At 41.2% G+C, this 144179-nt stretch overlaps 6 protein-coding genes across 8 annotated transcripts; 4 read left to right on the forward strand and 2 right to left on the reverse strand.

Moving 5' to 3' along the window:
• Positions 1-1761: 1761 nt before the first annotated feature.
• Positions 1762-16750, reverse strand: LOC124110823 (L-amino-acid oxidase-like). The gene is made up of 8 exons (XM_046470258.2): positions 16730-16750; positions 10721-10844; positions 9498-9554; positions 6481-6880; positions 4773-4874; positions 3786-4013; positions 3401-3515; positions 1762-2968 (listed from the first exon to the last, which is right to left on the reverse strand). Exons 1-8 carry the CDS (start codon positions 16730-16732, stop codon positions 2288-2290), a joined length of 1710 nt encoding a protein of 569 aa, XP_046326214.2. The 5' UTR covers positions 16733-16750; the 3' UTR covers positions 1762-2287.
• Positions 16751-21961: 5211 nt separating this feature from the next.
• LOC124110824 (L-amino-acid oxidase-like) lies at positions 21962-33248 on the reverse strand. 2 transcript variants are annotated; one of them, XM_048386940.1, is made up of 7 exons: positions 33118-33248; positions 28963-29069; positions 28278-28683; positions 25990-26094; positions 24196-24423; positions 23709-23823; positions 21962-22794 (listed from the first exon to the last, which is right to left on the reverse strand). In XM_048386940.1, exons 2-7 carry the CDS (start codon positions 29018-29020, stop codon positions 22114-22116), a joined length of 1593 nt encoding a protein of 530 aa, XP_048242897.1. In that variant the 5' UTR covers positions 29021-29069; positions 33118-33248; the 3' UTR covers positions 21962-22113. The 2 variants fall into 2 exon arrangements, with proteins under 2 accessions (XP_048242897.1, XP_046326216.2); XM_046470260.2 differs by having other exon boundaries at positions 28278-28677; positions 33118-33205.
• Positions 33249-38663: 5415 nt separating this feature from the next.
• LOC124122411 lies at positions 38664-83565 on the forward strand. Its single transcript, XM_048386937.1, has 6 exons — positions 38664-38963; positions 39655-39750; positions 42152-42400; positions 77281-77312; positions 79954-80117; positions 81995-83565. The coding sequence occupies exons 1-6, from the start codon at positions 38949-38951 to the stop codon at positions 82636-82638; spliced, it is 1200 nt and encodes a 399-aa protein (XP_048242894.1). The 5' UTR covers positions 38664-38948; the 3' UTR covers positions 82639-83565.
• LOC124122402 (probable E3 ubiquitin-protein ligase TRIML1) lies at positions 49361-64166 on the forward strand. Of its 2 annotated transcripts, none has more exons than XM_046485472.2 (9): positions 49361-49428; positions 52541-52714; positions 52855-53168; positions 54933-55028; positions 55322-55558; positions 56626-56657; positions 56804-56970; positions 60475-60768; positions 61648-64166. In XM_046485472.2, the coding sequence occupies exons 2-9, from the start codon at positions 52570-52572 to the stop codon at positions 62289-62291; spliced, it is 1929 nt and encodes a 642-aa protein (XP_046341428.2). In that variant the 5' UTR covers positions 49361-49428; positions 52541-52569; the 3' UTR covers positions 62292-64166. The 2 variants fall into 2 exon arrangements, with proteins under 2 accessions (XP_046341428.2, XP_048242892.1); XM_048386935.1 differs by having other exon boundaries at positions 49367-49428; positions 52615-52714.
• Positions 83566-98664: 15099 nt separating the features above from the next.
• On the forward strand, positions 98665-122275 carry LOC124122410 (E3 ubiquitin-protein ligase TRIM63-like). Its single transcript, XM_048386936.1, has 10 exons — positions 98665-98750; positions 113528-113694; positions 114547-114848; positions 115406-115501; positions 115807-116055; positions 116457-116488; positions 117764-117927; positions 119104-119211; positions 119615-119722; positions 120506-122275. Exons 2-10 carry the CDS (start codon positions 113553-113555, stop codon positions 121147-121149), a joined length of 1845 nt encoding a protein of 614 aa, XP_048242893.1. The 5' UTR covers positions 98665-98750; positions 113528-113552; the 3' UTR covers positions 121150-122275.
• Positions 122276-135440: 13165 nt separating this feature from the next.
• On the forward strand, positions 135441-139625 carry LOC124122409 (lengsin-like). The gene is made up of 2 exons (XM_046485492.2): positions 135441-135660; positions 137852-139625. The coding sequence occupies exons 1-2, from the start codon at positions 135510-135512 to the stop codon at positions 139018-139020; spliced, it is 1320 nt and encodes a 439-aa protein (XP_046341448.1). The 5' UTR covers positions 135441-135509; the 3' UTR covers positions 139021-139625.
• Positions 139626-144179: the final 4554 nt, after the last annotated feature.

Raw genomic sequence — 144179 nt, forward strand, 5'->3', positions numbered from 1 at the left:
TTTTTTGTACAATACATGTTAAAAATATGTTTTTGAAAAGTAACGTTTCTGAGGCGCATTATGCATGAAATATAGTCTGGAAACACCAAGCGACAAGGTGAAAAGTCTAAAACATCCGTATCAAGCTCTCCAATACAACGAATATATCAAACCTTTATTTTTTACCAGCTCAATCTTGAATACTAACCGAAAATTCAAGATGACCTTTCACCAGGTTTTGGTTAATCCAATCCTACTCAACTGTTTAGATATAGTGTTTGTTTCTTTCTTTCTTTGTTATATAACGCCGCACACAGCAGTATTCCAGCTATATGATGGCGGTCTGTAAATAATCGAATCTGGACCAGACAATCCACTGATTGATATCATGAGCATCGATCTACTCAATTGGGATTCGATGACATGCATCAACCAACTCAGCGAGCCTGACCACCCGCTCCCGTTAGTCGCCTCTTACGACAAGCATGGGGTGCTGAAGACCCGTTCTAATCCCGATCTCCACGGGTCTTAGATATAGTGATGGTTTACCACACAATTCAATCTAATTAAAATCGGATCTTAATTGTCGCTACCACTAAACAAAAATCAGGTTATGTTATAACTCAGCCACGATATTTAAAGCATGCATGCACGCACAGCATACCTGGTTATATATAACATGCCAACATGCCCCAGGGCTGACTTTCGATTTGACTTAGTCCAAAGACATGATGTTTATTGGTCCTTTACCCACCCATTCCACATCTTCGTTTGATACCATCTCACCTCAACACCACCAATGCTATCTTGCTTAATATTTGTTTAACTTAACTTTCTAGCGCCTCACAGGCAGTTTGGGTTGTTTGCTATCTTTAGCGTGACGTCACCTTGGTACCACTTGCATTCACCAATCAGATCAGAGCACAACCACCGATGTTGAACTGTCATATGCCTTTCATCTGGCTTGACACAATGAATTACTTAACGACCATGGATAACTCAAAACACAAGTACACTTATTATTAGTTTCCGGTACTTGTATAATGCAGAGTTCTGGCATGGTGACTAGATCCGTTTCGTAGTGACCATAGAGTTGGATTCATTATTACTGTATTCTCTATGGTATGGGAGACAGACTACCCACCACCAGGCATCTTACCGTCGCCTGCGTTTCCACTGACATATTTCAAAGTCTAGTTCTGAAGATGACCACCAGGGTGCTAACGGACATTATAAGAATCCTCTTATTTCCCCTCAAACCTCACGCGTGGTGACATTTACATTTTGTGTATGTCTTTAGGAAGCCATCATAATGAATTTTGATTTGATTGAACTGATTTTATATTTTCCAACTGAATTTACGTTTTGTTTGCTCAATCATATTGGTTCAAGATTGCAGGCGAACAATAGTATATACTTAAGAAACATGAATAAGAATGGAAATTGAGAATTGTTATTTTTTTAAAACAAACATCCAATGAATTATCAATTTCCATTTTGTTTAATTATTCAGAAGCTGTTTGAATGATGGTGTGAAACTAATACAATAGTTTTGCATCACATTTACGGTACACATTGGTTGACATTCCATGTGTGACGTCTTCGGTGATGCTGAAGCTGCTAGTCCTCGCCTAGAGTCTTGACGAGCTACTGAACTCTGACAGTGCTGACGAATAAGAAGACTGCTTACACAGGAGGCTCCAGGATGAATGTTATTTTGTTTAATCCACTAGTTGTGAACATGTAGTGTTTGGAATGTTTAAAAAAAATGACAAAATAGAATTATGATAAAAGATACATTTCTTTATTGTAAGGTGCAGGTATGAAATATTATTTCGTATAATATAGGTGTATACACAAAAATATATAAAACGTAACACATATACATGTCCACATTCTTAAGAACCTGCCTCCTGAGTTTGGTTCTTAAAATACAACTTATAAAAATAAATCTAGATCTTAATGAAAATATTAAAAAAATTAGCACTCAGCAATATTCCAGGTGCCAGGACCCGCTGATATGGATTCATACTTAATCTGTTTCTTTTATTTCTCTGACTTCTTAGCATCCACAGACTCCATGTAGTTCCTCGTATAAGGAAATGTCGCCAACCTACATCAGTGTGGACTCTACTGCGGAGCATGGTCAAACGTAATAGATGTAGTATATGTTCGGTTTTCACGGAGCGAAACGAAATCCACATTTATGCACAGTATGTAGTATCTTCCGTTATTGCCAGACGTCTCTTTGTGGTTAACCGGATACCGTACAATCAAGGTAGTTAGTGAGAACATGTGTCTGCCACGTCTACCCACTGAAATATTTTGCTATCACAGCATCAACAGCCCTCAGTGATCCTTCTGACCACCCTTGCATATCATCTGCAGCCCAGGAGTTGCTGACGATGTACACGTGGTCAGACGGGGACGGTTTGTAGACTAAATCACGGACTTGTCGCTCATCAAACCCGGGCTTGAAGTAGCTCCATGCAGCAGAGAACGGATACTTGTCCCACAACATCATTGCGCCCCCAACAGCCTCGGGGATGTCAGATTGGCTGACGTTGTAGATGGCGCTCAGGTACTTCTCAACTCTCTTCTTGACGACGTCGGTAACGGCATTCACTCCTGGGAGACTGCCAGGGATGGGTGTCCCGAACTGACTCAGTTCTCGCCAGTAGTGTGCGAAGTCCCCGTCGTGGTAGGACGCCATGATGATGGAGACGTTGTTGGTGCCGGTGGACCAGTCATAGGTCTGTCTGTTGGGAAGGTCACTCTTGGTATGGGTGATGTCAGGGTTGCCATTCTTCCACCACTTGGTGTTGTAGGCGAGGTAGATTCTACCAGCTGGAAATCCAAGGACAGAGTCAAGATTCTTCACAATCTCGGGGTTGTTCTTGAACTCGGGGAAGTCAATCTGTTGTATACATTCCTTCTGGGCAGCCAACACTACCTTCCTCGCACACATCGTCAAGCCAGTATTGCCAGTCTGAAAGGTGAGCAACATCTTACGATTAATAGTATTTAACGTCTTTACAGGACTTAATCTTAGGTATGAATGAGTGGATTCCAGCATTATCTATTCCGGCCTGTAAATAGTCGCGTGGTTGACAGCATACTCGACGACCACACCGCCGGTGCCGGTGCCGGCTGATACAATCAGTCCGGTCACACGCTGCAACCCACCATTGAACGACCCATTCAAGCAGTGCATACTGGGGTGCGTGAATCTCGACCGGGGCCTTTTCTAAAATGTGTAGAATGTGACAATGTATCATAAATACCCAAGCATTGCATACTGGGGTGCATGAATCTCGACCGGGGCCTTTTCTAAAATGTGTAGAATGTGACAATGTATCATGAATACCATACAGATGAGCAGGATGAAGTGTGCGGGGCGCTGATAAATAAGATATCACACCTGTACGGGAGTTGTAACACCATCTATTGTCTGAGTCTTCCTGAATCTGAGGTTGTATCCTCCAGTCTGTCTCTTCTCCATCCTCATCAGCTGGTGGTTCAGGTGGAGCTTGTGACTAGGGACGAAAGATACGGGCATGAATGTATAGGACATAGAATACAAAATCTGGGCGGCTTGACGAAATCATCGTGAAAAGGGACATATTTCTGATAGTCACGTGAGGTTCGGACGAGGATGCCCATGATTCTTTCACGGTCCATATTCACTAGATTGATAGTGTGGCCTATATGATACATAGATATGACGCCTTTTTGTTTCTACTCTTCTCGTTAGGTGGGAGGAGGGTTGGTTAACGCCCGAGACAAGTTCTATTTTTCAGACTCACCTGGTGTTAGCTTCCAGAAATTTCTTCATGAGAGTCTGTGGAACCAGCCCCAGTCCCCCCTCGATTGTCTTGTATCCTTCAGAAGTCCCTGTATCCCCGGGGTAGGATAAAAACAGCTTGGGGATGTGGAGGGCTCCCTGCACACCCACTGTGTCGGCCCAGCCACCGGTGTCCAGCGCGTAGTTGTAGGCTTCCCTGCTGGCGTAGCGGCCGTAGAAGTTGTCGACTCTGTGGTACATGACGATGTATTGTGACTGAGTATTAAGACTAAAACAGGTACATATATATAACTGCCATAACGTCATATAACCAATCACCGTTAGTCACTGAACTTCATGTGGGGAATTGAGCCGGGGTGCCACGTGTTGACGCTGTATCCTCTAGATTATACTACACTATATTTGTTTGTTGTTTAATGCCACACTCCAGCAATATTTCATCGGTCTGTAAATAATCGATGTCTGGACCAGGCCATGAGTGATTGACATCATGAGCATCGATCCATGCAACTGGGATACGATGACATGCATCAACCAAGTCAGCGAGCCTGACCACCCTTTGTTTCCTCTTACGACAAGCATAGTCGCCATTTACGGCAAGCATAGGTTGCTGAAGACCTATCTACTCCGATCTTCACGGGTAAACACCCCGTATAAGACGACGGAAACAAGTCGGAAAAGGTTTTATCCGAGAAGGATACAAATTCAAACAATGAAATAAGAACATGTACAGCAATGGGGAAATATGTAAATATATCAACATGTTTGTGAAGGAATGGCAGGCTCAGGTGGAAACATCAGAGTGAATGAGTATGGTTTTACGCCGCTTTTAGCAATATTCCAGCAATATCACGGCGGGGGACACCAGAAATGGGCTTCACACATTGTACCCATGTCGGGAATCGAACCCGGGTCTTCGGCGTGACGAGCGAACGCTTTAACCACTAGGCTACCCGACCGCCCGGAAATATCAGAAGTTGATACTGACGTCATTTTGTACAGCGGCGTTCCGTCTGAGGTCGTGAGTGAATACAGTTGGTCAAGGCTTGGGTAGGTGTCGGTGAGGTTGGCGTTGTTCTTGAACATCTCCCTGTGACAACAAACATGATCATGATCATTCACGCACAACGTAGTTCTTTCAGACATATTCGACAGATATACAATTAATCTTCATCAATCCATTCACTAGCCACATATACGCTCACTATAGCCTGAACATGAAGATGACAGATGCAATGAACACACAACGCATTTTAGAAAATGGTCAATAGTTATGTTTGGCTGGTAAAACGTTCTTAGTGAAGTACAATTTCTAGTACTTTTGGGTTGAGTCCCATCCGGGATTTGAACCCACACTCTCAGCCAGCACACATTCAGCGATGTAACCAACCCAGCCTTCTACTTCCAGATCGCTGACTTCAGGCCCCGCACTCTGAGGGTGTGTGTTCGAATCCCGGATGTACCCAAAAATGTACTAGAATTTGTACTTCACTGAGAATTATCCGATATCTCAATATATTCTTGGATTTGGGAGCGTATAGCCAGGAGTGGATGCACGGGATGAGGACGATTGCGGAGAGGCGTTACCAAACAAATAACTGATTTTCTTTGATCATAGGCGAACAACACTATTATATGCTTAATAAAAGGATGGTATGGAAGCGTTCAGTGCCAATTTCTAAAAATGATATCTACGTAGATAATACATTCATCTATGTATATATATATATTATACGTAGAAAGAAGTACCATCTATTATCCAACAAAATCACTGTCTGAGTAACGATACTCACGATCATAATTGTCATATACGTAGAGGAAAGTATCTCCTACGCAGAGGTGAGTAGTATCTACGTAGAGTGAGTGAGTAAGTAATATTCCAGCAATATCACGGCGGGGAACACCAGAAATGCGCTTCACACATTGTACTCATTTGGGGAATCGAACCCAGGTCTTCTGCGTGGCAAACGAACGCTTCAACCACTAAGTTACCCCACCGCCCCGTATCTACGTAGATGTAAGTAAAGTCAGCGTAGATGTAAGTATAGTCAGCGTAGATGTAAGTATAGTCAGCGTAGATGTAAGTTTGTGTTTTTGTTTTCTTTGTTTTTTTGTTTAACGCCGCACTCAGCAATATTCCAGCTATATGACGGCGGTCTGTAAATAATCGATCCAGTGATTGACATCATGGGCATCGAGCTACACAATTGAGATACGATGACATGCATCAACCAAGTCAGCGATTCTGACGACCTGTTCCCGTTCGTCGCCTCTTACGACAAGCATAGTCGCTTTTCACAGCAAATGTAAGTATCATCTACTTGGATGTAAGTATAGTCAGCGTAGATGAAAGTATGGTCTACGTAGATGTTAGTATAGTCAGCGTAGATGAAAGTATCATCTACGTAGATGTTAGTATAGTCAGCGTAGATGAAAGTATGGTCTACGTAGATGTTAGTATAGTCAGCGTAGATGTAAGTATCATCTAAGTAGATGTTAGTATAGTCAGCGTAGATGTAAGTATCATCTAAGTAGATGTAAGTATAGTCAGCGTAGATATAAGTATGGTCTACGTAGATGAAAGTCTACGTACGGATATGTTTTAAGAATGTGGCACTTATACGCTTCCATGGGATGGCCATTAACCAGGTGTATGTATCACTCATTTAACCACTGACAATTCCGCCTTCACTTACCACAGTAACGTATCAGGGTCCTTTGCCTCTCCCTCCCCAAGGTTGTACGGTATAGCACTTGTTCCGATGTCAGAATTGCGCATGCGCATGCCACGATTGTACCAGATTGTCTCATCTGCATTTCCGTATCCGAGTTCAAAGGGGATGATGTTAAGTCCGATCGCTGTTGCTGTTCTATTCAGTGTTGGATGAGCTCCCGATTTAAACCTCATTCCCCCAAAATCGAGGTACGTCCCCGGGGCGACAGGCAGCTCGGCAGAGAAGAGTCTCCCCCCGACTCGGTCCGAGTACTCGAACACGGAGATGGAGAGACCTCTGTCCCTCAGTCTCCACCCAGCGTAGGCGCCCCCAATACCGCCGCCGATCACGGCGATGTCCAGACAGTCGCCGTCAGCGGGAACTGAAACGTAGCACAAACAAAACTGGTTTAGAATCCACGTCCAGAATATTATTCATCATTCTAAGAAGCTTCTCTAAAACCAACGGTGCCGATCCTGCGATAAAGTACACTTTTTGAATTATGTTACAGTGGGATGACGTCATGACGCTGTTCAAATAACCTCCCTTCGTGAGCTTATCTGTAGTGTCTCATAGGCCAAATCTGGCCAGACACATTTATATGTGTGTGACACTTTAATAAAATATCTTCTTCTTCTTCTAACGTATAATTGGTAACACCTAAAATAAACAATCTATAGGAATGTGAAGAGTTAAAAAAATAATCCAGAAATGACGATGAAATGTATCCGGAGTGTAATATGCTTGAAGATAAAGCGCACGGAATTTTCAGTTGCCCGCTGTGTTTGCAAATGCAAATGAATACTAAGCAGCCAACATTAATCACATGTCTATCTACAACTTTCACCCTGCTGGTGGAATATCAAGAAACCAGATTCGAGCAAATAGCCACACAGTTTGTAAGCCGTACTTAGCGTAAGTCCTGTTAAAAAAGACACATTTTACTGAAAGTCAAATAAAACCTAGTGTATTTTGTATTTTGAAAGCGATCACGCGATGTTCAATTTCATTAAAATCAGACCTTAGTTCTCGCTACCGCTAAACAAAGATCTGAAGACATCCCATTAGGGGTCACGTCAGAACGACCTTTCATCCGACCAATCAGTGCGTCGCTAACCAGATTATGAAAGTGACATTCGGAATGTGATTTCTAATCATGCAATCTCGAAAGCTTTAACATTGGGTATTCCGAATGATAGTTATGGGTTTAATGACTGAATCCTTACAATCTAGACCATCTATTAGCGATTCCAGAATGTTTTTTTATTTCAGGTTTCAAATTTGTAATCGAGAATTTGTCAAAATATGTCTCGAAGCGTAGTCGCCAATTTGAAATTTGTGCCGTAAAGCACGAGAAAGCTGCCTTCTGATTGGTCATTCCATTGGTCGGTCAAAGTTCGCGCAAGGTCGGTCTGACGTGACCCGTAATGGGATGTCCTCAGATCTTTGTTTAGCGGTAGGGAGAACTAAGATCTGATTTTAATGAGATTGCGCGATGTTAATCCCAGCGTTGCCTGCGAGTAAGAGGAGCACTCACTGGAAGGGGGTATTCATCGGGCTTCTTTGGCGTCCTGTTAGACGTGAGCATGTTTGTTAAAACGCTGTTGTGCTATATGAAGAGCTTTAAACATATTAAATTTTACTTATATCGAGTATACAGATACAATTTTGAAGATTAATTAGAGTTAATTAGATTATTACTATGGAGTCTGTGACACGCCTGAGGGATGCAAATTGCGGTGCCTCAAACGACTGATCACTGTCAGTTTCAGAAATACTAGAGTGGGTGAGTGAGTGAGTGAGTGAGTGAGTGAGTGAGTGAGTGAGTGAGTGAGTTGGGCTTAACGCCGCTTTTAACATGATTCCAGTTATATCGCGGCGTGTCAGCTTAATGAGGGACGAAAGCTCGAAGTGGTGCAGGTCTCAGGCGTTTACCACTTCGGTGAAACCCACGAGCACGGGTATGGTGCTGACATACCTAGAAACATAATCGGGGCGAGGATTCTAACCCACTATCATTGATTTCTGGCAAACATAATCGGGGCGAACCGGGAATCGGACCCACAATCATAGGTTTCTTGTGTGCCCAAGGGACGCAACTATGCACAGCGAATCGCGACGCCTTAGACGACTGGGTCACCCGCGACCCCAGAAATACTGGAGGTTAGTGATTTAAAATCTTCCCGAGGCAGGAGAGTTAACTGACTTTAAAAAAGCAGTTTCCACCCTTGTCGAACTAGGCTGGAATTCCTGGGCACGATCGTAGCGCCACCATTGGCTATTACGAGTTATGTCCCTTGTAAGCCTCTCCTATGGACCAACCAGATTCCACCTCTCGTATCACTTGCATTTGTTTCAAACATAATGGCGGCGCCCAGTCAAGACGATCTGATCGATAATCAAGATCTATATTGTGATAAAACGGGTCTTACTTCGCGAAGTATATCAAATCACGCGAGTACCTTGATTAAAAACATTAAAATATTTGGAAAATATCTGTTGACAACGAGTAGGCGGTACACATGCTTTGCAAATCCTGCAATCGACCGAAATCTGCACGAAAGTTTACGAACCGGATTTCGATTTCGTTGCGCGATTCTGATTGGACTATGCATCGACTCGTTAGTCCAGCCAAACTGTAACTCCATAATACTAGCCTAGTTCGGCAAGGGTGGAAACTTGACTTTTATTGTCAGTTAACACTCTTGCCCCTGAAAGATGCTGATTTCATGTAAAATCACAAACGGAGTCCAAGGTAATAGGACCCTATAATCTACGAGCACAGGCATGGTGTGGACAAACCTAGAAACAGGGTGACTCTGGATTTCAAACCTACAGTCATGGTTTCTGGCACCCTGCCACGTCAAACTGCACTACGAACAGCGGTGCGCTAGACAACCGGGCGACCCGTGCCCCTTGTGGGTGGTGGGTAAAGAGAATTGTTCAGACAAAAGGGTTCCAATCCTAAATGTCGATCAACCTTAATGTTTGGTTCTCACCTTTAACAGTCGCCGCTTTCCTGCTTGGTGTGGTGGCGGAGATGTTCACGGGTAGTGCTGCAATGGAGATTGTAATAAGGTAAAGGTATTGTAAATGGAGGCGAGGTGAAATGGGGCTTAACGTCGCGTTCAAGATTACATTATACTGACTCCGAGCCGACCTCTTCTTTTTAGCCTCTTAATGCCGAGCTCCAGACAGGATAAAAACAAGTACCATCTTTTAACGTCTGTTGGTATGACGCGGCCGGGGATCGGACCCCAGAGACGCTCTATCCATTAGACAACGAAGGCGGTCTCCGGGCAGACGCTCCAGCCACTAGACTACGGAGGCGGTATCCGGGCAGACGCTCCAGCTACTAGACTACGGAGGCGGTCTCCGGGCAGACGATCCAACCACTAGACTACGGAGGCGGTCTCCGGGCAGACGCTCTAGTCACTAGACTACGGAGGCGGTCTCCGGGCAGACGCTCTAGCCACTAGACTACGGAGGCGGTCTCCGGGCAGACGCTCTAGCCACTAGACTACGGAGGCGGTCTATCGTAAATTGAAGTCCTGTTCTCTTCGTTTTATTATGAAATATGTCTTCTGTTCTGATAACTGGTAGTAGGGGTAGAAATCGAGCGTTCATTTCATCGAATAGCGTTTATGGAGGTCTTTTGTTTTATTGAAAGACACAGGGTACAATGTTAACCTGTTATCAATTGTCTGTTACTTCACTTGTACTGGTGGTATACCCGGAAGGGGAACTCCAGTTTGACATCTTAGGTCACGTGACATCTTAGGTCTGCCAGTCGTTTGGTATGATTCAATCATGATCTTTAAGTATCGCATATTTTTTTCCAACTTCAATTGAGCACGACTTAATGTAAACAATAAACTTATGAATAGCTGCCATGAAAAAAGTAATGGCCGAGTGGTTAAAGCGTTCGCTTGTCACGCCTAAGACCCGGGTTCGATTCCCGTAGTGCTTGCCGTAAAAGACGACTATGCTTGTCGTAAGAGGCGACTAACGGATCGGGTGGTCAGGCTCGCTGACTTGGTTGTTGCATGTCATCGTATCCCAATTGCGTGGATCGATGCTCATGATGTCAATCACTGGATTGTCTGGTCCAGGCTCGATTATTTACAGCCCGCCGTCATATAGCTGAAATAATGCTGAGTGTGGCGTTAAACAACACACAACAACATTAGATATGTTTTTTTATGATCATAAGGAGACTTACACGTTGCTATGAGGCTGGCGGTGACGACTGCAGTGACAAGCAGGACTCCCACCGTGATGACCGTCATCACCCGACATGGTCCACAGCGTCGATCCAGGCAAGGTTCTTCTGAAGGCTTAGTTGACTGCTGAAACAGGTTTTGACATCTGGTATGTAAAGTAACAATTAGTCGTTAAAATGTTTGTCAATATCATGGTGAAGTAATCACAGCAGTCATTCGCATCTGTGTTTCGGAAATCGATCGAGGGAGTTGTCGTTTATTACTCAGCATAAAACATGTGTTGCATAAACGCTACCTTATAATGGGTCAATCCTGAAGCCGCCGTTAGCTAAACATTACATTACATGCACAGATTAAAATAAATGCAGCAAAGAGGCTTTGTGTGATCCTGACACAGTCAGGCTGGTTAGGCTCATCATCAGCTCAGGACCCAGCCCAGACAGCGAATGGGACTTCTCCCAGGAAACGCTGCCTTGTCGATCCCACCCAGTACTTTTCGGAGAATGTGAAGACTCCCCAACACTGCAGCCCTCTGCATTACTCAGATCGTCAGAAGGGCTGTATTCATGGCAACAAACCCGGGTACTTTCCCAATGACAGCCAACAGATTGGGAGGTACAAGAACCTAAGACACCGAGAACAATGGGGAGTCTGACAACTTGGTACATGGGATACAAGCGTGACATCTCGAAAGCGAGGTCTGCATATGTGCCATGTTGTTCCTGAATATTTTCTATCACATTAGTGTCAAAAGGGACAAAATTCAATAATATACTAATATTAAGCCGCAATGCATAGGAGATATAGCTTTGGAAGTCTTTCCGGATGGACCTCTGTGTCAAAACCACAAGCATGGCGAAGACGGTAATAAAATGATCGAGCCACACTATCATGTCGCTTAAGATACTGTGTTTGTACCAAAGCTGGACATCCACTGACAATGTGTTGGACAGTCTCATTAAATTCATTGCATAATCTACATTTTGATGCAAAATCACACATTGATGGTTTCGAGTGGGAAGTGAGCATCAAACAGAAAGCCTTCAGTTTCACTTTTAAGGCCAGCCTAATTAATATTAATATTATGAAAAAATAAAGAACGCGTTGGGAAACGTTCTACATAAGGTGTTCTTAGTTTGATCTGCCAGTTCACATTCACATGTGTATGTCCGAATCTGTAAAGTTAACATCCAACCAAAGGCCCATTTTTAAGAGTTTTGGTTTGGTTTGTTGTTTAACGCCGCACACAGCAATATTCCAGCTATATGGCGGCGGTCTGTAAATAAAGGAGTCTGGACCAGACAATCCAGTGATTAATATCACGAGCATGCATCAACCAAGTCAGCGAGCCTGACCACCCGATCCCGTATGTCGCATCTTACGACAAGCATAGTCGCCTTTTACGGCAAGCATGGGTAGCTGAAGTAATGTAATGATATAAAATAAAGTTATTTCACATGATACAATATACTTTGCACACAATTAGTTATTGCTTAAAGAGACTGACCAAAACAAGGACGAAATATTTTAATAACGCCACAAATTAGTTAATTTAAGTTAAAATGAGTTGAATCATTTGTCATGATGCTTGTACACACACCTTTATGTGTTTGCAAAAGAAATCATGAGTTTTGAGCAAAGGAAAATATTCTCGCCCATGGGCGACATAGTTTAAAATTTTGAGTTTTTAAAAGATTTTCTTTTACATTTTTTCTGCCTTTTTATGTACGCATGAGAACAGCATGTTCAATTACCTTAAATACCTTTGACATAGACTGGCCACAGCATGGTTGGTTGTTTTACGTCGCATTCAACATTATTCCAGCTATATGACGACGGTCTGTACATAATTGAGTCTGGACCAGACAAGCCAGTAGTTGACATCATAAGCATCGATCCACGCAATTGGGATCGATGACTTGCTTCAACCAAGTCAGCGAGCCTGACCACCTGATCCCGTTAGTCGCCTCTTACGATAAGCATAGTCGCCTTTTATGGCAAGCATGGGTTGCTGAACACCTATTCTACCCCGGATCTTCACGGGTCGGCCACAGCATGGAAAGATTCTGGACAAATGGGTTTCCAGAATTAAAATTGGACATGTCATGATAAAGAAAGACAAGTTCTATGGATGAACAACTTCTTTATTACAATTAGTGCGACGTTTTGGTGTAGATTCTAACACCTTTATCAAGCAAGTGATGGATAGTGCTGAACAGCATAGGTATATATACTTATTAACATCAATGTTTATACAGTAACTTGATTGATGGACACGGGGAGCTGAATAAGATGATTGGAAGCCTGTGAATGACTAATGGGACAGGGTAAACAACCACGGAAGCTGATAGGGATGATTTTGAAGCCAGTGAATTAGAAGCCACTGAATTGTCTGATCCAATCATCTTAATCAGCTCTCTGTGTCCATCAATCAATTTACTGTATAAACATTGATGTTAATAAGTATATATAGTATTATATACCTATGTAGCTAAACTATCCCTCAAAATCCCAGAAATAAGCTTAAACTTACCCATCTCAAAATCAGAAATTAAAAGTGTAAACAAGCAAAAAATCACAAAAAATGGCATAACCTATATCTAAACTCAAAAAGCCAAATCAAAAAATCACTAAACTCCAAACAGGACACACCAACCTAAATAACCACCTAAAAAATTTTAAAAAAACCACTACAGGTAACTGCCCACACTGCAAACAACCAGAAACCCCAGAACACGCACTCATCCACTGCACACACTACCTAACACATCGAACCGCATTACAAACCACCCTCAATCTAAACAAGGCTCTAACTCTAGAAGCAATACTAAACCCACAAAATAAACTAGAAAACTTCAAGGCCTTAGGCGTATTCTTAATAAAAACGGAACTAATAAAACGCATCTAAAAACACAATAACCTACCAAATCAAAATCACATTAACAAACAAACATCCACCATACCCAGCTCCCTTAGTTCTCCTCCCCAATCCCATCGGCATCTATTCGAAATCTCAAAATTCCCAAATTCTATATAAGCAACCCCTAAACCCCCCTCTTGGGTTGCACAGACCACTTTCGCCCCTTTCTCAAACACATTAAATGGCCTGGCCGGGCCCGTGTGCGAAATTCGCATCAGTCGGAAAGCGCACGTTAAATCTCCAAAGTGAGTGAGTGAGTGAGTGAGTGAGTGAGTGAGTGAGTGAGTGAGTGAGTGAGTGAGTGAGTGAGTGAGTGAGTGAGTGAGTGAGTGAGTGAGTGAGTGAGTGAGTGAGTGAGTGAGTGAGTGAGTGAGTGAGTGAGTGAGTGAGTGAGTGAGTGAGTGAGTGAGTGAGTGAGTGAGTGAGTGAGTGAGTGAGTGAGTGAGTGAGTGAGTGAGTGAGTGAGTGAGTGAGTGAGTGAGTGAGTGAGTGAGTGAGTGAGTGAGTGAGTGAGTGAGTGAGTGAGTGAGTGAGTGAGTGAGTGAGTGAGTGAGTGAGTGAGTGAGTGAGTGAGTGAGTGAGTGAGTGAGTGAGTGAGTGAGTGAGTGAGTGAGTGAGTGAGTGAGTGAGTGAGTGAGTGAGTGAGTGAGTGAGTGAGTGAGTGAGTGAGTGAGTGAGTGAGTGAGTGAGTGAGTGAGTGAGTGAGTGAGTGAGTGAGTGAGTGAGTGAGTGAGTGAGTGAGTGAGTGAGTGAGTGAGTGAGTGAGTGAGTGAGTGAGTGAGTGAGTGAGTGAGTGAGTGAGTGAGTGAGTGAGTGAGTGAGTGAGTGAGTGAGTGAGTGAGTGAGTGAGTGAGTATGTTGTTCAGCTTTATCCATCACTTGCTTGATAAAGGTGTAAGGGTCTACACCGAAACGTCGCACTAATTGTATTAAAGAAGTTGTTCATCCATAGAACTTGTCTTTCTTCATCACACCAACTTCTAAATGCCACTGAAAGAAGTCATGTCATGATATCTTATCATATTTGGAAAAGGACATTTCAGAACTTACCATTTTAACCGGGCAGAAACAACGGTTATATCCAAGCAAAGATCGATGTGGTCACACTGATCTACAGAATGGCGATGGTGACCTCAATAAGTGGCGTTAGTGCCCAATCACGTGACATATACACCTTGTATTCACTCAGCCCAAGCGCCTCGGCCTATTGAACGTATGCAGTGACCCGTGAAGATCCGGCCACATAGACATTAGGTAGATGTAGATGTAAACAGTCTGCAGGCCCCTATATCACGCGATGAGGTAGTACGCTCTGTTAGCTGCTCTAAGTGTGGTAAGGCCGTAGGCTGTGACCTTATACCTGCAGAGGCACTTAAGAATGATACTTGTGTTGACATTCTGCACCGGATTTTTGCTTACTGCTTCGAGAATAATGTTTGTCCAGATATTTGGCATGAAAGTATAATAACGCCTATTAAGAAACCGGGTAGTGACCCCAGAGATCCTCTTGGCTATCGTGGTATATCACTACTTTCCATTCCCTGTAAGCTATATTCAGATATACTAAACTCTCGTTTCACAAGTTGGCTAGAAGATAATGACATTTTGGCTGAGGAGCAAAATGGATTCCAAAGTAAGCGTAATACTATTGAGCACATATACACTTTGTTTTCAGTAATTAATAACAGGAAATCTTCAAAGTCCTCTACATTTGTCTGTTATATCGATGCCATGAAGGCCTTTGACAGTGTTAATCGAGACTGCTTATGGTACAAACTGATGAAGTTAGGAATTAATGGTAAATTTTATTCTGCTGTAAAGTCTTTATATGACAACAGTGTATCCCGTGTATCGGTAAATGATCGGCTTACTGAAGGGTTTGAAGCAAAGCACGAAAAATGCAAAGTATCATTACCAGAAATTTGGTATAAAGGGATGGCATTCAAAGGCTACCCGCATAATCGCTGTAGGCGCAGAATAGCAAGGACGCAATGCAGAGACTGATATTTGAGGAACGGGAACGTGCCATCATCCTCCCCAACACTGCAGGCCTCTGCATTACTCAGATTGTCAGAAGGGCTGTATTCCTGGCAACAAACCCGGGTACTTTCCCAATGACAGCCAACAGGAGGTACAAGAACCTAAGACACCGAGAACAATGGGGAGTCTGACAACTTGGTAATTGGGATACAAGCGTGACATCTCGAAAGCGAGGTCTGCATATGTGCCATGTTTTTCCTGAATATTTTCTATCACATTAGTGTCATAAGGGGCAAAATTCAATAATATACTAAATATTAAGCTGCAATGCATAGGAGATATAGCTTTTTTTTTGGGGGGGGGGGGGGGGGGGGGGGGGGTACGGGTGGAAGTCTTTCCGGATGGACCTCTGTGTCAAAACCACAAGCATGGCGAAGACGGTAATAAAATGATCGAGCCACACCATCACGTCGCTTAAGATACTGTGTTTGTACCAAAGCTGGACATCCACTGACAATGTGTTGGACAGTCTCACTCCATAAACTACATTTTGATGCAAAATCACACATTGATGGTTTCGAGTGGGAAGTGAGCATCAAACAGAAAGCCTTCAGTTTCACTTTTAAGGCCAGCCTAATTAATATTAATATTATGAAAAAATAAATAACGCGTTGAGAAATCTATATAAGGCGTTCTTAGTTTGATCTTACAGTTCACCCTCACATGAGGGCAAAAGTATGTCCGAATCTGTAAAGTTAACATCCAACCAAAGGCCTGGTTTGTTGTTTAACGCCGCACTCAGCAATATTCCAGCTATATGACGGCGGTCTGTAAATAATCGAGTTTGGACCAGACAATCCAGTGATTAATATCACGAGCATGCATCAACCAAGTCAGCGAGCCTGACCACCTGATCCCGTTAGTCGCCTCTTACGATAAGCATAGTCGCCTTTTTTGGCAAGCATGGGTTGCTGAAGACCAATTTTACCCCGGATCTTCACGGGTCGGCCACCGCATGGAAAGATTCTGGACAAATGGGTTTTCGGAATTAAAATTGGACATGTCATGATATATTTTCATATTTGGAAAAGGACATTTCAGAACTTACCATTATAACCGGGCAGAAACAACACTGTTGTTCACACTGATCTATAGCATGGCGATGGTGACCTCAATAAGTGGCGTCAGAGCCCAATCACGTGACATATACACCTTGTACTCACTCAGCCCAAGCCAGGGTATTCTTTAGGGGTTACGCAAGATGCTTGTAACCGGCTTGTCACCCAATCACATATACCTGGGCCCTTCGCGCTCTGCGGGTATTGTATTTATTACAGCTTGGGTAAGACTCCTTCCATCAGAATCAATTGTCACGTACAGAAACAATGGATCAAATCTAGGGGATTATTTCATTTCTTCGGGGTCCCCAACAGGTTGTTGTGTTGTTTAAGACAGGACGCAAGTTGACACGGATTGGGATTTTGACATTGTTTTACGAACTGCCAACAGCGATTGAACGACGCCATGTGCTAAACTCTGGATTTAGATAAAAAAGATGACAACTTGTGCTTACAGAATTACATTTACAGAATGCTAAAGAATAACAACCTTCGTGACCAAAAGTCCCCCAAATTAAATAAGCAACCCTAAAGTCCCCCAGGCATACCGGGCAAACGGCAAAACCACTAAATGGTCTCGCTCTCTCTCGCTCTCGCGAATATTGCTAAAAGCGGCGTAAAAAACATACTCACTCACGCACGCACGCACGCACGCACGCACGCACGCACGCACGCACCCACCCACCCACCCACCCACTCACCCACTCACTCACTCACTCACTGTGCTGGTTGGAGTCATGCCCTTTGTGGTACAAAGTCACTTTAACCCTGTTATCACCAGAATCAGGACAGACTCACCGATGGGTATTAGTCAGGAAGTTTTCAAAAGTGGTCGTAATTTATGTCTACTTACGGCCAATGTTGCACCAAACCCGAATACAAACAACAGAGAGGCATGTCTGCGTGACTGCAATTGTTGCAGGTTTCCCTGCCATGTACTTTCTAAAATATCAAGACAGCCCCCGGCTTTATATATGACCCATAGTGGAAGCGAATCCTATATCGCAACAAAGAAATAAAAGTATCAAGGATTTGCTTCCATTCACAGTATCAACATATCATATCAAGAAAGCATATTGTCATTTATATATACGACCATGGTTGTCAAATCATTGTGAAACTTGATACCTTTTTCAAGAAGCGGCCAACAAATACAGATGGACGGCGGATAAGTCAAAATAAAAAAAATAATCTTTAACCGGGAGGGAAATTTGCAGGCGGCGGGAGATGAGAGACACGAAAATAAGTAAGGACGCCATTATGATAAACGTCGGTGCATCTTGGAGATGTGTGTCCCAGTCGTCTTAATGCACAGAACTTCGTTGTGCAGAGTTGCGTCCCTTATACGTGCTAGGAGTCGAAGGGTTGGAAACCGAAGGTTCACTCTGAGTATGATTCTTGTTTCAGCATAGTACCATGGCATCGCGCATGTACGGGTGTGTGGCAGGGACACAATAAGTAGCATCTTTTAACATCCTTTTGTTCGCGCGGGCGGGGAGCAAACCACCAACACTCTATCCACTACACCACAGATTCGGTCGTAAAATATGAATTTATATTATACACTCTTCAAAAAAAGAAACGCATAGGTAGTATGTAGTTCATTGAACCTGACTACGAAAAAACAGTAATGCAAAATGCACGTGCAAGTAATGACATTCGTTACTCGTGATAGTGGCTGTAATATTGCAAGCATAAGCCAATAATTTGTCATTCAATTGTCAACATTTTTCAAGTTCGAAAATGTCGAGACTCAGCGCTGCCGATCGGAACATCGCCATAGGACGTATCCAAAGAGGGGAATCGCAGCCTTCTGTTGCACGCCACTTCAACGTCCACCACAGCACCATCTGCCGCCTTTGTGACCGATACACTCAGTTCAATTCCACTGCAGACCGTCCGAGAACCGGCCGACCAAGAGTTAAACTCCCTGCACAGGATCGCTACATTCGACTGTTCCACCTACGTCATCGCAATGACACAGCTACGGAGACTGCAGAACGCATCCCTGGTTTGAGGAGGATATCGGACCAGACTGTCAGGAACCATCTTCTAGAGGTTGGAATCCGACCGAGAAGATGAGTTATCGTCCTTGTTTTGCAACAGATCCATCGACAGCGACACTTGCGTTGGTGCCATCTCTTACAGCCTTGGAATTTGAGAAACTGGAGACGACTGTGGTTTAGCGATGAATCACGATTTCTTTTTCACCGGCAACATGGAAGACAACGTGTTTATCGTCGTCGAAATGAGCGTCAAAGTCAGAACACGCCGCAGACTCCCACAACCGGCCAACGCGTTACAAGTAGAATGGCACAGAATTCCGCAGGACAGAATTCGTACATTTATCTTATCTAGACAGTGCCGAGGAGATGCAGAGCCGTGATTGCTGCCCGGGGCGGTCACACGATATAGCGCTACCTTGTGGCCTTATGTGAAATGGCAATGACCATCGAGCTCCAAAATTTCGTATTTGTATTTATGATATTAGATTAAATATATCGACTTTATTAGGCACAATAAATTAAATCTACTTGTGCGTTTCTTTTTTTGAAGAGTGTACATGTACATGTGTACACTGCCCTGTGTTGGCTTTCTTCGCATTTGTCGGGTAGGCTTCAGTCTGTGATTCTTGGTGAATCAATATCAGAATGTGTACTGACATGTGGAGTGCCGCAAGGATCGGTACTTGGGCCCATCCTGTTTACAGTTTGCACAGGAAGTCTAGCCAAACTGATAGCTCAACACGAGAATGATGATCACTCCTACGCTGATGATACGCATTTAGTTTCACGTTTCAAGCCATCGGAAACAATATCTGAAACCTCTCGTATGGAAGACTGCACATAGGCCGTGAATTCAGGGATGACTGAGACTCGGCTAAAACTTAATGATAACACATCCTAAGATATGCTTGTAGGTAACGCGTGGAATCCTGAATATGTGAACCCACTTAACTGTTTGATTTTATAAATATGTTTCTGTAAAACAACGTCCGCTGTGTCATAATAGTTGGAAAAGAACAACGAAAATATCCCATGGTTAGGACTTAAGGAAACTCCAAAACTGTCGTCAGGGTTGATAGTCGTTGTGAGTCGTCACCAAAACGCAAAAGAGAACAGTACTCAAAAGTTTTTACACGTGCAAAGCACGAAAAATGCAAAGTATCATTACCAGAAATTTGGTATAAAGGGATGGCATTCAATGGCTACCCGCATAATCGCTGTAGGCGCAGAATATCAAGGACGCAATGCAGAGACTGATATTTGAAGAACGGGAACGTGCCATCATCCTTTCGTAAGCTCGATTCTGACCCTAAGGCACCGAAATGGACGTCTACAATGGTCGCTTGGGCATTGAAAATGGTTACTTCGACGCTGGCATGGCGTTTTCTTTCCTGACGAATCCAGATTTCACCTCAGGAACGCCGATGGACGTATTCGGGTATGGCGTCGCCGTGTTGAACGTTATCACGATGATTGTATAGTGCAGACTGATGATCGATGGGGCGGCGGAAATGTGATGGTTTGGGGCGGTATCAGTTTTCGGCACAGAACACAGCTCCATGTATGCATAGGTTGTGTTAATACAGTTTACTACATGGACGCCATTTTAAAACGTCACGTTGTCCCCTGTTTCCGTCAACACCAAGAGCTGCATACTTTCCAACAGGACGCCAATGCACACACAACAAGTGCTTCTGTGGACTTCCTGACACAGAGTAACGTACCTGTTATGCCATGGCCTGCATTATCTCCCGATCTATCGCCCACCGAGCACTTGTGGGACGACCTGAGACAGCGCATTGCACCTTCAACCTCAAACCGCCAACGTTAGAGAGCTCGCACTTGTCCCGCAACGTGAGTGGCGTAGGAGCTCGCACTTGTCCCGCAACGTGAGTGGCGTAGGAGCTCGCACTTGTCCCGCAACGTGAGTGGCGTAGGAGCTCGCACTTGTCCCGCAACGTGAGTGGCGTAGGAGCTCGCACTTGTCCTGCAACGTGAGTGGCGTAGGAGCTCGCACTTGTCCTGCAACGTGAGTGGCGTAGGAGCTCGCACTTGTCCTGCAACGTGAGCGGCGTAGGACCGCAAGCTGTTATCCAGACTGATACTGTCCATGAGAAGGCATTGCAACCAGGGACGGTCATACCCGATACTGATGTTGTCTTTGGACCCCTTGTGTGTTCCATTTCCTCTACATTAAAATTATGCACTTTCCAGTGACACTTATCATTACTAATGTGGAACTAAGTTATCTGAGTGTGATTGTAGTGCACAGCCAACACTATATAGAATTAGGTTTCACTTTTCACCTCTGCGTTATACTATATATGCGTTTCAGTCAAAGGTCAAGTGTCAAAGGTCAAGAAAGAATTTCAGTGACCAAGTTCTGATATATTCTTTGCCCAAAATATTTCATCTCTTCCAATCATTGTCACGGGTGGTCAGCCATCTAAGGCGCAGCAACTCTCTGAGTACAGTTGCGTCAATGAAGCATGTCATATTTGTTTCAGACCTTCAGGCTTTCCTCCCACATCAAACTGAGACGCCGTGTTATACTGAATACTAATGCGTCGATAAAACACAGCTCACTCATCCAACCGCCTACTCACTCATTCACTCCCTCACTCTCTCTCACCAAATTAACCCCGTCACTCACTCGCTCTTCGTATTAACCCTGCCACTTCATGTTGAACTTTCACGAAAAATAACAGATGGCGCCGTGGTTAAAAGCACCACAACGAGCTGCGCTAAGATGTGTACCTAACTTGTAATGGTCGATCCTAGTTGCATACCTAGTATGACATTGGCAAAAACACCACAAGCATGGATTAACCCAAGCAGTAAATGTCTACGGTGTCTATGAGATTCCCACTTAATAACACCTCACCGCAGGGATGACTAAATATCGTTACCTTCGTCTCATTCCCTCGCCTTCCGTTCAACTGTTATTGCGTATGAACGCTTCCACTAAATAAGATATTGTGACTAGTTTGGTACATTGTGCAAAATGACCACTTTGCCAGACTTTTGTTATCATACATGAGTACATGTATAGGAAGTATATTTTGTAAGACCATGATGAAAAAGGTTTGTTTTTTTCGCGAACACCTGGTGTCAGTGATTTTCAGGGATCCATTCAAATACATTTCGCCGCTATTTTGCCTTTTTACGCCAAGTGAAATCTGTTTCGGCGAACAATCGAGACTTGCTATTCTCTGGTATTGAGCTTTTAATATTCAACAGGCTTTCTCCGAGACAAAACGTAAACCACATAAATACTCAATGGTATCACAATTTACAATAGCAAGTTATTTTTGGTTAACCACATTCGTAACACAAAGATAGTTTGTTAGAACATGTGTCTGCCATGTCTATCCACTGAAGTATTTTGCTATCACAGCATCAACAGCCCTCAGTGATCCTTCTGACCACCCTTGCATATCATCTGCAGCCCAGGAGTTGCTGACGATGTACACGTGGTCAGACGGGGACGGTTTGTAGACTACATCGCGGACTTGTCGCTCATCAAACCCGGGCTTGAAGTAGCTCCATGCAGCAGAGAACGGATACTTGTCCCACAACATCATTGCGCCCCCAACAGCCTCGGGGATGTCAGCTTGGCTGACGTTGTAGATGGCGCTCAGGTACTTCTCAGCTCTCTTCTTGACGACGTCGGTAACGGCATTCACTCCTGGGAGACTGCCAGGGATGGGTGTCCCGAACTGACTCAGTTCTCGCCAGTAGTGTGCGAAGTCCCCGTCGTGGTAGGACGCCATGATGATGGAGACGTTGTTGGTGCCGGTGGACCAGTCATAGGTCTGTCTGTTGGGTAGGTCACTCTTGCTGTGGGTGATGTCAGGGTTGCCATTCTTCCACCACTTGGTGTTGTAGGCGAGGTAGATTCTACCAGCTGGAAATCCAAGGACCGAGTCAAGATTCTTCACAATCTCGGGGTTGTTCTTGAACTCGGGGAAGTCAATCTCTTGTATACATTCCTTCTGGGCAGCCAACACTACCTTTCTCGCACACATCGTCACGTCACTCGTAGAAGTCTGAAACCATGAACACAGAACAATATACCAACGCCGTGTGATCACAACCCCAGAACATAAACAGTCGGGCAAAATAATGTGAGAGAGTGAGTTTTGGTTTAACGCCACTACAAACAGTATTCCAGTTACATCACGGCGTGTCAGTTTAATGTGGGTGGAAAGTCCAAAGTGATGCAGGTCTCAGACGTTTACCCTCTTGGCGACATGGGTGGCAAAAGAATGTCTACACCTTTGTTTGATGGTGTTTAAAAATGAAACATACAAGAAATGGTTTTTCGATCGTAATGTATTTCATCCGTGTATCCGAGTTGTGGTTTTACCCTAAGTGTGCAGTCTTTAGGCGACTTATTTCAGCCTAGGAACATTTTTTTAACGTTTGTAATTTCTTTGGTCAAATCCATTTTCAAGTGTATACTTTCTTTTACCCGTCAGTTTATAGGTGAAACTCATATTTGTGACACGTGGATAAATTACCCATCTAAACGATCATATCCTAACACAAATTAACCACAAAGCGTGAATTATTATTATTATGATATCTTCTAGATGTAACATGCACACAAGAACGCTGACGCACGCACACATACACACGCGCACACGCACACACGCGCACGCGCACACACACACACACACACGCACACACGCACACACACACGTATACATACACACACGCACACACACACACACGCACACACACACACGCACACACACACACACACGCACACACAAGCCGTATTGGCTGTATAAGTACTAGTATGTGACTGTCTAGAACATTAAACACAAACTTCATATATTTTTCTCCAGAATCTCCACGGGAAAGTTCTTTCTGTTCTGTGTATACGGTCACACGTGTGTCCTGGATATCACACAGGTGGGCGTGGTCAATACAGTTGAAAGTGCAGAAGATAAGGTACCTGTACAGGTGTTGTGACACCTTCGGTTGTCTGAGTCTTCCTGAATCTGAGGTTGTATCCTCCAGTCTGTCTCTTCTCCATCCTCATCAGCTGGTGGTTCAGGTGGAGCTTGTGACTAGGGACGAAAGATACGGGCATGAATGTATAGGACATAGAATACAAAATCTGGACGGCTTCACGAAATCACCGTGAAAATGGGCATATTTCTGATAGTCACAGTGAGGTTCGGACGAGGATGCCTCTAGACATGGAAACCCCTAACTCAGAACACCAGCCAATTCTTTCACCGTCCATATCCACTAGATTGTACATTGTATTGATAATGTGGCCGATCCCTCCCCCCCCCCCCCCCCCCCCCTATATGGCGCATCTCCGGTGGCCATAAAGAACCTAGATTTCATAATTAAAATAACAGAAATAATCTGTTAACACGTCGACTGATTAAATACGTTCCGCGCCAAGAAAGAAACCACTGAGGCGAACTCACCTGGCGCTAGCTTTCAAGAATTTCTCCATAAGAGTCTGTGGAACCCGTCCCATTCCACCCTCGATTGTCTGGAATTCTTCAGATTGCCCCGTGCCCCCGGAGTGAGGTAGGTAGACTTTGAGGACTTTGAGGGCTCCCTGTGGCCCCACGGCTTCAGCCCAACCACTGGTGTCCAACACGTAATTGTAGGCTTCCCTGCTTGCATATCGTCCGTAGAAGTTATCAATCCTGTGATGAAAGAAGAACGCTCTGTTAATTAAGAGACGACACACCTCAGTATTTCAAACATCTACATATATATACATGCATGTGAACACACCCTTCATCTAAACAAAGCCAGAGGGCCAAACAAGGAACGGGAGGCGGGGTAGGTGTCTGAGAAGGTTTTACTTGGTTTGGTTTAATGGGGCTTTTACAATATTTCTGTTATATTATGGCGTGTCAATTTGATGGGGGTGGAAGTCTGAAGCGATTCAAGTCTTAGTGAGAGAGTGAGTTGGGTTTATCGCCGCTTTTAACATTATTCCAGTTGTATCACGGCGTATCAGGTTAAAGTGGGAGGAAAGCCCAAAGTGGTGCAGGTCTCAGACGTTTACCACTCCGGCGAAACCAACAAGCACGGGTATGGTGCTGACAAACATAGAAACATAATCGAGGCGAACCGGAATTCGGACCCACAATCATAGGTTTCTGGCGTGCCCAAGGGACGCAACTCTGCACAGCGAATCGCGACACCATAGACGACTGGGCCACCCGTGCCCCCTCAAGTCTTAGACCTTCACCACTCTGGTGAAACTCACGAGCACTGGCAAGTTACAACCTGCGGTCTGATCTGTTACACAAACTGATTTGTGTAAAAATATGTAACAATCATATGTTTGTCTCAGATTTGACACACAAATGTATTAACACTGCACGCCCTGAAGAAATGTGTAGTTGGAACCAAACGAATCTGGCTCCTCATTTATGACATATGAATGTCTTGAAGCAGACCCCGAAACATTATTGTGTCGCGAAGAAAAAGCCATTGAATTACTGTGCCCTCGCCAAGATCTACACCTGTTTGCATGGGCGTTCCGATTCTCCAATCGTTGAACTGTTTTTGTAAATAATTCCATGCCAAGATGTGATATTTCCTTTCTAGGTTTCAAATACGTTCTTTGACGCAAGTTTATCTTTAGCTGCATGTATAGTGTGCGTCAGACTTGACTATACATGTATATGCTAATCTACATATCACGAAACCTGCAATAAATAGGAAATGAATAAATGAATATACATATTATCATATTATAACATAACATATTATGCAAAGCACAAATAATAGAACTACACAGCCCGATCACATTAACAAGACTTTTCAGTAAAATAAGCACAACTCTGAACTTAATTCGACTGCATATCGAAAACGGGATAGTAGTGGCTCTGTGAGTAAGTTATCTCCGAAATTGGGGGCATAGGTGGCCCAGTCGTGTAAGGCGCCGTGATTCGCTGTGTAGAGTTGTGTCCCTTGGGCACGCCAGAAACCTATGATTGTGGGTTCGAATCCCAGTTCGCCCCGATTATGTTTCTAGGTTTGTCAGCGCCATACCTGTGCTCGTGGGTTTCATCAAAGTGGTAAACGTCTAAGACGAGCTTTCCTCCCACATCAAGCTGACACGCCGTGCTACAACTGGAATACTGTTAAAAGCGGCGTTAAACCCAACTCACCCATTTCGCTATCTCCGAAATTGCCAGGAACGAGGAGAATGGGTCGGAGGGGAACACGATCGGAACTGACAGGGCGGTACATACGTCATCTTGTACAGAGGAGTTCCGTCCGTGGTCGTCAAGGAGTACAGTTCTTCAAGGCTGAGGAAGCTGCTGCTGCTGATGTTGACGTTGTTTTTTAATAGTTCCCTGTGGATGTAGGAATGCATGTCGTGTTAAGTCTATCAATAAATAAGTCTGTCAATATCAACGCCAAAGCTGAGCTATACGTCAAAATAACATTTATGACGAATATGTTGACTAGACTCGGTAAATCGGCCTTGTAGCCGTTTAAACACCACTTTCATTATCCAGTAACTAAAATTGTACGATGTATATGGGTCTACAATGTAGTTTATGATTACCTAAATATGTCTCAGGTTCACACAGGGCACAAGATCCATAGACTTAGACTGAACATAGGCTTCAGACTGCGGAGCAGTCACCCGATCAGCAGATCACCACCCCATGATTCAACAACCTACTAACTATAACTTCTTAATGTCATTTAGAAGTTGGTATGGTGACCAAGGGAGGTACATGTAGTTCTATTGATATACAACTTCTTTATTACATTGAATGCGACGTTCCGGTGTAGACACAGACACATCACTTGCTTGATAATGGTGTTAGCATCTACACGGAAACGTTAATAGAAAGTTGTATATCAATAGAACTACCTCCCTTGCTCAGCCTGATAACTAACAAATACGACATCTGTACGATATACGATATTTGTAACCTGTATATGGATGTTTTGAAGAAATACAGGAGACACGTTGTTGTGTTTAGTAGGAATTTTTATGATTATGGAATTATCTTTATCGCTTTTTTTTTCATGATATATGACAATAAAGAAGGCGTGGTGCTTAGAAAGGGTGAAATGATACACCGATATTCCGATGCATCGCGATACTTGACCCACGGTACGATATACGATAAACGTGGGCCCATTTATCGATGCGCCACGCTACGGAACGCAAATCTCAAGTACAGCTATTCCTCGAAATTGTGCCTTTTAATAAACCGCTAACTTGGTTATAGCGCGCGGTAACGCATGGCTCCCCAAAACGTACTTACATTTTTAATAAGCTCAGGTTTTACACTAACAGATGTTTTTTCCCCATCTCAAAAAACATTATCAGCTGATCACCGCAAGCACATAACACCGGAAATACCAGTCAGCAAAACCGAACTGAAGTACACAATTCAATACCATCATTATACTATCTTGTTATTAAAACGTGTTCGTTGTATATCTGGACATGTGTTTGTAATATATTTTATTAATTTTATTCAAACTTTCATTTAATATTGTTTTCATTAAAGTAGGTGAAATCGTGTGTGAAGAGATACAGCAACCACGGTCAGATTACCGCTTTTGACGCATTTAAACGATCTTAAGTTGCTAAAGAATGGATACATATATTAAAAATGACATACTTTGACTCGTTAAAAGTCATATTTGTGGCAATTTGGCTAATATATCTCAACATAACATTTTCGCAATCGAAATACCTGTCGTTGGGAAGTCCCTACGGTGACTGGTCAAATTGTTCCATACGTAAAAATATCCTGCAACAGCAATCACCAGTACCAAAATGCTACGCTTGTGGTTTTTATAATTTTAAATACATATAGAGTAAAAGCTGCAACTAAAGTAACACGATATTGGAATATATTATTTCTGATAAAAAAATAATTTCAGATACAATTTCTCCGACCATTGCATACAAATTCTTTGAAGTTGTATAACTGGTGAAGTACATTAATTATTTTCTGGTGTTTAAACTTTGAATTGTTTTGAAGGAAGGTTAGGGAAAGTTCCACTTTGAAGCTTAACAACTTAAGTAGTCTTGTTATTATAAAATAATGTTGACTGTTCCAAAATCATGAAAGGTTCAATCTTGACATGCTTTAAGTCTTGTTTTTGTATCATAGCGTATCGAGATACGTATCGTATCGTGACCAGAATATCGAGATGCGTATCGTATCGTGACTAGAATATCGAGATACGTATCGCATCGTGACCAGAATATCGAGATACGTATCGTATCGTGACCAGAATATCGAGATGTGTATCGTATCGTGACTAGAATATCGAGATACGTATCGTATCGTGACCAGAATATCGAGATGCGTATCGTATCGTGACCAGAATATTGCAGCTCTAGTGCTAAGCGTTTTTCTAGGGCCCCGTTCCACATAGCGATCGTAGCGTTACAGCAGTCGTAAGTCTATGTTAAAGTGTGAGAGTTACGATCGTCTTAGCGCTATGCTCGCTTCCGGGAACGGGGGCCTGGTGTACATATAGATATATTAGTTTCACTCACCTAATCAATATGTCCGGGTCCTTTCGTTCATCTTCGTCAAGGTTGTAGGGCACGCGTCTTGTTCCGAGGTCAGTATTGCGCATGCGTTTGCCACGGGTGTACCAGAGCGTCTCATCCGGGATCCCGTATCCCTGTTTGAAGGGGATGATGGTCAGTCCAATCTCTGTTGCCGTTCTGTTTAAAGTAGTATGAACACTGGCCCTAAACCTCATCCCCCCAAAATCGAGGTACGTCCCCGGGGCGACAGGCAGCTCGGCAGAGAAGAGTCTCCCCCCGACTCGGTCCGAGTACTCGAACACGGAGATGGAGAGACCTCTGTCCCTCAGTCTCCACCCGGTGTAGGCGCCCCCGATACCGCCGCCGATCACGGCGATGTCCAGACAGTCGTCGTCAGAGGGATCTGAAAGTTTAAGAACAGAATTTAAACAAAAATAAATTCTGAATCCGGTAGGATCGGACAGTGTCAGTAACATATCTACTTTTTCTACTTTTTCATATCAGCTGTTCACCTATGATATTGACATCACAGTTCATGACTAACAACCAAATAATGTACATATCAAATGAGTGTCAGGTTCTATTTACATTTGAAAGATGTTTTCATTTCCATTTGAAACAGATTTCATCTAACCCGTATCCAACAAGTCTGAGAAAACGACCAACGTATGCTCGTCACGTGACTTACAAGCTGTTGCTAGGGTTACGGTGACCACCAAGGTGACCCAAAGGATGCCTTGCATCATGTCTGTCCTCGCCCGATACGCTGCTCCAGTAACGCCTCATGAGATGGCGCTGAAAACAGTATGGTAGACATGATTATGGAAAACAGGTAATATAATATCTGTTACAAATATTTTGTTCAATTTTTCGCTCATTTACTTTTTATAGACTTACGAATTTTATATCCGTATAAGATCGCCGGTATGTGTATTAATCGACAATTTATATTTCCATCTTTATACACAGTAAACTACGGTTATAACGAACTCAAAGGGACCACTTATTTTAGTTTGAAATAACCGTAGTTCGGTTTTAAGCATATATACAGCATATTTACAACAAATGGCCGGGACTAAGAAATAAGTTCGTTATATCGGTAAGTTCGTTATAAGCGTGTTCGTTATAAACGTAGTTGACTGTATCATGAAAGATGGAAAGCTCGTAAAGCCAGGATCGCATTTTACTTCTTACTTTCTATCTCACTATTTTGAAAGATGGGAAGATAGAAAGCTCAACATAGCTGTCATATTCCAACGTTCAAAACCTGATTTTGAAATATTAAACACATAAAACCTCGTATTTTCGCATTTCCGCGGCTTGGCACTGAAAATAAGAACCGCGGTTAACCAATTCTCGTTCATATCGCTCTTGTCTTTCGGGGGCGGTGGGGTAGCCTTGTGGTTAAAGCGTTCGCTCGTCACGCCGAAAACCCGGTTTCGATTCCTGACATGGGTACAATGTGTGAAGTCCATTTCGGGTGTTCCCCGCCGTGATATTGCTGGAATATTGCTAAAAGCGGCGTTAAACCATATTCACTCAACATTGCTGTACATGCAATTTAACGACATCGGTTATCGCTTGCGGTATCACATGGACACGTTGCAGTAGTTTAGCTGGTGAACAATAGCAGTCAGTACAAGTACGGTTTACTATTAATGTTTTGACGATTGTTACAGGGACTGGCCATTTTATATTACGATTATATCATAAGCATGTGTGCATGGATTACTATCAAACCGTGATGACAACAGGCGTTTTCGCGAAATGTTAGCGTATCCTGCCCCACCAGTAGCACCTGTCACAAACACATGGAAAGGCAAGTCAAATGTTCACCTGAAATACACGAAAACATATAGTACAAGTCAAAATGCACGCACGCACGCATACAAACACACATACCGACACCGACACACACACACACACCGACACACGCACCGACACACACACCGACACACACACACACATACCGACACACACACACTGACACCGACACCGACACACACACACACACACACACACACACACACACACACACACACACACACACACACACACACACACACACACACACACACAGTCCCTTAGACAGAATTCATTTCTGTTATTTTAGAAAGTATAGGCTGGCAATTTGTAATTTTCCTAAAAACAGCGATAACTAGTGGAAAGTGGGTATTGGGAATATGACTGCCCAGGAACAGGTACCAAAAACACCTCACCCGAACACGCCACCTTTGACGGCGCTCGTGTGGTGACAAAAAAATGGTGATACAGGTTTCCCGCCTATGGCATAAACTGCACGTGCATGTTAGCTGTATAAATGCATTCGTCTGAAGGGTATTACCACACACGACACAAAAGATATGCCACGACTGAGAGAGAGAGAGAGAGAGAGAGAGAGAGAGAGAGAGAGAGAGAGAGAGAGAGAGAGAGAGAGAGAGAGAGAGAGAGAGAGAGAGAGAGAGAGAGAGAGAGCCATCGGTATGGCCGAAATGGGGGCAACACAGGTCCAAATTGCCAGAAGGATTGGTTGTACACCACTGACAGTAGCCAGGCTGATTCAACGGTACAGGCAGACAGGGAGGATACAGGACAGGCCTAGAACCGGACGACCCCGAGTGACAACACCACTGGAAGACGGTCAGATACGGCTCATTCACCTGCGAAACAGATTCGTAACGGCGACGGCGATGGCAGGAACAGCGTTGGGACATCTCATTAGCCAACGTACAGTACTACGACGACTTCGTGCTGCTGGAATCCGAGCGTATCGTCCTTTCCGAGGAATGGTACTGACTGCTCAACATCGACGCCTGAGACTGCGATGGGCGAGGCAGGTTCGACGCTGGCAAGTGGGAAATTGGCGTCGAGTGCTGTTTACTGATGAAAGTCGGTTTAACTTGTTTCGAAATGACGGCAGAGAACGAGTTTATCGACCTAGAGGGGAACGTTTGGCTCCGGCGTGTATTCGAGAGGTCCCTCAATTCGGCGGGGAGGTGTGATGGTGTGGGGCGGTATTTGTGGAGATCAGAAGACTGATTTGGTGATTATACAGGGAAACCTGAACGCTGTGCAGTACAGAGACCAAGTGTTGGAGCCAGTTGTGCTTCCGTTCTTACAAAACCAACAGCAGGGGACATTGTTTCAATACGACAATGCCAGGCCCCATACTGCAAGACTGACTCGGAACTTTCTAAACCAGCAGAACGTTGACGATTTGCCCTGGCCTGCCCACTCACCCGATATGAATCCTATTAAACATCTGTGGGACCATCTTCACAGACAGATTAGAGCACGCCATCAGCCTCCCGTCAACATACAAGAATTGCAGCAGGTCCTGAGAGACGAGTGGCAACGGATTCCAGTCCACGTCATCAGAAGACTGACGTCATCGATGAGGCGGCGTATCACAGCATGCATTGAAGCAGCTGGAGGTCATACACGCTATTGAAGGCAACTGTGTCGACAATGAACTTGTAGTGTGTCTGACAATTTTTTGGTGACATTTCTGACAACTTTTGAAAATGAAATGAGCTTACATTACCTGTGATTGCACAATTTCATTCAAACTGTGGTTGATCAATCATTTGTTACCCCTCCCTAGATTATATTATAATTCACAACAAAACCTCTTCTTGTTATTTTTTTATCGATCATGGAACTCGACCTGTACTTTCTTTTGCCGACCAGTGTATTACAAAATCCCCAGTTATTCCAGTTCAGCTAACTCTTGCACCCGCCAGCTGCGCTTAATTAACACTTAATACTCATAAAACCATCCAAAGGCTGAGCCACGAGGCCTCCACGTGCAGCTGTGTGAGGGAGGATGGAGACCAGCTACGCATGACTGTCTGATGTGAGATGACGTTCCGGGAAAGCATTCTGGCCATAGTTTCAAGTGTATTGTTGCTACAGTGCCAGTCTACTGCAATGTCTTCGTCTGTATACAATATCAGAATCAATTAGACTCTCGGCCGTATGCAAAACCAAAATTGTCTAACCATTTTGTAAATCACTCACACATAAACACGAACATTTACAAACATGCACACTCAAACACAAAATCACAAACATACACGCACACACAATCACAAACACACACATACACACACACCACACATACACAATCACACACACACACCACACACACACAATCATAAAACTCTCTCACACACACACACACTGACACATACATATATACTCACACACATACAATCTCAAACACACACACTGACACAAACACACATACACACTCACGCTCTCACACACACACACACACACACACACACACACACACACACACACACACACACACACACACACACACACACACACACACACACACACACACACACACACACACACACACACACACACACACACTTATACATACCTTTACACCCGCACCCCCACACATGCTTTCACGTACTCACACACACAAACACTCACACACACTGACCAAAACCCCTCCTCCGTCTCCGGTGTACGGTGGGGAACATCGCCAAGCTTCTTTGTTTTGTTTGTTGTTTAACGCCGCACTCAGCAATATTCCAGCCACATGACGGCGGTCTGTAAATAATCAAGTCTGGACCAGACAATCCAGTGATTGATATCATGAACATGGATCCACGCAATTGGGATACGATGACATGCATGAACCAAGTCAGTGAGCCTGACCACCCGATCCCGTTAGTCGCCTTTTACGGCAAGAATGGGTTGCTGAAGACCTATTCTACCCCGGTATCTTCATCGCAACATCACCAAAAGCTGTGGTTACATTTATCCAACCCGCAACTGACTGAGCCCTGCAACCAGAGAGTGAATACATGTGGCGGATACCTACCTTAAACTAATCATGTCCATTGTTCGAGTAGCACCACTTGCCTCCACGAAGCAAACATACTGACGGTAGAAAACAGTGAGGGAGTGATTTGTAGTGCCAGTATCGGTGTTATGTATATGCATGATGGCGACAGCTGGGTTCTGCGTGTCAATACAGTTTGTCAGTATCAATAGCTATATCACACAATACAAGCGTTCGATACATACAACATTACATACAACACGTCTTGTGTTGGCATTAAATGTGTCGATAGTATTGCAACATCTTGAAAACATATCCCCCACCATCACAGTTTAGGAGGGATGATCTTTTCAGCTTTGTATGCAACAAGTTTCAAAATTTGTTGATTCAACGTGAGTAAAATCTATAGAGTTTGCGTACTGACTCTCAACCTGTAAGTAATTTAACGTAGGCAGATTCATAAAATGCTTTGTTTGTTTATATTAATGGTTAATAACGCACTCGCATTATTCCAGCTATATGACGGCGGTCTGTAAAAAAAATCAAGTCTGGACCAGACAATCCGGTGATGGACATCATGAGCATCGTTCATCATATTTGGGAAACAAAGACAATATTTCGAATGCATACCATGTACTACAATATAGTTATATTGATCAGTCATCAGTGAGTGATCAAATACCATGACAACTGAAGAGTCGTGACTGAAAACGTGCGAATTGGGGGTGGCTTATGCAGATTAATTGACAGTTCTTTTGCAGTGGAATGATTTTATATGTGTGACATCCATGACAACACTCCACGCAGCATCTTCGGGAACCTTGGATTCCGTCTCACGTGCCGACTGAAGAGGATCGAGTGGTTATTATGTGAGAGTATCACATTCCGAATGTATGGAAAACTGTTAGGGACATTCTCGTTTTCCCCCGATGTTGATCTTTCGAAACAAGTTTTATATGTTAAAAGTACGAGTATGCGAGACCGAATTTTCGTGACTTTAGTAATGTTTTCTTAATGCCGAGAAAGAATACGACATTTGGAAACTGAAGTAAAATCTCTAAATCTTGTATACATTTATACCATATTAATTTACCATTTATAGCGTGAGAGCTTTTGTCGTATTAAAGCATGTTTTTCAAGTGTTTCACTTTGCAATAATCACAGTTTTGAGAGTGTAGAACACGGATGGGGCAATGTCGTCAGAACTCGCTGCGCCGGGTTGTGTCCCTTGGGCATGCCAGGATCCTATGATTGCGGGTCACCCTGATCATGATTCTTGGTTTGTTATAACTATACCCCTGTTAGTGGGTTTCACGAAAGTGGTTGACGTCAAAGGCCTGCATTACCTCGGGCTTGCCTCTAGCACTGAGCACCCCACGATGTTCTGTAAGCGCTGTCAAACTCTCTCACTCACTTGAGTGGGTACATATGACGACGAATGCATCATTATTATTATTAAGAGCATGATGCGCATACGTGTACACCTGAAAATGATATGTAGCAGGTGCAATAAAAACAATAGATGAACGAGTAGTTATTTAAATCGCCACACTGTCTTTTGTTAGCATACCTGTACTCATGGGTTTCGCAAAATTTGTAAACGTCTGACGCCTGCATCACCTCGGGATTTCCTTCCACAATAAACTAACACGCCGTGATATGACTGGAATACTGTCCAAGGCGGCGTTTAACCCGACTCACTCACTCACTCTTTTATTTGAGTCATTTTCTAACCGCCCGCTACCCTGAACCATCGTACCCTGGGTACCCAGATGCTAGAGTCTTTGGTGCTGATAATTTTTGACTATGGACGTTATGTGTTACTAAATGTGACATTACATGCATTGTCAATTTGTTTCACATGAAATATTTTCTTTACATGTACTTGGAGTTTCTTTACGGAAAATATTAAGTATATTTTTAAAGGCGCCTTGAATTCAAAAATTTCTAGAAGACATTTCCCTTCAATATGGGTACAATGTGTGAAGCCCATTTCTGGTGTCCCCCGCCGTGATATTGCTGGAATATTGCTAAAAGCGGCGTAAAACCATACTCACTCACTCAAAACGTTCTCCTGGACGCCAGTAGACCCTCGCACTACCGTCAGAGCTGTATAGGAGAAACCTGGACTCATCTGTGAACAGTGTACTGTCTCAGCCTTGTCGCACTACCGTCAGAGCTGTATAGGAGAAACCTGGACTCATCTGTGAACAGTGTACTGTCTCAGCCTTGTCGCACTACCGTCAGAGCTGTATAGGAGAAACCTGGACTCATCTGTGAACAGTGTACTGTCTCAGCCTTGTCGCACTACCGTCAGACCTGTATAGGAGAAACCTGGACTCATCTGTGAACAGTGTACTGTCTCAGCCTTGTCGCACTACCGTCAGAGCTGTATAGGAGAAACCTGGACTCATCTGTGAACAGTGTACTGTCTCAGCCTTGTCGCACTACCGTCAGAGCTGTAAAGGAGAAACCTGGACTCATCTGTGAACGGTGTACTGTCTCAGCCTTGTCGCACTACCGTCAGACCTGTATAGGAGAAACCTGGACTCATCTGTGAACAGTGTACTGTCTCAGCCTTGTCGCACTACCGTCAGACCTGTATAGGAGAAACCTGGACTCATCTGTGAACGGTGTACTGTCTCAGCCTTGTCGCACTACCATCAGACCTGTATAGGAGAAACCTGGACTCATCTGTGAACAGTGTACTGTCTCAGACTTGTCGCACTACCGTCAGACCTGTATAGGAGTGAGTGAGTATGGTTTTACGCCGATTTTAGTAATATTCCAGCAATATGACGGCGGGGGACACCAGAAATGGGCTTCACACATTGTACCCATGTCGGGAATCGAACCCGGGTCTTCGGCGTGACGAGCGAACGCTTTAACCACTAGGCTACCCGACCTGTATAGGAGAAACCTGGACTCATTTGTGAACAGTGTACTGTCTCAGCCTTGTCTTCCTAACCCAACGATGTCCAAGCTGCGCGTGGCTGACGGTGGCGTGGCAGCAACATTGTTCGTATCGCAGCACATCGGGGTCGGATGGTATGCTCCCTCAATCGGTTGCGTACGGTTCTGCCACTAATTGGTCTCTTAGAACCCAGGAATTGTCCAGCCTTTTAGTCAAGTAAAGTTATTTTATTCTCATAACCACCCACGGTGGTACAAGAGCATATTTTACAGAATATTTGCAATCATGGACATAATTACACGTGATGAAAGACAGAAGCACAGATACTGGTATATACAACTTTATTTTTTGTTGATGGAAGGAAGAATAATCGAAATATATTTAGAAGGTTTCTTTTATCTTTTATTAATGTAGGGCATAACACACTTGTATATTTAGATACGCTAGGCCAAGTAAAACAATCTCCAGTAATTACTTCCTGTTAATGTGCACCAACCGAATATGATTGTCTTGTTGACGTGACGTTACACGTGGACGACCTGTCGGGGCAAGTCATGAGCTGTAGATAACGTGAACGTGTTTTATGAGCACCTTACAATTTATCATCCAAAACTGGCTCCCACAGGAGATATCGCTTGGAGTAGATCAAGCAATATCTACACTGAAGATATCGCTGCAATGAAATTACATCACAATGCTTTGCAGACCATTGTGACGTCACTGGTTACATGACGTCACAATCAAATGACATCACTAATGGCTCTGCTACTGAAGCTGTTAGCAGTACTTTTTACACTGAAGACACTACTAATTGCTGTCTACAATTTGAAAAAGTTGGAAGAATGATGTTGGATGATAAATAAAATCTCACCCTCGTGTCTTTTGATATCAAATATATCAACACTCGTGGATAAAAGTGGCAAAATTCCTCGGCAAGCCTCGGAATTTTTCCACTTTTATCAACTCGTGTTGATATATTTGATATCAAAAGACACTCGGGTGAGATTCTCTATTTAACAAACACTGTGTACAACCAAATATGAAGCACATACGTTTTACCGTTAGTAGACACCCAGTTATAGTTTCGCGTAAAAGAGTCCTAATACTTTTGAGATCTTCCCCGTAGACAAGACTATGTAAAAAAAAGAAAACGTCGGACGGGAGCTCGTCGCTGCAACGTTTCGTGGCGTGTAAAGGTTCTCAACTAACTTCGTGCTAATAGGTAAGAAGTTACCAAAATGATACATATGTAGCAAGCGATACAGGAAAACATAGCAAATATTTTCAACGCACATTTTCAACACCTGCACGGGGAATTCGGAATAATATTACCACGTGCTTCAACACAATTCGACACGGTGACGTGTCCGGTGATGTAATACATGTGATATTTTTTACACATTTCAGAACATTTAAATGCCTGTTGCAAGATGTCTCTCGAGAGCGAGCTGACCTGCTCGATATGTCTGCAAATATACCAGGATCCAGTCGTGCTGTCATGCATGCATTCGTACTGCAGGGAGTGTCTCAAAGACTTGCATTCGAAGTCCGACACAGACGAGACATTTCGTGGTTTGTGACTTTGTCTTTTAAATTACATTTTTCAGATTGTATTGAATGATTTTAATAAGATGAAGCTTGGAGCACACCTTATTTCAGTTCACCTTGCATCGACGATGCGGACTTATGTCACATACTTTTCATAGTTCTTCTATATGTTATGGGATTAATTAAAACTTTAGGAACAATTAGAAACAGCTTATGTTGAGCATTGTCAGACTACGAGGACCTGGTTCAAGGAACAGACACAAGGGTCCGAGGACTCTGACCTACTTGAACCATGGACAACATTCAATGAACCAAATTTGCACCTAAAATGTTTAAACACTTTGGTTTGAAAACTTATTCGAAACATGTTCAACTGTGAGAACACTGTATACGTGAATCACGTGAAATATGTTCCCTGTGCCTTTGGCACGTGCATCTCGCTCTTTGGCGACTCGGATTATGAAACACACGTTCCAAGGACAGAATTCAAAATGGACCAACTCGAGCATATTTATCAACCTCATAAATACTTTTGCCCATGTCAGTAGGCATATATGAGCAAACATAGCTTTGATCAAGAAAAGGGTGACACGCAAATATCCCTGTTCATGACGGATTTACTTTTACAAACGAAGTGGGCTGGAGAGGGGAACTAAAAGTTGTACCACCAACGCACACTAATTCCACAATAACAAATACCGGCAGTGCAGGTGGCCTTGCTGCTAATTCGATTTATGGATTGAATTTACACTTGACTATGTTGGCTACCACTGTCACTGTCCTTAATAAACCCAAGGGGGCATAGGTGGCCCAGTCGTCTAAGGCGCCGCGATTCGCTGTACAGAGTTGCGTCCCCTGGGCACGCCAGAAACCTATGGTTGTGGGTTCGAATCCCAGTTCGCCCCGAATATGTTTCTATGTTTGTCAGCACCATTCCCGTGCACCATACCCGGGCTCATGGGTTTCACCGAAGTGGTAAACGTCTGAGTTTGCATCACTTTGGGCTTTCCTCCCACATTAAGCTGACACGCCGCGACATGACTGTAATACTGTTAAAAGCGGGGTTAAACCCAACTCACTCACTCACTAATAAACCCAACTACTTCTTATTTTCCAAGGTGAGCCATTCAAGGCAAGCAACACGCTCTCATGTCCTGACTGCAGAGTAACGACGAGCTTTGGTCTGGAAGGTGTTGATGGCCTACCCAAGAACTTCACCCTTGCAAATATATGTCGGAAGTTCAAGGAGACTTTACACAAGCCCCCCTTTCTTGCATCGTGTGAACGTCGCTCAACGACACCATCAACGCGAAAGAGCTGTTATTGTTTTGCATGTCAAGTCATTGTGAGGAGTGGAGATCTACTGACAACACATCTATGTCATGTCACAGAGGACTTAGATACGGCAATGACTCATCGCAAGGTAGGTGGTAATACGTGATCAGGCAATCACCGGGGATTATGAATACAAGCGTGATGTATGTAACATTTGGGCGCACACTCATCCGGGATATAACATCGTAGAACAATGATGTCACACAACGATACCAAGGCAACAAGGGAGATAATCAGTCCTATGAGCCTGTTTTGCTTACTTTTTATCAGCTTGTCGTTTGATTACTTAAAGATATAGCTGGGCTGATGTATTTGTGACTTGTTAAACTTTCGGCTTTTACCTCACGCACGCACGAACGAACGCACGCACGCACGCAAACACACACACACACACACACACACACACACACACACACACACACACACACACAGAGTCTTAAAAAAGAGCGACATCGCTAATTTATCTCATATACGGGCGGTGGGGTAACCTAGTGGTTAGAGCGTTCGCTCGTCAAGCCAAAGACCCGGGTTCGATTCCCACAAGGGTACAATGCATGAAGCACATTTCTGGCGTCCCCCGCCGTGACATTGCCGGATCATTGCTAAAAGCGGCGTAAAACAATACTCACTCACTTACCCTATCAGATAGGTGGGGGCGAGTCCATATTCATTTTTGAGTTTTGAAAACAAGTTCACTATTTGAAAAGATATTTCAAACACACAGATAATGGACGATGAAGTATGAAGTTTGTCATGTTCATATAAATATCCCTTTTCAGGCTAAACTCTCCACTTGTATTCCGGAGCTTGAAAGAAGTCGCTACAAGAATTATGCTAAACTGAAAACAGCATCACATGAGCATTATCAAAGACAGGTACTGACCCACCTCAGAGAACCCTGAATACAACTATCCTGTCTCCCCGGCCCAACTCAACAAAGACAGGTACTAACCCACCTCAGAGAATACTGAATACAGCTATCCTGTCTCCCCGGCCCCACTCCACAAAGACAGGTACTGACCCACCTCAGAGAATACTGAATACAACTATCCTGTCTCCCCGGCCCCACTCCACAAAGAGAGGTACTGACCCACCTCAGAGAACCCTGAATACAACTATCCTGTCTCCCCGGCCCCACCTCAGAGAATACTGAATACAACTATCCTGTCTCCCCGGTCCCAATTCCACAAAGACAGGTACTGACCCACCTCAGAGAATACTGAATACAGCTATCCTGTCTCCCCGGCCCCACTCCACAAAGACAGGTACTGACCCACCTCAGAGAATACTGAATACAACTATCCTGTCTCCCCGGCCCCACTCCACAAAGACAGGTACTGACCCACCTCAGAGAATACTGAATACAGCTATCCTGTCTCCCCGGCCCCACTCCACAAAGACAGGTACTGACCCACCTCAGAGAATACTGAATACAACTATCCGGTCTCCCCGGCCCACTCCACAAAGACAGGTACTAACCCACCTCAGAGAATACTGAATACAACTATCCTGTCTCCCCGGCCCCACTCCACAAAGACAGGTACTGACCCACCTCAGAGAATACTGAATACAACTATCCTGTCTCCCCGGCCCACTCATCAAAGACAAGTACTGACCCACCTCAGAGAATCCTGAATACAACTATCCTGTCTCCCCGGCCCCACTCCACAAAGCGACATTAGTGATCCAACTGTCGTCAGTCAATCCCCTCGTCACGCCGAACACCCGGGTTCGATTCCCCACATGGGTACAATGTGCCCATTTCTGGTGTCATCCGTTGGATTGTTGCTCAAGGCGGCGTAATACAATACTCACTCACTCGAAATGTGGTGGGAAACTAACTCATAGTCAGGAACTATATGCTTGTGGATAGATGTTCATGATGTCAATCACTGGGTTGTCTGGTCCAGACTTGATTATTTACAGACCTCGGTCATATAGCTGGAATATTGCTGAATGCGGCGTTAAACAACAACCAACCAACCAACCAACCAACCAACTAATTGTCTCTAAGCCTTTCTGGTGCAAGTACAATTTACAACTGTCGTTGTTAGGCCATATAACCAAGGGAGGCCAATTTCAGTAAACAGGATTCATTCGCACAATGTATTGCTTATACCCTTATGCATGGTCAGTAAAAGAATACATTTATGTAATACTAAATAATTTTTTGATTTGAAGTTTACACGATATACGGCTTTTCCATTGGACGAGAGGTCGGTCACATGACCGCACAATTGACGTTCATAAGTGTATGAACGACACAATTTGACGTTCATACGTTTTTCACGAGACCGTGTTCTTGAAATGACGTAAACACTGACGGACTACTTCCATATTCCTGGGGAAAACCCTGGGAATTCCCTAGCACGAAAACATGCATAAGCGTTCTTTCTGATCATTTAGAACCATTATTCTTGGTCTCAGCGTTTCAGTATACTTTGAGAAATGTCAGAGAGCGTGACTGCATGATTGTTCACGAATATCCTCGCTACGACCCATCCTAATGAACAAACGAAGAAATGCACATCTAAACTATCGTAGTATCGACTCGATCCGTGCCTAGGCTGACATTGACCGTCTCCAGCAATCTATGAATTTACCTTTGTATCTATTTGACGCATCTTTATTCACCTTTCAATGATAGGCCAGTTGATTAATGATGACTAACACATGTAACCGCCAAAGGTTCATCAACAACTTCGGAAATCTCTCCCGTCACATTTATCGTGTCGGCCATTTTGGCGTCTTGTACTTGATGTAAATGTATTACGACGCGCTGTCATTGTGACTGACTTACTGAGGTAGTTCTTTACAGACCTTTCTTATCTAATGAGGATATGATTTGAACACATGTGCTGCGTAAGATGTTTCAGGAGAGCAAGTTGTGCATCCATACGCCCATGTCACCTCTCTTTTTGAGGAACTATCTTACTCCGCGATATAGCTGGTTGTTGTATGGCTGTCAGTGTAAACATGAAGTCACTCGTACTAAATAAAATTGTGTTTAGATCTAGGCCTACATCTTTTGAGGTAAGAAATTGTGATAATTTTTTTATAAGAATTGACCTTCACTTTGTGTGAGTTCATTGGAGTATGAACCTTCATAGAGTGAGGGCCAAACATTGTATGAACGTCGTCGCAAGCTCCGACGTTCATACAGTTTGGCCCTCACTCTTTGTAGGTTCATACTCCAATGAACTCACACAAAGTGAAGGTCAATTCTTAAATGTACTTTTGAGACACACAAATACCTTGAATAAATGCTTGCAACAGGAATATCTGCAGAAACAAGAAGATGAGATCAACTCCCTGGCAGACTTGATAGAGGAACATGTGCGATCACGAAGGAAAGAAGTCCTGGGAGAGATAGAGACGTTAAAGACACACAACAAGACAAACTTCGAGGTGTTCCAGGGGCACCTCCAGTCCTACATCTCCACTGTCGACACCATCACTGCTGCTGCACATGCCTTAGATGGACAGAGCTTGGATACAGAGGAAGGACAGGCTGTGTTTGTACAGGTAGAGCCATGGCAGTGTTAATGTCGGTCAAGTGGGTAGGACTTTTTATACACTGCTTTATCGGCAATGTCGTGACGAGGGAACCAGGAATAGGCTTCACACACTGCACCCATGTGGACAATCCTTTCCATGTATGTCGTCACGATATGGCTGAAATACTGCCGATGTGACGTTAAACTTTAACTCACTCACTCACTCACTTTCCATGTATGAAGTCGTGTTGGTATGGGTAACATGTTAACAATATAAACTGCCAGCAAAACCACGCATTATACAGTAAACTACGTTTATAACGAACACGCTTATAACGAACTGACCGATATATGCTTTAGTCCCGGGCATTTGTTGAAAAATGCTGTATATTTGCTTATAACGAACTACGGTAAATACGAACTAAAATTAATGGCCCCTTTTTTGTTCGTTCTTATCGTAGTTTACTGAACTTACAAACGTTATCAAATTGTTACTAGGCTGATTGCCGCAACACTGCAAATCTAGATACCCGTATCAAATACATAACCATCGAATAACTATATCCTCTTCGTTATATTCATCATCAAACATTGGTGTATACTTTCTTTTGCCCGACAGTACATTACAGATTTTCAGTGTAGACGTAAACATTCACATGCACATACACACGATGTTCGTTAGGCTAAAAGTAAATTTTATGTTTTTATTGCATTTTGTTTCTTTGTAACTGTAAGGCACCTGTGCTTTAAGGTAATTTGAGATCTTTGTTGCGTTTTATTATCATACAGTGTGCACTGATGACATGAAAACACATAATTTGCAGGTGGCAGAAGATGTCTTGGTACAGACAGTGCAGTGAGTATGACATTTTCCACACTCAGGTCGCTAGAAGCCACATTAGAGCTACAATTCAAGTCTTGATTATACAAAAATGTATATACATAAGAGCAATATTGGTACACCAAATTATGAAATTTCCAGGGTTGAACTTGATCATGATTATTTTACACCACCCTGATAATGTTCTTAATGTTCCTAATCTTGGGGACCGCCTCCGTGGTCTTGTGGTAGAGCGTCCGCCCGGAGAGCGGAAGGTCCAGGGTTCGATCCCGGGCCGCGTCATACAAAAAGACGTTAAAAGATTGTACTTGTTGTTACCCTGTCTGGCGCTCGGCATTAAGGGGCTAAAACAAGGACTGGTCGGCTCGAAGTCAGTATACTGTGTCTGAGTGGGGTATTCATGTTAAACTGCGGCATGGTATCTCAGTGAGCTAGCACTATAAATCGGCATCAGTCCGGACTAGTACAAGCAGCCAAACAAACACATACACGTGCATGCACGTCGCTATATAAGTGCAATAATCTTGGACGCGACGTTAAACCCAATTTCACCTCACCTCACCTAATCTTGGGTTATTAAAGAGCAAATTCAAGTTAACACGTTAAGGTTAATATAATCTTTATGGATCAATTGTTACCTCACGTTTCATACGAAGGACAGAGAAACAAATAGTTTGATTCATCTCCTATGCCACACAGTTGTCAGAGTGGCCATTGTCTTTCAGTTAATGGTATTTAGCAAAGTCTCCAAACGTTTCCATCTGGGTTGAGTAAATAGTGTTTTAACCAATTATATACATGGCTCCTTTGGAAGATGTATCTCTCGCAACTATCCAGGATTGCAACTGGATATCATTTAGCTTATCCCTAACTATATCTTTCAAGATAACGTAATGTGTTCGGATATTTATGCGTTCATGACCCGTGACGATCCGGGATAAAACGGATCTTCAGCAACCCATGCTTGTTGTAAGGGGTGACTATGCTTGTCGTAAGAGGCTATCAACGCGTATCGTATCCCAGTTGCGTAGGTCTATGCTAATTCTGTCAATCAATGTAGTTACGATTGATTAAAGACTGCTGTCGGCGTTAAACAACAAACAGACAGACACGCGTTCCTGCCTGAAGTCGCCTCTACTTGCACTTATCGTCATGAAACATTGGCACTCACATTGTCCAAGTTGTGAAAGACGTGGTTTTTCATTTCATTATTTTATTCTTCTCATGGACAAGTTATTAAAGGAAGCAGGGTTGGGATGAATTCCACGGTATTCTCAGACCTTTCTACATACATATTATTTGGCACACATATATAGTATTAACCATGATTTTACCGTAAATAATGAGCGCTTCTCACTACAATTCTAGACTGCCGAGAATTGGTGGCATAACCTACACGTGCGATGTGCCCAGAGAAAACTATAGAAAAGAATTTGCAGAAAACCTAAGACGTGAATTCATGACACTATGTGGAACATGTGTGGCGCCGACTGGTTTGGCATTGACCCCTTGCAAGGAAAACAGATCGATGCGTGAGTAATATAGGGGCTACATGTACAGTATCACTTGATCTTTGACTGCATTTGTACCCTTTTGCTATTTTTGGGATTTAAATAGAAAATGTTCCTGTTTCCATGGCAACAAGTTTGACCCTGACTCCGTTCATAGTGGTGTGTTTGTCCGGTCCATATCTCTAAAACTGACCAGTACCCTTTCTTGAAACTGTGCACATACAAAGACCTGGGTGTCGTACTAAACAACCTTAGCGCTACGACTGTTGTGAGTCTATGTTAAGGTATGGGAGTTACGATCACCTTAGCGCTAAGTTCGCTTTGTACAACGGCACCCAGTTAGTGTCTTTTGTTACGAGCCTCTGGCCGTCAGGACTTTAGTCAGGTTTATTGGTTCCTCCCATGTCACGCCAACACCGAAATACTGTTCTAACCCGAGTACAACCTAACTCAAAAATAATGTGGTATCCGGGGTTGAACAGATCTTCTGCAACCCATGCTTGCCGTTAAAGGCGACTATGCTTGTCGTTAGAGGCGACTAACGGGATCGGGTAGTCAGGCTCGCTGACTTGGTTGATGCTCACTCTCTTCTACTTCATTATTTAGAGCCTAGCCTCGTGGAACAGGATGTTTCTATCGGCGAAGCCCAACATGTTGACAACAGAAGTAATGCTGCAAGTAAACATACTTCCACTGCAGATAACATGTTCACCACGGGTTTGTAAACACTCTTCTTCGCTTATACACTGACCAACTCAAGTGATGAAGGCGTCAGAAAAATGTATATGGTTTCAAATTCGGGAAAGTTCCTGTGGGACTTTATTGATTTTCTTCAAAATACTTTTATATGTGTCATATTATGTTCATGTCCACAAACCAACTCGTGCCTTGCCAGGAACCACAAGTCGTGAGTTTGAGTCCCGTATCAGCCTGGTTCCCTGGCTGTGCTGCGCCTGCGCTACAGTGTAGCGCCAGCGCAGCAATCCCAGGGAACCTGTCTGATCCCGTATTAGCCCGAATTATGATCCTTTGACTGTCAGGACTGCAGTCATTCGCGTGGGTTCAACCTGCTTCTCGTCGTTTCCACCCGGATACTGTTCGAGGCAGCGTAAAACTAACACCTAGTTCTTATCATCTTCTTTATTTAGAGCCGAGCCCAGTGGATGATGATGACGATGATCAGTGGGTGACCGAAAGTGACACCGGAAGTGAATATAGCTCATGCGCCGAGAACGCCATCATCTTCACAGGTTTGTTGCCAACACCCTTCGAGGGGCGGTCGGGTAGCCTTGAAGTTAAAGCGTTCGCTCGTCATGCCGAAGCCCCGGGTTACATTCCCGACATGGGTACAATGTGTGAAGCTAATTTCTGGTGTCCCCCGCCGTAATATTGCTGGAATATTGCTAAAAGCGACGTAAAACCATACTCACTCACCCACTCCTTTGGGAAAATTATTTATGGACAACCTCGTGATAAAATACTTTGCAATCGTGTTAATATTCTTTAATTCCACAGTGAAAGCAACCTACTCTGACCTTGTGTCTACCCGTGAAGATCCGGGTGGAGAATTGGTCATCCGCAACCCATACTTCCCGTTAAGAGGCGGCTATGCTTGCCGTAAGTGCCGACTAACGGGATCGAGGGCCAGGTTCGCTGACTTGGGTGGTGCATATTACAGTATTCCAATTGCCTGGATCGATGCTCATGATATCAATCACTGGATTTTCTGGTCCAGACTCGATTATTGACAAACCGTAATATAGCTGGAATATTGCTGAGTGCTGCGTGAAACATCAAACAAACAAATTAAGAGTTTGGCACTGTAAACATCCATAAGGTAAACAAGTTCAACTGTCATCTAACATTTCCATACATTTCATCAGGAAGACGTTTCGTGTGGGATACACTCAACTGTCACTCGTCACTGGCTGTATCGGAGGACCGTTTGAGGGTGACAGATGAGGCCGAGGACATTCAGGGACCAGTAAGTGTCAACCAGGGCAGTTGGATCCACGTACGTGGAATAGCTGCAAACACAGTTTTCGAAGAAGGCAACTTCTATTGGGAGATCTCAATTACGCTCAGCCTGATTTGCAGTTTCTACGGCCTTCGCATGATAACAGATCTCGGAATATGCAAATCTGGAAAGGAAGACGTGTATTCACCGTTGAGTAGAAACTACTATTGCTACTGCTGCAGTCTCCACAAGGCATCAGACTCACCAGGTGTCGTCATGGAGTTCTGGGATGGTTCAATGAGGACGATGAGCGAGAGCATGACATGCCGATGTGCTATAGAAGAAAGTAACAGCGAGTCTCTCAAACTCGGGTTCAATGTCGACTTCCAGAACAAGATGTTCAGGATCATTGATGTCAATGAGAATATAGTTCTCCATACCTTCGAGAACATGAGCTTCCCACAGGTCACTGCGGTGGCGTCTATTGAGAATGGACACAGGGTTATGACGAACTTGGAATTGGATTCTGACGTTGGTGTGTTTCCTTCCATACTTTGAAACTTGTATCTGCGGCTTTGATGTATGAATTTATCACTATATGAGTATGAGCATTTCCTTATGCATGTGTTGTAGGTAGAGTGCATGTCTTAAAGGGGGTGGGGGCGGTCGGGTAGCATAGTGGTTGAAGCGTGCGCCCGTCACGCCGAATAACCGGGTTCGAATCCCGACATGGGTACAATGTGTGAAGCCCATTTTTGGTGTCCCCCGCCGTGATATTGCTGGAATATTGCTAAAAGCGGCGTAAAAACCATACTCACTCACTTATTGTGATTGTGTCCACTCAACGTGATGAAGATGTTTAAGCTTTACGGCGTAAAGCCGGCCCTGACGCACATGTTTGCACATTGTAGCAACATATTTATTGCATCTGAACATGTTCTTCATGATGTTGTTTTGGGCGGGGTGTAGCCGAGTGGTTAAAGCATTCGCTCGTCACGCCGAAGCCCTTGGTTCGATTCCCCACATTGTTACAATGTGTGTATCCCGGCGTAAAACAATACTCTCTAGCTCAGTGGGAGTGCACTCGTCTCTTGCAATGGAGAGCACACCTAAAAAGGCAAGTATATATATATATATTTATTGAGTCCCCTAAATTCTTACATCAATGTTGAACACTCCTGGACAGCTCATCGACATTTATTCCGCTAATTGTGGTTTGGATGAATTCAAAGACATGAGACTCAGGCGTACACTCATACAGGACCACCTGTCCCTCCACGCATATAGCTGTACCACTGTTAATAAGTAATAGACCGCCTCCGTGGTCGAGCGGATAGAGCGTCTGATCAGAGAGCAGAAGGTCGTGGGTTCGATCCCCGGCCGCGTCATACCGAAAGACGTTGAACGATGGTACTCTATGTTATCCTGCCTGGTGTTCGGCATTAAGGGGCTAAAACTAGGACTGGTAGGCTTGCAGTCAGTATAATCAATGATGGCTTCTCGGACTTTCGCCTGTTACTCATTGTCGTTGCTGGTCAATGATCAAACCTGATCGTGTTAAATTATTAATTCCTATCCTGGAAATAAATTACTTAAGACTTGAACGTCAGTTATGATGGGTTCATTGAAGTGTTAACGATTTTAAAGCTCTGGTTAAACTATGTGAACCTCCGAGCTGTGTAGTTTACTGAATAATATCGTAACAATGTTTGCTTAAATTTGAAGTCCTCTGGTTTCTCCGAAGAACATTCACCTGCGTTATTAGTTTTGATAGATAGCCGTTCCATATCCACATTACCATGAGGACAATCCATTATGTTTCACGTAGTAGCTGTACACGACATCAAACACTAGACCCAACGCATTTATTTATTTATAAGTCAGATGAAATGTTACAAGACCAGGCAAAAAGTCTAACTTAATTATATTGCTGATAAATGCATGGATTAAACAGAAAATAGAAAAACGAGTTGTTTTTTTGTAAACACCGATCGAGAATTCGGGGACCCCAGCATTACACCACTGCCACGGGCTAAATTGCATATCACGTGATTGGACTGTTCTCTTGTTTGTAAACAAGCGCGTTTTTTCAGAAATCAGAATATAACGGACTCGTGCAAGTATTTGGGGGCGCTTTACATATTGATTTGCATAATTATATAGATATGCTATTACAACTGCGTCAGTGAGTTGCATGACAATACATATTTACACATCACAGTGACTTATCGCTAGCTCTCCGTAGGGCTTCAATTCTTCGCCTTCTTTTATTTACGACTACTCCATTTAAAAGTCTGTATGCAAACAATGTCATAAATTATCGCTGAACTACATTCAAATCGGACAAACTCAGCATATGACTGCCTTGATAACACTCTATATGACAAATTGACATTGCCTCTACTTTGGATGAGGCTTTATCAAATCATATATTGGGGGAAAATGCATAACATGTGTACATGCATTTATAGTTATATGTACACACACAAATATTAAGTTGGAGTAAATTATTTATTTAAGGCATCTTAATCAATTTGACATCAGAACAAGGAATACATTTTGAATTAATACACAACGTAATTGAAAAGAGGAACACTATATACTTTAGTTATGCTACACGCAGTCAAAATGTGACGTTATTGAATGTCCTTACTTTTGAGATCTTCCCTCGTTCATAAAGTTAAAGATGGCGGACAGAGGTTAGTCGCTGGAAACTAGGGGGCGTGTATTGAGTTCGATCGGTGGAGGTAAGACGTTACACGTGCTTAAAGAATGATAATGTGGCATATGTAGCCTAGTATGCATCGCCACGGAGAAAATACAGAATCTGATGCATTTCAACTCTAAAAGGTTCAACGGTTGAAGCGGGTGGGTGGGTCCTAACACTCATGATCAGTCACGGGGCGACATTGAATGTGCTGTCATGTGAGTCGTTGTACCTGGCCGAACATGTGTTATGAAACTACAGCGTTGTTAACGTATATGCAAGGTACATATATCCACTCTTAGCGAGTCCTTTGATATAATCTTACAACTGACAAGTTCTTACCTGTACAACTATCATTGGTGTCCCCAATTCTGAACCGAAAGTTTCGATTTTGTCAGTCGTTTGTGATTGGTGTTAATGTCGTTGTGTACAGCGTACTTGTATTTTACCAGAAATGATTTAAGATATCTGTTATTGCATAGAGGTAAGAAACAGATAAGTAACACCTGCTACAGGATTTGATAAATCCCCAAGAGAGGAGACATAAACTCGAGTTAGTCTTTTACATAGAGTTACCTCCCTTTCACCACCGTAAGTCATATACAGGGATTTGCATGATAACAACTTATCTATTTCTTGGGTGTTTCGAGTCGGCCGGGAAATAAGTACTTGTATCACGGAAGGCTTATAATATCGATGATTGTTATACTTTCGTAAAGAGTGGTGTTACTGCATCTCAAATGGTGAGTGTGAAGTAATGTTATTTAAGGCCGCACTTGGCAATATTCCAGCAATATCAAGGCGGCCTGCAAATATTCGACTCTGGTCCAAGCAAACCAGTGACTGAGAGCATGAGCATTGATCTGCACCACCGGGGCAAAGTGGCACACAATCAACCAAATCACCGATGCTGAATGCCAGATTTATTTTAGTCGGCTGGTCAAAACGGTAGTGAAATGAGATTAACCGGAGCATGGAAGGCCGGTGATTCGATAGCCATTTGTGTCATACTTGTTGTTACCCTGCCTGGCGCACATGAAGGGGATAAAATAAGGACTCGTCGTGTCGGAGACCATATATACTGTGAGTACGGTATCCGTGTTAATACTGGGGCATGACATTTCAGTGAGCTAGCATTATTAAACCGGGTAAAGTTATTCATGCACGTCTCTATATATAAGTGCACAAATCACGTCACCTTTTGTACGGGGAACATACCATATATTGTGTCGAAACTTTAAATTTAATTTAGTTATTCAAAATAAATTCAATATCTTATGCAGCTGTGACATATACACAATATCGAATTGAGTTAATGGTTAAAAAAATAGGTTCATTTTCGTGCGAATATCCTTATCCAAACTTGAGTTGCATACTTACATGTACTTATGTTTGCCTTTATAGTGTAAAGTGCTGAAAACTATGATTTCATTACAAAAAGATCTTCTGTCCGTCACATTGGCAGTATCATTCTTGTTAATTTTGTTTTGATTTATAACAGTATATACCATCTGCAAATTGCAGAATGATTTCAAAAGTACATATACAGCTCTCGGTAATGTTGAAACTGCAATTAATAGTGACTAACTCTGTGAAGATTAGATTTCACTGGACTGTAAGATTGGTAACAGTCGGATTCCCTGAGGTGTTCAACCTGCTGTGTTCACGAACACGACATCGAGTGAGTGAATGAGGCAGTGAGTGAGTGATGTTATCACTTAAAAACTACCCGTATGCCTACACGTATGTCACAACCGGCGAACATTTATATGTGGCCTTCTATGATTTGTCTCTAAATTCCGAAAAAGGGGGGTTTCTAGGTTTGTCAGCGCCATATCCGTGCTCGTGGGTTTCACCAAAGTGGTAAACGTCTAAGACGGGCTTTCCTCCCACATTAAGCTGACACGCCGTGATGCAACTGGAATACTGTTAAAAGCGCCGTTAAACACAACTCACTCACTCACTGAAAAAAGGAACAGAATATTAACCAAACAGAAATATATATTTAACTGAAAATACTTTTAAACGAGGAAGCCCGTGTTAGTGTAAATAAAAATACTGACCTACATACTGGTGAGGGAGTTGTATGTGATAGCGATTATTTGTCTTAACATGATACTTTTGATATTGAGTAGTGCATGTAAATAAGGAAGGAAACAATACAATGTATGTAGTAGTTGCAACACTACCATTATGAGCATCGATAGTACTTCAGATGTTTTGGGCAATTTGTCCCTTCTAATACTTAAACAGCATCTAGGAACTCAAAATTTGTAGTCATTTAAGAAAACATTAAATTGACTGAACCAAAAAAAACATATAGGGAATTTTAAGAACTAACCTGAGGGTCAAAAGAAAGTATACCAAGTTTTATTTTTATGTAATTGAAATTAAAAGGACTGTTGTTAACTTTGGTTATGTTTATTTAACCGTCCCTCATTCCTGCAACAGTTTGTTAAAAGTAATCTTTGGCTGGGTAATTTTGTGAAATCATAAACTGGTTCAATTAAGACTAGCGTAAGAAAAGAACCGCATGCCCCCTACCAATTTGAAAGGTTGAAATTTGTGCCGAAAAAGCAAATTTATTGATTTTCAAAGATAAATCAGCATTAATTTTGTGTATTATGTGAATTTTATTTTTTTAATTTCATTGTTATCATGGAATGTGAACACATTGAGATTACATTTTTGGACGAGAAAATTATAAAGCAAGGAGACCAATTGAAAACGGATGTTAACTGCAAGCTTACGGACACGCATCAGTATCTGCAATTTAATTCATGTCATCCGCGGCACACTAAGATTAATATGCCATATTCAATGGCAAGAAGAGTTGTAGTATTGGTTCGAATGTGGACACAATAAGCCTACGATTAGAAGAATTAAAGACCTATCTACAACTAAAGCTATAATCAAATGAAGTAGTTGAAGACGCTGAAAATAAAGCTATGAGAATCCCACGAGAGACACTGATGAAAACGACGACTAAAACGACGAATGGGTTGCGACGACCTCAGACCATATCTTTAGTACACTGTTTACTCAAGAGTTATCTCAACCAGCTAGTATTTAAGTTATTGGCTACTCGTGTTTCACAAAGGGACATTTACATAGAGGTGATCATTAAGATCCCATTGTCATTATTATTTCAGGACAGCTATTCACAAAGAGTGTTGGAAACATGTCTTCAATCGAGAGCGAGCTGACCTGCTCGCTTTGCTTGCAGATATACCAGAACCCAGTCGTGCTGTCATGCATGCACTCGTACTGCAGGGAGTGTCTCAAAGATTTACATTCGAAGTCAAAGACAGATGTGACATCTAGTGGTTTGTATTTTTACGCGTTTATGTTATTAAACGTATAAATTTTGTATTGCCAATCGGTTTATCCATACATTTGTATGAAATTGTAACATGCTACATAAGAAACAATAGCTCTTCTCATGTCCTTGGTTTTGCGGGCACAGGAAGGAACAAAGTGACCTGCCCCGACTGTAGAGGAACTACGCTCCTGGGACCAGATGGAGTTGATGGACTTCAGAAAAACTTCATCGTGGCTAACATAGCAGCTAAATTCAAGGAAACATCCTTGGTTGACTCCACCACTTGTCCAACTTCTTCAACTCCACGCTTAGAAGTACACGACCAAAGTCATGGAAAAAAGACCCAGTCTGTATATTGCCTTGCATGTGCAAAGGTTATCAAGATTTCAGACGAACAAAACTCTACCCATTGTTATCATGTTACTCAAGACTTGGAAACGACCATCAGCCAGAAAAGGGTGGGTTATTTCCATTTCTCTTGATATAACACAGTGCATTTGTATTGAAACATTGTGCGGAATATGTTTCGTTTCTTAATTGTTTTAGTATAATGGGTCATTATAAAAAATTGTAACCCTTTTGGCCCTGTTGAATAAACAAACATAACACTTGAAAATCCCAAATTTTAGTGACTTAACAAGAAACATCTAAACTTGACAGATAATTTGGTAAATTATGCCAACTGAAAATGTAAAAGTACCTCACGTTTAATATCACCATGATATAAAGCCTGGTCTTTCGCACTTTTTGAGAGAAAAAACAATTATTGATCATTTTCTCTTCTCTGTGTACCTCACACAACAAAAAATGTTTGATGTAATTTCAATATTCTCTATTTATTGAACATGTTCTTTGTACTTATTGAAAGTTCTGCTATGCAATGTGTGTTTACCAAAATTATTTGAGTATGTCCTCTTGTAAAACCAAGGACAACACGGTTACACCGAACACAAAACAGTTACACCATGGACATTACAATTATTCATCACCGCTTTTCTTTCACTTCACAATATACAATGAGAAGGAAATGATGCACTGTTTGGTGTTGCATAATTACAATGGCACAATCCATTTTTCACAACGTTTACTTTGAATTTAATAATACTGACTTGTAACACTGAGGACATATTCAGTAACCCCAAAGACATGTCGTGATTATAAAGGGACTTAAGCTAAGGTGTTTTCATAGATTTAAGTGTTAATATGAGTTAAGCGTTGTAATTACAATGAGACAAAACATGTTTTACCCACTAACACTAACTACAAAGTTAATACTTGCTAACTTGTGGTAACATCAAGGGCATATTAGGTAGCACCCAAGGCATTTAGCTTCATCTAACCCTAAGTTAGAGAGTTTTAATAACAATAGAAGTCATGTTTACCCATTGCCCATTCAACGTTAATACTTGTTGACTTGTGGTAACACCAAGGACGTATTAAGTAACACCAAGGACATTTTGTCATGATACAGGCAACACCGTTAACAGCACCACGAAAGACATATTTTCATTCAACATGAAATTAAAATACAAATGACTGCTCCACAAAGTTCATGACCAGGGCATATAACTCTTCTTTTATGCATTTAAGGGTTTTTCTAAATAAACTAGTTTTGTTTTTATAACAAGATTACATCAAAGACATGTATTTTCTTTCATATGGTGATGTTTGGTGATACATTTTTCCAGTTTGAATAACTTTTTCAGTGGACTCAAAAATCTTGTCTCCATAGAAGACAAGAATTGATATCACAAGGGAGCATTCATTTGCCTTCTTTCAACATAAAGATGGATAACACTTATACCTTATTAAGCACATGGTAACACCAAGGACAGATCCTTTTAGACAGGCATGCTTTACTAATTTTCTATTATCAAGAGATAGAAACAAAGTGGAAATTATGTTCATATTAAAGATTCCAATCTCATTAAATTAAAAACTCATATATATTATAAATCTGAAATATGATCACTGTAAAAAGCATTCCGTGTCTACTGACAGTGATATTTCAACACTTTCAGACTATATACCACTCAACCACAAGCAATTAAAGCACTGACAAAGCAAATATTTGAAATATATTTTAATTTGGTTCACCACTGAAATATTAAGGATGAAAGTTAAGGACTATCTTAAAGGTTATGAAAGATAAAAAATATTGACATAAAATGGGTACATATTTTGATAATGACCCGTATACTGATAATTAATTGTTCTTGCAGGCCAAACTTTCCACATGCATCAAAGAACTTAGCAAAGGCCGAACTCACGAAGGCCAAAAATTACAAGCTGCGACAGCAGAGCATGGTGCAATAGAGGTAAACCTATGCATACATGTGTGTTTGCGTGAGCGGTGCGTGCGTATGTATGAGTGAGTGAGACTACTTAAGTCTGAGGTTTCGTATTTTGTCAGTCAAGAAAAACCAAGCAAAAACTAATACACAATTCTGGAACCCTAGAACCCTAGTAGTGCTTTTTCCTCCATCAAGAATAGGTTGTAATCGTCATTCTCACATCTTAATGCCACTGTACGAATAATAACTATTTGGTAAGATAGAATAAATAAACTTTTTGAGACACTTTCATGTTAGATTATCTTTTCTTTTAAAAGGAAGATATGTCTAAGCAGCAAAATATGATTGAATCGCTGGAGGATATTCTAAAAACACGGAAAGTCGAGGTTTTGGACAGGTTTGAGACTCTGAAAAGGCAAAACGATGCGTCCTTAACTGACTATCAGCAGCATGTTAAGGCCTACATCTCCACTGTCGACACTATCTCAGCATCAGCACGTGCACTTGACGAACAGTGCTTGGGCGAAGAGGATGGGCTAGCTACGTTCATACAGGTACATACAAGAAATGGGTATGTTCATGTAGAACTAACTATATATGAATGCAATAAGTGTTATATTTAGAGAGGTATACTTGGCCAGTATAGCCCAAACTGGCAGATTTAAGTGAACAACCGAAAAGTATATATAATAATTGATTTTGACCAATAACTGGGAGTCTTCTTCCAAGAAACAACAAGACCCGTGTAGACCATTACTGTGAAATGCATATAAGTCATTTTAGGAAAGATATTAATTTGAGTGTTGTAATATTCCTGCTGATCCAACCCTTGGTGTCTACATTTCACAACGTTTGAGGTACAATCGAGCATGCTTTTTCTACCAAGAGTGTCATACAACTCTTGCTCAGAAGCTGTTTGATCAGGTTACTTTCAAAATGTTTTATGGTAGACATGTGGAGGACATTTTCAAATTTGACGCATCAGGGACAAAAATTATGTCCGTTGGAATTCCATTTTTTACTTGAACCATATGTTCCCGTGTTTTTTCAGGTGAATATATGACTTGCCTTTGCATGTGTTTCTGACGGGTGCCACCGGTTGGGCAGTATACACTCACCTTTTCACCAACACCTGTATCATCAGTATTTGATAGTGGTTCATAAATACATGCTCATGATGTAGTCGGAATCGTACAATCGACTGTTTCGGGCAGAGATTTCTTATGGCTACGGGAAGGTTTTGTCGCTTTCATTTAAATTCATCAATGATCGATTTTATTCAAAACGGATATTATTCGGTTCCACTGACCATTACACTGGTTCCCGAGAATCATTAAATCTTTCCTCAACGATCATATTTATGATCTTACTTTATTGCTGAACATTCCTCTGTATGGGACATTTTAGAAACTCAGAATGTATTTAGTGAGCAAAAGGAATTTTCTTGTTACTTAATTTGTCCCATATTAACCAGTTACCAGGAAATGTGATACCTTCAGCTTGTGAACATGTTTATTTGATTTCTGAGACACAGACAATTTACAATGTATTCGCCACAGCATCTGCTATTGTCAAAGCTTTCTAATGTATACGGAAAGGGGTTTGTCGCTTTTATTTCCAGATTGCTGACGACATCATGACACAGATATGTCAGTGAGTGATGTTTTATGAATTGGTTTCAATTGAAACGCTTAACGTCATTGTAATTACGTCGCATTCAATTTGAATTGAAACAAAAACCATTCAAAGAAACATTTATAAGCAGCATACACATAAACCGGTTCATTAAATGTTTGAAGGATCCCTGAGACAACCAAGTATTCGCCCACCTTCATCGCACCTCCAAATGGTGAAAGAGAGAGAATTGCAAAGGAACTTGTGGATCATTTGAACAATTATTGTGGAATTGGAGACCAGACCCCGTCTTCTGAGGCCATGTTGGTACCCTGTACACAGGTGAATCGTGGTATGTAAATATTACAAATAATTACCAAAAAAAATACTTACATTTCTGCAAATAAATTCTGAATTTAGGACCGTGAATCTATCCACAATGTTCGTAATACATATATCTATAGGGTCAGTGTTACCAATGTTAAGTAATTACTATAGACTGCCTGTGACGGGTGCCATCTGTGGGGCAGGTTACACTCCCCTTTTTGCGAACACCTGGCGTCATCACTGTTTGATGATGATTCATGAACAAATCCTCGTGATATGGTCGGAATCGAACAGTTGACTGTTTTGGGCAGATATTTTTGGTGGAAGGGGTTTTGTCGCTTTTATTTATGTTACATACATCTTTTTCTGAATAGTTGTGCATGATACAAATAGATGGACATTTTTCTCAAAATTAGTTATTATTATTTTTTTTCCAAAAAATCTCTCTCTCTCTCTCTCTCTCTCTCTCACTCTCTCTCTCTCTCTCTCTCTCTCTCTCTCTCTCTCTCTCTCTCTCTCTCTCTCTCTCTCTCTATATATATATATATATATATATATTTGGATGTACAATATTTTAAGATGGCATATACTTTTTTCTACACAGAGAATAGTTAGGACAAAGAAGAAGAAAATGATTCCCTATTACGGTTGCACACTGTACAAAGTCTGGTATTCATACAATTTCAATACAAACCTTATTAGAGGAACATCAATTCTTTGAAAGAGCACGAGTTTTAGACTTTAATACCAAACAGATGCACTGTTCTGCATAAATATGTTTGACACATTTTATGATATACTACTCAAAGTTTGCCATGGATCAAGTTTTTATATAAAAAAAAATCATCCAACAAATTAAGATTGTAATATACCGTACACAGGGATTGGGTAATCCCTACAGGACCTCAATTTCATAATAGACGGACAGAGGCATGCAGGTGTTTGAAAACATGTGCTTGGATGTATAATGAGAGAATCGTTTCGCACCATTATTAAGAGCACAACAACATTGGTTACTGAGGATTGCAACAACTGAATGTCCTCTCAGCGTCAAAAACGTCGTTTGACGACCGAAGAATTAGGCAGATGCATACGCATGCTTTAAACTGGGTCAACACAAAGCCACGTTGCAAACGTCTTTGGTGTCACCCAAAGTGTGATCAGGAGGGCATTGAATCAATACCAGACGTTTGGATCAGCAACCCAGCCACATTCAGGTGGTCAACAGCATATCACCACACAGCGTTAAGACAGGTTTCTCCAGATTGCAGCAAGACGTGACTGCGTGACTGCATGACTGCAGCTGCCACCCGCGGAACGCTAGTGGCGTTTACGTTTCTACTCAGAGTCTCGGGTCAAGGCATCTTCCCTAGGCAAGGGAGTTAACTGACTGTAAAAGTCCAGTTTCCACCCTTGCCGAACTAGGCTGGTATTATGGAGTGACATTTTGGCTGGACTAACGAGTTTATGCATAGTCCAATCAAAATCGCTCACTGAAATCGGAATCCGGTTAGTAAACTGTCATGCAGATTTCCGTCGATTTGCAAAGCATGTGCACCACCAGCTCGTTGTCAACAGATATTTTCCAAGTCATATCACGTTTTTAATCGAGGTGCTCACGTGATTTGATGCACTTCGCGAGGTAAGACCCGTGTTATCACAATATAGATCTTGATTATCGATCAGATCGTCTTGACTTGGCGCCGCCATTTTGTGTGAAACAAATACAAGTGATACGAGAGGTGGTATCTGATTGGTCCATAGGAGAGGCTTACAAGGGACATAACTGGTAATAATCACTGGTGGCGCTACGATCGAGTCCAGGAATTCCAGCCCATTTCGGCAAGGGTGGAAACTGGACTTTCACAGTCAGTTAACTCCTTTGCCTCCGGAAGATGGGGTCAAGGAGGGCATGCATTTGCATTCCACTGACCCGACATCACAGGCAGACACGTTTGGAATGGGCTGACGATCACGTCAATTGGACATACCAGCGCTGGGCTCGAGTACTTTTCAATGATGAATCGAGATACTCTCTCAGTTCAAAGATCGTCGTGCGCGAGTGTGGTGTAGACAAGGAGAAAGATTTCAAGATTCCAACGTAGCCGAAAATGGCACCGAGGACTTCATTCTCATGGACACCCGATCTCATCGTGCCAGGGTCCATTGGAGACCATTGTCTGCATGGAGTGGCCGGCCCGTTCACGTGACTCCAACGCTATCGAACACACGTGGAACGAGCTGCAGGTCGCCCTCTCATGACGTGTACAAGAACTCGGCAATGCTCTTACTGAAGAGAGGTTAAATGTTCCCTTGGCAACCACCAAGACACTTATTTGGAGCATGGGACGACGGCGCCAGGCTGAGATCGCATCACTTGGATTACATTCGCGCTAAAGAGTTGTTTTTTATACAATGAATTTGTTTTCGTGATTTTTTGACGTTTCAGATACTGAGATACTCTCATTTTGATCTGATTTGATTTATTATTGGTCACATGTTGTTTGATTGCATTGTGTAGCAAATGACAACGGACCTCTTTTCACTAAACATGTCTTCACGCAATATTGTCTTTGGTTATTTCAACAGATGCAAGTAAGTTGGCGTATGGCCTTTTAAAGTGGTGATCCTTTGCAAACTTTGAGTAGCATACTTAAATGTATTCAATGAATATAAAACGATTGACACCAGTTTTGCAATAACATAACCTTTGTGCGAAAGAGTAAATAAAATAAAAATTTACATTTTGTTCATTCCATACATGGCCATAACCACATTTAAACAATAGTTGCCTCACAATTGTAACCCAATTTCTTTGTTCATATAAATCATACAATTTAGGATACCTGATTGGTATATTCGTAACCAGTATTCTATAAGCTTTGATATAAGGGTAAATGTATATAGGATACCAGCCACATTCACCATATACCGTAGCTTTTTGTGTATTTGTCTTTAAACCTTTTGCAAGCATATCAATGCACCTCTTCTAATATCTCACAATTTGTAAACTCCCCATACTCCCGCCTGATGTAATAATATAGGATTTATTTGCATATCAAATACTTAAGTGAATGCTTTATAGCCTAATTGTCAAAGGGCGTATGCACTTTTGAATATTCCTGATAGTATCCTAATGGAGGCTTGTGATGCACAAGAACTCCCAGACAGTTAATATGTGCCATATTTAATGTATACTGACATATTTATAGACTATGTAATTTCTAAAATGCCACCCTCATAAAACCATTTTCATTTCTATATAATTTACCACTCTTTTCGAAACTCATTTGCATATATTATACTTAACGGTTTAGTGATTTGATGACTAAGACCATATTCGAATAAAAAAATCCACAAACTTACTTCTGTAGGCAGAATCAAATTTTTTAGATTTAACACATCGACAAAGTGTAACATATCCCACATTTGGCACCAACATATCTCTGAATGAGATAGAGCAGTATGAAGATATTATATTATCGATGTCTGTCTGTTCTTCCCTAAATCCTTCCCTTGTTTAATTTAGAGGCGATGCCAAAGATTGTTGGTGTAGAAAACGTCCCTTCCTGCGCAGAAACAGCGAAAGTTATAATAACTTGGTCTTCAACACAGACGCAAGAAGAATACAAAGTGAAGTGTTCAACAAGAACAGGGCTTGGAATCGTGAAGGAAGATTTTGAAGCCATTGTCATTGGCGATTCGTTTGAAATGGATGGTTTGCGATTTAAGACAGATTACGTTGCATCAATTCGTCCAAGCATTATGTCAAGCACGAGCGACACTGACGTTCACAACTTTACAACTGCAGATCGTATTTTCGGTGCGCCTAGATAGGGTTTATCATGTATTTCACTCAGTAGTGTCAGGATGGCTTAATGTCATTGGTCTTCGTTCGTTAGCACTCAACGTCTACATGTCTCTCTACAACAACATGAATAAATCAAAATTCACAAAATATGCCATATCTATCCAGGCGTCATTTTAAAATAGACAATCACTATAGGCACAGCGGAAACAAAATTAGTGAAATGTCACACCTTCCGGTCATAATATGGTCATACCGCTAAAGAATGGCTACGTAATACCCATCAGCTTAAGGTCTATTTACTGTAGCTGCATAGAGCCCCGTGGGCGTACCAGGATAGAACATTTGCAAGTCATAAGAGGCGACTTAATGGACAGGATGATCAGAATCGGTGACTTGGTAGATGGCGTTAAACCGTCGTCGTGAATCGTTCCTCATAACATCGATAACTGGATTTTCTGGTCCAGACTCGATCACTTACGGGCCGCCGCCATATAGCTGGAATATTGCTGAGTGTGGCGTTAAATTGTCGTTTTTGTAAAGTAGGTTTGTGATTTGTGTCAGGCCGTACTATGTATTATGTGCATGTAGTTATTAAAGTATTTGATAAATGCATGATGTTAAGGGTAGACAAACAATGACACCCCTGTCAAACCTGGGGTAGGTTTAGTTTAGTTACGTAGCATAAGTTGTTCTCCTGTTGTGACACTGAGTACATAGGGATAACATAGGTGACGTATCTTCATTTTGTATTGCTTTGTATTTTTAATTTATATTTTACAATCCGTATATATAAATATATTTACCGAATATATCATTACTAATTGTGCTTAAAAGTCAGTTAACAGATTTTAAAAACTTCTTTGTATCATACAATATTGTGTTTTTATTCAGGTGGGGATTTCCATTTTGATAATGAAAACTGTCACCCGGATTTGGCCGTATCATGGGACACTCGAACAGTGACAAGCGAAAAGTGGAAGCATAAGGAAATCAACGGATGTACCAGGACAAACCATGGGGACTGGACGAAGGTGTATGGGATAGCTTCAACTCTGATATTCAGAAGCGGTTGTCAGTACTGGGAGATCCTTGTAATGTTCACTGTCCTGAGGCATCTGAAAGACAACGATGTCATAACAAGTATTGGAATCTGCAAGGAGGGCAAGGAAGATTCCTATGAGCCACTGTGTGGTAGCTTTTACTCTCTCTGCTGTACACTCTTCAAGCAGCCGAGAAACTCAGCCATTGCTATAGACTTCTGGGATGGTCAGAAGAAGGTTACAAGTGAAGAGACACCAATTGGACACTTAAAACGGGGCAAGCCCCAGTCACTAAAACTTGGATTTTATCTTGATCTAAACAGTAAAGTGTTTAAGATCATAAATGTAGAGAAAAACAGCGTACTTCATACTTTTGACATAATAAAGTTCGATAAGGTCACTGCAGTGGCGTCTATTGACAATGAGGAAAAGGTCCGAACATCTTTAGAGTTAGATTCGTACATCGATACCGTTCCATCATCACTGTATCATTAAATGTGAAAGAGTTATTTCAGTCATCTGCAAGTAAAAGAAGAACTTTGGGAGTGTTTTACCAGGTTATTAGGATACACTGGGATTAAGACAGCTGTGATCAAACATGTGTTTAATTTGAGCAACGTTTCATACGTTTATAAGTATCACTTTAAAGAAGTTTTCCCTTACCACTGTTTTGTAGTGGTAGGCGCTATTGTCATCTTCACAGATATTCTTTGCCATGAATGGTTGGAACACTGATCTCGCATTCAGTTTGTTTAGAAAATATGTAGCCGAACTGCTTTAGTCCAGTTTTGTAAGATCACTTTGAAGCGGTCAGTATGAGCTTATGTCATTATTATCCGGGGCGTGGGATATTGGAACGGAGTTTGAACGTCTGTCCATCCGTCCGTCAGTTCGATTCTAAATGGGAACAAGTTTTCCAAAAATAAAAAAAATAGTTAGCGAAGTGAAATTTTGCACACTGATCTTAATGGTCACGATCTCAAAGAGTTCAAAAATTGGTATCTTAAAATTAAGTTTTGGCAGTGTTATGGCCCTTATGTCGTGCTTTTCAACTTGTGTGATACTGTGTGAAATGGGAACAGGTTTCCAGAACTACTGAAGTTACATAATGAAGCATGCTCATCTGGGAGATACTTATCAAGACTAAGTTCGAACATTTGTGCCGTAAATGATTTTTACACAGTTACAGCTCTTGATCCATGTTACTAATAGCATAATGGCTGAAACAGGGACAAGTTTCTCAGAAACTACTGAAGGTACATGAATGAAACTTTGCAAGCTTATCTAAGAAGAAGAAGAAGAAGAAGTTCATTCGGTATCAAAGGCCAAGAGTACAATACATGGGATAAAACTTGTGAACATGGACAGGTTGGACAAATGTTTTATTATCTCAAAAGACTATTTTTGATACATTATACAGGCAGATTTATTCAGCTTATCTAAGATATACTTATCAAGACTAAGTTCAAGAATTGGTGCCATAAATTACTTTTAGGGAGAAGGGTTTTTTGTGTGTATCATTTTCACATGTAATCATTTTTTTCTGATGACATAAATCAACCCTAGTGCCTATCTCTATCTCTCTTAAGGATGTATACTACTACTATATGAACAAACAATATTCTCATGTGCCCCAAGGCGGGGGAAAGTGATAACGCTGTTTTATTGTTGGCATTATTCCGTCGGTCGTCCCTTAGCGCTGAACTAGAACCCCATCACTTCCAAATCAACTGAACATACAAATGTGTCAATATCATATTATTAGTGTGTATCTTTATATGTCCCTGGCTACAACGAAATAAAGCTTTCATAAAGTATGAACAATTCAAATGGCTGAATTTAAAATAAAATAAATCTTTCATAAAGTATGAACAATTCAAATGGCTGAATTTAAAATAAAATAAAGCTTTAATAAAGTATGAACAATTCAAATGGCCGAATTTAAGATAAAATAAAGCTTTCGTCCCTATCTACTTCAAGCTACCCTGGTAATGATTACCATGATGAAATACGAGTCTTACCCTTTTCACAGACTGATGTTTCAATGTGTGGTCTAACATGGATGGAGGAAAGAGTAAAATTTGTTGTGTGACAGCTTATATTACTCCTTTTTTTGCATAACCTTTCTTTCCTAGTCTTGCAATAACTCAATAATTGTAACTGACATTTTGCTCATTTGTGATTCCTTCTGATTATTGAGTACGGACGTTGTTCGGAACACCCGATGATTTTACAAGAGATGATGACAAGTTGTAGAACATGCAGAAAAGGTTTCATAAGTTTGTTTGGAATATCAGAGTTTATTTGCATGTTTCCTTTCTGTAATCAGCTACGCTCAGCGGTTTTAGAATAATAGAACTCATGATTATGTTTGTTTGTTTGTTTGTTGTTTTGATCCGCACAAAGTAGTATTCCGTCTTTATTACAGGAGCCTGTAAACAATCGAGTCTCGGTCAGACACACAAGTGACTGATATTATGCGTAACATCCTTCGCCTTCTGGCACGATGACATGTAATCAACAACAAAGTCACAGAGCCTGACCATCCGTCCAATGTAATCGCCTCCAGCGATAAGACAACTTGTTACCCGGAATCAAACAAAAAGTTTGTTGAAAAGTTACTTTTTCTTGTCAGATACAATATTAGTTGATCAGTTATATATTTTACCGTAGCCACGTTTAATACATGCTTTAAACTTTCATTGGTTCCCTTTACGTCATACTACTCTTGCCTCAGTCAAGCTTTCAAAAAGTTTTATAGAAATGTTTTTGTCGTTTTTATTGATCATTTATCATCATAAAGTCTTGTATGTATAAAAAACAGCGTGAGTGGAACAATATGTTGGTCCAATGGGCCCGCCGCACAACGAATAAATCAAACCTTGATTTTTTACCAGCTCAATCTTGAATACTAATCGAAAATTCAAGATGACCTCTCACCAGGTTTTGGTTAATCCAATCCTACTCAACTGTTTAGATATAGTGTTTGTTTATTTCTTTGTTATAAAACGCCGCACTCATCAGTATTCCAGCTATATGACGCTGGTCTGTATATTATCGAATCTGGACCAGACAACCCAGTGATTGACATCATGAGCATCTATCTACGAAAATGGGATCGATGACATGCATTAACCAAGTCAACGAGCCTGACTACCCTATCCCGTTAGTCGCCTCTTACGACAAGCAGAGTCGCCTTTTACGGCAAGCATGATTTGCTTAAGACCTAGTTTACCCCGGATCTTCACGGTTGTAATTTGCCTAATAACGATAGCCGACAGTGTATTATGATATTCTCTCTGTATCGTGTAAGACTGCTTTTACATTGTGTGAGTGGCGGGTGCTACCGGTAGAGTAGAGCATGAATACCCTTTTGTTAACACCTGGTTTCGTCACTGATTATTGGTGATCCATTCATATACGTTTAACAACTATTATACCTTTTATGCTTAATGGAATCTGTTTTGACAGATATTCAAGACAAATCATGTAAATAAAAGCGACAAAACCGTTTCAATAAGCATACGAAATTGCTGTTGAGAGTAGAGCCAATTGTAAGATTCCTACTTATTAGCATGTATTTATGACGCACTGTTAAATAGTGACCATGCCAGCTGTTTGCGAAAACATGAGCGTATCCTGCTTCACCGGTTGCGCCCTTCACGCTATTTTGCGATTTGAACCAACGACCTTGAGATTCTTGCATGCCTAGAAATGCATATCTGCACAGCGAAATGCGTGGTCTTGTCTCAGACGACTTAGCACTCAATTCGTAACATATATGTTAAAAGCCATAAATAACACAATTCGGATTTTACGTTGTATTTACACACAGATAATAACAGAACCATTCACATGATAAATAACATTCTGTGAATAATTTCATGACAACGTCCATATAAAATCACACGTCAATGACCTCACGAGTATTCTGACGAACGCAGGGATCAACTTGTATGACCTCGTTGTTCTCAAAGGCACGCAGGTAGTCTGCGAGACATGGAAAGGCACAGACGTCTAAGAAAACGGTGTGGGCTGGCTTGCCAAATTATAAAGATGTCGGAGTGTTTTATTTTGCAATAAATGAACCCCAAACTATGATTCCACCTCCTCCAAAAGGTCTCCCTCGAGAATACAGTTAAGCGCAAAACGTTCATCCTCGCGTCTGTTAATCTGGCGACAAAAGCAAAGGTTGAAACGGGATTCATCTGAAAAAAGATACGCCATGGTGTGTTCCGGATGTTGCCATCATTGGCTGCCCTTTATTGGATGGCAAGTCTGCGACACAATGTGACCATGGTGAGGTCAATAGCAACATACCCCATGGGCAGCGAGGCGTCTTCGAACTGTTTGTGGACTGATGTGGCGTCGTCGCGCACCGATGATCTGTTGTACAGTGTTTGTTGCCGTCCAAAAGGTGTTGGACAACGATGCGGCGGCCTTGCGCAGCTGTCGTTACAGTTGGCGCACCTGGTCGAGGACGATCGGCAACCGTTCCGAATCGACGGTTTAGTCGACTAAAAGTGGCGACGCCAAGCTGTGCAGTTCCGGTGTGGAACATTCCTACAGCCTGGTTACTGTCGGATTGGTTCATTATTTGTCGTATTTTCAGCAATGAACTAGGTGGAAGGGTGGTGTATATTTAAAGGACTTGGCTACAGGAAATGCATGTGCATAACATGAACCGTTCAACATGTTGCGTTTGCGAGTTTCATGGCCATGAACGAGAGTTGACCTTTGGTCGAAACAGGACCGCGTCAGGATGGAATCCTTACATATGTCGCACCTCTGTCATTTACCAATCCCTTCCTCGGACAACTGATTACATGATACCATGCATAAAACATAGATTGCGTTATTAATGGCTCTTAGTCAATAACACTTGCATATTTCATATTCAGATGGTGTCGAAGATTATGCTAAAAAAAGGCCAAACGTGAAGAGAAACATGTTGAATGTCTTGCAGAGTGGTTTTACTCTGTGCTTGATGTCATTGTTGCAATGCAAAAACTGACAAAACTGGAAACGGGAACTGGAGTCTGGAGAGCTGGAATAAATCTATTCTGTCCAAGGCTCCATACAAATTCGTTCAAAGAGAAATATATTGCTGGGTCCAGCAAATGTACTGACAAATCTTTGTCTTAAAGATGAACCACACTTCTTAATACAAGGCAAACTTGGCTATATATTCACAGAATGTATTTGAGACAAGTGGAATTAATACCATGTGGGATTTGCTTTCTTTTTTTACAATCCTAGAAAAAACAAACAATGTTCATGTGTGTCATAAAATTATACTTTTCAACTTCGTACTCCACCTTTCGACAGACAAACGTAAGGAAAGAATGTCATTCCTTTCCAATGAGACATTTGTCACAAAACGCGATGACCTACACACTGTAGTTCGGGACTACTTGTCAATGATGAAAGCAAATGTAATCTACCAAGAATGTTTACAAAGAACAACATATCTTAAATGATGGACTTCCTCATAGATTTGAAGATAGGTCATGGAGGCTCCCATATGGTCACCAACTGAAACCCGTGAAGATCCGGGGTAGAATAGGTCTTCAGCAACCCATGCTTGCCGTAAAAGGTGACTATGCTTGCCGTGAGAGGCGACTAACGGAATCGGGTGGTCAGGCTCGCTGACTTGGTTGATGCATGTCATCGCATCCCAACTGATCGATGCTCATAATGTCAATCACTGGATTGTCTGGTCCAGACTCGATTATTTACAGACCGATTGCTTCATGCGGCGTTAAACAACAAACAGACAAACAAACCTTCTTGCTGAACTTTTTTTTTTATCACGGTTACAACATTCAAGGCCTTTCTAATAGTTTCAAAAGTACACATGCGGAGGACAATTCACATTTGACGTATCCAATGCCGAAATGATGTCAAAAGCAAATCCCTATTTTGCCTTGTACCAAATGGACCCGTGGTCTTTCATGTGAACAATTGGCTTGCCTTTGCAAGTGTTTGTGACAAATGCCATCTGTGTGGCAGTGTATATAATATAATCAGAATCATTCAATGGGTTCTGCTTTTAGTAGATATTTCTTATGATTACAGAAAGGGTTTTGTCGCTTTTATTTAAAATACTTTCTACCTACATATATGACCTTTCTATTCAGTTGAGTGACTTGCAGGTAGCCGTGTAACCGTGTAACAAACATTTTGAATGTTAACAAGGGTTAATCACCATGGAATCCCATTGTGCAGCAGTTCAGTACAACCGTGTATATGCGATTTTGTCTGCCTCAGTGCAAGGATGCCCGTGTGATGATTCAAGTACATTAAAGTGACCTTGTGTCAGCAATTTAGGTATGATCATTATGAATTAATTTTTTTCCAGTTTTTATGTTAAAGTCATTTAGAATTGTGCTGTAAATTTCTGAAATACATGTAGCGTTAGGTATATTTACATGCAATTAAGCACCTGACTGCACCTGACTGCAGACTGCAGTTTTAATCATTAAACACAAAGAGCTGCCGAGAATTGTACGAAATGAACGACATCGTTCAGCGCAATAATGCAACACAAGCGACAAGGCAAATGTCAATCAGTTTTTAATGTTCAACCCCGCCCACTCCATTTTCAGCGAGTCACGACACAGAAAGCTAGAACGAGGTCACGGTCAACACCACGGCGTTTACGTTCTACTGATCATTGGCGCCAGATGCGAAGTTGAATACACAGTTGTTAAAGCTGGAATATGAGAAAAAATCGTGATTTCACTAGAGTAGATGCAACTGTGTTTAATTAACGTGGATCATTCCAAAAATGAACCAAGGCCTGGCCAACTGATGGTGCAGCGTGAGATCCATGTGGCAGAAACGCCTATGAGATTTCTGTGTTGTCGAGCAATGGTGATTGTAACTTCAGACAAAGGTGCGTCAGTTCAACGCCAGCATCATCCTTGCTTGAATGTTTTTGGTTTGGAGACAGTGTGTCGTGTACTTTTTGAACGACATGCAGTGCGCTGATTTCACGCATTTTAGGCATTGAATTTGATTATCCCACCGAGGAGACTACCCGACCACAAGACGACCCGACCGCCCCTCACTGTGCTTTAGTTTTGTTACACGGTTAAAGTTTGAGGTAAAAAAGCTTTATTACTTTTGAGATCTTCCCTTTCCACGACTACAAGTTGACAAACAAGATGTCGGCGGGAGCTAGCCGCGGGCGATATCTTTCCCAAATGACGTCTACTGGTGGAGGTAAGGTGTTACTCAAACTAAAATAATGATAACGTGTCACACATGTAGCCAGCTATTCATCATTATGAATAAAATACAGATACATGTTAATTCTACACAACGAATGAAGTTGGTGGGCGGATCCGTACTCTCAGGTTCAGGACAATACTAAAGTTGTATGATTCGTTTTTTCTAACTACATGTATAGTGTTGTTTATGTACGAGGGGCGTTCAATAATTTTTGCAACTTCAAAATAAGAACAAGTCGCAGAATATCTTTTGCACTTTTATTTTTCAATATAATCTCCATTCACCACATACGTATGTGCAAGAAAGTGAGTCTTGTAACATGAGCTCACAAGTGATGACACCTGTAATAACTCTACAACTTTAAAGAGTCCCCGATTCTAAATTGAAAGTATGATTCAACTTGGCGATTTTGTCAGTTGTGTTTGAATGAAATGCGTTATCTGGAAATGTTTGTATACCTGTACAATTTAACCAATGCATCGAGAACGCACACAAAACGTTTGCAGGTGAACAACTGCATATACACTACAGCGCAAAAGTTTGTTATTTTCTACACTAAAATATCCAATAATTCGTGAACAATCCGTGAACAGTATGTAGAGAAATTGCGAACACTTAGGGGGAAATCCTCTGAAAAGTTGGGAATAATTCGCAAAATAATGTGCAGATGTCCATTGACTCTACGAAACCAGTTTGTTGGGGTTACGCCGACCCTAATTAGGAGTTCATGGGACTATGACATCACGTACTGTATATTTAACTATTTAAATATATGATGCTACACGGTAAATGGATTGTATGTAATGTTTGATAAATAAACACCAGTTTGTAAATAGTTGTGCCATAACAATATTAATAATATGTCCGTAAATATTCTTTTCGACAAGAATATTTGATTTTATTATCATCTCGCATTGTGTCTCTTGTCTTGTTGAAATCTACATACGTACTTCTGCAGTAGTTTGATCAATACAACTGTGTCAATGGTGTTATCACAGGACATCCTACGGCTAAGCAGGGTGACAAACCAGATAACGGTGATAACAATTATATCATGTGCATGGCTCTCATGAAGCAGATAATTATATACGCATTTGCATTAGACACATATATTTTAATTTCCATTTAAAAACAATAAACCCAAATGTTATGTATAGATCTTTCCGTGTATATCATATGCGACCGCCTCCGTGGTCTAGTGGTAGAGCGTCCGTCCGGAGAGCGGAAGGTCCGGGGTGCGATCCCCGGCCGCGTCATACCAAAAGACGTTAAAAGATGGTACTTGTTGTTACCCCGTCTGGCGCTCGGCGTTAAGGGGCTAAAACAAGGACTGGCCGGCTCGGAGTCAGTATACTGTGTCAGGGTGGGGTATTCATGTTAAACTGCGGCATGGTATCTCAGTGAGCTAGCACTATAAATCGGCATCAGTCCGGACTATTACAAGCAGCCACACAAACACACACACGTACATGCACGTCGCTATATAAGTGCAATAATCTTGGACGCGACGTTAAACCCCATTTCACCTCACCTCACCGTATATCATATGCTAAGTGCCATTGTGATATGACAATAGAACTCGTTCATTCAAACACCTTTTCACTTACTGTACAATAAGACAGCTGAATGTATTGGTTTTTTAATTAATGTGTTATGTACATCAGTTGTACATCCAAGTAAAAGGTTAGGAAAATGTAAACTGTGAGTGTCATCCCGATGCCAGGGTCATGTGGTGAACTTTGCTTTACATGTGATGCATTGCCGTGCACATGCGCACTGTTATCGAAGATGGTAGGTTAAATCACATCTAATACATATACATGTTATCTATTTAGGTTTATACAAGGATCAGATAAATACTAGCTTTTTTTCTCTAGATATCAAACAGCACATCCACGTAATGCTTTTGATAACGTGTGCGGTGGTAGGCTAGCCTATCAGTTGGTGAAATTTCTTTTCAAGCTAAGATTCGGTTTTATGCCCGTATGTGTACAATGTAAACCTGAAATCATGTACGTATCCCGTCGATATATTGATGGAACATTTCCTACGGCGTATATCAATTACTCGAAAACAAAACGCTGTATGACAAACTGTTCAACAAAAGATTATAATGTTGAGAGTGTTCAGTTCAGTGTGGCAAATATAACACAATGTATAATGTGTACGACCCTCAAGCCAAAATTAATGTATAAAGATTGGAGTAATGCGTGTTTAAATATTGAGTGTTTGTTAATGATAATTAATGAACCGGGTGTGATTGTTCTGACGTTTTGTATTTACGTACAGTGTATACAAGAAGGTTGCATATTATAGTTATTGCACTCTAGTAACTAATCAAAACTTTCGCAATTTAAGAATTTCCGTGTTGGGGTTAGCCGCTCAAGTCGTGTTTTGCTTCAGATATCATCACCCCCCCCCCCCCCCCCCCCCCCTTACATTGAACATTTGATTTCCATCCACGTTTCATTGCGCGTGCTATAATCTTTACATGGAGCTAGTAAAACCAGTTTGGATCCTTACATAGGCACTAAAAGCGCTAATTTCAATTGTATTATGAAGAATTGTGTCATCCTTTTTATTAATAGATGTCAAGTGTGGGTATGCTCGTATACATTTCAGAACAACATTAAAACACTGCTGTCAGATGGCGGCCATGGAGAGCGAGCTGACCTGCTCGATATGTCTGCAGATGTTCCAGAACCCAGTCTTGCTGTCATGCATGCACTCGTACTGCAGGGAGTGTCTCAAAGACTTGCATTCCAAATCCAATACAACCGAGGAACTATGCGGTTTGTTTTGAAGAAGTGTTTTCAGACTGCATTAGAGAACTTCAATATGTTAATCTTGAAGCAACGTATTAGCTATATTTATCACTGTGATAATGTTTCCATTATGTTGAGATTTAATTTGACTTTAGGTTGAAATGGATTCAGATTCAGATTCTTTATTACAGTATAAAGGCCAAAGGCCCATAATACATGCTTGATTTTATCAACATGCACTGCGCTTACGCTAATATAAAGGCAGATGTACAATCATATGCAAGAAAGTGTGGTACATGTTTCAAATGTTACCAACAGTTGTTTAACATTGAGACATTATGTTTCATTGAACTATAAATATCACTCATCATTTAAGAGGTGTTTACAGAGATCACCATAAGAATATCTGGGTAGACACAAAGTTGACTATGTCATGATTGGATGTTCTTTTCACGGTTTCCAAATAATACGTTCACTACATTTCTAATGTTCCCGATTTAAATCCCTGAGTTTTTATTTTTGTCCTCCTACAGTACGGACACACACTGCACAAAAATGTATCAAACGACTATATAACTGACAACGTAACGTTGTACAAACACCAAACACTAAAGCCACAATCTATATATCAGTCATAAGATTGTGGCTTTAATGTTTGGTGTTATGTACCTATATTTGATAAAAACTGATATATATCATACATGACGTACATGAGGTATATATATGTATCAATTCATAGGATCTCAAAACATGATAAAGTTATGGGTAATATATACTCAACAACAAAAGTTCCTGTGACACCAATATCTTAGTGTATTTTTTAAACAAGTAAAGTTTGGTTTTCAATATTGTAGTACATGTATGGAATCAAGTCACAAAAACGCAACTGCTACAGAACAGCATGCATTCCATGCAAAAGGTGACTTTTATGCAAGCCCCATGCATTTCACTACCCAAGAATGGGTATAAAAACATGTGCGTTAACGGGATTCCATTTGCATTGTTTACGAAATGCCACGCCTGTCCGAAAATGAGCGTTTTCGAGCCATTGGTATGCTTGAAGCAGGATCGAGTCAACGTGATGTTGCAAGACAATTTAACGTCCACAGAAACACCATTTTGTGTTTATGGCAACGTTGGCAACAGACGAATGCAGTCAGAGACCATCCTCGGAGTGGCAAGCCACGCGTAACCAATAATCGACAAGACAACTGGATTCGAACAACACACCTACGAAATCGATTCCAGCCAGCAACAGCTACTGCAAGAAGCATCCCTGGCCTTCGACGAATATCTTCACAAACCGCCGCCTCAGATGTGCAGGGATTGTCGCCAGAAGACCCGCCAGACGTCCCATTTTGACAGGAAACCACCGTCAAGCACGTCTACAGTGGTGCAGACAGCGTCTACCCTGGACGGCCATGCAGTGGGGACAAGTTCTATTCACTGACGAGTCTCGTTTTTACCTCAGCCACAGCGATGGACGGATTCGAGTGTACCGACGTCGAGGTGAACATTACGTCAATCATTGTGTCAGGGAAGATCGGTTCGTGGGCGGCAGCGTTATGGTATGGGGTGGGATTACAGCAAGACAGAGGACCCGTTTGATAGTGGTAGAGGGAAATCTCAATGGACAGCGCTACCGCGACGAAATCATCGGCCCTGTTGTTCTACCGTTTTTGCGTCGTCATGGCCCAGGCATTACCTTTCAACATGACAACGCCCGGCCTCATATCGCTCGACTTGTTACGGATTCTCTTCAACAAAACAACGTGAATGTCATCCCCTGGCCGGCTCGTTTCCCTGATCTCTCACCATTCGAGCGTCAACCACGTGTTCCACAGACACTCCAGGAACTTCGAAACAAGCTCCAGCAGATATGGACAGATATCCCACAAGACTTTGTGCGACGCCTGGTCCATTCAATGAGACGAAAATGTGTTGCTTGCATCGCAACCAGAGGTGGACACACACGCTATTGATTTGTAAATTGACATTTTGGCATGTTCATTTATGAAATCACGCATTTTCTGAAGTCAGTATGGCAAATTAAACCATTTGAACAGTTACAGGAGTCTTTTATCTTTTAACTTTGCATTAAATCTTATTCAATGTCACAGGAACCTTTGTTGTTCAGTATACATATATTGGATGAACTGATATAATAAAATTAGTAGGCTAATAATTCTTTCCATTTTCTGTCAAATTTATTAATACTACTATTTTTCATTGCAATAGATTTATTTTACGTATATTTTACATACTTTTTCAATATTTTTTTAAGAAAGGGAGGTGTAATGGAGTTTTCATAATGCTTGTCTGGTGATATATATTTGTTGCTACATAATCCTGTTCACTGAATGATTTTACTCTTTACTGTGTAGGCTCCATTGTCACTGTGTTTAATAACCAAACTACTCCTTCTGTTTCCAAGGTGAGCCATTCAAGGCAAGCAACACGCTGTCATGTCCTGACTGCAGAGTAACAACGAGCTTTGGTCTGGAAGGTGTTGATGGCCTACCCAAGAACTTCACCCTTGCAAATATATGTGGAAAGTTCAAGGAGACTTCACGCCAGTCCCCCACCCGTGGATATGAACCTCCCAGAAAAACACCATCGGGGCAAAAGAGTCTGTACTGCATGGCATGTCAAGTCATTGTGAAGAGTGGAGATATACTGTCGACACACCGCTATCATGTCACAGAGGACCTAGAAACGGCAGCTAAAAAACAGCAGGTGACAACAACTGATCAGACACTCATGTGTGAAAACATTTTTTATATTTGGTATCGAAAAATGTCAGATAATAATGATTGCATGATTAACGCCCTGGAACTCTGAAGTCCAACTTGCCGAGCGCGATTTAAATTCTCCACTGTCAGCGTTGGCCTGTGCATATTTACCTGGTTATTTGGGTCACAGGTGTGCTCGTGAACTTCTTTAATTTATGTGTATGTATGATGTTTTCTATTTCTAACCTTCACGTGACGAAAACGGCTCTCCAAAGGGGTGCATAAAATACATGTGTATCAGCATTATGTGCTCAAATCCAAACATAGCGGTGTAATGGCAGACTGATTACGCACCACCTGAACATGGACGGTAAACACATCACTAGATTTACAAAAAAAACCCGATTATATCTTATAGCTCTTTGGTTGAACCAACTTTGCCCTTAGAAATATCGTTTTATCTAAATGTCAATTGACGACGTGAATCATGGATACGAATAATCACAGAGATTAAATCTAAAGATAGTCTCCAGATAATTAGTAAGGAACGATGTGACAGGAAAACACAACAGTATGATAAATTCAATAATTGTATTGAAACTCCCAATAAATAGCTACCACAGTTACAATGTTTCCATGTCTAATAATACCGTGAATGTGTTCGAAAAAAACAAGATGCTATACTGTGATAATGGCCAGATACTGTCTTCCTTACGCGTGACACGATACTTAACTGACCACTAAATATGTATAATGCATTTCTAATGAGATTCTGTATGAAAATTAAGCATTATTTGAAGATAAAACCACAATTCAACTAAAGTCTTTCCAAATAATAACGCTAAATTGATTTACACATTTAGATTGCCTCATAACGCAATAAAGTCTGTTTCTCAGATGGTAACTTATTTTCTTCCTTTTTATCAAATTGTTTTTGGAACTTGTTTTGCGTCATGCATTTATAAGGATACTGCCACTATTACAGTAAGCAAGGAAAGCGACCAAATCTCCATTTGTGTTGTGTTCATTGTTATTCCTGCATTCTGATTGGCTGAATTGGTCACTAGTTATTGCATTCATTTCCCAACGAATGTAAAACATTAAGCCACGCCCACCGAGGCGGACAACTTTTATTACTACGGAATGTCGGGGAATCCCAAAATTACAATCGAGGGAATTCTCTTTCTGCTCACGTGTATCATCATGCACAGAACATTAAGCGAAATTCGTGCATATTCATTTTGTTTCTCCAAACAACTTTTGAGACCGAAGGCCGAGAAGGAATGAAACAGCAAACGTGCAGGCTCTCTCGCCTGTTTTTCCCGCTCGCCTCGGTTCCACAACTTGCATGTCTTCGGATTTCATTTCTAACTAGCATTTTTCCAAAGTGTCTTCCCGTTCTCAGGGAACTAATGTTTGAATCTGGCGGTAACTGACCATGCCATTTGAAACAGCTGCCTTCTCCCGGACATATTTGACAAATATGAAGTGAGAACGATGTCATTGTGGTATATTTACATTCTGTCATTTTGTATTTCTTCCTTTAACCATCCTGCAGGCTAAACTGTCCACTTGCGTGCAGGAACTTGAAAGAAGTCGCAAGAAGGAGGCTGCTATACTGAAAAAAGCATCAGATGATCATTGGAAAAGACAGGTACAGTAAACTACGTTTCTACCGAACACGCTTATAACGAACTGACGGATATAACGAACATATTTTTGGTCCCGGTCATTTGCTGTATACTTGCTGTATACATGCTCATAACGAACTACGGTTATATCGAACTAAAATCAGTCGTACCTTTGAGTTCGTTATAACCGTATAACCGTTTACTGTACTTAAAATAGCCATACTGTCCTTCCGAAACGTCTTAATTACACGAGTAAGAAAATGCATGTTGACATTAAACGATTAACATTAAACAAGACGTGTTCCTCACCCAATTAGATCGCTGTTAAATCAAATTAGTGTCAGTACATGTGTAAATTTGCCGAATATAGCTGATAACAGAAGTGGCCAAAGGAAGGTCCTCTTGTTCTTAGGTCATGGGCTACAATAAGAATAATAGCACATGTGTATAACCATAATGCTCGTTTGAGAAACACGACTTCATCAATTTGTTTTATGCAACAGGAAAAGACACAGAAAGATAAAGATAAGATCACCTCATTGGTTGAATCCATAGTGGAACGTCTTCGATCACGGAAAAAAGAAGTTCTTGAATACCTAGATTCTGCAAGACACAATTCGAGGTGTTCCAGGGGCACCTCCAGTCCTACATCTCCACTGTCGACAGCATCACTGCTGCTGCACATGCCTTAGATGGACAGAGCTTGGATACAGAGGAAGGACAGGCTGTTTTTATACAGGTAGAGACAGTGACCAAACTTGTTCGGAGAATAACAACCAAACTGTCATATTGATTAACAGCTTTTTGCGTTTAGACGTTTTCAAATACGTCACATCTACACTGCCGGAGGAATCATCTACCTGACCCACTTCGTTTCCCTCTAACATGTAGACAGGCATATTATATACCTAATAAAAAACTTATACATCCCCCATGCTTTTTAGTTGCAATTGTTGAAATACAAAATTAAAATGTTTCTGCAGAATATTCTGTAGATAATCTTGGCATAATTGAATCATAATAATCAGAGCAAGTACTCTTATATTAATTTGTATAATTTCTCGATTTCTAATGTCTAACTTATCCTTACCGACACTGAACAAAAACACATGATTTGCAGGTGGTAGACGACGTCTTGCTAAATACACAGCAGTGAGTATGCAAATCAGCTCTATTAAAGTGTTTAATGCCAGCAAGGAATGCCAAGGTTCTTTGTAAGGCATCATTTGAACAGTTTTGATGTTTCAATTAGTTTGTTTAGAGACTATACAGTTTTCATACTTTTAATATGACGGGGTGAATAAGGTAAACCATAGTGGCCCCATGCTGTTTGACAGCTGTCCTTGCTTTGGACATAGTTGCAAGGTCATCGCCACTGTTTCAGTTGCACGTTGTTCTCTGGGGGCATCTTTCCATAGGTCTGGTATTTGGCTTCTCCTGAACTACTACCTTAAGCTGCCTCAACTTATACCAGTACATCTTCAAAAACACTTTGTCCAAGGGTTTTTTGTCCCCCGCCACGAAGGGGGATTCAGGAATGGGTGCTGTCCGTCCGTCCGTGCGTCCGTCAGTCCTTCACGTTTCGTTTCCAACGTTGCTGTCATGGCATCCATAGTGAAAAACTGGTAATGGACATTTGGTCCCTGGGAAGCTAGTGGTGGTACTCAAACCAAATATCTTTATTGTCTTTCACACATACTTTCACATAAATAAACTGACGGCCAAAAGAAACGTTACCAACGATATTTCTAGGATAAAATATGACCAACACAATTTGAAGCAGCAATAACAATTGTGAATACACAATGCCATTTAGAAAGTGGTCAAATGTAACAAATGTTATACTAATCGCACCTAATCGCCAGCACACAAAGTCAGCGATCTAACCCTCTCAGCCACCGAGGCTTCCACAAAAATGAAAGTCCGACAACTGGTAGTCTAGATCACGGACTTTCATTTTTGTGGAAGCCTCGGTGGCTGAGTGGGTTTGATCGCTGACTTTGTGTGCTGGCGATTAGGTGCCTCACCCTGGCAGGTGTGAGTTTAATCCCGGACGGGACTCAACCCAAAAAAGTACTAGAATCTGTACTTTACTAAGAGAGTGTTATCCCAAATATAACATTTGTTAAATAACAATTGTATTGTAGAAATTCATCATTCAGAACAGTAAAATGCGAATTTACTAATTCAACAACAAAGTCCTTGACCTCCAACAGGGACATTTCTTGACAAGGGGTCATTCGTCCAGTATTCGATCAACAACATTGGTTACAACTTTAAGGTGACGACGACCCAGACCGTTCAATACGGGATATGACCTCCATGAGCGGCAATGCATCTTCGAATGCGGCGTCGAACTGAGTAGACAAGCGTCCTCACATCGACTGCAGGTATCCGATTCCATTCCTCACGGAGGGCAATGATCAACGCTTGTCTCGTGAAGGAAGGATGTTGACGTTTCCGAAGACGACGCCCCAGCTGGTCCCAGAGATGTTCTATGGGTGACAGATCAGGTGATCGAGCTGGCCACGGAAGGACAGTCACGTTGTTGGCGTTGAGGAAGTCTCTTGTAATACGGGCTTTATGGGGTGTGGCGTTATCTAGTTGGAACACCGTCCGTTGTTGACGCTGGATGAAAGGAAGAACCACTGGCCGTAAGATATTGTCAATGTAGCGTTGTGCTGTCAAGTTGTGATGACAAGTTCCGTCTTCTCGTTCCCCGCAAATGCCGCCCCAGACCATCACACTTCCGCCCCCGTAAGGTTCAATCTCCTGGACACAAGGAGCCGTACGTTCACCACGTCGTCGATAAACTCGCGTCAGCCCATCAGGTTTGAAGAGTTGGAATCTGCTCTCGTCACTAAACAGCACTGGCCGCCATTCCCTTTGTTGCCATCGCTGAGTTTGCCTGCATCACGTCAATCTGGCACGTCGATGTTGACGGGTCAAGGTCATGCCCTTGAAAGGGCGATAAGCCCGGAGACCATAATGTCGTAGTCGTCTGGTCACTGTTTGTCTGCTGACCGGATGCCCTAAGCTGTTGGCAGCTCATGAGGTCACAGTAAGAAATCTGTTGCTCAGATGAAGTACCCGTAAATAGCGGTCATCCTGCGGGGTCGTGACCTTTGGTCTGCCACTTCGTGGTCTGTCTGCGGTTCTGCCAGTCTGTCGGAGACGTGCGACCAGTCTGGCAATGGTCATCTAGGAGCAGTTCATGTTAATGGCAACCGCTCTCTGTGTCGCTCCCATCTCCAGCATACCTATGGTTCTCTCCCTCTGGACAGCGGTCAGTCTTGGCATGTTCGTTGGTGTTAATCATCGCAACCAATGATAGGGAACAGATCCGTGCGTAATTCATACCCGGAAATTGCACGATAATTTGGGTAAGAATTTTTTTTAAATTGCTGAAAAACACCAATATCTCCCAAAATCCGCAAAGCACGTGCAAAGAACGACAGAGAACATGAAGGCTGTATTCGTGAGATGTGTTCTTTACTTTTTTTGAACAGGTTGTCATCTTTGTTTCAAAGTGGCAAATCAGTTAATGTTGGTAATGTTTCTTTTGCCCCCCCCCCCCCCCCCCCCCCCAAGTTTAGTTAGTGGTATTGCGGTTCCTTGAGGTATTAAGAAATTTTCATTTAGGTTTTTGAGATGTTCCAATATTCGCAATGCCAGGTTAAACGTACAAGGATCTGTGAGATATAGATAATTAGTGATTTGACGTGAGTAAAATATATAATTATACGTTCATGCTTTGACCACTCACAATAAATGTTATTTGCTGCATTTGTAGACTGGCTAGAATGGATGACGTTTCCCTTGAGCATGGCGTACCCAGTGATACACATGGTGAAGTGTTTGCAGAGAATCTAAGAGTTGACTTCACAACACTACTTGGTGCATCGGTAGCCCCTACAAACACGACCCTAACCCCTAGCAACGGGGACAAATCAACAGGTGGGTAGTAGCCATAACATGGGCATACGGACCCGTGAAGACCCGAGGTAGAATAGGTCTTCAGCAACCCATGCTTGTCGTAAGAGGCGACTAACGGGATCGGGTGGTCAGGATCGCTGACTTGGTTGATGAATGTCATCGTATCCCAATTGCGTGGATCGATGCTCATGGGGTCAATCACTGGAATGTCTGGTCTAGACTTGATTATTTACAGACCGCCGTCATATAGCTGGAATATTTCTGAGTGTGGCGTTAAACAACAAATAAACAAAGTAAGACATGGGCATAGGATTTGATCGTTGACGTCATCCTGGGCGTCTTTACGGTTCTGTATCTATTATTCAATGCCCGTGTTCACCATCTTCCCGAAGCAAGCGAGTTAACTGACTATAAAAGTCAAGTTTCCACCCTTGCCGAACAAGGCTGGGATTATTAACGAGTCTATGCATAGTCCAATCAAAATCGCGCACCGAAATCGATATCCGGTTCGTAAACTGTTATGCAGAGTTCGGTCGATTGCAGGATTTGCAAAGCATGTGCATCGCCAACTCGTTGTCAACAGATATTTTTCAAATCTTTTCATGTTTTTAATCAATGTGCTCACGTTATTTGATGTACTTCGCGAAATTAGAACCGTTTTATCACAAAATAGATCTTGATGGTCGATCAGATCGTCTTGACTGGGCGCCACCATTTGCATGTGATACGAGAGGTGGAATCTGATTGGTACATATGGGAGAGGCATAGAATGGACATAACTCGTAATAGCCACTGGTGGCGCTACGATCGAGCCCAGGAAATCCAGCCTAGTTCGGCAAGGGTAGAAACTGGACTTTTAAAGTCAGTTAACGCTCTTGCCTCGGGAAGATGGTGTTCACTGAATCAAATATATATTTTGTATTTTGACCAAATCTTGTTCACAATTTGGTAAAGTTCACATTAATGACATTCCCTTTGAACTCTTTTCTTCTTGGTGATTTAGAGCAAAGTCAAAAGGAGGAATATTGTTTCTTTTATGAAGAGAATGTTGCTACAAAAATTGAAAACGATAGTGAAACCGAAAGTGAACATAGTTCCAATGCAGAACACAACATCATCACAGGTTTGGTCTACACACTCTTGTTTTTCTCTTGACACTGGCCCGCACATATGGAGCAGGCATCGGCAATAAATGTTGTGCTTTACATTAAATTACTTGAACAAAATCAATGAAACTCAACGCAGAATCGATCGACCCGTGAAGATCCGGGGTAAGATAGGTCTTCGGAAACTCATGCTTGCCGTAAAAGGCGCATGTCAATGCGTGAATCCCAATTTCGTGGATCGATGCTCATGATGTCAATCACTGGATTGTCTGGGCCAGACATGATTATTTACAGACCGCCGTCATATAGCTGGAATATTTCTGAGTGTGGCGTTTAACAACAAATAAACAAAGTAAGACATGGGCATAGGATTTGATCGTTGACGTCATCCTGGGCGTCTTTACGGTTCTGTATCTATTATTCAATGCCCGTGTTCACTGGATCAAATATATAGTTTGTATTTTGGCCAAATCTTGTTGTCAATTGTCTGGTCTGGTCTGGTCCATCACTGGATTGTCTGAGCCAGACATGATTATTTACAGACCGCCGTCATATAGCTGGAATGTGCGGCGTTAAACAAAAAAAAAGTTCTTTCATTTGTTTTCTAGTGATGCTAATCCGAGGAAATAACCACCAACTTACCTCATGAAGAAATGCTTATCTCAGCCTGTTAATATTACGTTTCATAAGTGTAGGGAACAAACTATTTAACACTGCGTCATCATTGCTTGATGAAGATTGTTTTGATTTTATTCTCGGTTGATCATTTAATATTTGCTTGCATTGTATCAGGTGCACAACTTAAGTGGGATCCACAGGACTGTCATTCATCACTTGCAATATCCCAGGACTGTTTGGTGGTGACAGCTGAGAAATGGGAGGATGCGGAGATCCCAGGCGGATGTTGTAACAATGGAGGCAACTGGGTGAACGTTTGTGGAATAGCTTCGAGCATGGTCCTACAAATGACCAACATCTACTGGGAGATCCTCGTCACATTCGCTATCTTGGGTTATATGGATGACAACGACGTGATCACGGACCTCGGAATATGCAAATCGGGACAGGAAGATGTTTATTCACCATTGAGTAAAAACTACTATTGCCTCTGTTGCAGTCTGTTCAAAGATCCAGACTCATCAAGCATTGCTATGGACTTCTGGGATGGCCCAAAAAACTCAACAAGCGACAGTGTGGTGGTCAGACGTATAAGACGCCGTAAGAGGGAGCCTCTCAAACTCGGGTTCAATGTCGACTTCCACAACAAGATGTTCAGGATCATTGACGTCAATGAGAACTCTGTTCTTCATACTTTTGAGGACATGAGGTTCACGCAGGTCACTGCAGTGGCGTCGATTGACCATGAAGACAAGGTCAGAACGTCCTTAGAATTGGAAAGTGACGTAGATGGTTTTCCTTCCATACTTTTTCAGTGAAACTATACTGAAAATTCTTCAGTGACGACCAGTTGCCTTAGAATCGCAAAACCACAAGCATACATGGTTCACACTGAACAACAAAAGGAATACAAGACACTGATACTCAGCGACACTGGGTTAGTTCTTCATACGGTTGATAACACGAGTTAGGCACTGTTGTGGAATCAGTTTCCTGCCATACTTTATAACCGAAACTTGTATCTGCACATCCGTCTGAAGTGATGACGCCGACCAGCATCGCATGGCATCATAAGAAAATACATTTATATGATATGCATCTGTCAATGTGTATCTTGAAAGGACATTGCTAAATTGAACATTGAAATGTGGTAGTTGGACTAAAAATAGTTTGTAATTTATCGGGTAGTATGGCGGAAAGTTTAATTTTCATGTACAGTAAGGGTTGTAAATTATATGGCTTTGCAGTGCTTCAGCAGGGCTGGTGGAAGTCGTTATCTTGTAGTCAATTAATCTATTTATTACTCAGTTTTGGCAGTAAAATTCCATTGGAATTTTCCTATGACGGTTGCGAGGTCCACATGTCTTCCTGGCGTAGCGTGTTTTCGGATCTTTAGGTGTCGCCGAACACGCTATGTTAGGAATTATCATTTGACCAATGGGAAGTTTAGAAGATTGTATGACCCCGTGACCTATGAAAGCCTGATAGGACCGAGATTAGTAGTCTGAAGTTTCGGGGGGAAATAAGGATTTGGGTAGGTTGGAAAGTAAGAAATAAGTTAAAAGGTAGGTTTTGTATTTAGTATAGTTATTGGAATAGTGGTGTGGGGGAGAAGTAGGATCAAGTAGGTGTAGGAGAAAATAGGATAAATTAGCAGTTAAGGATAAAGAAATTTAGGCCAATAGTAAAGGTTTAATTGTGTGTGAGTTCTTTCTTTTTGTATTTTTCTGATTTATTGTTAATTTGTACATTGTGTTAGGTTTAATAAATCATCTTATTATGATTTTGTCTTAGTTTTGTTTTGGCAAAGTTGAGAACCTGACAAACCATAGAACCTCGAGAGAGTACACTGTTCATGACTGATCACAGTAGAACACAACGCAAAGTCCGAAATTATATGAACAGGGTTCGAACTTAGTACTCTCCGATTGCAATCCTGTCACTGGGCAGCCCGCCAGAGGGCGCCTATTACTTAAGAATTGACATTCACTTTGTGTGAGTTCATTGGAGTAGGAACCTTCATAGTGTGAGGGCCAAACTGTATGAACTTCGGAGCTTGCGACGACGTTCATACAATGTTTGGCCCTCACTCTATGAAGGTTGTACTCCAATGAACTCACACTAAGTGAAGGTCAATTCTTATAATTTTTCTTTTGAAGTGTTACGGTACACATACCTCTTATTGCAACAATCTATCAACATTGTTTTACGTTCATACGAGTACACGGCCGACCTCTAGCGACTTCCTGTTTACATATCCTTCCACCTTACAAAAGTAGTTCCATTGAAATAGGTTCAATAAATAAACAGAACTCTATTTTTGTCATTAATAAGGTTTAATACTTTAATAATTCATAAACTGCAGTTAACAAAACTTGAAGAACAATTTTTAACAAACATTGGTGAAACTTGAAATCAGTTTGGGGGCGAAATCGCGCACTAATACAGTGTAGCAAGTACTTTGCAAATCTCGACAGCGGTCGAGACGGAATTTGTGTCGCCAGTTTATTGTTTACCAGCGAAGTTAAAGTTGAATTGGCAGTTGTGAAAACTACTTCTGGACATAAAGTTGCCGTATGAAGAGGCCACCTGTGACGACAGGTTTTGAAACAATGGCAAATACTGGGCATCATCGCCTTCTGACGGCGGCCTTGAAACCGTCGCAGATGGCTGCCGATTGGCGGCTTCCTCAAATCCTATGTTTCGAAGTACGGAACTAACCTTGTGTTGTTGGTCAGAAGTACAACACCTGTTGTAGCTTCTGACACTTGCCTCGTTCCTGTGCCCTGACATAAACATGATGTGGCGTAATTCAACGGAGGCGTCGCTCAACGCTTAAATAGCAGTAGCCCTGACACTGTGGGGTGTATAGATGCGGCTGAACCCAGCTTCTTTGGAAATTGTACGGATTATGTTCCCGTATTGGCGTTGAGACAGCGGTTTAGAAGAGAACCACACATTATCACCAATAACTGCATTTGATTTTGGAATAGAGAACAGACTGACTGCAACAGGGTGGGATTTCTCAATGAGCAATTTTAGAGACTTTACGGGACAATTATGTGTGCCTGTCGCATACATGCGTTTGTCAGCCGCATGGCTTTCGCCATCATCAATACCCCCCTGGTTAGTTTTTCCTGCTACGTCATGGGTAAGAGTTGCAAATTCTCTGCCTTCATCGTCAACGTTAAACGTGAACGAACTTCTGGACAACTGAGAGTGAAACTCAAGGCCTCTTGTGACGTAATGAATGGCTACGTCAAACCAAACTTTCTGCAAAACACATGTTTGGGTATCGTGATTAAGATATTCTCTAATTTTAACGATATCTCCCTTGTCAATGATCGGCTTGTGCTTGGTTTGGACAGGCCAGCTCTGACATTTTGTTTCAGTTGACCATTCAACAAATCATTAGCCTTGTGGAATGCCTTATCTTTCACAATGTCAATATCTCTCCCGATAACCCTGAGGTGCCTATTGAGTGCAGAACGAATGTTCCGCATTGTGTTTTTGTGATAAACATCATCGGACTGAGACTTTGTTCTCGGTCTAATCTCAGCATAAAAGGACCGCAGACTTGTGGCAAGCTCTTCTGGAGATATGTTAACCCAGTCTGTTTGGATTTTACGTGTTTGAAAGGACCAGTCTTTAATGAAAGGTATGTAAATTTGATTGATGTGGATATGTGGCCATGCATTACATCTTTTTAATCTGATTAATCTAATTATGCATATATATATTTTTATGAATGTTATAGAATTGTTCTTTTGTAGGTTGGACCTGAATCACTATTTATCGGGCGTACCCGGACATTTTACAGAACAACCAAATTTTATGTTTTTCTGTTTCCTTAAGGTATAGTTATGGTACACACAAAACCCAGACAAATTCAGACTTGAGGAAAATTGTCTACACCCATTTGAAAATAGGCCTATCATACCTATACTTGTGCCCTTATTCGGCCAAATTAGAACAAATGTGTATTCATATCACTATGTTACACAAATCTTAATGCACTCATTAAGGCTTACAAAGTTCAACAATGTAATAATATATATTAACATGTCTTTATGAATAGTTTTTATTATAATTTTAATAATTATGTCTGTAAATCTTAAAAAGATATCAATAACTTTCGTATCCTCTGAATTCTTTCACTATCTTCAAGAACTGTGGATATAATTATGGTTTAAATTTTTTTATTATTATTATTATTATTATTATTATTATTATCTGGGGCGGTCGGGTAGCCTAGTGGTTAAAGCGTTCGCTCGTCACGCCGAATACCCGTGTTCGATTCCCGACATGGGTACAATGTGTGAAGCCCATTTCTGGTGTCCCCCGCCGTGATATTGCTGGAATATTGCTAAAAGCGGCGTAAAACTATACTCACTCACTATTATTATTATCTAATAATTTACATATCATTTTAGTTATAAGAAAAGGATAACAGCATCATATTTTTTTGCAGTTTTCAACTTTATGAAACGCACATAAAAGACAAACTTCATTGCTTTCCATATACAATGTTTGAGTGTGCTATATGAACTGGAACTATGAATATTATGGACATTATTTGAAGTATATTTACAAAGAACACATGCCAGTTTCACCTATGAGAGCACAATTAACATGATATGAAGTCTATTAATAGTTTTCATATTCTGCATTTAAGTCCTGTCTATTCTCACAGTTACTTTCACATTTGCAGTGGATGCTGCATTGAATCCCCCTTTTGACACAACTACAGGATGTATTATTTCCTTCAAGAGTTCTGGAGGGGCTGGAGGCATGTCTGTTATAATTGGGACTATACTCCCTTCAACTGATTTGAAGCCATGTGTTTCTTTGTCCAAAACAGTTTTAAGAGATTTCCATGTTGACACTTGCAGATGAACCCTTAGACAATGAAAATAACATGCCCGGCTTGTTGGAGGCATGCGCTCTACACTTGTGAACTTGGTTGATTTTACATTTTTGAATCTCAACTCATCCAGTTTCTCGTTTTGTTTCCCACCATAGAGTCCACAGACATACTGTTCTCCCACTTCTTTGATTACTTGGAGAGGAACAGATGATTCTCCAAAAACTGTGACTTTCTCATGTAATTGCTCTGCGGAAGTGAAATAAGCCAGATGTTTAGATTTTCCAAAGCTGAAGAAGGAAGATGTTGTATCACAACCTGATACTGCATGAAGGAAAGGAAGATTGTGACACAATTGTTCTCCTAGGCAATGTTTTGCTTCTTTTATTGACATAGTTCTTGATCTTGTCTTCATGTAAACATTGCTCTGGGAATCCACATGATGTATCAGAAGGACAAAAATGTCAGTATCATCAGAAATGACATGGACGGTTTCATGTTTCTCTGCCAACTCCACAGCTCTTTGAACAATAACAACATCAGCGTCCCCTTCATCCCCTGCATGGCTTACTAACACACGTGAGTTCTCTTGTATGTATGATGAAAGGAGATTAATTGTTTGTTGTTTGTTTTTCTTGTTGGCAAGAAAACTTGCTGCATCACTTGGAACTGGAGTATTTGACTTCAGCATAACATCAGCCATTGCAGTTCTTGAGAGCTTTCTGCGCTTCTGTTCTTGATCTTTTGTTGTTGTTACATTATAACTGTCGAACACAACAGTTACCTCATGATTCAAGGATGACCTGTGATGAATCGTAGAGAGGAATATTTCACAGACGTCCAACATTGTCCCAACCTTTGGCCATTTCAACTGTTGAAGTAACGCACATCCATCAAAGACTGTTGATACTGATGGAACATCAGTTTCAACATTTGAAGTCATCTTCATTATGCATTTGGCGAGTTGTGATTTCGTTGATTTTCTCGTGCTACCATCATCATGGAACAAGGCAGGTGCCACAGACGAAAGTTCATGGCATAACACAGATGGAGATGGTGGTCCTATCGTGTAGGCAATAGCGAGAAGTCGTTGATACAACTTCAGTGATGACATGCGAAGTCTTTCTCCACTTGTTAGTGTTACTGCACGTTTCATGTTGTTAAATGTCACCACTTGTTGACTTTTCTTCATTGAAACATCTCCAAAAGAATGGTTTGTAATTAGAGATTGTATTGAACTTCCTATACTGACTGTTCTGTCAGCATTAACCCTGTCATCAGCAATAACACAAGTAGCTATGTTGCGAAGTTCAGACTGGACTCCAGTAAATGGATTGCGACTTCTTAGGAAATCTAAGAATTTGTTCATGTCAATGTAATCTTGATTCATTCTTCCTGGATTTAGTTCTCGATGATGATCACTCCATGAATTTGATGATGTATTTGTCAACATTCTCAACTCCTCTGTGTACTGTGCAACAATGTGTGCTGATAGAAGCCATCTTGTCCTTGCACTGTCTTTGTGAGTTATGTTTATGAGACCGCCTGATGACTTCCCTGACCTCATGAGAGATTGTTCGATCACCATATCAGACCAAGTGCCACTCCAGAATAACTTTTGACTCCGATGAATCGTAAAGAGGCCATCCTCTAGTGGTTTGTGAAGACAGGGGCATGGATGTACAAAATCTTGAATATATAGACGACAATACTTGGCATAATTGTTATGTCCTGTCGCAGCAAACCAGGGAAGCATGTCTTGTGAAGCTTTCAAATGCGGGTGCCAATCACCTGTTCTTTCAGCTCTAATGAACATACACATTGATGAGACAAAATCCATGAATTGAAGCCATAATTTTGATGTCCTTGACTGTAGGTGTTTTGCCTTTTCTTTGTCAACTTTGCCCAGAATGTTATCCACTGTCTCTTCAAAGTCATCAAATTGAATTTCCCGACTTGAAATATCTTTAGCAATCTGTTCAATATCTGACAAAGAACCACTACCTACAGAACCATTTTCGTGTTCATGATTGTCACCATCTTCATCCATGATGTCTTCATGAGGCTGTTCAAAGAGAAGAATATGTAGTGCTGCGCAAGTCAAAAGACATGCCCTTACAGTTTTGTGGTAAGATTTTCCTTCAAACATTTTAGGAATTGAGTTCTTTGCATACACACATGACCATAGTTCTTCTAATCCAGTATATTGCATTGACTTACATCCAGATCCAAGAAAGGACATCAGCTGATGAAATCCTCAAAGGCGAAGCTGTATGTGTTCGAAATCCAGAGGATTTTCTGTTTTGATTTTGTAAGCTTTGGCGTAGAGTGGTTGATCAAACGTGAGGAGTGCACAACACTGTCCAATCTTCTGACGTTGCTTGTCTACAAACATCATTGTTGAATAGACTGCTTCATTTGTCTGCGGATTGAGTGGTATCATTGGATGATAAAGTACTTTTGACTGCATATACTCCCCATGTGTCACATCAGACATGAACCCTTGCCATCCTGGGGTGATTTGTGATCTGAAATTGGAGAGCATCCACACTGTGTCTTGGAAGAGGAATTGCTTCAGTTTTGGAACTATAACTTCGACCACCGGATTAAATTTTACCTTTGCCATGGCGTTTGTATGATTTCTGTAAGGTTGTATGTTGCTGAAATCACCAGCAGCAAGAATGTCTGTAGCATAGTTTTTTTGTCTTCTCACTGACAGTTTCTGTGTTGATGCAGGTGTCTGACATGCGATAATTCCCATGACATGTGTGCTATTGTGGCCACTTATTGTGTCCTCATTGTAATCAAAATTATCAGCTATCCACTGACAAAATCCTTCTGTGCCATCTTCATTGACACCAATGCCTGGGTGAAGGTCATCAATGTTTCTACTTGTAACAGCGGATCTTTCAAAATCCAAAATAGTGTCATATGACACTGTCATTCCTAAGGATGAAAGGAGATTGAGTACAAGTTTTGACCTTGTAGTCTGGTGGATGAATAAACCAGTAGAGAACAGCAATGGAGACTGGTATGGATTTGAGGCAACAGCATTCATCAAGATATGACATAGAGATATCATTTGCAGTGTATTTCTATCTGAAGATGTTGAAGATAATCCTAAAAGACTCTTCATGAAAACCAGTAGAGCTTCAGGAACTTGACTCTCTAAAGCGTTGATGTTTAGTTCATCTGGCGAGGGAAAGTGTTCAGTGTCAAATTTGATGTCAGATAAAAGATTCCTGAGCTTTTTTCCCAATTGGCGTGACTTGGCAATCAATTCATCACCATCCTCCTGGTCATCAGTAAGAAAAGCTTGGTGTAAAATCTCTGAAGCTGTATGTCTAAATTGGAATACATTTTACTTTCCTCCTAGTTCAGTTATACTCAGTTTATTGCCAAAATGATCTTGCAGTTTGCGTTTCAAATGTTTAACACTGTAAGGTTCAACATCCTCTGGAAGAAATGAAGCCAGTTTTACCTGTAGATCTGATATAGTAAACTGACTCCCAGTTTGTGATGACAACCAGGTGCACAAGTTACTGAAACCTTCAGAATTTGTCGAATTTAGATTTCTTTCATTCGTATCACAGTCTTGTTTACAGCGTAAAAAAGTTTGCAAACATTGGCGATGGTAGATTGCCTCTGCTGCTCTTATGTCTCCAGCACATATGATTCTTGACTTGACTTCCAGAGCCTGCTTATCTGAACGCTTGGAGCATAGTTCCAATAATGTATTCTGCAAAGTGCTACATTTATCCAATTTGTCAACAATTTCAACTGAACCTATGCTTTGTCTTTTTGGATTCTTTTCAACATTAGGAAAGTTAATACATTCTGCACAAATAAGACAGTGAGTCTTGAAATCAAAATTGATTTGTAATGTGCGAAGATTTCTTGGCGGTAAAGTATCAAGTTCATAATTTCTTTTCTTCAAGAAATAATGTATGTTTTTTGATGAAGTATATGACTTCCTGCATTGTTCATGCACAACAAATGCTTGTTTATTAGATATAAGAGGCAGCAGTTGTTCATGTTTTCCATCTTGTCTTTTCTTAGACGAAGAAATAATTGATAGGAAGCCCTTTGTTGATAAGTTAGCATCCCATCCTGCTTGATCACAAATGATGCAGTGACCATCATTCTCACCTGAAAATAGAAAGAATTCAAATCAAACATATATTTCAATATATTGTAGTTTTAGTATGATTTATAAGAAATTAACATTATTGAATAATTGAATTCATTGTCTCAAAAAGTAACTTTATTTCTTGAGTTATTATGCTTTGGACAATTAATTGACTCCCATGAATAAAGGTAAACAAATATATGTCTCTTTCTATTTTGTTCTAATCATCTAATTTCTTCACAACATTTTAAGTAAAAGAACATAAGACTTGGTTGATGCATGTTATCGATCCTAATTGCGTGGATCGATGCTCAAGGTGTCAATAACTGGATTGTCTGGTCCAGACTTGATTATTTACAGACTGCCGTCCTATAGCTGGAATATTGCTGCTTTCGGCGTTAAACAACAAACAAACAAACGACATGAATTATAGTTGCTAAGCGTTGATGTCCTATAGAATAACAAAAACATTAAGTGTTATCATTTCAAGTTATTGATAACTGAAGCTAAGTGATTAATGTGTTGATACAACTATTATATGATTTTACAGATTGACCGAACCCACGACCTTCTGTACAGTATACTGACTCCGAGCCGACCAGTCCTTGTTTTAGCCTCTTATTGCCGAGCGCCAGACAGGGCAACAACAAGTACCATCTTTTAACGTCTTTTGGTATGACGCAGCCGGGGATCGAACCCCGGACCTTCCGCTCTCCGGGCGGACGCTCTACCTCTAGACCACGGAGGCGGTCTACTCCATATATGACGAGCGAATGCTTTAACCACTATGATACACCCCGCCTCAAAGCTCATGAGGAAATAGTACAATAAATATGTTGCGACAATGTGCAGTTTCTAACATGTGCGTCAGGGCCAGCTTTACGACGTAAGGCAAAGCTAAGAAATATTCATAACGTGGAGTGGACACAAACGCAACAAGTGAGTGAGTATGGTTTTACACCGCTTTTGGCAATATTCCAGCAATATCACGGCGGGGGCCGCCGAAAATGGGCTTCACACATTGTACCCATGTCGGGATTCGAACCCGGGTTTTCGGCGTGACGAGCGAACGCATCAACCACTAGGCTACCCGATCGCCCCGCCAACTTTAAGACATGCATCCTACCTACAACATTTACATAACGAAAGGGGGCACGGGTGGCCCAGTCGTCTAAGGCGCCGCGATTCGCTGTGCAAAGTTGCGTCCCTTGGGCACGTCAGGAACCTATGTTTGTGGGTTCGAATCACCATACCCATGCTCGTGAATTTCAACGAAGTGGTAAACGTCTGAGACCTGCATAACTTCGGGCTTTCCTCCCACATTAAGCTGACACGCCGTGATATAACTGGAATGCTGTTAAAAGCGGCGTTAAACCCAACTCATTCACTCACATAAGGAACTGCCCTCACCCATACAGGGTTAAATTCATACATCAAAGCCGCAGATACAAGTTTCAAAGTATGGAAGGAAACACGTCTACGTCAGAATCTAATTCCAAGTTCGTCATGACCCTGTGTCCATTTTCAATAGACGCCACCGCAGTGACCTGTGGGAAGCTCATGTTCTCGAAGGTATGAAGAACTATATTCTCATTGACGTCAATAATCCTGAACATCTTTTTCTGGAAGTTCACATGGAATCCGAGTTCTAGAGATTCGCTGTTACTGTCTACTATAGTACATCGGACTGTCGTGCTCTCGCTCCTCGTCATCATTGAACCATCCCAGAACTTCATGACGATACCTGGTAAGTCTGATGCCTTGAGAAGACTGCAGCAGTAGCAATAGTAGTTTCTATTCAACGGTGAATACACGTCTTCCTTTCCAGATTTGCATATTCCGAGATCTGTGATCAGGTGAAGTCCGTTGACACTGCAAATCGGGCTGAGCGTAATTGAGATCTCCCAATAGAAGTTGCCTTCTTCGAAAACTGTGTTTGAAGCTATTCCACGTACGTGGATCCAACTGCCCTGGTTGACACCAACTGGTCCCTGAATGTCCTCGGCATCATCTGTCACCCTCAGGCGCCGCGATTCGCTGTGCAGAGTTGCCTCCTTTGGGCACGTCAGGAACCTATGTTTGTGGGTTCGAATCACTATACCCATGCTCGTGAATTTCACCGAAGTGGTAAACGTCTGAGACCTGCATAACTTTGGGCTTTCCTCCCACATTAAGCTGACACGCCGTGATATAACTGAAATGCTGTTAAAAGCGGCGTTAAACCCAACTCATTCACTCACATAAGGAACTGCCCTCACCCATACAGGGTTAAATTTATACATCAAAGCCGCAGATACAAGTTTCAAAGTATGGAAGGAAACACGTCTACGTCAGAATCTAATTCCAAGTTCGTCATGACCCTGTGTCCATTTTCAGTAGACGCCACCGCAGTGACCTGTGGGAAGCTCATGTTCTCGAAGGTATGAAGAACTATATTCTCATTGACGTCAATAATCCTGAACATCTTTTTCTGGAAGTTCACATGGAATCCGAGTTCTAGAGATTCGCTGTTACTTTCTTCTATAGTACATCGGACTGTCGTGCTCTCGCTCCTCGTCATCATTGAACCATCCCAGAACTTCATGACGATACCTGGTGAGTCTGATGCCTTGAGAAGACTGCAGCAGTAGCAATAGTAGTTTCTATTCAACGATGAATACACGTCTTCCTTTCCAGATTTGCATATTCCGAGATCTGTGATCAGGTGAAGTCCGTTGACACTGCAAATCGGGCTGAGCGTAATTGAGATCTCCCAATAGAAGTTGCCTTCTTCGAAAACTGTGTTTGAAGCTATTCCACGTACGTGGATCCAACTGCCCTGGTTGACACCAACTGGTCCCTGAATGTCCTCGGCATACTGTGATATGCATCACCCAAGTCAGCGAACCTGGCCCTCGATCCCGTTAGTCGTCACTTACGGCAAGCATAGCCGCCTCTTAACGGGATGTATGGGTTGCTGAAGACCTATATTCTCCACCCGGATCTTCACGGGTAGACACATGGTCAGAGTAGGTTGCTTTCACTGTGGAATTTTATAGAATATTAACACGATTGCAAAGTATTTTATCACGAGGTTGTCCATAAATAATTTTCCCAAAGGAGTGAGTGAGTGAGTATGGTTTAACGGCGCTTTCAGCAATATTCCAGCAATATAACGGCGGGGGACACAAGAAATAGGCTTCACACATCGTACCCATGTCGGGAATGAAACCCGGGGCTTCGGCGTGACGAGCGAACGCTTTAACTTCAAGGCTACCCGACCGCCCCTCGAAGGGTGTTTGCAACAAACCTGTGAAGATGATGGCGTTCTCGGCGCATGAGCTATATTCACTTCCGGTGTCACTTTCGGTCACCCACTGATCATCGTCATCATCATCCACTGGGCTCGGCTCTAAATAAAGAAGATGATAAGAACTAGGTGTTAGTTTTACGCTGCCTCGAACAGTATCCGGGTGGAAACGACGAGAAGCAGGTTGAACCCACGCGAATGACTGCAGTCCTGACAGTCAAAGGATCATAATTGGGGCGAATACGGGATCAGACAGGTTCCCTGGGATTGCTGCGCTGGCGTTACACTGTAGCGCCAGCGCAGCATAGCCAGGGAACCAGGCTGATACGGGATTCAAACTCACGACTTGCGGTTCCTGGCAAGGCACGAGTTGGTTTGTGGACATGAACATAATATGACACAAATAAAAGTATTTGAAGAAAATTAATAAAGTCCCACAGGAACTTTCCCGAATTTGAAACCATATACGCCTTCATCACTTGAGTTGGTCAGTGTATAAGCGAAGAAGAGTGTGTATAACAAACCCGTGGTGAACATGTTATCTGCAGTGGAAGGATGTTTACTTTCAGCATTACTTCTGTTGTCAACATGTTGGGCTTCGCCGATAGAAACATCCTGTTCCACGAGGCTAGGCTCTAAATAATGAAGTAGAAGATAGTTATTATTGTGTGTGTGTGTGTGTGTGTGTGTGTGTGTGTGTGTGTGTGTGTGTGTGTGTGTTTTGTTTTACGCCACACGCAGCAATATTCCAGCTATATGACGGCGTTCTGTAAATAATCGGGGTCTGGACCAGATAATCCAGTGATTGACATCATGAGCATCAACCAAGTCAGCGAGCCTGACTACCCGATCCCGTTAGTCGCCTCTTAAGACAAACATAGTCGCCTTTAACGGCAAGCATGGGTTGCAGAAGATCTGTTCAACCCCGGATACCACGTTATTATTGAGTTAGGTTGTACTCTGGTTAGAACAGTATTTCGGTGTTGGCGTGACATGGGAGGAACCAATAAACATGACTAAAGTCCTGACGGCCAGAGGCTCGTAACAAAAGACACTAATTGGGTGCCGTTGTACAAAGCGAACTTAGCGCTAAGGTGATCGTAACTCCCATACCTTAACATAGACTCACAACAGTCGCAGCGCTAAGGTAGTTTAGTACGACACCCAGGTCTTTCTATGTGCACAGTTTCGAGAAAGGGTACTGGCCAGTTTAAGATATATGGACCGGACAAACACACCACAATGAACGGAGTCAAAGTCAAACTTGTTGCCATGGAAACAGGAACATTTTCTATTTAAATCCCCAAAATAACAAAAGGGTACAAATGCAGTCAACGATCAAGTGATACTGTAGCCCCTATATTACTCACGCATCGATCTGTTTTCCTTGCAAGGGGTCAATGCCAAACCAGTCGGGGCCACACATGTTCCACATAGTGTCATGAGTTCACGTCTTAGGTTTTCTGCAAATTCTTTACTATAGTTTTCTCTGGGCACACCGCACGTGTAGGTAATGTCACCAATTCTCGGCAGTCTAGAATTGTAGTGAGAGACGCTCATTATTTACTGTAAAATCATGGTTAATACTATACATGTGTGCCAAATAATATGTATGTAGAAAGGTCTGGGAATACCGTGGAATTCATCCCAACCCTGCTTCCTTTAATAACTTGTCCATGAGAAGAAAAAAATAATGAAATAAAAAACCACGTCTTTCACAACTTGGACAATGTGAGTGCCAGTGTTTCATGACGATAAGTGCAAGTAGAGGCGACTTCAGACAAGAACGCGTGTCTGTCTGGTGTTTAACGCCGACAGCAGTCTTTAATCAATCGAGACTACATTGATTGACAGAATTAGCATATACCTACGCAACTGGGATACGATACCCGTTGATAGCCTCTTACGACAAGCATAGTCAACCCTTACATCAAGCATGGGTTGCTGAAGATCAGTTTTATCCCGGATCGTCATGGGTCATGAACGCATAAATATCCGAACACATTACCTTATCTTAAAAGATATAGTTAGGGATAAGCTGAATGATATCAATTTGCAATCCTGGATAGTTGCGAGAGATACATCTTCCAAAGGAGCCATGTATATAATTGGTTAAAACACTATTTACTCAACCCAGATGGAAACGTTTGGAGACTTTTGCTAACTGAAAGACAATGACAAAGAGATGAATCAAACTATTTGTTTCTCTGCCCTTTGTATGAAACGTGAGGTAACAATTGATCCATAAAGATTATATTAACGCTAACATGGTAACTTGAATTTGCTCTTTAATAACCCAAGATTAGGAACATTAAGAGTGAGTGAGTTTGGTTAAACGCCGCTTTTAATAGTATTCCAGTTATATCGCGGCGAGTTTGGTTAAACGCCGCTTTTAATAGTATTCCAGTTATATCGCGGCGTGTCAGCTTAATGTGGGAGGTGAGGTGAGGTGAGGTGAAATTGGGTTTAACGTCGCGTCAAAGATTATTGCACTTATATCGCGACGTGCTTGCACGTGTGTGTGTGGCTGCTTGTACTAGTCCGGACTGATGCCGATTTATAGTGCTAGCTCACTGAGATACCATGCCGCAGTTTAACATGAATACCCCACTTAGACACAGTATACTGACTCCGAGCCGACCAGTCCTTGTTTTAGCCCCTTAATGTCGAGCGCCAGACAGGGTAACAACAAGTACCATCTTTTAACGTCTTTTGGTATGACGCGGCCGGGGATCGAACTCCGGACCTTCCGCTCTCCGGGCGGACGCTCTACCACAAGACCACGGAGGCGGCTTAATGTGGGAGGAAAGCCCGAAGTGATGCAGGTCTCAGACGTTTACCACTTCGGTGAAACCCACGAGCACGGGTATGGGGCTGACAAACCTTCCGTTCCGTTCAATTGAATTCATCTGGCACCAAGAAGCGAATGGCCACCGCGAACAACATGGAATTGGACCAAGGGGAAAAGGGTGGGGTGGGTGGGGGGTAATCTGGGTCCAAAACCAAGGCCAGTAGAAAAATCCCTAAAATTAATTCAACCCGGACATTTTAAGGAACAACCAAATTTCTATCACAAATCATAAATTAGGTATAGGAGATGTTATATAAAAAAACCCAGACAAAATCAGACTTGAGGAAAATCTACAATGCCATGTCAATGTTTGCTCCAAATCACTCCCCATTCAGTTTCCCAGTGTTTATAGTTGTAAGGAAAGTACTACCTGTTGCTACCATAAACAAGATGTCAGCCTCAATGTCGTCTGCTTTACAGTGGAATAATATTCATTTTCTACTTTGTTGACGTCATGACTGAGAGTGAAAATCATCTAAATGGTGAGTAAAAGTTACATTCTGTGTACAACATTTGTTACAAATGAATTACTAGGTTGATCATTTTACTATTTATGATTCAAATGCACTCTAATGTTAGGCTAGTCAATGGTCAATTTGGCAACTTTTATATTTGATGTATGCTAGATATTTCATCAAATATTAGTATCATGTTCCCATTGATTTCTATGTAAACAAACATTGTTTAGGAATAATGAAATATATGCGTTTCATAGACAACTCAGTCCTTAATCATGGTTAAATTTATACCCTATATATCAGGTGTTGGTTGCAGTGATACTATTTTCCAACATACTAATTTTCAATCTTGGAACGTCAACTGAACCCAATTTTTAATTATTGGTTTTTAACTATTTACTGTAGAAAATCTACATGAAACCCCCTGAATGTAATCTTCAATTCCATACCTTGCAAATTAGCTGTTAGTTGAAGTAATACTATTTTCCATCAGACTTCTTTTCTCTGAGAACATCTTACCAAACCTGATTTGTTTTTGTAATGTAATATGTATGAGAAAAGATATGCAGCAAATAACCTGAATATAATCTTTACATGGATCTGTTGAATTTTCAAGAATATGTTTGTATCAATTACTCATTTTAACAAAGAAAACATAAGTGTAATTAATAAGTTATTTTTCTGTTCATTCTAAAGGATACAGAGTGAGATTCTTATTAGATCACTAATTTCATTGTTCATCTAATATGATTATGCCACAAATAGCCACAACCTATATCAAAAAGAAACTTAGCCCCTTAATCCGAATGCCAGGCAGGGTAACAACCATCTTTTAACGACTTTCGGTATGACGAGGACGGGGATCGAACCCACGACCTTCTGTACAGTATACTGACTCCGAGCCGACCAGTCCTTGTTTAAGCCTCTTATTGCCGAGCGCCAGACAGGGCAACAACAAGTACCATCTTTTAACGTGTGTCCATGAAAGTTTAATTCAAGACTTGTCGAGACCAATCACCAATCTTGAGGCCCCTCAAATGCACATTGGGTTGAAAAAGCAAGCCGCACCTCGATCTATCCTTATTTTCAAACTACTGTGCATTTGCACATACTGTGTTAAACAACATTGTGTTGCAGATTTCATTGTTTTGCCTTTGAGTATTGTAGTAACACGTACTCTCAGTGATACTAAGAGGTAAAATAGCTTAAATACTTTTGACGTCTTCCCAATTCACGAGGCCGCATGTGAATGATTAGTATATTTTTTTTATGTGAACTCCTTGGGGGATTATCTTAATCCATCAGAGAAAGGAAGAAACCACGAATTGTGCTTGGAATTGTGAGTTATGCTACACTCGGTCAAAGTTTGACGTAAATAAGCGTTATTTCTTTTGAGATTTTCCCGATCCATGCATGTAAACAAAACAAGATGTCGGACGGGAGCTAGCCGCGGGAGATATCATTCTCAACTGACGTCGATTGGTGTAGGTAGGGAGCTTCTCAAACAAAGAATGGTAACGTGGCACTCTATGTAGCCAGCTAATCATCATAAAGAAAATACTGATGCATGTCAACTCTGGAGGCTCAATGATTTACGCGCGGGCGAATCCCTGTTGACATATCGATACATTCTCATGGCAACACGAAAATATGGTAATATAATGTGAATCGTTGTACCTTGCAGACCATATGTTATGTTACTGCAGTGTAGTTACGTATATTCGGACGGCATATAGATCCACTATCGGACAATCTTTTGAAATAAGCCTACAAACGATCTGTACATTGTTTATTGGCGTCCTAAATTCTAACCCGGAAGTAGGATTCAACGTGGCAATTTTCTCGATCGTTGATGATTGGTGATTCAGACATATTATCTTAATGTCGTCGTGTAAGTTTAATTAATACATCTCACTGTAATGTTCCATATAAGGATTACCATGTATTTTGCATAGATTCAATAATAAGATAAAACACACAAACTCGAGTTAGATTTTTACACGCAGTTACCTCCCTTCTTCCATAGCTGGTCAAGCTCCTTCCCAGCGCGTGACACCTTCGTTACACTCTCGGTAACATCGCTGCCACCAGTGTGGGCGCGGCCATTACAAGTATCTTGAAATTTGCCCTCTAACCCCAAATGTAGTAACGTTCATACTTTTGGTTATGTCTTTGGGCATGCCATCATAGTTAGTTTTGAAAAGGTTTACGACTGGCCATGTTTTCCAGATGAATTTACTTTGTTGTTTGTTTCATCAGATTGGTTCGAGATTGCAGACTAACTGAAAATCAACCAACTTCTCCCTTACATTCTTACAATATCAATTACATGATATTACAGTTTTGAATGGTTTTGATAGTATAGAGAGCTCCGCGAACGTACTATCGCCGTGAGGAGCTTGATAGCTGGTCAAGCTCCTCACAGCGATATCACGTTCGCGGAGCTCTCAAAACTATCGCAGCCACCAGTCAAAACTCCCCACAGTGATAGATGACCTCAACCATGCTTGGAGTTGAACTCGCAACCGCTTGGCCGTTACGTTTACAAACAACTGACGACTGTCGGGACGCCGAAACACTTACCCCTGCTAAATTACTTTCTTTGTTAGTCAATTTGAATTTCTATTTAATTAATATCATGTAAGTGATATATACACAAAGAAAAAAGTTAAGCACATCCCCATTTCTGAACCATGACAAATGGCAAAAATCATGGCATGGGATGACTGACCACAGGAGCTGGGCCATACCAATGTCATCGGATAGAACAAATATTTTAAAAACAAATAAAAAAGATATTGGTGAGTTGTGATTGCTATTTACTGACAAAAACATCAACGTAACACATGCAGGTATTGTTTTTGACCTTAGACAATACCTGAAAAGTATGGAGCTGCAGGATTAAGTAAACGAGTTACGTTTGATGTTTCATGTTAAATGTTCCTTAAAGCTTCTACTTGACATGACACGTGAAACAGATCAGTCCTGCTTCTAATTGGTGAAATCTTGTACAGGAGGATCTCGATCGTGCCTGTATGCGCCGCCCCAGAATTTCCCAAACATGTTCAATGGGGTTCAAATCCGGGCTCATTGCTGGCCAGGGTAGAGTCGTTATTGCATTGGCCCTCATGTAATCCACGACTGCATGCGAACGATGAGGCCTGGCATTGTCATCCATGCACTGAGGTCGAGTAGCAAGAGGGTGTTTGTCAAAATGAGGAACGACGACTGGCCTCAAAACGTCCCGAATGTACTGAGCCTCTGTTAAGTTGTCCCTTATGGTGACCAAATCCAACCTGCAATCATGAGAGATACACCCCCAAACCATTACCGAGCCCCCGCCGTATGTAACAGTCGGTTTAATGTTCCTGTAGGCCGTATTCCGGTGCCTCCAAACTCTCGTTCTTCCATCAGTGGCGTGGAGCAGAAAGCGACTTTCGTCTGACCAATGGATCCGTCTCCAAGTTCTCGGATTCCAGTCGCGCAATACACCATGCTAAACGAGCAGCTTTGTGGTGATCTCTCAATATGGGACGCTTTATGGGTCGTCTGACCCTCAGTCCTGTTGCTTTCAGTCGGTTCCTGATGGTTCTGGTGCTGTTACGACGATTGGGCAACCACAGCTGTTTCAGACGAGTACTTGTTAAAAAGGGTTCTCGGCGTATGAGACGAAGGTCCCTATCTTCGCGATGTGTCGTCACAGGGATCTTCCGGATCTGGGACGGTCCTGTCCATCACCGGGCTGAGCATGTTTCTCGACTGAACGGCACACGACAGTGTGATGATACCCCATATTCCGACCAATGGCATTACCAGACATTCCTGCGTTATGCATGCCGATTATTTGCCATCTTGTGGCGTTTGATAATCGCCTTCGTGCCATGGTCACACAATGTCATGGAATAACTGTTTAAAGCCGAGCTTAAGGAAGCAAGTTTAACGTTTGGATATACTGCTTTTAGAGATATACTCTGGAAGGTAATTTAAGGTACCGACGTTTACTACAATATCTGAAAAACTATTGGACCTACTCCAGTCAAAGTTGGTATGAGATTATTAAATAGTCATACATAACTGGATATTACATTTAAAGACAATCGGTGCATTAATACAAAATCACAATATTTCATCCACAACTGATATTCGTTTCAGCATTCAATTCCAAATTTCACTTGCCGATCGCTTGCCAACTTGTACCCGTGTCCAACTCGTGTCTTGCTCTCACATGACATAAACATTTAACGTGATCCCTCATGCAGATGGTTCAGTAAAACTACCACTGATCGAGCATCTTAGGGGTAAGTTCTGATATCCCCCACCGGTTATCTTTATGGGTTTGCACATTTGAGTACCGCCGAGACAAAAATGAAATTTGACCAAGACGACATGTGATATCTTGACCATCCTGTCAAATTGTCCGATTGACTATTTCCTCGCGATAATTCGCGCGACTTGGCACTGCATTCAGCGCAGAAGACCAGTTACACATAGGCGATGTAAATAAACTATGTTGGGAATAATATCCAAAATTTCATTGAGTGTTAGGTAAAAAAATGACAATATTTATCTGATTTAGTAGGTGAGACCGGGGTGCCATTTGTAATATCCAGTCTAGATATCTATATCCCAATTGAAATGGATTAAAAAAGAAATAGACACATCTTCTAATCAACACCTTAATAATGAATCACTGAAAAAAATAGTTATTTCACAAACATGAAATTAACTGAGACACTGATTTTTTAATTTTTAAAAATAATTTTTTTAAAAACCCGTCCCAATGCATCCCCAGTAGGATTGTGACATTAAAGACATGGATAGATAGATGTTGTCTGTATGTAACTAGTTATTGTTCAGGACTCTATAACAACTAATTAAATGTCAGACTATAACTAATTCTTTGACCGTAAGATATATGCAGATCAGCTCAATAAGCTTAACTGGAAGGTCAAGGAGACCAGTTATTGAACCTACAAGAAAAGTATCTTTCATTGATATTTCATCATGTTTCAAGAAACAAATCCAAAGTAAATGTCAAAGTAATGACATTTTGAATTCATAATAATGATTACATGCTGGTCATTTAGAATTACATGTTTGGGGTGCACCTCGGTATCCCCTATATTTATAAGATGAATTTAATATTCAGATTAATACTTAATGCCATCATATTGCAAAATGTTTATAAATTAATCGTTATTTTAGAGTAATATATAAGTTAGGGTTAACAACAGTCACTGCTGAAGATTTATTTTTTTTAAATTATGAAGAGTTATCCCCCCTTGACCTTCAGTAATAATTATGGCATTTGTCAATGAATAACAACAAATGAACGTTACCTGCACGAAATAAATTAACTTTCCATGTTGAATTGCCATCATATACATATATTTAAAACAAAATCAGTACACCTATCTTTTCGTGTAAAAATGTGAATGGCAAATTTATACTAGCCCTTATGATACCTCAAGTACTGGGCAGTTTGGCGAGGACTACAGGACGAGTGCCAATTGCTAATGCTCCCAAGATATACTAGTTATATACCATGTCAACCAAACCTCTGAAAGAATTTTAAATAATGATTAACTAATTCATTAGCATATTTCCTTGTGATGTAGATTTATGTGTTAATTGCTTCTCAAAAGTAATATATTTGTTCATAACTGTACGGTTGGTGGTTGAACTAGAAATAAAAAACAAAGTACCAAAATGAGTCAAACTAAGTAAATTGGTTTGGTAAAAAAAAGAGAATTATTCTTTTCAAAGGGTTTCATATTTATAGTCATTACCTATGATTTTTTTTATTGCTGAAGATATGAACATAATAATTGACAATGAATAAAACCCATGTCATATCACTTCTGTTCAATGTCCTGACAATTTTTATTCCATAGGTCTATGAACAGAATAAATAATAAAATACAGACCAAACTATGTATGTATGTTTGTATGCTTAGCCACTTTTGCAATACAATTTAATAACTGAGTAATATGCAGATTTACAAGTACCCTTTCAGGGTCAATCACTCATGCCTGTCTTAACAAATGAAAAATCAAAAAGTCAACTCAACATGTTCAAGAAACATTTATTATTAAATTGTATTTACAAATGTCACACCGTGATATAACTGAAAATACTGTTTAAAGCGGTGTTAAATTTATTTCTCTCAGCATGCAAAAGACAAATGGACAAAAAAGTATTTACAATTAGCACATGATTGGTATTTAGTTTTACAGTACAAGATGAAAGACAAGTAGGGATGCTCCCCAGAAAAAGTTTTTATGATGTAAGTTATAAATAAAATCCATCATAAAAAGATCTACCATAACAGTTTAAATAAATCACAGATTTACTGGACGCTGTGATATGGATAAAACAATTTTCAAAACAGCGATGAACCAGTTTCTAAAAGTATTTCATCTGCAGCTCAAGAAGAATAGTCTATTCTTCATTTGGTGCAGATGAACGCAATTGAAGGACTGTATGGTAAACACGGAAGCAGTTGTTGATGCAGAGGCCAACCCCGCAGTTAGGACACCATGTCCTGACTCGCGACCATCTTCTGCATACAGCACACTGCTTCCGTTTCTTCTGAGGCAGAACACCTGGAAAATGTCGTCTGGTCAATCGTAGGGGATGGGGCGCTGGACCAAGTTTAGAAGCACATTCGATTGTTCCATTGTTTCCTTATTTATAATTAATGTAATACGAAGTTTCATCCCATAGTAGGTGGAGTGAAATGCATAGATAATAACTGTATGATAAACATATAATATGGTTTTCTGGTGGGACAAATAACACAAACACAGACTTACTTACTTCCGGGTTTTCATCGGTATTTTTTTCCGAGGTGTTTACTGTTACGTGGGGACCGTAGAGAGCTTTCCAGTACCGTTGAATGTGATTTTTCAAATGTGGTTTTGAATTGTTTTTTTACCGTAGATCAATCTCATGTTATTTGCCATAGATGACACGCACTACCAATGCTTTCGGGACATGTTTTTGTGTACTTCCGAGAATGAGTGAACGATCAGCTGTTTGTTTACGTCACAACACGAGAGGTCGTTCCACGCGCACCTGTCCAGACGACAAGTTTTCAACAGCGGGAAAATCGCGATCGTCTGTCGGCAACGTGAATCAAAATACATATGGATGCGTGCTCGAACGTATTTTTGGGGAAATATTTTCAATATTTCTAATAAAATATATACCATGCTGCATACAAATAAAATGTGAAAAAGATCATTATATTCTTATTGAATGTTGACAGTACAGTCTACATTATATATGACACGATTCATAGATTTAATTACTACCGCATGTGGCATTCATTGCAGAATGGTGAAGTTGCGCATTATGCCTTCTAATATTTTCTCATGTGGAATTTATATTGGAACATGAAATAATTTCACAATATATATACTTTACGGTTAGCTACATGAACATTAGACACACGGAACGTACTATTTCAGCAACCCATTCATAGCCATTTTAACATATTCAGTGAAAGGAAAAACAAATCGAAAACTTACATAGGCATGCTAACACACACGGTTTTCATCAGCCGTAAACGTAAACACGAAAAGGTAAAGTTTATATAAGTCTATGAGTGAAACTTTTGTAGTCAGTAGGTGTAATATTGATGTACCTCTCATATATTCCAAAGAATCTGGAGCCGATGTACCACATGCGGAACCGGTCTGGGCACAATATTGTTAAAAATGGCGTCGAGTTCAATTTTCATTTCATGACGACATTTTAAAAAAATTGAATTTTCGGTAAAATGTCAACTGATGTGAATATGTCTACACATAATCGTGAAGTTTGATCAATGGTGTGTGACAAATCATTATATTCTATGCTGATTGATAAGTGTACGGAGTCGAAATTAGTGGCCAGACAAGGCAAATTCATTGGAATAAAATGATGCACAGCAATCATGTAAACTTGGTTTCGTTCTGTTCTTGCGTATGTCACTTATTTTACAATTGTGGATCATATCCTTCTTTTCAACGACCATAACTTACACCATATGGTATTCATTATCAAAGCATCATTTCTATATGTTTGCTTTTCATATTTTCTTTTCATGAACGTCATAAATGTAATGGAAATATGCACTGTCGTTTTCTCATGTGTACCGACCATTCCGCCATTACCGACAGTCGATAAAAATATACAAAACGTGTAAACAAACTTGTTCGTAAAGGAGTGAACACAATTGTATTTACGTGAATAAGTATACAGTAGGGAAAAATATGTCTTTCTGACCACTCAGGTCATATTATTTCTTATGAACAAGGATTTTGTCTGAAAATATTTACGTGTATGTGACATGGGTGCATAATCAAAATTCGCCGTCATTCGCTTGGTGTTCAAACATGGCAGAAAAAGGCCGAGAAGAGCGGTAGACACTTTACTAATATCGCCATATTTCGCAATCCGTAGCATCGTATTAAGTATGAGTTACACGATGTTTAAGCTAAGATGATTGGGGTGATGATGGTTATAATTTTGACTTTGTGCACTCAGTGTATGATATCTAAAATTCACGGTTTAAAAAGGGCATTTTCTCGGGACCATATATGGTCCCTTGGCACTATGCGGGTGTGAAAAGTGAGGGACCATATATGGTCCCGTGGCACCAAGAGGGTTAAAGACAATCGGTGCATGAATAGAAAAATCTGTCTATTGTCTATCAGGGCCATATGACACAGTTGAACCAATCAACTCAACTCGAAAGGGTGCACGGGAATCACGCACGCACGAATACGGTGTAAGGGTTTGGCGTCTCAGCGTGCCTGATTCCCGTGCACCCTTTCGAATTGAGTTGATTGGTTCAACTGTTTCATATGGCCCTGTGACGCAGGGGTAGCATTATGCAGATGGCTGTTTCAATGAATGCTCGTTCCACCCGTGACGAACAGGTCTGGTTGTTGATGAAATATAGTGATTTTTTATTCATGCACCGATTGTCTTTAAATGTAATATCCAGTTATGCATGACTGTTTAATAGTCTCATACCAACTTTGACTGGAGTAGGTCCGATAGTTTTTCAGATATTGTAGTAAACGTCGGTACCTTAAATTAGACTACTCGAGGGTATCATGCTGCACGGGCATACCATGCATGGTAAGTGAGCTTTTGTCACGAATGACTGATTACGTCATCTCGAGAAAACATAATTCTTCCCGTAGATTTATCTTCCATGACTGTTACAAATATTGGGACCAAACAATAATGAAATATATTAGGGTGTGCTTAACTTTTTTCTTTTTCTTTGTGTATAGTAAGAATGTAAGAGAGAAGTTGGTTGATTTTCCGTTAGTCTGCAATCTCTAACCAATCTGATGAAACAAACATCAACGTAAATTCATCTGGAAAACATGGTCAGTCTTAAACGATTTCAAAATGAACTATGATGGCATTCCCAAACACATAAACAAAAGTATGAACGCGACTACATATGGGGTTAGAGGGCAAATTTCAAGATTCATGTAATGGCCGCGCCCACACTGGTGGCAGCGATGTTCCGAGAGTGTAACGAAGGTGTCACTAGCTGGTAAAAAGCTTGATAGCTGGTTGTAAACAGGTGTTTTCGTCATTGCAACTCATTTTTTCTTGAATTTTTCGAGTCGGACGGAAAACTCTGAAAAAACACGGAAACAAGTTAAATTATGCATTTCAATCTATCTAGCTGTATGGAGTTCTGTTAGAAACCGATCATTGGATAGTTCGGTGTTGGTAGGGTGAGTTTGGGTGCAGTAGTGGGTAAAGGGATGCATGAAATTGTCTGCTTCTAAAAAACGAGGTGGTGCAGGATGATACTCTTTTCAAATAATATTTTGGCTCAGTTGTAGTTGAAAAGAACTGGCGTTGCAGCTGCATATCGAATAATTTTATCTGGTCTCCATACAAAATCTCTGTTGAATGGCACTCTGTTCTCGTGGACAGTTAAAACATCACTCACTGTTTTAAGGAGGTTAACTGTCTTTATTATATACTTCAGTTTGAAAGACTGAGTTTTCTAAAGTTGAGAAAAGTGATATGTTCATTGCACTGAACATAACACTTCATATGTCACTGCACTGAACATAACACTTCATATGTCACTGCAGTGAACATAACACTTCATATGTCACTGCACTGAACATAACACTTCATATGTCACTGCACTGAACTTAACACTTCCTATGTCACTGCACTAAACATAACACTTCATATGTCACTGCACCGAACGTAACACTTCATATGTCACCGCACTGAACATAACACTTCATATGTCACTGCACTGAACATTACACTTCATATGTCACTGCACTCGTGACTGAACATAACACTTGATATGTCACCGCACTGAACATAACACTTCATATGTCACCACAGTGAACATAACACTTCATATGTCACTGCACTGAACATAATACTTCATATGTCACTGCACTGAACATAACACTTCATATGTCACTGCACTGAACATTACACTTCATATGTCACTGCAGTAAACATAACACTTCATATGTCACCGCACTGAACATAACACTTCATATGTCACTGCACTGAACATAACACTTCATATGTCACTGCACTGAACATAACACTTCATATGTCACCGCACTGAACATAACACTTCATATGTCACTGCACTGAACATAACACTTCATATGTCACTGCAGTAAACATAACACTTCATATGTCACTGCACTGAACATAACACTTCATATGTCACTGCAGTGAACATAACACTTCATATGTCACCGCACTGAATATAACACTTCATATGTCACTGCACTGAACATAACACTTCATATGTCACTGCACTGAACATTACACTTCATATGTCACTGCACTGAACATAATACTTCATATGTCACCACACTGAACATAATACTTCATATATCACTGCACTGAACATACTTCATATGTCACTGCACTGAACATTACACTTCATATGTCACTGCACTGAACATAACACTTCATATGTCACTGTACTGAACATACTTCATGTCACTGCAGTGAACATAATACTTCATATGTCACTGCACTGAACATAACACTTCATATGTCACTGCACTGAACATTACGCTTCATATGTCACTGCACTGAACATAACACTTCATATGTCACTGCACTGAACATACTTCATGTCACTGCACTGAACATAACACTTCATATGTCACTGCACTGAACATAATACTTCATGTCACTGCACTGAACGTAACACTTCATATGTCACCGCACTGAACATAATACTTCTTGTCACTGCACTGAACATAACACTTCATATGTCACTGCACTGAACATAACACTTCATATGTCACTGCAGTGAACATAACACTTCATATGTCACCGCACTGAACATAATACTTCATGTCATTGCACGGAACATAACACTTCATATGTCACTGTACTGAACATAACACTTCATATGTCACTGCACTGAACATAACACTTCATATGTCACTGCACTGAACATAACACTTCATGTCACTGCACTGAACATAACACTTCATATGTCACCGCACAGAACATAACACTTCATATGTCACTGCAGTAAACCTAACACTTCATGTCACTGCACTGAACATAATAGTTCATGTCACTGCACTGAACATAACACTTCATATGTCACTGCACTGAACATAATACTTCATGTCACTGCACGGAACATAACACTTCATATGTCACTGCACTGAACATAAGACTTCATATGTCACTGCACTGAACATAATACTTCATATGTCACCGCACTGAACATAACACTTCATATGTCACTGCACTAAACATAACACTTCATATGTCACTGCACTGAACATAACACTTCATATGTCACTGCAGTAAACATAACACTTCATATGTCACTGCACTGAACATAACACTTCATATGTCACTGCAGTGAACATTACACTTCATATGTCACTGCACTGAACATAACACTTCATATGTCACTGCACTGAACATAATACTTCATATGTCACTGCACTGAGCATAATACTTCATGTCACTGCACTGAACATAACACTTCATATGTCACTGAACTGAACATAATACTTCATGTCACTGCATTGAACATAACACTTCATATGTCACCGCACTGAACATAACACTTCATGTCACTGCACGGAACATAACACTTCATATGTCACTGCACTGAACATAACACTTCATATGTCACTGCACTAAACATAACACTTCATATGTCACTGCACTGAACATAACACTTCATATGTCACTGCACTGAACATAATACTTCATATGTCACTGCAGTAAACATAACACTTCATATGTCACCGCACTGAACATTACACTTCATATGTCACTGCACTGAACATAATACTTCATATGTCACTGCACTGAACATAACACTTCATATGTCACTGCACTGAACATAATACTTCATATGTCACCGCACTGAACATAATACTTCATGTCACTGCACGGAACATTACACTTCATATGTCATTGCACGGAACATAACACTTCATATGTCACTGCACTGAACATAACACTTCATATGTCACCGCACTGAACAAAACACTTCATATGTCACCGCACTGAACATAACACTTCATATGTCACTGCACTGAACATAACACTTCATATGTCACTGCACTGAACATAATACTTCATGTCACTGCACTGAACATAACACTTCATATGTCACCGCACTGAACATAACACTTCATATGTCACTGCACTGAACATAACACTTCATATGTCACTGCACTGAACATAATACTTCATATGTCACCGCACTGAACATAATACTTCATATGTCACTGCACTGAACATAACACTTCATATGTCACCGCACTGAACATAATACTTCATATGTCACCGCACTGAAAATAACACTTCATATGTCACTGCACTGAACATAATACTTCATATGTCACCGCACTGAACATAATACTTCATGTCACTGCACGGAACATTACACTTCATATGTCATTGCACTGAACATAACACTTCATATGTCACTGCACTGAACAAAACACTTCATATTTCACCGCACTGAACATAACACTTCATATGTCACTGCACTGAACATAATACTTCATGTCACTGCACTGAACATAACACTTCATATGTCACCGCACTGAACATAACACTTCATATGTCACTGCAGTGAACATAACACTTCATATGTCACTGTACTGAACATAACACTTGATATGTCACTGTACTGAACATAACACTTCATGTCACTGCACTGAACATAACACTTCATATGTCACTGCACTGAACATAACACTTCATATGTCACTGCACTGAACATAACACTTCATATGTCACTGCAGTAAACATAACACTTGATATGTCACCGCACTGAACAGAACACTTCATATGTCACTGCAGTGAACATAACACTTCATATGTCACTGCACGGAACATAACACTTCATATGTCACTGCACTGAACATAACACTTCATATGTCACTGCACTGAACATAACACTTCATATGTCATCGGACTGAACATAATACTTCATATGTCATTGCACTGAACATAATACTTCATGTCACTGCACGGAACATAACACTTCATATGTCACTGCACTGAACATAGCACTTCATATGTCACTGCACTGAACATAACACTTCATATGTCACCGCACTGAACATAATACTTCATATGTCACTGCACTAAACATAACACTTCATATGTCACTGCACTGAACATAACACTTCATATGTCACTGCAGTGAACATAACACTTCATATGTCACTGCACTAAACATAACACCTCCCGTGCTACCTCCCGTCAATTATCTTCCTTTCTCGTAAGTGTCTGGGCAGTAAACGAACTGTTGACTTCCTTTTTACGTTAGCTCCACAATGACAGGGCCAAGTAATGACAGATGGTCATGTATGGATTGTTATTGCTTCTTGCCGTTTGTAATTCTCTTGAAATTGTTTCGAGAAACTGTACATTTCTCATTTTACTCGTCAATCGAGACTGTTCATTTCATACAGCGGTTTCGTAGATTTCATAAAAAAACCCTTAAAGTTGATTTTGTATATCATCATATCTAAATGCGTGATAAAGCAATATCGTGGCCCTATATATTTTATGTTAATATTGTTTATATGTTTAAAGTCGCAAATACAAAGGGAATTGAACGTCCCTGGGTGTTAGGTAGGGAGAATTTCCGTTTCACGGTTTTAGATTTGAAATAAAATAATTTAATTCTCCGGAAGTTAAAGACATAAAGATATAATACATGGGATATTTCAAGTGTCGAGTGGAATATCATGTTTCTCTACTTATCAGATTTCGCTGCCACGGGCCTAAACAGTGCCAGGAAGTCACAAAGTTATTAACTGTCGCAGCAAGATTATTTTACCATCTAAGGTGCTCAGCTTTACACTGTTACGTCTTCAGTGGTACATTGATGCATTGTCAGTGCTGCGACAGTTCCTTACTTTGTGACTTCCTGGCACTGTTTAGCCCCGTGGCAGCAAAATCTGATAAGTATACTGTAAAACAAAAGCTCCTGTGACTTTGAATAAGATTTAATGCAAAGTTAAGTTTTTTACCAAATATGAAACAATTTCGGTTTTCAACAGATAAAAGACTCGTGTAAGTGTTCAAATGGTTTAATTTGCCATACTGACTTCAGAAAATGCGTGATTTCATAAAAAAAACATGAACATGCCATAATGTCAATTTACAAATCAATAGCGTATGTGTGCACTGGTTGCGATGCAAGCAACACATCTTCGTCTCATGGAATGGACCGGGCGTCGCACAAAGTCCTATGGGATATCTGTCCATATCCGCTGGAGCATGTTTCGAAGTTCCTGGAGTGTCTGTGGAACACGTGGTTGACGTCGATCCATCTCATCCCACGTGTGCTTGATTGGTGAGAGATCAGGGGAGCAAGCCGGCCAGGGGATGACATTCACGTTGTTTTGTTTAAGAGAATCCCGAACAAGTCGAGCAATATGAGGCCGGGCGTTGTCATGTTGAAAGGTAATGCCTGGGCCATGACGACGCAAAAACGGTAGAAAAACAGGGCCGATGATCTCGTCGCGGTAGCGCTGTCCATTGAGATTTCCCTCTACTACTATCAAACGGGTCCTCTGTCTTGCTGTAATCCCACCCCATACCATAACGCCATCTTCCATGACACAATGATTGACGTACGTTCACCTCGACGTTGGTACACTCGAATCCGTCCATCGCTGTGGCTGACGTGAAAACGAGACTCGTCAATGAATAGAACTTGTCCCCACTGCATGGCCGTCCAGCGGAGACGCTGTCTGCACCACTCGAGACGTGCTTGACAGTGGTTTCCTGTCAAAATGGGACGTCTGGCTGGTCTTCTGGCGACAATCCCTGCACATCTGAGGCGGCGACGTACGGTTTGTGAAGATATTCGTCGAAAGCCAGGGATGCTTCTTGCAGTCACTGTTGCTGGCTGGAATCGATTTCGCAGGTGTGTTGTTCGAATCCAGTTGTCTTGTCGATTATTGGTTACGCGTGGCCTGCCACTCCGAGGATGGTCTCTGGCTGTATTCGTCTGTTGCCAACCTTGCCATAAACACCAAATGGTGTTTCTGTGGACGTTAAATTGTCTTGCAACATCACGTTGACTCGATCCTGTTTCAAGCATACCAATGGCTCGCAGACGCTCATTTTCGGACAGGCGTGGCATTTCGTAATGTTGAATAATTGCGTAATTTTGTTGTTTTTCTGAGTGGTTGTTGTCAGCACGATGCTAAACAATGCATAAGGAATCCCGTTAACGCACATGTTTTTATACCCCTTCTTGGGTAGTGAAATGCATGGGGCTTGCATAAAAGTCAACTTTTGCATGGAACGCATGCTTTTCTGTAGCAGTTGCGTTTTTGTGACTTGATTCCATACATGTACTACAATATTGAAAACCAAACTTTACTTGCTTGAAAATACACTGAAATATTGGTGTCACAGGAACTTTTGTTGTTGAGTATAGAAAGCCACCTATCAGCAGAACATATGCCGTGTTTGAAATATCACAGGCACATTGGAAGCTTCCACCTGGGAATGTTCAGTCGCACTGTGATCCCTACATGGGACTAAGCGTGTTGTTGTGCTAATAGATGTGGGTATGCTCGTTTACATTTCAGAGCCTCATTAAAGTACTGCTGCAAGATGTCTCTCGAAAGCGAGCTGACCTGCTCGATATGTCTGCATATATACCAGGACCCAGTCGTGCTGCCATGCATGCACTCGTACTGCAGGGAGTGTCTCAAAGATTTACATTCCAAGTCCAATGAAGCCGAGGATTTGCGCGGTTCGTTATGAAGAAATATTTTCAGATTGTGTTGGATAGCTTCAATATGTTAAGCTTTTCGTGTTAGATACATTAACCACTATGATAAAAATAATGTTCCCATAACTTTCGGTGGTATATATAATTTGATTAAAGGTTGTCCTGGTAATTACGGAGATCATGATACGATTATTTTGGGATGACATGAAATTGACCACGTCATGAGTGGATGTTTCAGTCATTGCTCCCAAATAATACATTCACTTCCTCACTAATGTTCCTGCAATTTTTGTAAAATTGTTCTTAGGGATCAATCAAGTTTATGGGGGTATGTTCTTTATTTTTACATTAAGGACACATACTATGCTTCGGTGATCATTAACGTTTAGGGGGATGTGTGGCTCCCTGCTCAAGAACACCTCCATATACTTGAAGCCCCTAGCTGATTAGATAATGACCCTTTGTCTATCAACACAACACTGAGGTTCATTTTTTTTTAACAAACTTGTTTTATCTTTCGTCCTCCTGAATTAAGGACACACACTGTACAAAATGTAAAATTCTATTGAAAAAGGCCATAGTGAGTGAGTGAATATAGCACTATTCCAGCAATATCACGGCGGGGGACACCAGAAATGGGCTTCACACATTGTACCCATGTCGGGATCGAACCCGGGTCTTCGGCGTGACGAGCGAACGCTTTAACCACCAGGCTACCCGACCGCCCCGAAAAAGGCCATAACACTGGCCACTTAACCTTGTACCAAAGCAAACACTAGATCCACAAACTTGTTCATTGCATGATTCTATACTTGGCTATACACGATACCATTGTCACTGGTGATTAAACAAAGCTACTTCCTTTTTTCCAAGGTACCCCTTCAAAGACAAGTAACACGCTGTCATGCCCGAACTGTAGAGAAATAACAAGCTTTGGTCTGGAAGGTGTTGGTGGCCTTCCCAAGAACTTCACCCTTGCGAGTGTTTGTGAATCGTTCAAAGAAACTTCACGCCAGTCCCCCACAGGTGGATATGAACCCCCAAAACAAACACATTCGGGGCAAAGGAGCCTGTACTGCTTGGCATGTCAAGTCATCGTGAAGAGTGGAGATGTACTGTCGACACACCGCTATCACGTCACAGAGGACCTAGAAACAGCAGCTAAAAAACAGCAGGTGACAACAACTGATCACATGTTTAATATTTGGTATAAAAAATGTCAGATAATTATGATTGCATGATTTCTATTCACCCACTCTCCGTTGTCAGTGTTGCATAATGTCACGTGGGCTGTGCACATTTACCCGGTCATTTGGCTGTTCAGGGGTCAAGGTCACAGGTGTGCTCATGAACTTCTTTAATTTATGTGTATGTATGATGGTTTCTATTTCTAACCTTCACGTGACGAAAACGGCTCTTCAAATACGTGTGTATCAGCAAATCCAAACATAGCGGTGTAATGGCAGACTGAATAGACGCCACCTGAACATGGACGGTAGACATATCACTTGATTTACAAAAAGAAAAGATTATATCTGTAGCATTGACAAAACGCGGCCTTCCTATTTAAGTAGACGTTAAGCTCTTTGCCGTTTATCAACTTTTGACTACCTACAGAGCTACATCTACTTGATCACTTAACTTACATCAGGTGTTAAATTTTAAATATGAAGTGGGATCGATGTCATGGTGGTATATTAACATTCTGTCATTTCTTTCAACCATCCTTCAGACTAAACTGTCCACCTGCGTGCAGGAACTTGAAAGAAATCGCAAGAAGGAGGATGCTAAACTCAAAACAGCATCAGATGCTCATTGTAAAAGACAGGTACTGCCTTATATAGAATACTTAAAATAGCCATACTGTTCTTCCGAAACGTCTTAATTACACGTGTAAGAAAATGTAGTCTGACTTTAAACGATTAAGATTAACACCACCCAATTAAATTGGCATATGGTGTAACACTGTCAATTAAAATTCGTGTCAGTGTATGTGTAAATTTGCCGAATATAGCTGATAACAAAGGTGGCCAAAGGAAGGTACTCTTCTTCTCATTGGCTCTAATAAGAATAATAGCACATAACCATAATGCATGTTTGAGAAACACTTCATCAATTTGATCTATGCAACAGGAACAGATGCAGAAACAAGAAAAGGAGATCAACGCATTGGCTGAATCCATAGAGGAACGTCTTCGATCACGGAAAAAAGAAGTTCTTGAAAACATAGATTCTGTGAAGGCTGACAACAAGACACAATTCGAGGTGTTCCAGAGGCACCTCCAGTCCTACATCTCCACTGTCGACAGCATCACTGCTGCTGCACATGCCTTAGATGGACAGAGCTTGGACACAGAGGAAGGACAGGCTGTGTTTGTACAGGTAGAGACAGTGACCAAACCTGTTCGGAGAATAACAACTAAACTGTCTTTTTGATTAACATCTTCAGTTACAGTTTTTTGGCGTTTAGACGTTTTCAAGTACGTTCATTTCCTCCCGCAACATCTACAATGTCGGAGGAATCATCTACCTGGCCCACTTCGTTTCCATCTAACATGTGGACAGGCATATTATATACCTAATACAAACTTATACATCCCCCATGCTTTTTAGTTGCAGTTGTTGAAATACAAAATTAAAATGTTTCTGCAGAGTAGTCTGTAGATAATCTTGGCATAAAATAGAATCATAATAATCAGAGCAATTACCCTTATATTAATTTTTATAATTTCTAATGTCTAACTTATCCTTACCGACACTGAACAAAAACACATGATTTGCAGGTGGTAGACGACGTCTTGGTACAGACACAGCAGTGAGTATGCAAATCAGCTCTATTAAAGTGTTTAATGCCAGCAAGAAATGCCAAGGTTCTTTGCAAGGCATCATTGGTACAGTTTTGATGTCTCAATTAGTTTGTTTAGAGTCTATACAGTTTTTCATACTTTTAATATGACGTGATGAATAAGGTAAACCATAGTGGCCCCATGCTGTTTGACAGCTGTCCTTGCTGTGGACATAGTTGCAAGGTCACCGCCACTGTTTCAGTTGCAGGTTGTTCTCTGAGGGCATCTTTCCATAGGTCTGGTATTTGGCTTTTCCTGAACTACTACCTTAAATTGTACCCGGTTCTTCGGCGTGACGAACAAATGCTTTAACCACGAGGATACCCCATCCGCTTATCCTGGAGCATAACTACGAAAGTGTTTCATATTTTATTATGAAACTTCGCATATATAATGAAACACATGTTGAACTGGTGCCTTTTGCTGTTTCATTGGCAACAAGTTGGACTTTAATACAGGTTGCTTTCATAACCAGGGTGTAACTTAAAAGCAGATAGTGTGTAGTGATCATATATCCATAACTTTATGAATATATTGCCCATGAAACTTTAACCCTTATTTACAGAAGTAAATAGTACAGAAATAGTCATGCTATTTTAGATTTTCTTCAAAAAGATCTACACAAGGTTGTCCGATTTTACCTAATTGAGATGTATTACACATGACAAAGGAACTTGTACAAGGCATATAGTGAATGCTGAAAAAAGCCCGAAGTGGCATCCGATCAAGCTTACCTCCCCGCAGTTGGTTTAATATTTTTTGTAGTGCTAGCAATTAGGCCATATTTGTTAACTTACAAACTTGATGCCGTACATTTTCTTCTGGGGTTACATTCCCCTTTTCACTACTATATGAACAAACATATTTCTAATGTGCCCCACGGTAGGGGATAATGTCATTTGTTTATGGAGTTTGAATCCATTGGCAACGTGGCCGTCATGGCATCCATATTGAAAAAACTGGTAATGGACATTTGGTCCCTGGGTAGCTAGTGGTGGTACTCAAACCAAATATCTTCATTGTCTTTCACACATACTGTGTAAATAGTTGGTGGTATTTTGGTTCCTTGAGGTATTGAGAATTTTTCATTTAGTTATTTGAGATGTTCCAATATTCGCAATGTAAGGTTAAACGTACAAGGATCTGTGAGGTATAGATAGTTAGAGATTTGACGTGAGTAAAATATATAATTATACGTTCATGCTTTGACCACTCACAATAAATGTTATTTGCTGCATTTGTAGACTGGCTAGAATGGATGACGTTTCCCTTGAGCATGGCGTACCCAGTGATACATATGGTGAAGTGTTTGCAGAGAATCTAAGAGTTGACTTCAGAACACTACTTGGTGCATCGGTAGCCCCTACAAACACGACCCTAACCCCTAGCAACGGGGACAAATCAACAGGTGGGTAGTAGCCATAACATGGGCATACGGACCCGTGAAGACCTGAGTGAGTGAGTGAGTTTGGTTTTACGCCGCTTTTAGCAACATTCCAGCAATATTACGGCTGGGGACACCAGAAATGGGCTTCAAACTTTGTACCCATGTCGGGATTCGAACCCGGCTTTTTCGGCGTGACGAGCGAACGCTTTTACCACTAGGCTACCCGACCGCACCCGTGAAGACCTGAGGTAGAATAGGTCTTCAGCCACCCATGCTTGTCGTAAGAGGCGACTAAAGGCATCGGGTGGTCAGGATCGCTGACTTGGTTGATGCATGTCTGTGTATCCCAATTGCGTGGATTGATACTCTTGGGGTCAATCACTGGGTTGTCTGGTCCAGACTTGATTATTTACAGATCGCCGTCATATAGCTGGAATATTTCTGAGTGTGGCGTTTAACAACAAATAAACAAAGTAAGACATGGGCATAGGATTTGATCGTTGACGTCATCCTGGGCGTCTTTACGGTTCTGTATCTATTATTCAATGCCCGTGTTCACCATCTTCCCGAAGCAAGAGAGTTAACTGACTATAAAAGTCAAGTTTCCACCCTTGCCGAACAAGGCTGGGATTATTAACGAGTCTATGCATAGTCCAATCAAAATCGCGCACCGAAATCGATATCCGGTTCGTAAACTGTTATGCAGAGTTCGGTCGATTGCAGGATTTGCAAAGCATGTGCATCGCCAACTCGTTGTCAACAGATATTTTCCAAATCTTTTCATGTTTTTAATCAATGTGCTCAAGTGATTTGATGTACTTCGCGAAATTAGAACCGTTTTATCACAAAATAGATCTTGATGGTCGATCAGATCGTCTTGACTGGGCGCCACCATTTTGTTTGAAACAAATGCATGTGATACGAGAGGTGGAATCTGATTGGTACATATGGGAGAGGCATAGAATGGACATAACTCGTAATAGCCACTGGTGGCGCTACGATCGAGCCAAGGAATTCCAGCTTAGTTCGACAAGGGTAGAAACTGGACTTTTAAAGTCAGTTAACTCTCTTGCCTCGGGAAGATGGTGTTCACTGAATCAAATATATATTTTGTATTTTGACCAAATCTTGTTCACAATTTGGTAAAGTTCACATTAATGACATTCCCTTTGAACTCTTTTCTTCTTGGTGATTTAGATCAAAGTCAAAAGGAGGAATATTGTTTCTTTTATGAAGAGAATGTTGCTACAGAAATTGAAACCGAAAGTGAACATAGTTCCAATGCAGAACACAACATCATTACAGGTTTGGTATACACACTCTTGTTTTTCTCTTGACACTGGCCCGCACATATCACAAAATAGATCTTGATGGTCGATCAGATCGTCTTGACTGGGCGCCACCATTTTGTTTGAAACAAATGCATGTGATACGAGAGGTGGAATCTGATTGGTACATATGGGAGAGGCATAGAATGGACATAACTCGTAATAGCCACTGGTGGCGCTACGATCGAGCCCAGGAATTCCAGCTTAGTTCGGCAAGGGTAGAAACTGGACTTTTAAAGTCAGTTAACTCTCTTGCCTCGGGAAGATGGTGTTCACTGAATCAAATATATATTTTGTATTTTGACCAAATCTTGTTCACAATTTGGTAAAGTTCACATTAATGACATTCCCTTTGAACTCTTTTCTTCTTGGTGATTTAGATCAAAGTCAAAAGGAGGAATATTGTTTCTTTTATGAAGAGAATGTTGCTACAGAAATTGAAACCGAAAGTGAACATAGTTCCAATGCAGAACACAACATCATCACAGGTTTGGTGTACACACTCTTGTTTTTCTCTTGACACTGGCCCGCACATATGGAGCAGGCATCGGCAATAAATGTTGTGCTTGACATTAAATTACTTAAAAATCAATGAAACTCAACGCAGAATCGTTCGACCCGTGAAGATCCGGGGTAAAATAGGTCTTCGGAAACTCATGCTTGCCGTAAAATGCGCATGTCAATGCGTGGATCCCAATTTCGTGGATCGATGCTCATGATGTCAATCACTGGATTGTCTGGGCCAGACGTGATTATTTACAGATCGCCGTCATATAGCTGGAATATTTCTGAGTCTGGCGTTTAACAACAAATAAACAAAGTAAGACATGGGCATAGGATTTGATCGTTGACGTCATCCTGGGCGTCTTTACGGTTCTGTATCTATTATTCAGTGCCCGTGTTCACTGAATCAAATATATAGTTTGTATTTTGGCCAAATCGTGTTTACAATTGTCTGGTCTGGTCTGGTCTGGTCAATCACTGGATTGTCTGGGCCAGACTAGATTATTTACAGACCGCCGTCATACAGCTGGAATGTTTCTGAGTGCGGCGTTAAACAAAAAACATTCTTTCATTTTTTTTCTAGTGATGCTAATCCAAGGAAATAACCACCAACTTACCTCATGAAGAAATGCTTATCTCAGCCTGTTAATATTTAGTTTCATAAGTGTAGGGAACAAACTATTTAACACTGCGTCATCATTGCTTGATGAGGAATGTTTTGATTTTATTCTCGGTTGATCATTTAATATTTGCTTGCATTGTATCAGGTGCACAATTTAGGTGGGATCCACAGGACTGTCATTCATCACTTGCAATATCCCAGGACTGTTTGGTGGTGACAGCTGAGAAATGGGAGGATGCGGAGATCCCAGGCGGTTGTTGTGACAATGGAGGCAACTGGGTGAACGTTTGTGGAATAGCTTCGAACATGGTCCTACAAATGACCAACATCTACTGGGAGATCCTCGTCACATTCGCTATCTTGGGTTATATGGATGACAACGACGTGATCACGGACCTCGGAATATGCAAATCGGGAAAGGAAGATGTTTATTCACCATTGAGTAAAAACTACTATTGCCTCTGTTGCAGTCTGTTCAAAGATCCAGACTCATCAAGCATTGCTATGGACTTCTGGGATGGCCCAAAGAACTCAACAAGCGACAGTGTGGTGGTCAGACGTATAAGACGCCGTAAGAGGGAGCCTCTCAAACTAGGGTTCAATGTCGACTTCCACAACAAGATGTTCAGGATCATTGACGTCAATGAGAACTCTGTTCTTCATACTTTTCAGGACATGAGGTTCACGCAGGTCACTGCAGTGGCGTCGATTGACCATGAAGACAAGGTCAGAACGTCCTTAGAATTGGAAAGTGACGTAGATGGTTTTCCTACCATACTTTTACAGTGAAACTATACTGAAAATTCTTCAGTGACGACCAGTTGCCTTAGAATCACAAAACCACAAGCATACATGGTTCACACTGAACAACAAAAGGAATACAAGACACTGATACTCAGCGACACTGGGTTAGTTCTTCATACGGTTGATAACACGAGTTTGCTTTTAGGCACTGTTGTGGAATCAGTTTCCTGCCATACTTTATAACCGAAACTTGTATCTGCACATCCGTCTGAAGTGATGACGCCGACCAGCATCGCATGGCATCATAAGAAAATACATTTATATGATATGCATCTGTCAATGTGTATCTTGAAAGGACATTGCTAAATTGAACCTTGAAATGTTGTAGTTGGGCTAAAAATAGTTTGTAATTTATCGGGTAGTATGGCGGTAAGTTTAATTTTCATGTACAGTAAGGGTTGTAAATTATATGGTTTTGCAGTGCTTCAGCAGGGCTGGTGGAAGCCGTTATCGTGTAGTCAATTAATCTATTTATTACTCACGTTTGGCAGTAAAATTCCATTGGAATTTCCTATGACGGTTACGAGGTCCACATGTCTTCCTGGCGTAGCGTGTTTCCGGATCTTTAGGTGTCGCCGAACACGCTATGTTAGGAATTATCATTTGACCAATGGGAAGTTTAGAAGATTGTATGACCCCGTGACCTATGAATATAGCTCCACGGGTATAAAAGCCTGATACGACCGAGATCAGTCGTCTGAAGTTTCGGGTATCCCGACAAGTAAGTCCACAACACCCACAACACCACAACACCCACCTACTAAGGTTTTCCTTACGACTAGTTTTAGGTGTAGGTTTATTATGTGGTAGTCAGGTGGGGGAAAATTAGTTGTAGGAAAAATATGTAGAAATAAGGACTTAGGTAAGTTGGAAAGTAAGAAATAAGTTAAAATGTAGGTTTTGTAAGGTATTTATTTAGTATAGTTATTGGAATAGTGGTGTGGGGGAGAAGTAGGTGTAGGAGAGAATAGGATAAATTAGGCAGTTAAGGATAAGGAAATTTAGGCCAACAGTAAAGGTTTAATTGTGTGTGACTGCTTTCTTTTTGTATTTTTCTGATTTATTGTTAATTTGTACATTTTGTTAAGTTTAATAAATCATCTAATTATGATTTTGTCTTAGTTTTGTTTTGGCAAAGTTGAGAACCTGACAAACCATAGAACCTCGAGAGAGTACACTGTTCATGACTGATCACAGTAGAACAAACGCAAAGTCCGAAATTATATGAACAGGGTTCGAACTTAGTACTCTCCGATTGCAATCCTGTCACTGGGCAGCCCGCCAGAGGGCGCCTATTACTTAAGAATTGACATTCACTTTGTGTGAGTTTATTGGAGTAGGAACCTTCATAGAGTGAGGACCAAACTGTATGAACGTCGGAGCTTGCGACGACGTTCATACAATGTTTGGCCCTCACTCTATGAAGGTTGTACTCCAATGAACTCACACTAAGTGAAGGTCAATTCTTATATTTTTTCTTTTGAAGTGTTACGGTACACATACCTCTTATTGCAACAATCTATCAACATTGTTTTACGTTCATACGAGTACACGGCCGACCTCTAGCGACTTCCTGTTTACATATCCATCCATATCCATCCATACAAAAGTAGTTCCATTGAAATAGGTTCAATAAATAAACAGAACTCTATTTTTGTCATTAATAAAGTTTAATACTTTAATAATTCATAAACTGCAGTTAACAAAACTTGAAGAACCACTTTTAACAAACATTGGTGAAACTGTAAATCAGTTTGGGGGCGAAATCGCGCACTTATACAGTGCAAGTACTTTGCAAATCCCGACAGTGGTCGAGACGGTATTTTTGTGTCGCCAGTTTATTGTTTACCAGCGAAGTTAAAGTTGAATTGGCAGTTGTGAAAACTACTTCTGGACATAAAGTTGCCGGATGAAGAGGCCATCTGTGACGACAGGTTTTGAAACAATGGCAAATGCTGAGCCGAATACTGGGCATCATCGCCTTCTGACGGCGGCCTTGAAACCGTCGCAGATGGCTGCCGATTGGCGGCTTCCTCAAATCCTATGTTTCGAAGTACGGAACTAACCTTGTGTTGTTGGTCAGAAGTACAACATCTGTTGTAGCTTCTGACACTTGCCTCGTTCCTGTGCCCTGACATAAACATGATGTGGCGTAATTCAACGGAGGCGTCGCTCAACGCTTGAATAGCAGTAGCCCTGACACTGTGGGGTGTATAGATGCGGCTCAACCCTTCTTTGGAAGTTGTACGGATTATGTTCCCGTATTGGCGTTGAGACAGCGGTTTAGAAGAGAACCACACATTATCACTAATAACTGCATTTGATTTTGGAATAGAGAACAGACTGACTGCATCAGGTAGGGATTTCTCAATGAGCAATTTTAGAGACTTTACGGGACAATTATGTGTGCCTGTCGCATACATGCGTTTGTCAGCCGCATGGCTTTCGCCATCATCAATACCCCCTTGGTTAGTTTTTCCTGCTACGTCATGGGTAAGAGTTGCAAATTCTCTGCCTTTATCGTCAACTTTAAACGTGAACGAACTTCTGGACAACTGAGAGTGAAACTCAAGGCCTCTTGTGACGTAATGAATGGCTACGTCAAACCAAACTTTCTGCAAAACACGTGTTGGGGTATCGTGATTAAGATATTCTCTAATTCTAACGATATCTCCCTTGTCAATGATCGGCTTGTGCTTCGTTGGTTTGGACAAGCCAGCTCTGACATTTTGTTTCAGTTGACCATTCAACAAATCATTAGCCTTGTGGAATGCCTTATCTTTCACAATATCAATATCTCTCCAGATAACCCTGAGATGCCTGTTGAGTGCAGACCGAATGTTCCGTGTTTTTGTGACAAGTAGAGATTGCTGCAGAGCATCAATAGCTCCCCGCCATATAATGTTATGTGCAGAGGAAGGAAGTGTAAGCTATGGGAGGAGAGAATTTGTGTTAAGTACAAATTGGTTGTTATTAATGTACTTATCTTTGGAAAGCACAATAAAAGAAACAGTGTCTTTAATTGGTCAGCACAAAGAAAAGCCAGGCAAGAAAACTGGGCCTGTCAGGCAAAACTTGATGTATTACATATTGTAAAAACAAAGGCCATAGGTCACTTTTCTCAAAACTTCGTTTAAGTAATCACAAACTAAAAATTGAAAAAATTGTAGATATACAAAAACACCAACCCCATTTGAACAACGTCTCTGTGAAACATGTGATGTCTCAGAAGATGAACAACATTACGCACTGTCTTACATAATACAACCAAGAAAGAGATTCACAAATAATCCCCAATCATGATAAAGAATTTGGTACACTCTGTTAAAAGGAGCAGATTCTTAATAAGTTTACCAACAGTTATCCAGAAACAACTTCCAAGATCTGTTAACATATCAACAATTACAAACAAATTCCTTGTACATGTATGTACTACATTCCAGAGTTTTGCTCAATTCTCATATTGTTTCCATATCATTATAAAACACTTGTTTTAGAAATTAAATTCTACCTCTTTTGAATGTTGAATGTTCCTGTGTTTTTTAATTGTCGTTTATTGTGCATATTTTTTGTAGTTTGTGATTGTGCAATATTGCCACTATTTCTTCATGGAATGTTCCGCAATACATATCTCATCTAAAACATCTTTGTTGTATAATAGTTTCTTACAGTTGTTTACGGGGGCATGGTTGGCCCAGTCGCCGAAGGCGCTGCAATTCGCTATGCAGAGTTGTGTCCCTTGGGCACGCCGGAAACCTATGACAGTGTGTTTGAATCTCGGTTCGCCCCGATTTTGTTGTCAGCACAAAACCCTTGCTCGTTGGTTTCACCAAAGTGGTGAACGTCTAAGACCTGCATCACTTCAGACTTTCGTCCCACTTCAAGCTGACACGGAATTCTATAATTCAAGATGGCGTTAAACCCAACTACCTCATTCACTCTTGTGTATGGTTCCGTTTGGTTAACTGGGTTTGTGTTGTGATTGCTTCCGGCTTAGATTTGAAATTTGTTTAGAAGAATGTTACTATGTTCAACCCAAACATCGTGAAGATATCATGCAACCGTATTATCTTTTTGGAAAATAATTGCAAACTACAGACCAACCTGTTGATTTCCTATGTATCCAGAAGCAAAGAACATATACGGGTGTATGATCTCTGCTGGAAGTTAGTTTTTTTTGTCAAAGCAATAAACCATGCAGAAACGTAAACCGCCGCATGAAACGGCATGTACCATACATTACATACATTGAAGTATTTAAAACAATGCTGTGCTCAACTATGCACAGCAAGCGCCATACATGTGATTGTGAAGACAACTAATAAAAAATTTCTCATATCAAACCCGTTGTTTTACATGTGTTGTTTATTGAAAAAAGTCATAGTTTATAGAAGCCTGTTATTTAATTGTGTTGGACAATATGTTGCAATAGCAGTGTGAAAATTGAGTGCGCGTGACAGGCTTGGCCTAAATTCTTTCCTGGAACGTTTCTCGATGGCTGCCTGAATAACATACGATACATTGCAAAGGTAGTGCGCAATTGAACTGTTCGGGTAAGGGAGATAATCACTCACTCTCAGTGATACAGCTTGAATAAGATACGATGTACAGCAATGCAAGGTCAGTGCGTGAATTTTTTTATCACTTCTATACTACGCCTATAGCTAAAGAAGATAATCGCTCAATGCGCAATAGTTTATTCTTACAAAATATAGACCGGTTAACTTTAGCGAAATGGGATTATTTTTAGCTCTTTTAAAAACAAAATGAACAAATTTCATGGGTTATCAGCATTACGAAAAGTGACTTAGTCTCAGAATAGCAAGACGATATTGAAGTATCTCTTATTGCTGGAAAAGATAAACATCAACATTTCACGCACATTTCACATGATTTGTATGTATCGTTTCGGTAACTGTGTGGCTTGAAATTTCAAAGAAACCAACATGTCGACTTACATGCTCCAAAATTAACCTCTCCCGTATACTTCCCCGCCTTAAGGGCGGGGAAGAATAAACATCATCGGACTGAGACTTTGTTCTCGGTCTAGTCTCAGCATAAAAGGATCGCAAACTTGTGGCAAGCTCTTCTGGAGATATGTTAACCCAATCTGTTTGGATTTTACGTGTTTGAAAGGACCAGTCTGAAATGAAAGGTATGTAAATTTGATTGATGTGGATATGTGGCCATTACATCTTTTTAATCTGATTAATCTAATTATGCATATATATATTTTTATGAATGTTATAGAATTGTACTTTTGTAGGTTGGACCTGAATCACTGTTTATCGGGCGTACGTAACATGTGTAGAATGTTTTATCGACGAGTGTGAACATTATTGAGCGAATCCATAACAATATTTACAGTAATTGGAATAATTTAAGTGCAATAAAAGAGGCTCACCGCTGAACATCTTAAGAGCCCATTTTGTGATTTTTATTGCTGATGCTGAATGCCTTTGTGCCTCAATGTCATCCAGTGTTTCTTCATTTATTTTGGGGAATCTCCCGTCACTCTCAGTGGGCGTGTCATCCGCGGGTTCGTCTTTAACTTGCGTAACAGGAACTTCACATGCGGTTGTCTCATTTTCTTGACCCAGTGACAATAATATGGCATCGAGATCGTCACTATCGATCCAGTGTACATCGAATGAACCGTAATCAAACTTTGATACCTGTTCATCGTCCATTTTTCAGTGATGACATCTAGCAGACGATAACACAAAACAAAACAAATTTATCAATGTACTATTTTTTGTATTTCAAACACGGCAGAACACTTTTCTAACCGATGGTTTACCAAAACAGTTGTGTAATTAAATAACACAGTATAATGTTATTTTTGTCACATGACTTAAGCAAGATATAAATAGAATCCACGGAAGGCAAAGGAATTCCCATGAAGGGTTTTCCCAGGAATGTATTGGAAAGTATTTTGGGCATGGAGTGACACCTCGCGCTGAACGTATGAACGTCAAATTGTGTCGTTCATACGCTTATGAACGTCAATTTCGCGGTCATGTGACCGACCTCTCGTCCAATGGAAAAGCCGTATATCGTGTAAACTTCAAATTAAAAAATTATTCATTGATGGTTGTGAGTGGCAGCAAGTTAAGCCCGCATAGAATGTCGTTAGCTGTTGTGGTTTGGTTTTCATTTAGTGGAATACCCACGGCAGCCCTTAAAATAGAGTGACCTTCCATAGTTGTTTCTAGTCCAAACTCCGTCCCAGCGCTTCATTCCTTCGTTACCCTCCCTGTATAGAGCTCCGCAGAGAGGAGCTTGTTTACAGGTATTGACGCTGGGATAGACGACGCGGTCTGGACGTTTCTAGAATGCTGGATGTACTATAAAAGAGCGAGACTGGGGCGATTCAAGGTCTTTTTCGAAGTGACTTGACTAGTCTATCAGGACATCGGACATGATTGATCTTCGACAATCTCTAATGACGCATGACATAAAGGTATACGACCTGTGCCACTCTGATGATTCCCCCACAACATACTGACATTCCGTGATAATATGGAAATCATGCTCTTAATATCAATCACTGATTGTCTGGTCCAATTAAATAAAGGCAGCTGTTACAATAATAAGGATAAGATTTATGGATGAACAACTTCTTTATTATAATTAGGAGCGACGTTTCGATGTGGGATATAACACCGTTATGAAGTATGTACAGAGTATGGTTTGGCAAGTAGAGGCAATGTTTATACAGTAGAGTATATATCACATGTAGTATACTGGAGTGGAGAAACCTGTTATGTACACAAAAGGGAAGTAAAGATATTGACCAGCGAAGTCAGTAATATAAACAAGAGGGTGAAACCAGTAATATAAACAAGAGGGTGAAGCCAGTAATATAAACAAGAGGGTGAAGCCAGTAATATAAACAAGAGGGTGAAGCCAGTAATATAAACACAAGAGGGTGAAGCCAGTAATATAAACAAAAGGGTGAGGCCAGTAATATAAACAAGAGGGTGAAGCCAGTAATATAAACAAGAGGGTGAAGTCAGTAATATAAACAAGAGGGTGAAGTCAGTAATATAAACAAAAGGGTGAAGCCAGTAATATAAACAAAGGTTGAAGCCAGTAATATAAACATAAGAGTGAAGCCAGTAATATAAACAAAAGAGTGAAGTCAGTAATATAAACAAAAGATTGAAGCCAGTAATATAAACAAAGGTTGAAACCAGTAATATAAACAAGAGGGTGAAGTCAGTAATATAAACAAGAGGGTGAAGTCAGTAATATAAACATAAGAGTGAAGTCAGTAATATAAACATAAGAGTGAAGCCAGTAATATAAACAAAGGTTGAAGCCAGGAATATAAACAAGAGGTTGAATCCAGTAATATAAACAAAAGAGTGAAGCCAGTAATGTAAGCAAAGGTTGAAGCCAGTAATATAAACAAGAGGGTGAAGTCAGTAATATAAACAAAAGAGTGAAGCCAGTAATATAAACAAGAGGTTGAAGCCAGTAATATAAACAAAAGAGTGAAGTCAGTAATATAAACAAAAGGTTGAAGCCAGTAATATAAACAAAGGTTGAAACCAGTAATATAAACAAGAGGGTGAAGTCAGTAATATAAACAAAAGAGTGAAGCCAGTAATATAAACATAATAGTGAAGCCAGTAATATAAACAAAGGTTGAAGCCAGTAATATAAACAAGAGGTTGAATCCAGTAATATAAACAAGAGGGTGAAGTCAGTAATGTAAACAAAAGAGTGAAGCCAGTAATATAAACAAGGGTTGAAGCCAGTAATATAAACAAGAGGTTGAAGCCAGTAATATAAACAAGAGGGTGAAGTCAGTAATATAAACAAGAGGGTGAAGTCACTAATATAAACAAGAGGGTGAAGCCAGTAATATAAACAAGAGGGTGAAGCCAGTAATATAAACAAGAGGGTGAAGCCAGTAATATAAACAAAATGATTATGAGCCTTGGTCACGGTTGATTGACGGTTGGAGTCTTTTGTTGTTTATGGCTTCTTGTTATATTTGATAAAAAAAAGTGTTCTTTTAAAACATCCATTGCTAATCTATGTCAACAGGCTACAAAATCCATGTATTTCGTACTGAGTAAAAGCCGAAACCTTAATTTATCAATTCAATGCCAATTATATCTTTTTGACACAATGGTAAAACCAATTTTATTATATGGTTGTGAATTATGGGGTTTTGTTAATCTAAAACAAATTGAAACTGTACATATTTGTTTCATGAGAAAATTATTACCTGTTAAAAAGAGTACCCCTTTATGCATGCTTTACGGTAAACTAGGTAGAGTTCCGTTATATGTTGATGTTAAAACCCGTATGTTAACCTTTTGGTCGAAATTACTTACAGATAAATCCAGCAAAATATCTTCAATCATTTACTCCATTGTATATAACATCCATAATACAGGTGTTTACAACTATGACTGGATTTCATGTATTCAAAATGTTCTAAACAATATTGGTTTAAGTTATGTATGGTTGTCACAGTCTCCTGTTTCATCTTCCTGGCTCAAAGCAACAGCTCACTCTATCTTAACTGATCATGCTAAACAAACCTGGAGCTCTGAGGTGGAAAATTCAAAAAAAAAGTGTAGTCTATTCTCTCTTGAAATCACAATTTGAATTAGAAAATTATCTGCCGTCCCTACCCCTAAATAAAGCTATCCCTCTACTTTTATTTCGTACTTCATGCCACCACTTACCAATTGAAAAAGGAAGATGGAATGGGATACCTATTTGTGAAAGAAAATGTAAACTGTGTTTTATTGATGATATTGGAGATGAATTTCACTATATTTTTAAATGTCCATATTTTACTAAACAAAGAATTTTGTATATCCCACCTACATATTCTAAAAGACCTAATATGATTAAATTTCAAAGACTTTTCACTTGTAAAGAGATATCTGTATTAAAAAACCTTAGTAAATTCTGTAAATATGTAATGCAAATTGTAAAATCTTCCGGCTAACCACATATCCGCTATTATAATGTGTATTTTGCTGTCATTTTGTACCTCATATGCCGAGGATCTCGGCCTGAGCGTAATAAAGTTCTGTTCTGTTCTGTAGTTTTCTGATTTTAACGTCTCTTTGGGGTTGGTGGTTAGGGCTTTGACTTTATCCCACTGGATGCTGTGGCTTGGGTTGTCACGAATATGGCCTGATAGAGCTGATTTAGTGGCATCATTGGAGACTGAGCTTTGGTGTTCTTTAATTCGGGTATTGAGGGGCCTGGATGTTTCTTCAAAATATGCTTGTCCACAATTGCACGGAATGTGGTACACTGCTCCTGATGGTACCAGCTTGTGGCTGGATGGTGGTTTTCCTGTGGCTTTAATTGTGTTCCAAATGGTGTGACTTCTCTTGACTACATCAATGTTGGCCTGTTTCTTTAAGAGTCAGTTTTGGCTAACTGTTCCAAAGAAGGGGGGCTGATCGCACATGGGTGCAGATTGTTGACGGGGAGATTTCTTGGTGATGTTCTTTATTGTCTGTTGTACTATCTGCTCGGGGTAGTGGTTGTACTGTGTGAATACTTGTTTGAGGTAGTTTAGTTCAGTGGTAAGATGTTGCTTCGTAGACCAGATGTTGTGAGCATTAGACTGAGTATATACTACTTACTGTATAAACAACAAAATAATATAGAACCAATCACATAAATTAACTATTTCTAAGGTCAATGCACTTTAAGTTTTAATCCATTATTGTTCAAACAAGCAAGTTCTGAAAAATTATTGAGTCTGGACCAGACAACCCAGTGATTGACATCATGAGTATCGAACCACGCAGTTGGGATACGATAACATGCATCAACCAAGTCGGCGAGCCTGACCGCCCGATCCGGTTAGTCGCCTCTTACGGCAAGCATGGGTTGCTGAAGACCTATTCTACCCCGGATCTTTACGGGGCTAAACAGTAATCAAGTTATATCATGGCGTTGGAGGAAAGCCCGAGGTGAAGCAGGCCCAAGACGTTTACCACGTTGATGAAACCCACGAGCACGGGTATGGTGATGACAAACCTAGAAACATAATCGGGGTGAACCGCGATTCGGACCCATAATATTAGGTTTCTGGCGTGCCCAAGGGGCGCAACTCTGCACAGCGAATTTTGGCGCCTCGGACGACTGGGCGACCTATGGCTCCACCTATTCTACGTAGGACTGATGTCGTTAATCTTGTATATCATGCACTCTTACTGATCACAGTTTCCCTGTTGACGTGACGTTAAATATGTAAATGCAGACATATGTCGTTAACGGCTGCATTTTATTCCATTTACCGTACATACTTAAAGGTTGAGGATTACATCATAAGTGTATTCTAACAGGCTTTGAGCAGCATAGTTTACCTTGCCTCAGTATAGCCACGATTTTGCATCATGTTTGGGAGCCTGATTATATTGGATATGTCGCCTTTTAAGAAGAACCGCACCTTGACCTCTAACTTCGCAGTCTTGCGATAAGAGCATGATTCATCGGACCAGACTTGATATCATTTAGACAAGAATACGTTCGTACACCTAGTTCTAAATCTCATCCGTTCATACTAATTACATTACCAGCGTAAATATTCGCTAGGATCTGCTCCTGGGGCATGGGGCGTGGGTTAGAAACGTGCTTATGGGTTTGAGGAAAGTAGTGAAGGTTTAAGACCTGCATAAATTTAGGCTTTAGGCTCACAGGGCGTGATCTTTGTGAAGCATCGCTCATTCGCCCATGAGCATGAATGTACCATGGATGTTGAATACTTGTAATACATATTTCTCACATTTTGGTTACCGACCTCCGAGAAGATCATGGTATAATACTGTATAATCTGTCAGTCCTCATACATACACGCAGACAAACGTTGCCAGCATGTATACGTAGGTCTACTGATATGGCGCCCCCAAATACCTACACACACCAGTCTCATTCCTTTTTAAAATCGGCCTGAAGTATCTATTTCTGTGATGACAAAATGATGTCAGTATTTCAATTTGTTACATTACAAATTAGTATACAATCAAACGAGATGACATACAGTGTCAATTGTACACAACAGAAATGTGCAATGTGTACCTATAATAGCAACATGGAGAGCAGTACTCATTTGCCTCAAGAATGCACCTTTGACTTTGAAATAGTTCCTTTGCAATGCGTAGGTTCCTCCGATCAAAGGGACAACGTACTTAAATTAAAACCAACCGTTTAGAAACACGTCTTATTTAGAACAGATGCCATATAAACGCTCTTCCAACTGAGTTTTTCACGCCGACGAGAAAGCCTGTCATTTGAGACGAGCTGTAAGGCGAGATATGCGAGTATGCGAGTATGCGAGTGTGTATGACACGCTTGTGGCGTAGATTAGTAATATTTACATATACCAGTATGTGAGGGATCGATATACGCTTCTTGGTCGGAAGGAACATCAGTAGTGTCATGGCTTGGGTTATATACAAGCTTGCTCATATACGGGCATGAATGTGAAAGAAACACTATGTACCAGGTCAGCACACAGTGGTAATGACTATGGGGTATGTGCCCCGGGGCACCTGGCCTGAACCCTAGCTAGGCTTAGGGCAACAACTTTCCCTCATTGTCTCTCAAGGCTTTCGACTTTATTATTCTCACGTTGTCAGCGCCCTGTACGATGGAATACATGTAAGGGATTAAAAACTACATCTCTCTGCATTTCTGGCTACAGGCTGTCTAAATAAGGTTGGCTAACTTGTCTTAGCGTGAATACTGCTCTTGTAATGTCTGATCATGTAGATGCGCCGATAGGTGAACACTTTAATGACAATCGAACTTGTTACTCAATCGTTGCAAAATGTACAAATGTTCGGTTTGTTGCAATATTTATTTGACAGAATATTTGTTACAATGAATACTCATTACACAATTTACATGTTGATCATGTCCTCCACCCTCGGGGGCGGTCGGGTAGCCTCGTGGTTAAAGCGTTCGCTCGTCACGCCGAGGACTCCCGACATGGGTACAATGTGTGAAGCTCATTTCTGGTGTACCCCGCGTGATATTGCTGGAATATTGCTAAAAGTGGCATAAAACGTGCACATTCACAAGTCCATTTGTCATTTTGCAATGAAGCTATTCGGTGTTCCCAATATTTACATACCAACTCATTGATTACTTGTCAACTTCTCAAAACAAGTGATTAATTATTGTAATGTTGAAATGAACTGAGATAACAAAATGGGCCATATGTGATATCTGGTTGTCCTGAATCGATTGTTGTGACAGTTGTCGCACCGAACATCTGTGCACTCAACATGCTGGTTGCACCAGAAGAACTTTGTATCAGCAGTTTCATCTCCGTCCACGTGGCTAGCAGTTATACAGGTATGAATTATAGCAGTTCTTACTCAGTGTACCCTAGAATATCTCCAACTAGAATTTCATCGCACTAAACGTGGGTAATTTCCGTGTGTGTTTCAACCGATGTTAACATAGATCTTTCAACCGATGTTAATATCGATCTTTCAACCGGTGTTAACATCGATCTTTCAACCGAGGTTCACATCGATCTTTCAACCGGTGTTAAAATCGATACTTCAACCGATGTTAACATTGATCTTTCAACCGGTGTTAACATCAATCTTTCACCGGTGTTAACATCGATCTTTCAACCGATGTTAACATCGATCTTTCAACCGATGTTAACATCGATCTTTCAACCGGTATTACCATCGATCTTTCAACCGATGTTAACATCGATCTTTCAACCGGTGTTCACATCGATCTTTCAGTAATATGTCCACACATGTGTAGCATTTCAGAAGTCCGTGTCAAGATATATCAACTGGAGTTTTGTATAGAGGCTATACACATGATGTACTTGTTACATTGATATGTGGAATACATCACAGCACAGTTCGTTTAGTATTGCATGGTGTTTGAATGTGCTCACGCATTCAAAACGTATCAGTTCGTATATCGGTTATGAGCAATATTCGAAAGAAATACGAAACGTTTGGTCCTGTGAATGGTATGATCATTGTTTATAGATTGTTATCAAAAGCTGCATTTAATTTTAACTGTGGCAAACACAATAAATACTCAGTCGTTTGAGGTGGGACTTAAAGTCGTTACCTTAGCCGGGCCCAACGAGGGAACTGTGGTAGAAATAAGTATCTCAAGGAAGAGAATTTATTGATGTCAATTTCTTTATTTTGAGGAAAACAACGTTTCGGAGTATATGCTTACTTCTTCATCAGGTGATGAAGGAGTAAGCATATACTCCGAAAGAAGTTGACATCCATAAATTCTCTTTCTATGTGTATCACTTGTAAATGCCTTTCAAAGACATAATAAGTATCTTGTTCTCGTCATGTGGAAAGTCATGCGGAAGATAACCGCTGATGAATGTTATCTCGACTCAGGTTTCGTGATACAGAGACCGCTGTGATGCAGCTGTAGGTGTGATATTGCAGCCTTTGATGACTTAACTGCCGGGACAATCCACGACCAGATAAACTGCGACAGGGGTTGTGTTAATACTGTTGAACTTGTACGAACCACTGTGACCCCAATGTTAACGGTGACGTAACCACTGTGACCAACATTGATGAAACAACAGTAATCAGTAGACCGTAGAACAATAAGGGAACTAGTTATAGTCAGTTTCTGGTGACGGTGCTCATCGTGATTGCATAATTAATGAGTTGCAATCATAATCATGTCAAAATTGCTGAACTTACATCAGTTGAACACAATTTAAAATAACCCACCTCATCATATATCATATACGGGGAACTTGCAGAAAATACCGTTATATCCAAATATATGCACGTATGTTGTCGTTTTGGGCCCCGTATCGTGTCAGGAAAAGCAACTGAAACTCCTATGTATTGTACAAACTGTTATTAAACGGTAAGCGTGCTGAAGGTAATAGGAATAAACGGTTATTGTCAAATGAATCTACCTTTATTAAGACTGGTTTGATGTATATATGGCATTCACATTGTTTTAATTCCGCCCATTCACTGAAACGTATTGGGTCAAAAAGATTACAAGATCAATATTTACAAATATGGTCTTCTGAAATATTTGAATCATCAAAAGCTGTATAGAATATTTAAACCTGAACTTCTGAAGAATATTTTGATGAATTATGTGAAAAACAGTGGTACTCAATGTGGCCAGAAAAGGAAATAAAATACTGTATGACCCTACCATTGCAACATGGCCCCAGGCATATTTATTTCCTGTAGGATTATAAAAATACAGCTGTCCCTTCAAAGGGCACACGGTTGACTGACCGCATACACTATAAACAGTTAGACGCGGTAAGCTTTGATATATTCTAGTCTCTAACTGACCTGTCCGGGACAACCATGGACAAGATAGAGCAGGCTCGTGTCGCAGTCGCCAACTACGACTACATCAGGTTCGCTGTCTGTGACATCAATGGCACAAGCCGTGGTCCGGCGATGCACCGTCGCTACGCTGAAAAATACCTCCTTGGAGGATTGGACCTGTATGAAGGTAAGCAACGATAAAGTATTGTAGTATTTGATTAATGTGATGTCCATATGCGGAGAGAGAGAGAGAGAGAGGGAGAGAGAGAGAGAGAGAGAGAGAGAGAGAGAGAGAGAGAGAGAGAGAGAGAGAGCGAGAGAGAGAGAGAGAGAGAGAGAGAGAGCGAGCGAGCGTTGCAGGGGTGGGGTGGCGGTATACAATCACAGCGCCTCACCTTAACCTCGCCTGTTGCGTGAATGCCGCCCATTGTGTGCAGAGTACCGTATCACCGTGTCTCCATACTGGGAGTTATTTCCCTCAGACCGATGTCTGAAAGTCGGTCGTCGTTAAAGTGAATTGGTCAACAAGACGCAGGTGCATAGACCACGTCACACCGCCAGCTGGTTAGTATCAAATCTCAAAGGATAGTTAATTTTACATCTACATCCTAAGGTTCTAACTATTTCAAAATCTTATAATAACATTCATCTAATGCTGATTCCTGAAACGTTTGGTCAACAGAACCTAACTCTGAAGACATTTAACATTTATGGATAGCAACTTCTTTATCATTTTATCATCCACTATCTTGATACTAGTATATAGAAGCACTTGCTTCATACAGAAACTAGCACATGTACTGGAGCGCCGCACAAAAGAACAAACACAATCCATCACCTCATTCGCAGCGACGTGTCAGGGCTAAACTTTGTTGTGAATAGTCATCTTGGTATACCACATACACTCTATCTGTTGTTTAACGCCTCACCCAGCAACATTCCAGCTGTTGTTTAACCCCTCACCCAGCAACATTCCAGCTGTTGTTTAACCCCTCACCCAGGAACTTTCCAGCTGTTGTTTAACGCATCACCCAACAACATTCCAGCTGTTGTTTAACGCATCACCCAACAACATTCCAGCTGAAGTTTAACGCCTCACCCAACAACATTCCAGCTGTTGTTTAACGCATCACCCAACAACATTCCAGCTGTTGTTTAACGCATCACCCAACAACATTCCAGCTGTTGTTTAACGCATCACCCAACAACATTCCAGCTGTTGTTTAACGCATCACCCAACAACATTCCAGCTGAAGTTTAACGCCTCACCGAGCAACATTCCAGCTATATGGCCACCGCTGTAAAAACCGAATATGGTCCAGACAAACCAGTGATTAATATTCTTAGCAACGCTCATAGCCGTCGGTGTACGATAACACATAATCAGCTCACGTTCCCGGCAGGGTGTCCTCTGAAGCCTATACTCATTGACAAATACATTTCCCGATGATGGCAGTTTTTTCAGGAACTACTTCTACTTGTTGTGATGAACGAAACTTTATATACACGATTAAGTCGCCCCTTAAGAGACATTACAACAAACTGACAGCAGTAGTATATCTAAACCCCGTGAAGATCCGGGATAGAATAGGTCTTCAGCAACCCATGCTTGTCTACATCCGTGAAGATCCGTGGAAGAATAGGTCTTCAGCAACCCGTGCTTGGCCTTGTGAAGATCCGGGTTAGAATAGGTCTTCAGCAACCCATGCTTGTGTAAGAGGAGACTATGCTTGTGTAAGAGGAGACTATGCTTGTGTAAGAGGAAACTATGCTTGTGTAAGAGTAGACTATGAGGCATATGGATATGGAAAGGGTTGTGTCGCTTTTCTCTTTTTTGTCTTTAATGTTAAGCAATATTCCAACAGTTCTGTCACTTGGTGTATGTATGTCACAACTTTTGAGGGACAATCTAACATATTCTTACTTCGAAAAATATTCTTTCTTCTAAGATTTCAGTGTGAGTGTGTTTGGTTTTACGCCGCTTTTAGCAATATTCCAGCAATATCACGACGGGGGACACCAGAAATGGGCTTCACACATTGTACCCATGTCGGGATTCGAACCCGGGTCTTAGGCGTGACGAGCGAACGCTTTAACCAAAAGCCCTCCGCCCCTCTTCTAAGATTTACTGCCCCAGTACAGATTTAAAAAAAGTGTTCTGTTATCACATATGTGAATTTCCAAATATGACGTATCAATGACCAAAATACTGGTGCTATCGGTGGGGCAGGATACGCTGACATTTTCGCGAACACCTGGTATCATCACCATTTGATAGTGAATCAAAACACATACTTATGGTATGATAGTAATCGTACAATGGTCTCTGCTTTTAGGATTGCGTGACTTATACTTTAATACCATTTGCATCATTTCAGAAATATTACTATTTGGATACAACAACGAGATCGTGATCTTGCCACATGACAAAGAGTACCACAATGGCAACGCGACTTTAGTTCCAGATCTTGACACCCTGAGACCAATTCCATGGGCAGGAGAAAATACGTTCAAGGTCGCAGAAATTCTGTGCGAGTCACGCTGGAAAAAAGATCTCTCTCCTCAGGCAGCATGTCCGCGATATGTTGCCCGGCAACAGCTGAAACAGTTGGACGACCTAGGGTTTCAGTTGTATTCCGGCTTTGAAATTGAATATTTTCTATTTGATGCAAATACATTAACTCCGGTTTTCCCCGGTAAATCATTTCTGTGCCAGCAGACATTGAATAAATGTGGAAAATATGTGTATAAATTCGACAATCAACTCAAGCAATCTGGAATAGATGTGGAAAAGATGCATCTCGAATATGCTCCCGGAATGTTCGAGGCTGCCCTGGAACCCAAATATGGAATAGAAGGTGTCGATGCTGCATTTAATCTCAAGCAGGGCCTACTTGAATTAGCTGACCAAAATGACCTCAAGGCTTCATTCATGTCAAAGCTTGATGCTGATCTGTCGGGGGCAGGGTGTCATTACAGTCTCTCCATTCTAGCCAAAGACACTGGTGAGAATGCATTTTATGACGTCAGTTCCACAGACAACCTATCTCCCATGGCTAAACAATGGATAGCAGGAATTCTGAAACACAGCAAGGCACTGGCTGCCTTAACCTCCCCAACAATAAACTGCTACAGAAGACTCCATCAACCTTGGGCACCAGGGGGGATTTATTGGAATATTGAAGACCGTGCAACCTCTCTCCGTGTCAAGAACCACGGACCTTCAGGAACTTACCTGGAGAACAGGATGCCGAGCGGAAGAAGCAACCCGTACCTGGTCATGGCGGCCACCATTGCTGCCGGTTTGGACGGGGTGAGGAACAAGCTGGTGTGTCCACCTCCGGGGAATCTAAAGGACGCCGATCTCTTGCCAAAATCCCTCCCAGAAGCTTTGAAAGATCTTAAAGATGACTCGTACATGGTCAGTGCTCTGGGCCAAGAAATGATCTCTTGGTTCTTGAAATGTAAGGAAGTTGACATTGAACAGTTTAAATACATTGAAGATGATAAAGAAAGATTTTCCTACGAGAGGAAGGTTTACTTCTAGTGAACGTTTACTGACTAATAGTGCTATGCACTGGCTGATACGGTGAGCCTGATCTCACAAATAAACACATGTAATACCTACGTATATGTACACGTGTTGTACATGAATGCTATTGTTCTCTGACAACTACATTTAGCTCCCTATGGGGAATGGGACGTCAAGTATTCTGAGGCGAACTTGTGCCAGGATCCGAAGAGAGTGGATTTGATAACCAAGTTCTTTGTGACCTTCATCCTTGCACTGTCAGCACCATAGCTACTACCTGCGTTACTTCGATATTTACTTACACAACAGTCATGCTGTGATTATAACTAAACCGCTCTTCAACGCGATGTTAAACTGAAATCTTTACTCACTCACTCACTTTACCTCTTCATACCAACATACGATTGTGTTATATCTCCCTATTACAACAGCACTACTGTTTTACCTCTATACCTATCATGTTGCGTTATATTTCTCTCAGCCTACATATCAACAGAAGGTTGTTTTAATTCCAGACAAACATTCACATTTTTTATCTCACTAACCAACCGACCATTGTTCCACCTCTCTATATACTAACGTACCGGTGTTACACCTTCCAATAAAAGACTATTGTTATACCCCTCAATGAGTGACCATTGTTTTACCTCTCTACACAACGTACTATACCAATCAACAAGAGACAGTTTTACCTCTCTATAGCAACATACCGGTGTTATACCAATCAACAAGAGACAGTATTACCTCTCTATAGCAACATACCGGTGTTATACCAATCAACAAGAGACAGTATTACCTCTCTATACCAACATACCGGTGTTATACCAATCAACAAGAGACAGTATTACCTCTCTATAGCAACATACCGGTGTTATACCAATCAACAAGAGACAGTATTACCTCTCTATACCAACATACCGGTGTTATACCAATCAACAAGAGACAGTTTTACCTCTCTATAGCAACATACCGGTGTTATACCAATCAACAAGAGACAGTACTACCTCTCTATAGCAACATACCGGTGTTATACCAATCAACAAGAGACAGTATTACCTCTCTATACCAACATACCGGTGTTATACCAATCAACAAGAGACAGTATTACCTCTCTATAGCAACATACCGGTGTTATACCAATCAACAAGAGACAGTATTACCTCTCTATAGCAACATACCGGTGTTATACCAATCAACAAGAGACAGTATTACCTCTCTATACCAACATACCGGTGTTATACCAATCAACAAGAGACAGTATTACCTCTCTATAGCAACATACCGGTGTTATACCAATCAACAAGAGACAGTATTACCTCTCTATAGCAACGTACCGGTGTTATACCAATCAACAAGAGACAGTATTACCTCTCTATAGCAACATACCGGTGTTACATCTCGCAATAAGACACTGTTGTTTTCCCTCTCCATACCAACACGTGTGCTAATAGATTGTCCTGAGCTGTATACTCAAACTCACAAGTCTCTGAAAAACAAGACTCATGGGGTAGTGGTGGGGTAGCGGTAGGGTAGCGGTAGTAATAAAAGGATAGGTTTGTGTACCCATTCTGAAACAAATATGCAAGTTAAACAAGCAAACAAACAAATTAAATCACACCCAAAAGGACAAATGTTTGTTTGTATCCTGTTAAATTAGCATTGAGCCCAAGTATATATATATATATATTCACACGCAAAAGAAAAGCAAGTCGAGTATGCAGTATACATGTTATTTTTTTTCACCAGTAAAGACAAGAAATACTAATAGGGCTGGATTGACAAACGTTTGACTGAAGACAGTTTAATGGATTAAAAGGCAGATGACATAATTGTTTTTGTCAAATGTTAAGGGCTTCCACAGTTTCGGGTGAATACCCAAAATGTCAGTCAATACCTGGTGTGACCACCATTAGCATTGATCACTGCCACACATCTCCTGTACATCGAGTAGATCCTCCTGCACACATCCAGAGCAGCTGTGCGTAGTTCATCGGCAGTTGTAGGGACTGGGCGCACATTGTGCAGACGCCTTTGAACCTCATCCCACAAGTGTTCGATGGGGTTCAGATCAGGGCTGATGGCTGGCCATGGTAGAACACGGATGTTGTGTTGTTGCCAAAAGGCCATGGTAGCTCTGGCAACATGGGGACGAACGTTGTCCTGCTGGAAAATGTGTTGTTGATGTTGTGCAAAAAATGGAACAACGTTGGGTCTGATCACTTGGTCGATATACCGCTGAGCAGTGACGCCGTGTCCCCGACCTTGACCAACATTCAGAAAGCACATGGGTCCAAGTCTCGCATTAAGTCCAATCCCTGCCCATATCATGACGCTAGGTCCACCCCATGGATCCCTTTCCACAACGTTTCTGTCAGCGAAACGATCATCTTGACGCCGCCCAATTCTGACTCTTCCGTGCATGGGAGACACAAAAGCGACTTTCATCAGAGAAGATGACACCCCTCCACCCACGATGACGATGACCCTGTGCCCACTGAAGTCGTGCTTGTCGATGCCGTGGTTGGAGAACAAGACGACGTGCTGGTCGGCGACATCTGAGGTTGTTGGAACGGAGACGTCGGATCACAGTGTCCCGGCTAATGTGTCGATTATGTGTTCCTATGCTCTGTCGCGCACTTTCACTTGCAGTTAGGAACGGATGTCGCTGGTGTTGACGGGTAATCTGCCGATCTTGTCGAGGTGTGGTGACCCTAGGACGACCGCTCCGAGGAAGGTCATCTATGGTCTGTGTAGCATTGTATCGATGCAGGAGACGGTAAATTGTGGTTCTGTTAACGTTGAAATGACAGGCAACATCTTGGACAGACTCTCCAAACGTCCGATAGCCTGGTTTCTCTGAATTTGAGTTAGGCGTGGCATTGTTGACCAATGAGTGGTAGGTCCAAGAATCGGCCACAGTTTTATACCCACTACAGTTCGTGACAGTTCGAGCATTTTCCATTTTGCGAGAAATGGGTGCATGATACCCACATATTCATTGAAATGGTGCGTTTTGGCGATTCGTTTTTTATGTTGCGTTTTTACTCAGGGCTTCCAAAATGCAACCAAAAATATTGATAACACCATCAGGCTTCACTACATGCTAACCTTCCATGCGCCTTTGTCAAGTTAGTGTACAATGTTGTAACGGACGGCAGTTTCTCAAAGTGATTGGAGCAACCTGTGCCGTAGAATGAGTGCTTGAGTATTGTCTGCTATACTCAGACTATATTACGTCGGACAGTGACATGAACCACTATACAGCCAACAGGGCACAAGGACACACAAACAGCAAAATCCTACATGGTAAGGGCGACCAGATGATATTCTTGGACGGGGAAGGCAGCCTGGTTCCTTGGGTATGCTGCGCTGGCGCTACACTGACCAAGGAATTAACTGCACATTGGCAGCCTCCACCAGACAAACAAACATGGCGGCCACGACATGTATTTACTATAGGACAGCGCTACAATTATTTTGTAAAATTTTCATAATTATTTTTGCAATGTATACGACACGAAAATAACGCCCGTTTTTTAAAAACATTATTTAAGCTGTTTCCAGGCATGCAATTCGTCGTCACATAGGCGAAATGTAAACAATGACACACGCCCCATTTTCAACAGCGATATGTGCGTTAATAATCTGTGTCAGCTCGCTGTTGTCAAGAAATCGTATACATGATACATGATTGAACGACCTCGTTTATGAAATATCGTTAGCTTCTTTATTTTAACATATTTGTTGTTTTTTATTTGTTTTCTTATTACATTATGTAATTAATCACAAATAGATCTAATAATTTGGAACACATGATAAATGAATTTCAATCTGGTGTTTATAAACTATGGACGTACTTGTAAAAATCCGCAATTATGAATACCTTTATGACTAATAAAGAAACTAATATTTAAAGGTTTTTATACGCGACCTAGAAGTCTAGACGATTTCGAATGTCTTATGATATAAAACGTATTTAACAAATTGGATTGCCGCATAACGTCACTTTAAAACAAACATAAGACGAAGATTTGCCCAAAAAATATACCTGGGACCGACTGTATAGATTTCGGCGTAGATTCGGGTCGCAGTGACGTCTTTGGTTGCCGAGTTGTCAATTTCTTTCTTCCCTTTCTACGAATAGCTGTCAACAACAATATGACAGTCTAGGATAACATGGTAAATATATAATTATGCTTAATAAAGTATATGTCAAGTACAATGTATTAAAAGATCATTCTTTATGGAAACAAGGGAACCGAATTGACTACAACATACACTTTAGACTTGTGTTTAGTAATTAAATACCATTAAATAACATGACAGACATGTACAGTGGAATCTCTGTTATCCGGACAACCGCATACACGGAGCACGAGAGGTCTATGGGACAAACATCGGAATCCCCTGTCTTAAGAACACCGAAAATAACTAAAAAATGTCCAGGTTTGCTGTTTGTCAGATATAAATACGGTTTCGGAATTTATAAAAGCGGATAGAAGCCAACAATGGTCGGTGCTAACGACACAAACGTTCCTGCTGTCCTGTCTGTATTAGGTGCCCTTTGTTACGAGCAAGGCATAGAGATGTACATCTTATGTTTTGCTTCATCTGAGTCTGAATAAGGAAGAGCATGGCTTGCCCCGCGATCTAACGTGCCGCAATTCACCGTGCAGAGAAGTGCAGGGAATCCGGTTCGCCCTGCTTATATTTCTAGGTTTGTCAGCACCATATCCGACGCCCTGCTTATACTTCTAGGTTTGTCAGCGCCATATCCGACTCCCTGCTTACATTTCTAGGTTTGTCAGCACCATATCCGACGCCCTGCTTATACTTCTAGGTTTGTCAGCACCATACCCGACGCCCTGCTTATATTTCTAGCTTTGTCAGCACCATACCCGACGCCCTGCTTATACTTCTAGGTTTGTCAGCACCATATCCGACGCCCTGCTTACATTTCTAGGTTTGTCAGCACCATACCCGACGCCCTGCTTATATTTCTAGGTTTGTCAGCACCATATCCGACGCCCTGCTTATATTTCTAGGTTTGTCAGCACCATATCCGACGCCCTGCTTATATTTCTAGGTTTGTCAGCACCATACCCGACGCCCTGCTTATACTTCTAGGTTTGTCAGCACCATACCCGACGCCCTGCTTATATTTCTAGGTTTCT

Source organism: Haliotis rufescens, unplaced genomic scaffold (assembly GCF_023055435.1).
Source record: "Haliotis rufescens isolate VD_foot unplaced genomic scaffold, xgHalRufe1.0.p SCAF_62, whole genome shotgun sequence".
Lineage (NCBI taxonomy): Eukaryota > Metazoa > Mollusca > Gastropoda > Lepetellida > Haliotidae > Haliotis > Haliotis rufescens.

Coding starts and splice junctions, on each gene's coding strand:
- LOC124110823 (XM_046470258.2), bottom strand. Junction 9,555..10,720: donor CGCCAGCCTCATAGCAACGT/GTAAGTCTCCTT, acceptor TCTCCATTGCAG/CACTACCCGTGAACATCTCC. Junction 4,875..6,480: donor GACCCTGATACGTTACTGTG/GTAAGTGAAGGC, acceptor TTGTTGTCACAG/GGAGATGTTCAAGAACAACG.
- LOC124110824 (XM_048386940.1), bottom strand. CDS start 29,020: ATGATGCAAGGCATCCTTTGGGTCACCTTGGTGGTCACCGTAACCCTA. Junction 26,095..28,277: donor GACCCGGACATATTGATTAG/GTGAGTGAAACT, acceptor CTACATCCACAG/GGAACTATTAAAAAACAACG. Junction 22,795..23,708: donor GTGTCACAACACCTGTACAG/GTACCTTATCTT, acceptor TCATGGTTTCAG/ACTTCTACGAGTGACGTGAC.
- LOC124122411 (XM_048386937.1), top strand. Junction 77,313..79,953: donor GTCTTGCTAAATACACAGCA/GTGAGTATGCAA, acceptor CTGCATTTGTAG/ACTGGCTAGAATGGATGACG. Junction 80,118..81,994: donor CAACGGGGACAAATCAACAG/GTGGGTAGTAGC, acceptor GCATTGTATCAG/GTGCACAACTTAAGTGGGAT.
- LOC124122402 (XM_046485472.2), top strand. CDS start 52,570: ATGTCTTCAATCGAGAGCGAGCTGACCTGCTCGCTTTGCTTGCAGATA. Junction 53,169..54,932: donor CGACCATCAGCCAGAAAAGG/GTGGGTTATTTC, acceptor TTGTTCTTGCAG/GCCAAACTTTCCACATGCAT. Junction 55,029..55,321: donor CAGAGCATGGTGCAATAGAG/GTAAACCTATGC, acceptor TTCTTTTAAAAG/GAAGATATGTCTAAGCAGCA.
- LOC124122410 (XM_048386936.1), top strand. CDS start 113,553: ATGTCTCTCGAAAGCGAGCTGACCTGCTCGATATGTCTGCATATATAC. Junction 117,928..119,103: donor CAACGGGGACAAATCAACAG/GTGGGTAGTAGC, acceptor TTGGTGATTTAG/ATCAAAGTCAAAAGGAGGAA. Junction 119,723..120,505: donor AGAACACAACATCATCACAG/GTTTGGTGTACA, acceptor GCATTGTATCAG/GTGCACAATTTAGGTGGGAT.
- LOC124122409 (XM_046485492.2), top strand. CDS start 135,510: ATGGACAAGATAGAGCAGGCTCGTGTCGCAGTCGCCAACTACGACTAC. Junction 135,661..137,851: donor AGGATTGGACCTGTATGAAG/GTAAGCAACGAT, acceptor GCATCATTTCAG/AAATATTACTATTTGGATAC.